Source organism: Microtus pennsylvanicus, chromosome 5 (genome assembly GCF_037038515.1).
Source record: "Microtus pennsylvanicus isolate mMicPen1 chromosome 5, mMicPen1.hap1, whole genome shotgun sequence".
NCBI lineage: Eukaryota > Metazoa > Chordata > Mammalia > Rodentia > Cricetidae > Microtus > Microtus pennsylvanicus.
The window spans coordinates 73,469,930-73,613,804 of record NC_134583.1 but is presented as its reverse complement, the minus strand read 5'-3'; the positions used below and the strand labels follow the sequence as shown (position 1 = coordinate 73,613,804).

Below are 143,875 nucleotides of genomic sequence, written 5' to 3'. Positions count from 1 at the left end.
AAAAGTTCTTGTGTGTGGAGATTCAGTTCGCACGGAGTTCACATAAAATTGGAGCACATTGCACACACTGATCTGGAAGATGCCACCACCTACTCCAAGGTCTAATCTGACTCTCTCTCTGTCTCTGTCTCTCTGTCTCTCTCTCTGTCTCTGTCTCTCTCTCTCTCTCACACACACACACACACACACACACACACACACACACATTTTATTTTTCAAGGCAGGGTTTCTTAGTGTAACAGCCCTGGCTGTCCTGGATCTCACTTTGTAGACCAGGCTGGCCTCAAACTCACAGAGATCCACCTGCTTCTGCCTCCCCTATCCCTCCTAGTACTAAGACTAAAGACCTGTGCCACCATGGCCCAGCTCCTGCTCTGACTGTCTTAACAGGGATCCTAGTGAGGTCAGGAACCAGAGATCATGACTTGGCCAACTCAGGTTTCCCAAGTCTCTGGAGTGAATCGAATCTCATGACCCCCTTGTCCGGTAGCCAGAACAGCCTTTGCAGGACAGATGGAACATGCACACAGTGGGAGGTAGTCTGTCCCTGGACCCCAGTAGGCTTGTTGGATGTTCTTGGAGCAGTGCCCTCACATCCCCCACGGGGGACCTCTGTGTTTGCTGAAGTTCTAAACAAGATGAGACAAAGATGTTTGGGAGGGAACTGGAGACGTGATCAGAGGGCACCAATAAACAGTGCTAGACGTCATTGCAGAGGGATGTTCAGGGTAGTGGGGAAGCCCAGAAAAACCCCCAACAAGTGGGACTTTTTGGAGGAGTCAGAGGCAACAGCTAGATGAGGGAGTGGTGGTGGGGAGAGCAGAGGGAACAGCCTGCAAGTGGTCTCTGAACACTGGATCATCATTCCTGTCCTTTGGTGCCCCTTGGGCTGGTGATTTGGGTTGGCTGATGACTTGCTTTGTCTATGGGATGTGATAGACATGGTTCTGCCTGGCTTTCCCTCTAGTTCCTCTGAACCCACACTGAGAAGAGCTTGGCTTAAACAGCTTCCCCAAGGGGATGAGGCTCAGGTGTGTGCCACGTTAGGGATGAAATGTCCCCAGTAGATGGGATGGACTTTTAAAGACCAAAGCCCAGCACCCATTTCCAGCTTCTCTCTGTTTTCTTGTGAGAAGGAAGCCATCGCCACCCACTCCTACCAGACGTCGTGCCACAGTGACAAGAAAATAATCAGTGCAGCTGTGTGTGTGTCCCTGAGGCTTTCTGCTTCTGAGGGCCTGAGAGACTTTAAATATCGCATGCATGTGCCTGTCTTACTGGGATTTCATTGGGAATCACTGAAAACAGGGTGTTTTGCTTATCCTTTAGCTCTGTGGGGTCTAATTTCTACTGTGAAGTTATTAGAGTGGGTCTTGGTTGAGTCTGGAGCTCCTGTGCCTGTTTACTGCCCCATCTCTAGCTTCTAGCTACAGTCTTGAAAGGCAGGAAAGCCGTCAGTAGATACTTGTTGAGTTAATGAATCCATGGCTTACGTGTGTGGGAGACCTAGACAGGTAACCGGAGGGGGTCAACCCTGAGTATGTGTGGGTAGGGTGAGGAAGCCTGTCTGTGAAAATGTCACACCCTGCCTCACGGAGATGGAGGTGACAGTTGCCATTGGGTATTTGTGACTTTCCAGTATTTTGGCAGAGTGTAAAGTTTCCAAGAGGGTGTTGACAAGTTAGAGTGTGTTTGGATTTTATACCATGAGGTTCTGTGCACTCTCTTATGCGGGACTGCTGTGGAAGCCTCTCTCTCTCTCTCTCTCTCTCTCTCTCTCTCTCTCTCTCTCTCTCCCTACATACTAATTAGCAATCAAATTGCTGTTGTGTTCTGCAGATTTAGTGAAGACTGACGAAGATGACCTTTGATTCCTTGGAAAACAAAATTAGTAAGTGTGTACAATTCTTTCTATTTATTAATCTCCACTTCTTAATGAGGCCTGGAACTCTGCCAGGGAGCCGGGCAGGCATTCAGGCCTGCCTTCTCGGGCTTTTAAAAATGATGCTGATTTTCATGGGTAGAGATGGCACCTAGCTGAGAAAGGAAAAGAACTTCTGGGTTCTTCCCTCAAGCCCCTTGCTGTTTGTTAGAAACTTACGTGTGAAATCGCAGCAAAAAAAAAAGCACCCAGTTTTAATGACAATCTGTGGCCATATTTCCCTTTAAAGCAAGGACCCAGACCAGCTGGGCTTGAGGTCACCAGTCTCAGGCAGAACACTGGTCTGTTGATGGCGGGTACGTGTCTGTCATGTGCTGAGGGAAAGGGTCGCCCTGGGAAATGAACTCCTTAGCCTTTAACAAGATTTGTTAAATATATATTGAATTGACAACTTTCACCCTTAATCTAGATTCAATTTAAACCATTTGCTTCTCTCCCTGCTTGTTAGTTTATAGTAAGTGTGTGTGTGTGTGTGTGTGTGTGTGTGTGTGTGTGCTGTGTACAATGATGTATGAAGGTTAAAAGACAGATTCTCTTCTCCTATCATGCGGGTTCCAGGCATCAAACTCAGGCCATCAGCTTTGGTGGCAAGTGCCTTTATCTGCTGACCATATCATCACTGGCCTGAGTACGTATTTTAGATGACTCATAGACATATTCATATATATGAATCATTTAAAGATAAGTCATAACTAGTAGGATTCTTTACTTTAAATCCTTATCCTTCAGCACATACCTCCTGGGAGAAAGAACATTTATTTTGGTGTTATGTAATAAAAAAAATATGTATATTTGCTCTCTGTAGGCAGATTTTTCTTTAGGCCACCAGCTCACAAGTAACAATATGGAGACTTCTTATTAATTATTAAAGCTTTCGCCTATAGCTTAGGCTGGTTCCTAACTAGCTCTTATAAGTTAAATTAATTCATTTATATTAGTCTACATTCTATCATGCGGGGTTAATCTCTCTTCAATCTTGCATCTTCTGTTTCCTCTTCATGTCTTCTGGTTTCTCCACCCTTCTCCTTCCCAGAGTCCTCTCTGTCCTCGGAAACCCCACCTATACTTCTTGCCTAGTTACTGGCCGTTCAGCTTTTTGTTACACCAATCACGGCAATGTATCGTCACACAAATACCCCACATGAAGCTGTTTTCTGCACAGAGCTCCTAAATCTCTTGGAATTTTCTGGGTGTCCTAGGTGTCATTTTTCCTAGTCAGGAGAGTCTTGGTGGCTCCTGGAGAGCTTCTGTATAGAGCTGGACAGCAGAAAGACCCAGCTGTGGTTAGAAATCTAGAACTCTCAGTCCTATCCCCTCTCCTCCCGGAAGGAGCCAGGAGTAAGAGAGCGAATGAGGCTTAGTTACGTGAGCATTCCTGCAAGGTGTAGGCACAGAAATCCGTAGCACCGTGGTTCAGAGGGTTTCCAGATCGACGAACCCACCCTGGGGTGAGAAGGGTATAGGACAGAAACTCCAGTACACCTTCCGGATCTCATCTCGTATGCCTCTTTCTCTGGCTCTTCCTCCTATAGCTTACCACAGTGGTTCTCAACCTGTGGGTTGTGATCCATTGGGGTCACATATCAGATGTTTACATTACAATTCATAACAATAGCAAAATTGCTGTGATGGAGTAGTAACAAAATACTTTTATAGCTGGGGGTCACCACAACACGAGGAACCGTATTAAAGGGTCACAGCCTTAAGAAGGCTGAGAATCACTCGCTTATGATCAAGGAGTATATGCATGCATCTCTGCGTTTTATGAGATATTATAGTTATTGCTCTTGTGTGGTAGGTGGAAGGGCCAGAGGAACCCTTGGGTTATAGTCAAGTCAGATAGAAGTGTGGGCAACCTGGAGCCCTCTTTATGGTTGATATCTGAAGTAGAGGCAGCCTTGTGAGATTGAATATTTCATCAGAGAGATCTCCCCTCTCTGATGGCTAATGTCATAGCTGAACTAGAGAAAAGGCATTTGATTTCTACAGCCCCAGAGAACTGCTTGGTATAGAAACTCTAAAAATGGAGTGTCAAAAGGGAAGGTGTCCAACCAACCAATCAAACCGTGGTTTCATTCCCCGAATGGAAAGCTGAGAGAGTATAGTGAGGATGAAGAGATGGACCTCTTCCCTTTTCACTTACATAAATACAATACTATTATTCAAGCTGATAAAATAATCATTAAAGCCATATAATATTGTTTATATTCAAATACACTTATCCATCCTAAGACTATGCTTCATCATTAGTTTTTTTTTTAAACTGTAATTTGATTCAAGCAAACATATTGTAGTTAGTGGTTAGGTCTAAAGTTTTGAAGATCTAGAATGATCTCTCCACCTTTTCTATTCTGTGACCTTAACTTTGGGAAAAGCACAGGCCAGGTATCTCGCAGGATGCCCCACTCTCCTGGTTCTTGTCTCCAGACATCGCCACAGTGGCTTGCGTGTGATTTGTCTTCTGTATCTTCTCCGTTCTTCTGTCCCCCCGCATTTCCTCTAGGCTGTGAGGGAGGTGTTGGAGACTCGCTTTGATGCCCTTGGTGAGCGCATCACCAACGTGGCACATTGCATCACTGGGCATCCCAGTACCGAGCAGTTGGTGATCCGATTGCTTGGCTGAGATGCTAACAGCAAGATGTCTCTATGCTGAGCTTACTCACCCCCTCGTAGGGAGCCAGGCTTGCATGGAGTGGCACATTGGCAGGTGCGAACATTCTGTTTCCCGACAGCTTGTCACCCAGAGATGACGCTGGCCTGACTCAGTCGCTATACTGTGCTTACAAAGTGGAGCTTTTCTGTCCCTTCTACATTCTGCAGCTGGTGACATCCCACAAGAAAGGCTTCTTTCTCTATCCCCCAGTTGTAGCTTCTTGGGAAAATTATCTCTGCTCTCTCAGCTTTCTTCTGTGAAGTTCAATCTCTCCTCTTGGAAACGGGGAGAGTGGGTGAGGCAAAGCACAGGGTGCAGCCTGTATTTGCTTATGTAAATATACATGTGTTTATGCAAATGCATATGCACACGATGCCCTGTAGATGCTCGTGGTCAGCTATGTCGAGTGAGAGGCACTGGAACCTGGTGTTTAGTGAGTATTACTCCAATGGATGAACAATGACCAAGGGCCCAAAACCTGTCCAGGAACTACAGCAAGTCTGTCCGTCTTTATCTACGATGTCTGTGCACATGCACGTCACAGCATGCATTTGGAGGTCACAGTATGACTTCATGAGACAGTTCTCTCCTTCCGGCTTGTTTGCGAGGCAGGCTCTCTCTTGATTTTGCTTTCCTGTGTACTCCGAGTGAGGCAGCCATGAATTTCTCAGCAATTCTCTTGTCTCCACCTCCAATTTTGCTGTAGGGGTGATGGGATTACTGATGCATGACACTGCCTCTGGCCTTTTCTGTGGGTTCCGGGGATTGAACTTGGGTCATCAGGCTTGCGTGGCTGGTATTTTCACTTTTTGAGCGTCTGTTCAACCCAGAAGTACATTTTTAACAAGATCAAAGCTGCATTATATACAGAATTGACTGATTGATTGAGTGAGTGAGTGGGTGAGTGATTAAATTTGAGACAGGGTCTCAAATAGCAGGTGAACCTTGTTATGCAGTTGAGGATAGTATTGAACTCATGATCCTCCTGCTTCCTCCCTCTAGGTCCTAGGATTACATAAGGCTACCACTCAGCCAAATTCTTCTTTTCAGTTCTTTAAAAAAATTCTGTGTGGGAGCTGGCTCAGTGTAGTGTTTGTCATGTAAGCATGAGGACCCGAGTTCAGATTCCCAGCATCCATGTAGAATGTAGGTATGGTCACATACCTCTGCAACCCTAGGTAGCTCCCTGCAGCTTGCTGGCCACCTAGCCTTAGACAGTTGGTGAATGTCAAATCCACTGAGAGACACTGTCCCAAAAGATAAGGCTTGGAAAGTGATTGAAGGAGTCAGCTAACATGGACTTCTGGTCCCCCCCTCTCTGTTCTCTCTCTCTCTGTTCTCTCTCTGTGTTCTCTCTCTCTCTCTCTCTCTCTCTCTCTCTCTCTCTCTCTCTCTCTCTCTCTCTCTCTCTCTCTCTCTCTCTCTCTATAATCTGAAACTGTTCCAAACAAGAAATCCTGCATTTTATGGCTCCTAGGTTCTCCTGTATTTCTTATTACAGTGAGACAAAGCCACACCCTCCTTCTTCAGGATTTTCTGTCCATTTCCAAAATGTCCAGGACAGAGGTTCTCAGTGGAAGTGACTTTGCTCTTTCAGTGCCATTGGGAGATGTGGGGACATGTCAGGTTTCACAGATGTAAGGCATAGGAGCTTCAGATATCTGGGGTTAGAGGTCAAGAATATCGGTTTCCATCCTAAAACATATTGGCCAACATTTATGAGTTGACCATACATAAATGCCTGCATTCTGAGGAGCCCTAGAACAGGATAGAGACTCTGACAGAAAGCAGAAAGAATCAGAGCCATGCAAGGAAGGATGAGTTGGGTTAAGAAAGCCTAGTAAAGGCCCCACTTCCGTCTTCACCTCAGCTCGCCTCTCTCTGCTTTTGGAAGGATCTGACCCAGCAGTTCAGCTTCCTGGCCAGTGCTAGAAGCTGCCAGCAAACCAAACTGCCACGTCTCCCTGGGGCTCTTTCCACCTGCTGGAAAGTCTGGCTTTCTGCTCTCTACCCAAGCCAACATGCCATGCACAGCTGTCTCCCTCACCAGCCAGCAGGTTCTTTGAATGATTGGGAACCCATGGCATCTGCAGTTCATCCCTTTGCCACATGTGCAGTGTTCAGCCTGGCCTTGGTCTCTCCTCTGAGTGCTGTCTGTCCACTGTCTCTGGGGATGTGGAGGTTACGTGCTCTGGCCACCTGTGTGGTGTCCCTTGCGTTTTTAAGTCTGCTTCTGCCATTTAAGGCGAGATGTTTTGAGTTGATGACAGTCTCAGTAGCTGAGATGGCTGCTGGAGGAGTCTTTTCCACAAATACTCTTTTCCTTTAGACAAAACGAATCGAGGCCTACGAGGCAGGCAAAAAGTGTAATGTTTAACAAGTCTTAAACTTTATGTGTTTTTTTTGTTTTTTTTAAAAACCCAATTATCTTAGGTAATTGGAGCCTCACAAAAATAAGTAAAAGCTGAAATAGCTGATCCTTTTCTTCATCCGGTGGGCCCTCTCTCCTCCTTCTCTCTAAAAAAGAAATTTTCAATTTGAAGCAGGTTGTTTTTCTTATACCAAGAAATATTTTTTCTACTCAGTTTCTCAACTAAACAGTGCATTTACAAATAAATTTTGACTGTTATAAGATGGCTTGTTATCTGTTGAAATGTTAGAATTTGTAGAAATTAAAATAAAGATTACTATTGTCTCTCTTACCAAAAGTTTAAAAAAAATTCACAAGTAGAGATTTCCTCCCACTTAGCTTCTTTTCTCTGAAGGATATTTTTGGATACAACTCCAATCATACTGTTTTTTTTTCTAAATTCAAACTCATAAGCTTTTTAAGCATTAGATCATAAAGGATTTTCAAAGTCACCATGAAAACTTTATAAAGTAACTTTGTATTGTTTTTATATAAAATTGATTTTGAATTGTGTGTATGGGGCTGGAGAGATGGGTCAGCATTTAAGAGAACTTATAGCTTTTGGAGAGAACCTGAGTTCAGTTCCCAGAAACAATGTCAGGCGCCTCACAACCATCTGTAACTCAAGCTCAAGGGGTCTGATGCCCTCTGCTGGACTCACAGGAACCTGCACCCACATGCACACTCTCTCACACATAGACAAAGAGTTCAAAATAAGAACCTTTACAGCTTGTGTATGATTGGTCATAAAGGATCTGAGTGTGCCCTATTTTCCCCCTCATTCTTGAATGACGTTTTTGTTAGGCATTTTGTTGTCTTTGAGAACTTCAGAAACAATTTGCAACTGTCTTCTAGATGCTGTGGTTTCTGGTAAGAAATTTACACTGCATGTATCAAATCATCTTTCTGCAACAGATTTGAAAGTCCAGCAGAGAAGATGCCTCTCTGGCTCTCTTGTAGGCAAGAGCAGACTTCTCTTAGAACTTGCTCGGTCCACACCTGCTGCAAAGTTCTAGGGTTTGTTGCCCAGGTGTCTAGCTGGGTAACAGAGAGGCAAGGACCCAGGACACCCACGGCTGTAGCTGTATTTCTCCTAGTTTTGATGCTTTTTCCCCATGTCAAATGTCATTATTTATTTTTCCTTGTACTCTGATAGATTCGCTTACATTCTGTCTTGGGCTTTAATTTCCTTCTGCAGAAGGTTTGGTAGGACGTACCTCCCAGACGGAATCAAAGTCTGACAAATTGTTTTTCATGGTCGCTTGTCATTTCAGCAAGCACGTGTGTCATGGCCTGTTGGAAGTTTCTCCTGCTGGACTGTAAGCAATTTCCATTTGTTTACCCTGTTATAAATAAGCAAGGGATTTCTGCTTTTTTAAAAAACTGTTTTCTTGTAAGAGGTATGTGGGAGTAGAATTATTGCAACAAATAATGTGGACATTTTTGGATCCCTATGCTTTCTGCTGCCTGGAATACTCAATGATGTAATTTCCCACAAGAGAACCTGCCTGACATTTAGCTTCTCCAAAAGCATCCAACCCTTCTCCAGTCACCTGCTGTACACCCTGTCAGCCCAATATTTTCACAGCTAATTTCCCTCTTTTCCTCTCCTATTTTTTTTTTTAAATTTTAAAAATTTATTTATTCAGAGACAGGGTCTCATGTGTCCCAGGCTGGCCTTATACTTTCTATGTAGCTGAGGATGGCCTTGTTGAGCAGTAATACTGGGGTGTTTAAGATGATGTCATCTTGATCTGACTGTCCAGACATCAAAAGTAAGTGACAGAAGGGCTCAGCACCCATGATGGCCATCAGAGGGACTTAGGGCTCAAGTAGAATCTTCAGCTTGCTCCTTCTGTAAATGGGGCTGGGAATCCTTTTCTCTCCTCGACCTAGTGAAGGATCACATTGCCGAGAACACACTAGCAGCAACGGTGCCATTACAGTGAGAGGCCCTGTCTCAGCTGCTATAACAGGAAAACTTGCAACGTCCAGTGGAGCCCTGCCCAACCTACTGCACAGTGTGGCAGTAAAATCTAAGGCTTTTTTCCGAAACCCTCTCCAACCCCCTGATGGATTTGCAATGCTCCATTTGAAAAGGAAGGCTGGATATAAGAAGCGATTTTGTGATTTAATGATTTCTAGTGACATTAAAATGTTAGTCACTGTAACTTTCCTTCCTGTGCCTGAGCCATCAGAGCTGATCCTTAATTAGCAATAGAATAAAAAGACCTTTACCGTGGGCCTCTCTTGAGAGCTGTTCCAGAGATCCTAGAATGTTCTGAGTGGCGGAGCATCTGGTGACTGTGTAGACCTGTCTTCACCTCCTCTTCCTCCCTCTCTGACTTGGGTGCTCTCTGAACGACCATGAGGTCTACCCAGCCTCAGCCTCTAGAGCCCCAGATCCAATTCCCATCCCTCCCTTTCTCCTGCCCCCATATTTCCATCTGCCAAGCTCCATCTCTGCCCACTCTACCAAGCAAGCGCCTGGAATCAAGGGAATGGAGTAGCAGAGCCAGTGCGAGCAGGAGCTGAAGACATCCTTGGGCAAACCTAGTCAGGCGGAGCCAGTGAGCTCTCAGTTGACGTCTGCTGCTTTCCAGGGTCTGGGCTTGGTAAGAGCGATTCACAGCCACTGGCCTCGAGAAACATCTGTGTTAGAAGTCTCCAAGGAACTCTGGGGAGTCACACTGCTATAAAGAACCCAGCTTCCTTCAGAAGAGCTTGTGTGTCACGATCTGAGGAAAACGGCCAATGGCAATGGACAGGAATGCCTGGGGACTCTGTTACTTGGGGGTGATGGGTTGGAGAACTTCTTAATATATCTGTGGGAGAGGAATGGGGATGCCAACTGGGTGACTCTATGGCTCATGATGTCTCAATTATGCAGGGCTGACTGGACACAGAGTCATATCTGATGCGTAGCTCATCCACAGAGGGACTCCTCCAGTCCAGAACACCTCGATACTCTCGATGGATTCTGACCCTGCTCACACAAGTAATAATATCTCATCCTTAGCTCCCTGGCGTACAACTAATCTCAGTATTGGCCAGTGTGGAGCAGCTAAAGGTGGAAGACCAGCCTTGATGCTTCCCTTCTGTAGCAGCTAGGTCTTGCATGGATAATTCTCCTCTCCAACGCCTAAACATAGCATTGAACTCCATGCCTAAGAGTAGAGCAGGCCACAAACCACACGCTGGACTCTACCAGCTTCCAGATATGGTGGCTTAGAGGCCCCAGGAAAGGTTCGGGGTCAGGATCCTGCTGCCAGGTGCTAGTTTCCAGAGCAGTACACTGATCAAGGCTGGTGGAAATGTAGCTGGAAAATCCCAAGAGGGTTCAGTGAGACCCCAGGGATAGGGGTGTACGCTAGTCTCCTAAGCCACCAAACTAGGAACTGGAATATCCATGGAATACTTTCTGTTTCCCACTGTGTTCTTATGCTTAGTTCTCAGTGATTAGTAAAATCACTGCCACAGGGGGATTCCAGTGATATATGGAGTGTGGGCTAGTGGAATAAGAACTGGAAGAGCTGAGCTTGACAGCTGTATGAGCAGACATCTACATGCGTGCCATTTGAAGCCACAGGCATGGATGGCGTAAGAACAAGGAGCCCCAGAAGACAGGCTACAAGCCAGGACTAACAGGCACAGATGTGCAGATGTGCAGGTCTCTGGGAGGCCCAGGAAGCAGTGACAGAACCCAGGCATATGCAATATAGGATGGGAGGGCGTTCACAAAGAGGCCAGTGCTAAAGTGCCCTCCTGAGAGATTGGCCAAGAAGTAGACAGCCACAGATGACCTTGTCAAGCACTAGTTTGACCTTCAGTTTGTCAACATTTACTCTCTCTCCTCCTCCATCCACAAAGCTGGTGAGAGGTCCTCCTAGCTTGCGTGTGCCATGCCACAGGCCAAGTCATCAGATACCAAGGGTCTGCCTTCCAGGATGCACTCCAGATCCCCAGAGAAGGGATGCCCTTGGCCTAATGGACCAGCACCTACCCTGGTGAATCAGATGTGGCCCAAGGTCAAGGAGTTGTCTGGTGTCTGGACCAGAAGCAGATTCTAGAGCAGGAGCTAGGGTGTCTCCTGAGCTGGACCCATGCCTGGAAGGACGCCCACAGCATTGGGTTAACAGTCCGTCCTCAGCATCTTTCAGGGCTTTGTCTCCATGGACCTGGAGCAGTTGGTCACCATGGCAACAGAAGCTTTTGTTCACCACTTCCTCTCCTCTTTTTCTCACTTCTCCTCCTCCTCCTCCCCCATCCTTTCTTTCCTGTCTCCCACCTACTTGCTCCCTTCCCTCTGCTTCTTTTCTTCTATTTTTATTTCTCATTTTCCAACTCACTTGCCCTGATTTCTTCATCCAGGAAAAAAAAATCTAGGAAAATTCTATTATGTAGCTTTGTTAGCCACCTTTAATTCCCTTAGTGGGAATAAGGGATCAGATACATACATCTATTCATTTAGCTGCATCCACATGCCCACCTACACACATAAACACATTTAAGAAGCAATGATCCTGTGCTCTTTTACCGAGTCAGTTCTGTTCAAGCAATTATCAGGAAAAGAATAAGAAATTGAGGAAACTATGTCTTACCCTGTCATTCACCAAATGCTATTTGGAGTGTGAGAATTTTTTTTCCCCGTGTCTGTCCTGAAACTCCACATTTAAACAAAGCACGGCTCCTTTGGCAGATCTGTGTATAACTTAAAACAGCTAGGGCGTAATTGCTCCTGTCTTAATAAACATAGCTGTCAGTCATGCTCGGTTAAAAATACAACCATTGCCTCTTTTATTTTATGTGTACATGTAACCAGTCCCGAATCTTCCAGGAAGCCTCTGCCACACTCCATAGTCATGAATTAAACCAAGGCAAAAGCCCAACCCCCACCAGAAACCTGACTGCCCTTGGATTACATCAGAGAGGCAAAATGACCCTCGGCCAATTCCCTGGATGGAGACTGTGTTCAGAAATAAATGGCTAGACCGACCTTGAGGGTCCTTAGGATGAGGGTTGAGGATGCTTCTAGCTAATCTCTTTCTGGATGCTCACTGCATGGAAGAGATCAGATGGGTATGTCTGGCCTCGTGCTCTTGAGCCTTCCTCAACTGGTGACCCTCAAGGTGAACATTTGTAGAGTTTCAGGGTAAAATGTCCCTTGAGGCTTATGTGCTGGACACTTACTTAATCCACAGCTGGCGGGAGGTTCTGAAACTTCAGGAGGTGGCCCTAGCTGAAGGAAGTAGGTCATTGGGTTTGGGTCCTTGATGGTGTCTTGTCCCTGATCCCTTCTCTCTCTTTCTCTGCTCCCTGTCGGCTGTGAAGTAAAGCAGTTCTTACACCACAGGCTTTTCTGCCAGGCCGTGATAGTCTGCCCTAGGGCATGGGGCTATGCGACTGGGAACACAGCCCTCTGAAACTGTGAGCCAAAATTAATCTTTCCTCTTTTAAGCTGTTTTTGTCGGGTGTTTTAGGTACAGTGACGAAAAGCTAGCAATTACAGAACCAAAGAGAGTATAGTGTGTGAAAACATGCTCTGGCCACCAGGGCAGCATGACTACCAGCCTAGCCTCTCTTCTACCTCTTGAGCAATGACCTATGAGGGCCTGTCTGAAGATGGGGACTTTGATGTGTGAGCAGAAGACCAGAGCACAGTCTCTTCTGCAACTCATGGGACCTGGTGAGAGAGTTGTGTGTTCAGCAGACCTGAGCATTCCTCCCTCATAGGCTACTGTGGGGTGGGGAATAGTGTTCTGAATGAAACCTGGGATTGGGGTTCAAAGATACCCTGGGGGTGTCTTGCCTTCCTGGTAACACCTGAGTAAGTGCCTTGTGTGACCTGAGGTTTCTCCCCATTGTTTCTTCAGACTTATTTCTTGCCTTTTGTCTGCTTAGGCAAAACATCGGAAAAGTCCTGAAGATGAAAAACTCTTTTCTCTGGATTCTCAGAAAGATCCTTTCAGCTCCTGTGATGTGGGAGTGTCATATATCAATCTGTTGATTTCATTGGTTAAGCAATAAAGAATCTGCTTGGCCCTGATAGATTAAAACATAGGTGGGAGGAGTAAACAGAACAGAATGCTGGGAGGAAGAGAAAGTGAGCTCAGAGACGCCATGCTCCCCTCTCCCGGGCAGATGCGAGATGCAATAGCTCTGCTCTCTGGGGCACACGCGATGAAGCTCCAACCCAGGATGGACGTAGGCTAGAATCTTCCCAGTAAGCGCACCTAGCGGTGCTACACAGATGATTAGAAATGGGCTAAATTAATATGTGAGAATTAGCCTAGAAGAGGCTAGATAGTAGCCTAGAAGAGGCTAGATAGAAATGGGCCAAGCAGTGTTTAAACGAATACAGTTTGTGTGTTGTTATTTCGGGGCTTAAGCTAGCCAGGCGGCCGGGGTGTTGGGGACGCAGCCCCGCCGCTCCTAATACAACACTCCTGGCCTCTTTGCTTGATACTTTGGATTTGGACTCATTTGTTGTTTCCCGCAGAACTTCACTGATGTCCAAGACCATGACAGGAGCCCACAAGGTGGGACCAAGGTATTCCCATGGCACTTTTCATAGAAGTCGCCTGCTCACCTGTCTGCTGTACCAGTTCCACTGGGGACTGGTGTGCCTAGCACCTGATACAGTGTCGTGCACAGGACTAAGTATCTGTCCCATATGTGCTTACTAAATACAGTGCTTGAGAGAAAGCTACCACACTGGACCCAGTGAAAAAAACCCCTGTCCAAAAAAAAAATATGCTGAAGGTCTAAGTCCTGGTGAGTGCATGGGTGATGATCCTCAGAAACAGGGTCTTTGGTGACATCATGAAGTAAGGATGAAGTCATTAGGCCTCATAGGGCTGATGTCTGTATTAGGAAAGGGAAGCTGGCTACTGCCCAGTCTCGTCTGGGGAGTACCACTCAGAAACATGGAAAGTGCAGAGGAGAAGCTGAGGGGAGACTAGGCAGAGCTTGGAGGCAAGTGGCCACAGCCAGGAGCACCCGTGACCCCCAGAAACTAGGAGAAACAGGAAGTATCCTTTCCAAGAGCCCGTGGAGGGGGTGACTCTGGGGACCTAGTGGCCCGAAATGTGGAGACTGGAGACTGTACTCTGGGAGGAGACCAGATGAAGCGGCTAAGGACTGGACTGGTATATGAAACTGTCCTCAGGGTGCCCCTACCTGGCCTTCACAGGCAATTTTATGGGTGACCACATGGGGATACCTCCTGCGGATGCTGGGGAAGATTCAGACTGTGGGCTGCACGGCCTCTGCTTTCAAAGAACAGGATGCTGGCGAGGGCATCATGGTAGCAGTTATTCTCTTGGTTTAGCCTTTTCTAACTTAGTGTACGAAACCAGAGTGGCTTGCTGAAAGACGTCCCTTGGGGAGCTTTTCTTGGCTTTCTGTTTGAGTCATGCTTCAGATGTTGAAGGCTAACTGTCAACCTCTTGTAGTTGGGGAGCTGTCAACAAAGACTAAACAACAGGAAGAAATATTACGGAGGTTCTGAAAAGTGCAGCAATTAGGCACATCAGAGCTGAGTGGCCTGGGGTGAGGGGGCGTTCAGAACCATATGAAGGACAGAGAGGAAGTGACACAGGCCCCGTGCATGACCAGACAAGGTGTAACTGACACGGCATGCCCGGGCGTGCTGCCAGCTAATTGCTCTGTTCGACATAGAATGGGTGCTTTGGCGAAGGCTGCTCATGAAACCTGGGGCAGTCTGCCACCTGAGTGTGTGGAAACCTAACATCCAGGAGGCGGAGGAACTAAGAGTGAGTCCTGTTGGCAGGCCTAGGAAAACGGTGATGCCGAGGCCTGGGCTGGGCTTGGCTGAGAAGAGGGGAGAAGGTGGCCCAACTGAGACCCACCCACACACGCTGCACAAATCCTGTTTGTATGTTGTTTCGTGTGAAGACCATAGGGTTTGAGGTTAATGCCAGGAAGTGGCCCAAGCTTTAACAAGACAGCTTGAATTTAACAGTTTCTAAAAGAAAACAAAAACCAAAACCAAAAACAAAACAACTGCCTCCCTAAGAGATAAAGTCAAGGGGGCGAAGATGTAGCTTAGAGGGCTTACTTAGCACGAACAAAGTCTTGGGGTTGAACCCCAACCCCATGTAAACCAGGTGTAGTGGCACACTTGCAATCCCAGCTCTGGGCAGTTGCAGGCAGGAGCATCAGAAATGTCAGGTTATTTTTGAGTACATAGTGAGGTGGAAGCCATCCTGGGCTATATAAGCCCTTATTTCAAAAAAAAGAGAGAGAGAAATTTGATAAGAAAACATCTGTAAGAAAATGCTCACTTAAATGTAAGCAATAGTTAATGATGGACTTCCTGACTTTTTTTTTTTATTTACTGCTTTAACTTCTAACGCTTAAGATCCAGTGTACCTATTTTGAATTGTCTATTCAATTCAAAAGGTAAGGTAGACGTTGAGTGTACAGTCTGCTGAGTTTCAGTGGATTGTCACACACCCCAAACCATACTCTGGAGCCTTTCTACATGCTGGTTCCCATGAATCTTTGCAGTTAGTCATCCCAGTTCTCAATCAGTTCAGAACACATGGACAGATGCTGCCAAACTCCAGCTCTTCAAGACACGGCTTTGTTGTCTGGCCCCGGAGTAGCTGCTCCTCATATGCCAAGAAGGACCAGGTGATTCTTCTCCTCACCCATACCCCTTTGACCTAGCATCTCCTTAACTTCCCGGTAAAGGGGCCTCCGTCTGATTCTGTTGGTGGAGGTCCTACTGCTAGGTTCCCTAGGCCTGCCAGCAGTCAGTCCGTGTTTGCTGAGGGAATAAATGGAGAAACCAGCGGGTGACCTGGCTCATTTGCCAAGAAGATGGTTTCTGCACTTGATCTAGAACCTTCTGTCAATAGCTACCACTCAGGCTTTGGTCTCACTTCCTTGCTTCCTATTCTTTCTCCGACAGAAATCCACAGTTCCGCATCCCCTTCCCTATGTACTACAGTGATATCAGCAGCTCCTCTTGACTCTTCCCATGTCAGTTGACTTAAATCTGCCCCCTCTTTCCTTCTCCATGGTCCCTGCACCCACTCCTACCTACTTAGAAAGCAGAGCGGCCATTTCAAATCCCACTCCTCTCCATCTAATGGGCCCTTTCTCTTCCTTTTTGACGTTACCCGGTTCCCTTCTTTTTCCTCCCTTCTTCTCTCCTTTCCTTTACTTATTCCTCCCCTCAGCTTGATCCTGCCCTTCCTTTTCTCCCTTAATTATATGTCATCGATGTCTTAGCTGATTTATTTAGGACCCCTGTTCCTACTAGAATGGAAACTCCATGAGGGCAGACACCATATTCTGGCACCCACCACCAATGGTCATTTGCAAGGGCCCTGTCCTGTCTCGGCACAACAGGAGTTCATCGTTCAGTGGTGCAGAAGTGAATCTGTGGGAAGGCATCTTTGACTCCGTGATTGGAACAGTAGCTAACACTTTATTTGGGCTCAGTTTGTGAGACTGTAATCCATCATGCTGGGGAAGACAGGGAGGCAGGAGTTCGAGGTGGATTGTCACATTGCATCCACACTTAGGAAACAGAGGGAAATGGATGCTGGTTTTCTATTTTTTTTTTTTTTGGTTTTTCGAGACAAGGTTTCTCTGTAGCTTTGGTGCCCGTCCTGGAACTAGCTCTTGTAGACCAGGCTGGCCTCGAATTCCCAGAGATCCGCCTGCCTCTGCCTCCCGAGTGCTGGGATTAAAGGCGTGCGCCACCACGGCCCGGCTGGTTTTCTATTTTTTAAATGTGGTCCCGGATTACAGCCCATGGAAGTGCCACCCTGATTCAGGTGTCTTCCCACGTTAATTAACTTAGTTTAGGAAATCCCCCACAGACATGCCCGTATCCTGGTACCCTTCTGTGGTTCTAGATCTTGCCAAGTTGACAGTCAACATTTGTCATCCCAGATGGCAACAGTCAGTCAGTTCCCTAGAGAAAGCGCCATTGGAGGGGCCCACCTGCCTAGGTGACCCCCAGCAGGGGCAGGGTGGGACTTGGTGTGGTGGTGACGTCATTCTCCCTCCTGTGTGGGAAGAGTAAGGGCACCGTAGGACACTGGGCACTAGCCTGTTTCTTCCAGGGTACTGCCTGCTCTGAGTGCTGTCAGGCCCCAAGTGAATGTATTTTCGTGATAGCATCAGATTAAAGCATAGAAATTTGAGGGAAAAGCACAATATGCGTTGAATAATAGTCTCGCTTCCAATTACAGAAAGCCGTGTGGTTGAAAGGCAAAGAGTTCTCCATTAGCGGGCCTTTAAAAATAGTCACTGGGATCAGGATGGGCTTCTTGCCTTTCAGCAGAACATTAATTATGCTAGCAAATCATTCTGGCAGCCAGAGCAGGCTCTCTCCCCTGTCCTGTCTGAACACTCCTTCACAAGAGAGCCCTCCAAATTCCCAACCGTCTAGAAAACACACTCACGGGCCTCGCTCTGCGCTTCCTCTAAGTGCCCCTTACGTAGAGTTCATTATGTTGGAGTTGTGGAACAGATCTCTAGGACCAAGAGATGAACTCCATATGGGCAGTGGGCATCCAGGGAGCTACTGGGCTATTGGGACTTTCACCTAGAGAAAGACAGGAGCTATCTTGCCTGTGGTTCTTTGTGTACCACTGGGTGGGATCACCTTTCACCCTCCGCTTCACAGAGTGAAAATTCACAGGAATGGCTTCAATCCTCAGGAAACCTGAGAGGCTTTCTCCATAGATTTCTTATCTTTGGAAGGCTTTCAGATCTTTTGGAAGCAATTTTAGGGCACTTGGGGTACACAGGGCAAGATGGAGTAATTATTTATGGATCCTTTGTTGGCTTGGTGTTCCAAAGCCAGGGGTTTGCGGTTTAATCTTTATGAGGTGGTGTGTGTGGGTTCTGGATTTAATCTCAGCTTTCCTCTGATTGATCTTGCGGAGGTCCATAGGAGCTAGTGAGGCTGGCTGCACTGCCTCGGGAGCCTTTGGGACAGTGGCTGGAGAGACCTGTTAGGATCCTGGAGCTGGAGTGGAGGAGCTGCTTGCTCCCGTGACAGAAGTGGGAAGGAACTGTGGGCAGGGGAACAAGCAAGCTTGGTTACATCTGCTTGACATCTGTGTCAAGTTTCCAATTTGTGGTTCTGGTTGGTCAGGAAGACCCCGCTTTATAGACCAGGAAACTGGAGCTCTTTGAGGTTAAATAGAGAGGTTAGCACGTGGTCTTCCCATGATGTTCTTCCTGTCCTGAGTCCACGGGATTGCAGATGTGGCAATCCAGAGGGGTAGGAAGAGGAGAAGGCCGGCAGGATGGGTTTCCTTGAGTTTAGCAACTCCAGAAAGTAGAATGTGGAAAAGAAAATCTGAGGTGACCACAAGATGCATCCTGGCTTTTCCACACCAGGACAAGGTTGGTGAGATGCAGGAGGAGAGGGAATTGTGGAGGAGGGGCCCACCAGATCAATAACAGCCCAGGGTCTGAGTCTGGGGTTTGGACACTGGCTGGCAGGGGAATCCTGATGGTTTGGGCTTTCCCAGGAGTAATAGGTCTTGTCTCTAGGCAAGGATCCTGGGTATCATTTAGCAGATACTTTGAAGAGAAGCTGAAGGTAGGAGAAAGAGAGGCAGTGGGACAATGAAAACTACAGACAGGAAGAGCAGGATTAGAGAGTCAGTGCTTATGGGACTGGCTGGACCCCCAATCCACCGAGAACAGTTTGGACTAGAGCTGGTTAGATGGGAAGAAGGGGTCCTGTGGACGTGCTCACAGATGGCATGCAGCAGACTGCGCATGCACCTGAGAGTCCAGAGAGTGGTGTGCTGAGTTGGGCTGTGCCTCCGCCTTTAGGATCCTCTGACCTAGACTGGGAAGGTGTGGGGAGCTGTCACTCCTCACAGCGAGCCAGCCGCTCTGGCAGGGTGAAGAAGGTCAGCAGTATGACCAGTCTCCATGTTTGTTATGGTGCAAGTGAGTCCCCAAAGACGTAGAGAGTGGCCTCTTTGGAACTGTGGTGGCTCACGGTCTGTGCTCTGTCCCTAGGCTGATCCATGTAGACATAGCTGTCATATAGCCGTCCCAGCACAGAACTCTGAGAATCTGTGACTTGGGAAACACTTGGACACAAGTGGCTCATCTTCCAGGTTGTACAGTTGTTTGGTTTTCTTTCTATAGTACCTCTGTCACCGTTTCCAATAACCCACATGAGAAATAGCCTCAGTGAGGGTGTGTTGTCTCTGTTCAGTGCACACACATGTCTGATTAGGGAGCTGAAAAGCCCTGCTCTGCCTTCCCCTCTCCAGTTTCCTTATATGGCTGCCATTTGCCACCGCCTGGCCCAGTGTGTGCCTCCAGAGGAGCGAGGGCCTGCAGCTTCACAGTGCACAGGAGGCTTGTCCCTCCAGGCTGCCGGTGTGACTCAGGGCTCTGGGCCTCCAGATGGGTGGGTGGGGCATGGAGGTCACAGGGCCTGGAAATACACCTGAGAAGGAATGGAAAGGGGCCCTCTGGGAAGAGACAGCTGTGGTGAGAAGGGAGGAGAACCAAATGCTAGGGAGGGGAATTCTCAGCCTGGCCAGAGGAGGGGCTCTTGAGTTAAAAAAAATTGTTTGGGTGAGTTCAGAAATAGGCCAAGGCCAGATTGAGAAAGCCCTGTGCCAGCATTTAGAGTACCTGCCCCATGCCAGGAACTACGGTGAATGTATCCCCTCTTTAGCTCCTGGGCACATGTGAAGCCAGAATAGGGAAGACAGTATTGTGACTCAGCCTTGGTGATGGCAAGGTCCTGTACTAGGCCCTTATTCCCGGATCAGTTCAGTTATCTCCATACTTCGTCTGGAAAAATGGAACTACTGTACTTCCCTTTCTCCATACTTTGGGGCAATTTTATACTTTTATACAATGAAATATGACCACATGTAGCCCCCATCTCCCCCTCTCAACTTCCCCATATCCCTTCCAACACACCCTTCTTCCAATCTCATGTCTTTTGTCCCCTGATAACCCACTATGTCCAGTAAGTGTTGCGCATACATGCTTGGATATGGAGCCATCCCCTAGATCATGAGAAACGTACCAGTGGCCACGTCCTCAAAAAAGACTGATTTTGTCCTCTCCCAGCAGCTACCAACTGCCAATAGCTCCTCTGTAAGGCATGGGGCCTGCAGATCTTCTACTCCATCTGTGCCAGGATTTGGCCTGGCTTGGTCCTGTGCAGGTGACCACGGCTGCTCTGAGCCCATGAGCTGTGTCGGGTCCCAGGTAAGGAGGACTGCGTTTCACAGCCCTCCTCCCCATCCTCTGGCTCTTTACATCTTTCTGTCTCCTCCTCAGTGACCTGATGTAGATGTCCTGTTTAGAGCCAAGTGCTCAGTCTCATGGTCTCAGTATTATGACCAACGTGCCTCAGCGCTGACAATGCTGACAGAAGTGTCTCTGTACAAGGCTGAGAGCGGCCCAAGGGTGTTGGTGCTGGAGCTGAGTGAACCAAAGGGAACCGATTATTTTATCTTAGATGAGGCCACCAAGGTGCAGAGAGGTGTCCTGATCTGTGCTGGAGCATAGCTGGAGAGCCAGATCTGGTCGCAGAAATGTGGTCACTCTCCACCAGCCTGTCTCTTATTCCAGTCACAGGAACCAGAGGAAAATGACAGGGCTGGGCCCCCCAAAGGAAAAAAAAAACAAGATGCAGAGTCAAGAAATGAGGGATGTCTCCAGACAGAATTCTCTGAAAAGGGCTCCCTGAGGAAACGACACTTAAGTTGAGACCTGAAAGATGAAAGTGTTTTTATTTATGTAACTAATAACTGGAAGGTTTCATTGGGAAAGAAACTACTTCATAGTGATTTTAATTGTTGCTAGGCTGTTTTCAGCTAACTTCCTCAGAGTATTTCCAGAGAGAGAGAGAGAGAGAGACAGACAGACAGACAGACACACACACACACACAGAGACAGACAGATAGACATTAAGTTGTTTATATATTGAGGTAGGACCCACGCACATGGTCCTGGGACCCCGCAAAAACCCATGGGAGACATGCAAGTCCTAGTCAGGCAAATGAGAGTCAGAGACCAGTGGCTTCCCCGGAAGCTTTGCTTTCTCTCCTTTCATATCCAGGCTCAGTAACTAGCTCAGTTCACCTCTCTTGGATGACTGAGCCATGGGTTGGTCTGGCTCTAGTTTTTGCTTCTTGGAGGAAGAGACCTGCTATGCCTGCCAAGTAGCCACACCAGGTGAGAACACTCTGTATATGACAGAGCCCCCAAATCCCTAACTTTGGGCTCTATCATTGTGGGATGAGGAAGGGCTGTGTTAAGGTCATAAGAATGGTGGGACTTTCCCCTGTTCCTGAGCAGACTGTACCAATGTGGAGAGAGACACCTGGGGTGTGTGCAGTGGTCAGCAACGGTGGCTCCTCCAGACTCTGAGACTCCGAGGAGAAGGGGGTCCCAGAGATGTGAACTTGCCACTTTCAGTATCTGGTTTATCTATGTATATCTATCTATCTATCTATCTATCTATCTATCTATCTATCTATCTATCTATCTATTATCTATCTATCTATCTATCTATCTATCTATCTATCTATCATCTATTTACTGAGCACAGAGTTCAACAAACCTAAAGGCTGATACTTGGGCACTGTATGTTGAGAGCTATATGCATGTTTCCACTAAATTCTCACCAGGATTCCCTATCCACTCAGAGAGGTTGTCCCATTTTGCACACATGTAAACTGGGCCTAGAGTTTCAGTCCTGCGGCTCCAGGCTGCACTGTGAGTGTAGTAGATTCAGGATGAAAAACCTGAGGCCTATGCTGTTGTCTCCTATAAAGCCTGCCTGGGGCTTCAGGTCCTCATCTAGTCCCTTACTCCCCTCCCTGGGCATTGGCTGTCTTCTTGTGGAATTTGCTTACTTATTAAGGTAAAAGATTTATGTGCTTCCACATGTAATACCTTCCTGTAAGCAGGAAGGACAAAGGGCCTTCTGTTTGATTCACTGCAGTTTGGAAGCTTCAGTCTAAAAAGGTGGAGAATTACATCCAGGTGCTGGTAATGGGCGCCAATTTGGGTTGCATATCCAAAGCGTTAGGTCCTAGACCTTGCGATGTCTAGTAGCATCAATTTGATGGGATTTCACGTTACTATGGAAACTTGCCTCTGTCTGTGAAGCACGTCTGTGACAGGTTTTTAGATTGGGTTAGTTGAGGTGGGAAGGCCTACTCTAAATATAGGTGACCTTGGGTTGGAGTCTCAGACACAGAAAGGCGAGGTGAGGTGAGCACCAGCCTTCATTTCTCCTGCCTCTGACCATGACTGCAGTGTGACCAGCCGCCACAAGCTCCATCCTTTGTTAGCTTCTCTGCGAGGATGGACTTTACCCCCCAGCCCGAAAGTCAAAATAAACCCTTTCTCTCTAAAGTTTCTCTAGTCGGGCCATGACATTTTATCACAGCAAGGGGAAAATGGTAAGTACGGACCTTGAGCTTAACTTTCACAGACAGAGAAATGGATTATTTTTGTGGCTGTTTATCACCTGCTGGCACAGCTTGCCCTTCCTTTGCTCTAGACAGAGAAGGAAATGAGCTGAGGTGGAAGGAAACATTGGTGTCAGGCTTCTCCAGGGAGCTCCAGCCTCAGAAGCATCTGGGGCTCAGCACAGGAGTCACAATCTGAGGATGACTTATGGGTGGAGGAGCGATGGCAAAGCCCTGTAACACACCTTGTTCCCTGAAGGGTCAGGGCCTTCGCTTCTCTTCCTGCTACTGTGTTACATCACTCTGGCAAAAAGCAATTCAAAGGAGAAACCACACAGTTTCAGGGTGCAGTCTGTCATGGTGGTGAGGACAAGGTGGCAGGAGCCTGAAGCAGCGGGTCACATGACATCCGCAATCAGGAAGCAGAGGGAGATGAACGCTGCTGCTGTCCGGCGCCCCTCCCCCATTTCTACAGACTGGGACCGGCCAGGGAATGTCACCTTCCACCCCGTACATGCCCACAGGTTCGTCTCCCGGGTGATTCTCGATTCTGTCAAATTGGCAATGAACACTGACTACCGCAGTAGGGACATCATTTGAATGTAGTAAACTATGGTATATCTCCTTTCCGAGTCATGATCTCCGGTACATGCATATTGAGTATTAATCTGCCTGCCTGTCTGTCTGTCTATCAGTATATCACAGACATAAGCAAAGGACATTTGATAAATGTTTTATGATTTTGCATTTACTTGATTATCTGTGTTGTACCCTATGGCCTAGAAGTAATCATAAGGTTATAGAATAAGAAAAAAATTAATTTTCTTTATGTAGTAATTGGTTTTGGCTAATTATGTTTGAATGTAAAGTATCTCCCATAGGATCATGTGTTTAACTAGTTTGGTTTCCAGCTGTTCGTGGTGTTTGAGGGGTTGGTGGAACCTCACTGGAGGAAGTGGTCTCTTAAACGTCAAAGTTTCATAACCTTACCCGCTTCTCATCTGATTTATACTTCCATTTCCACTGAAATTTGAACAACCTGTTCCAGCCAGCACAGATAGCACCACCTTCTGTTACACGTTCCCTGCCGTAATGAACCGTATCCCCTCAAACTATGAGTCAAACAAATCCTTTTTCTTCTAAGTTGCTCTGCCAGGTCATTGGCCCCATTGATGAGGAAAGTAACCCATATGACATAGATCAAAAGTGCTGGATCTCAAAGGGTGCCCAGGAGGCTCTGGCTTTTCTGAGTCCAGCATCTTCCCAGGTGTCTGCTGGGTTGCTTTTAGCTGGGGTGCTGTTAGTGTCTTGTTGTTTACAAAAGGAATAGCTCATGCCCACACATGCTTCCTCAAAGGTCGAATTGAAAATGAAATCACAGAGAGGGGAGAAAGCTGGGTTCCAAAGGGGACCCATGAAGTAAGAATAAGACAGCAAAAGATGCCAAATCTACAGGGGATAGGGATAAGAACAAACATGTTGAAGATTAAATACGAAATGGATAATTATGTAGTAACGAGATTGAGACAGTACAAAAGACAATGCCATTTAAATCACCACATCTCAACATAGTAATGAACAGGAAAAGCCCTCCAGCTTCGTAATTATAATCATAGTTGCCATAACAACTCAGTATCTTTCTCCCTCAGCATCCATCTCCAGACTGTATTTTTAGAAATGGGCTGTGCCCAAGTATGTATTTTTCTTTATATAGAAACTAATTTTTCAAATTACTGATCCTTCAAAAAAAAATCCAAAAGAGTAACAGTCGCAGGGATAATTAGGGAAATGAGCAGGTGTGAAAGTCCATTGTGAAAAAAATGCTATAAACGTATTGATGTCTTGACAATATTTGTTTCAACAGAATGTTCTCTGGAACTGCGCAGTCTCTTTTTCCTTGTCAAGCAGCTTAACATAAATCTCCTCCGTGGGGCTCATAAATATTTGAACAATTGTTAGCTGTGTAAGGTGTCTGCGGATTATTTGACAAGTACAGATTTATGTTGTATAACAGAAATTGGCTTAACGGCATTCTGAGTCTCAGGGATGGATGAACAGACAAACACTGGCTTACCTTACTTAACAGGAAATACAGTAGCAGATTCTTGAGCAAAGCAAACAATGAGCCTGTGGCAGACTCAGGAAGCAGGAGGGATTCCAACTGCCATTTTGCTCCCCCATCTGTAGCTGTTCCCCATCCTGGAAAGCCTTGGATTGCATGGCTATCATCCAAGAGGAGCCCACATTTTATCAAGCTCCGCTGATCCCCTGGAGAGATGTTCCAAGTCCCTTGTTGGGGTCTCAGACTCAAGTTAATCAGAGATGTTATTAGATTAAGAACAAAGACAGTTCCATAGAAAAACACTGTCTGGCTGGTGCTATGAAAGACCTTTGCCAAGTTTAGTCACGTGACAAGGATTTTCTGTCTCTCTTTGTTTCTGCAAAGAATATAAAATGAGCAGATTATCATAATCATCAGTTTCTAAAGAGCCTACAAAAGCTGTGCCAAACGCTACAGAGAACACACCCTACCGTGGTCACCTGTTGGGGAGTGGAGAGGACTGACTTGAAGCATGGTGAGCTTGAGATCTCATCTAGGTGGTTTGGACCTGTGTGGGGTCTTCACTAGGGGAGTGACATTGGACCTGGAGAGTAGGTGGGAGCCTCAAGTGCACAATGTCCCGCAGGTCAGTGAGCTGGAAAGCAGTGTGACCAAGTACGCAAATGTTGAGCGGCTCTGGCATGGGTCTCTGAAGGAGACACAAAGGGATGAAGCAGGAGCAGAGGAAGTTAGCTGAAAAATAATGCCAGGGCTGGCATAGAACTCACTTAGTAGAGAGCTTGCCTGCACCCATGAAGCCTCGGGTTCAGTCTCCAAGACTGCAATAATATGGGGCTTAGTGGTTGGTGCATGCACGTCATCCCTGCATCTCAACACTTGGAAGGTAGAGGCAAGAGGATTAGCGGTTCAAGGTCATCTTTGGAAATACAGTGAGTTGAAGACTAGCCTGGGATGCACCAGACACTGCTGATAGCTATCACAGGGATGAAATGGGACAGATGATTGGCTGGAGAGAGTCCATCAGGGCAGTCAAGAAGGCAGAGACCTTCCCTGCAGACAGGCAGGCACTGGGAGGCGGGAAGAGGCTTGGGGATGAGAATACTAGGTTCAGCTTTGCTATCCTTTCTATATTCTGTGACCTTTGAATGCCACAGATTTCCCAGTGAGTATCCCCAGAGAGAAAGAGAGACAAGGAATTCTGCTGCTGGCTGTCACTCTGGAGAGCTGGCTCTGAGCGATCAGTCTCTGTTCTGTTTGTCCTGCTTGCTCTAATTATGCATCTCTCCAGGGAAAACAAACAAGCAAACATTAGCAGCAAGAGCTGGGATGAGCGGGACTCATTTCCTGATTTAAGGCCTAGGCAGAAATGCACATTCAGATGGGGACATTCTCTGGAAGCTTCTTAGACCTGGAAGTGCAGGTGCATGCTTCACTGTTGACCTTGGAGCTGCCAAAGGGAGCTATCAAATGGTCTCAGAACTGAGGGGTTCGAGGCTACCAAGATTTGCTATGCTCTAACTACTGGCTCAAGCAGATTGTGTCTGGGCCATTACCAGTTGCTGTATGTCTGAGGATGACTCTGTCCCCATCCTTTCTGTAGGATTCAAGGGGAGGTAGTGTTAAATTTCAGCTGTCGGAGTCATGTGAGAAGCACGTAGTGTTTAGGAGCCTTTGTAGGTGTGCGTGGGCCTGGTGTCTGTCTGCTAGAACACCTACCCTAGGTAATATGTAAAACCCTAAATGGTTCTCTTGCTGGTCTTCATCAGGAGTGTGACTTGCTGATGGAGCCTCTTTCTTCTGCTCCACACAAATCCCTGGGACTTATTTTCTTGTCTGGCGTGGCTGGCTTTAGATAAAACAACCCCTGTGAGTGAGCTCAGAGGACATATACAGAGAAGAGCGGATGGGGTCCAACTGAACCCCATGCCTGCCCAGAATGTCGGTGGAGAAGAAGCTGTCTCTTCTCTTCTGGAGAAGTTTTCTGGATCTTGCATCCTGAGTATCCTAGAGGCTTGACCACTAGATCCAAGGCCCTCTGGTCTTCCCCCATGGGTCCGGTGTCAGTTACAATTTCCTTTTGCAAGATCCTTTCGTTAGGGAGTTCCTCAAACTGCAATCCAAAGGCCGGCCGGGTGGCCTGAATAGGGACATTGAGGCAAAGAACAAGGACAAAAGAGTGAGGCAAAGAATGACAGCTGAGCCGGCTAACACCCTGAAGTCAGGGGCCTCAAGCTTGTGATTCCCTCTCCTAGGCAAATAGGGAGGCCATATCTCAGTGCCCAGGTTCACTCAGAGGCATCCTAGAGTCATAGTCCAGGCCCTCAGGGCCAGACTGACAGACTGAGGGCTAGTCGTCGCTGTGACTGGCAGGCACCATGCTACCCCAACCCCCGCAGGCATCTCTCTGAGTCCTTAGACCCTGTGAGTTAAGTGTAAAGAGTAAACTAGTGACAGCTGGGGCAAGTCTTGGTTTATCTCCGCGCCTCCTCTAATCCCATGAGACTGTGCAAACTGTCTAAAGCCTACTTGACATGAGCTAGAGTTATCTGAAAGGAGGGAGCTTCGATTGAGAAAAAGCCTCCAGAAGCCATTGCTGTAAGGTGCTTTCTTAATTAGTGGTTGATGAGGGAGGGGCTGGCCCATTTTGGGTGGTGCTGTTCCTTGGCTGGTGGTCCTGGGCTCTGCAGGAAGGCAGACTGAGCAAGCCGTGGGAAGCAAGCCAGTAAGCACCGTCCATGACCTCTGCATCAATGCCTGCCATCAGGATCCTGCTTGAGTTCCTGTCCTCACTTCCATCGGTGATGAACAGTGCCATGGAAGCGTAGGCTGAACAAACCCTTGCCTCCCCTACCTGCTTTTTGGTTATGGCGTTTCACGGCAGCAAGGAAAACTTGAATTAAGACACTATTCCCTAGCTGGAGGTAGAGAAGATTTGAAGGTGTGGCTTAGGTTTGACCTATGAGTACTGACTCTGAGATGCTAGGCAGCCTGCAAAGACCCGAGGCAGGCCCTGGAAGGCACACAAACCAGGAGGCAGGCAGGCAGGCTGCAAAACGGTTTCAGCTGAAAGTCAGGGAATATATGGAACCCCATCTATACCGCTGCTAGAACCTGACTCAGCCACATCCTAAGTGGCTAGAAAGCCATTCTCCTCCCCTTCCCTGCCCCAGAACTCTCTGTTGAGTCCCTCAGCTACACCTCATACCTTAACTTCAGCCTCAGACATTTAATCCGTGAGTCTGTAGGTCTCTTGGGTTAACCCTGTCTCAGTCAGTTAGAGGAGCCATAGAAATTGCTGCAGGCCCTGGGCCTCCAGCGTTCCAGCCTGGAGAGAAGTTGGGGCTACTAGCTTCCACTATATTAGAGAAGACTAAGAAAACCTAAGGCATGCTGTTTAAAGGTGGGGACCACTTTATCAAAGGGAAACAACACCAGGTTTCTTCAGACAGGCCTGATCCTTGAAGAGACCAATGCCCTCTTGTAACTTATGAAATGGTGGCCTTTGATTGGCCCCATTCTCTCCAACAGGAATATTCTGGAGGGTTGAGAGCAGAGCTCTCCAGGCCCTTAGGTTCTGCTCTCAAGGAACTTCATCCAGGTACTTGGGGTTTCTGCCTGGGCTGAGAGCAGCAAGACAGGTAGGCAGCCTTCTGGTTCTATCTAGCCTCAAGATTTCAGGCTAGTTTTAACTCAGGTTTGTCCTTCTGCAAAAAGGAATGGAAGACACAGCCCGAAGTTCCCTCTGAAGATCAGCATGCCCGAAAGTCTGAGAAGGGGTGCCCAGCAGGACAGAATGGAAAAGACAAGGAAGGCTGGTTACAGTCTTAGAATGAATGGGCCTCCAACACCTGCTGGCGAGGCCCCGGCAGGAAGGAGGGCGGGTCTGCCGGCGCCTCGCCTCTCCTGGGCGCGCCCCTGCCCGCCCAGCTCCGGCCCAGCCCCGCCCGTCTGGCCTGTCCCACCAGCCAGGGCCCGCCGCATCTGCACCCGCTTCAGCTCCCGCGCCCCTGTCCCGAGCCACAGCAGTCATCTGTAGCCTGCCTGTCGCTCCCGGGAACCCGGACCCTCCCCAGGGCGCAGAACGGGGCGGGCATGGCCCATCCAGGAGCCGCCTCCCGGGCGCTAGCCTTGGCACTTGTGGCGGTGGCCTTGGCTGGGGTCAGAGCGCAGGGCGCAGCCTTCGAGGAGCCAGACTACTATGGCCAGGAACTCTGGAGACGCGGGCGCTACCATGAGCATCCGGAGCGGGAGCCCGAGCTCTTCTCGCCTCCACTGCATGAGGGTCTCGGGGTGGAGAAGCAGGAGCAGCAGGAGCAGCTCCAGCAGGAGCCCAGGCCGCCCAAGAAGGCCGCCAAGCCTAAGAAGGCTCCCAAGAGGGAGAAGGTAGTCGCAGAGACGCCTCCACCAGGTAACTTTTTGCATCGGGCGACCCGAGGGGGCGCCCGCGCTCGCTGCATTCCAGGGGACACCTGGCTTCCCAGTATGTCTCCCTCATGATGTCAGCCAAAATCCTGTGGTGCTGGCTATTCACTAGAGATTGCATCCAAGTTAAGCCCATCTTACTCTCCCTGCCCCCTCAGGCAGAATTGTGCACTTTGGGAAGCTGCCTGGAGAGCCGGCCTCGGTGTCCCAAGAGGTGTCTATTGCTTCTTCCTGCTCTGTCTAGGACTTCAGTCTTCAGAGACGGTTTCTTCAGAATGACTTTAAACCATTGGCATGTGACTGGCTGGTGTAATTTGGCAGATGGCCTTGGGCAAGGCTTGGTCAGTGGCCTTTATTCAGGCTGTGCCCCTTCTCTGTTCCCTCCATCCTCCTGCCAGTGGGCCCCTTGAATCCACTATGCACAATATGGCACAGTCCCAGCTGGAGACTTTGGACCACTTCTGGTCCCGGTAGCAGCCAAGATTCTGCCAAGAAAGGGCAGAGACTACAGTAGCCCTGGAAAGTTCCGAGTGGCGGGCAGCTTGGGGTGAGCTATGCATCCTTTGCGTCCATCTCATTTTCTTTATTAAAAGAGTAAATTAAAATCCATGTTCACTTTCTTCCGGTCCAGTCGTTATCACACAACCTGTGAAGAGGACTTTCTCTCAATTGTTTCAGACGGTGATTGCTCAGTGTCAGAGCTGTGTCCCTCCTATTTCAGCCTTGGGAAGCCAGCAGGACAGTGACCAAATTCTATGACCTTGCAGTGTCTTTGACTGAAAAGAGAGTCACGTACTAGGTCCCAGAGCTCTGAGCTCAGAAGTGGTTTTCATTTGGTTAACAGATACCAAAGTCATCAACCAGGGTGGCAAGGGTCTGCATCTGCAGACACTCCTGAGGGGCTGGCCCCATTTGAGTACCACCTTTGTATAAGGCTGAATCCCTGCCATATGCTGTTGACAGTTCTGTGGGTTGTGTGACCCCAAGTAGATCCATAGGAACTTCCCAATGTTTTCTCTCTCTCTCTCTCTCTCTCTCTCTCTCTCTCTCTCTCTCTCTCTCTCTCTCTCTCTCTTTCTCTCTCTCTCTGTGTGTGTGTGTGTGTGGTTTAACATGGATTAAAATGTAGAAAACTGCACTTGCTTGTATTAAAGGGTGGGATGAGACACTGACTTTAGTAATGTCCGCTGGACTCATTAAGTTCTCTTCCTAGCTCAGGAAAATGGCTATCCTTGTTGTGTTACAGATGAGGAACCTTAAGCTCAAACAGGGGAAGTAAATTATTTTATCACTGTCTTACTTGGGAGAATTGAAAGCCTGCCATATCCCGAGTCTGGGCGACAACATGAGCCGGGTCTTGTGTGAGGCTTAAGAAATGTCAGGTAGAAAAAACAAAGATAAAAGAAAAGAAAAGAAAAGACAGAGATGCAGGATAGAGTCAAGAGGGCATCCAGTAAATTCTAAAGTCTGCCCTGCATTTATGTCTCAAAAGCTTTAAATAACCCAATCGAAAGAGGAGAGGAAAGACAAAAGACTCCTTTACCACTATACTAGGAACAAACAAAATAATCACCTCCTCAATACCCAAAGCATCAAGTAACCACATGCTCTGTCAAAACATCCTGTTAGCCATGCCCTGGGTCAAACCTCCTGTTATAACCTCGAAGGAGCAAGAATAGACCTGAACTCTCTGACCTTTGGTCAAGGTGGAATGGATCCCCATCAGTGAGCTCCCACAAAAGCCCACCTTATCAGCCAGGCCTCGGGATTGCCATTTAGGAACCTGAAGCTTAGGGTCCTCTTTTTGAGCCCCAACTGCTTTACCTGCAGATAGAAAGCACAGTGTTTGCCGCTGCATTTTACTGTGTCTGATGATGTCACAGCCTCTCATAACATCCTTTACTGTGTGCTAGGGACAGAGAATATAGGACAGCCTAGTCCCTTCTCCAAGGACCTCACAGAAGTTGTGTGACTCTGGGGAAATAATCACGGGTGTGCTGAGAGTCGTATAGAACATGGGATGTCAAGACAATAAATAGAAGGATGAGGCCAATGCTTTCCAGGGGGATATGGCTGACTAGGCCTGATTAGTGATCTGAATTTATTTGGGTACTCTTACTAGTGACCAGTTATAATCTTTCCTGACAGCCCAGAAAGTCACAGCCCAGTCTCAACAGTGTCCCCAGCTTATGTGGTGGGGGCTCAGCTATTACAACCCAGAAATGGCTCTCCTTCCTGCTCGGAGCATCGGCGGTTATCAGCCTTGGAATGGGGGTCTCTGAAGGAGAAGTCGGGTAGACTCTGGTTTGCAAGAAAAGTGTCATTTGCCTTTGGAAAACCACCTTGCAGATAGAAGTTGGCCTGGGACAGGATGTTAACTGTTCATGGTGAATAGTTAGTCAACCAGATCCTGTCTCCAAATGGAAGACATCCTGAAGCACCAGCATCAGCCCGAGAGGCCTTTGGGGAGCTGCTTCCTGGCTCATTGCCATGTCAGCCACTTTCCTAATGAATCGGGTGGGATGTTTTAGAGTTCCCCCAGCTAGCATAAGTAGAGTGGGAAACCCATCGAATAATTTTTTTTTATTTATTAAAAATTTCCACCTCCTCTCCTCCTCCCATTTCCCTCCTACTCCTCCTCCCCCCTCCCTCTCCAGTTTTAAGAAAAGTCAAGGTGCCCTGCCCTGTGGGAATCTATTTATTTATTTATTTATTTTAGTTTTTCAAGACAGGGTTTTTCTGTAGCTTTGGTGCCTTTGGTGCCTGTTCTGGAATCGCAGGAGCTAGTACTCCTAGTTCGAGCTGGCCTTGAACTCACAGAGATCTGCCCGTCTTTGCCTCCTGAGTTTTGGAATTAAATGCATGCACCAACACTGCTGGGCTCCATCGAACAATTTAAACTAGTACCTCTCTTTCTCCCTCCACTCCTCTCACTCTCCGAATGTGTAGACAGATGCGTGTGTGTGTGTGTGCATGGATGCATGACTGTGTGTGCACAGATTCATGAGTGTGTGTGGATGCATATGTGTGTGTGTGTTCAATGAAACCTTCAACTGTGGACTCCATGTAGCAGAGGAGAGATTAAAACGATCTTGGTTAGGGGACTCAGAAGAATTTGTGCACTTCACTTGCACAGAGAGACGATGATTCTCTCCCACTTTAAGTGGTGGCATGTTGTATTCAACACTCACAGGGTCATAGAGGCACTCTTGGTGGGGCGGGCTGTTTATGGACAGGTTGCCAATCTTAAGAATGTGCTTCACGAAAGGGAATCTGGGGCTATGGTCTGGGGTGTTAGAGGCAAGTGTCCGGAATTTGCATCACGACTGTTGAGTGCTGTGTTCCAGGACAAGCTAGGCAGTGGGGTGGGAGCAGAGGGTAAGATTGAGAGATGGCGAGAACACAGAACGGAGAACTGACTTGGCTATCACGTTTGGAGACAGTGAAATGTTTCTTGATTTGGTCTTGGGAAGTTGGAGTTGATAAAGGAGAAACTGGAAAAGTGTGTGTGGTGGGCACTAATAGGGCATATGTGAGGATCCCTGAGGAGGCTGGTGGCACGGATGTTTGGTCTGGTTTTGAGTTTTGGCTTTGATCCTTGTCAAACAGAGAAATGCTGTGTGAATGCCACATGCTGATAGCGATAGAAGTGGCTTGGAAAATGGAATCCTTTGATCAACTGGAAAGACTAGTAAGCATCCTCCTGTGATGGTTGGTTGTCCGCTTGACACCCCTGAGAAGAAGGAACCTCAGTTGAAGAATCACTACGTGCAGACTGGTCTGTGGGTGGGCTTGTGGGGGTCTTAGACTTGATGGCTAACTGGTGTAGGAGAACCCAGCCCAATGTGAGTGGTGCCTTCCTTAGGCAGGTAGTCCTAGGCTATGTAAGAATGGTAGCTAAGAAAGCCTTCCCCTGTGGTCTCTGCTTCAAAGCTCCTGCCTTGAACTTCTTCCCTGGCTTCCCTTGATGCACTGTGACCTGTAAGTTAAAATCAACCCTTTCTTTCCCCAAGTTGTTTTTGCTCATGTATTTATCACAGCGACTGAAGGGAAACTAGAACACATTCTCTGAAAAGCTAAAACTTGAAATGCTCAAATAGCCGAGCCCTTTGAGCACCAGTACACTCCTGGTGGCTGTGCCCCACAAAGCTTCGCTTCAACTCAGAGCTACCTCCAGGCTATGTGTGTGGCGTCTATGACACATAGAATGATTCCATGGCTGGAAAAACCGTGGAATCTGGAGTGCTTTTGTTCCCAAGAACTTGATTCAGGGATGCTTAACCAGTACTTCATTCTCAATGGAGAAGGACCAGCTGTACTGAATGGAAGAGAAAACTGAAAAGCATTTACTTCGAGTTTGGTTTAGAATAATTATAGGCTTATAGGAGCTTACAGAAGCATTATGGTGAGGTCCCATGACCTTAGTGGGAAATCTTAGGTGTCTCTAGTGTAGATTTCCCAACCTCGACAGTCTCAGCAGTTTGGATTATATGTGTGCTAAGGGTTGGAGTAAGGGCCTGTGTGCTATAGGATTTGCAGCTTTGACCCATGACCTTCCTCTCAGCCCTCACAGACAAAAATGTCTAGACATTGCCAGTCATCTGCAGGGGGTTGAGAATTGCCACTGGGTTTCAAAAGCATGACCTAGACTGTTATAAATACTATTAGTTAGATTGTAATGTTACATTTCGGAAGTTTCTCCATGGATTTGTGTGTGAGTGTATGCATGTTTGTGTGTATATGCATTTTCTCCATATATATATATATATATATATATATATATATATATATATATATATATGCATGCACATGTGTGCTTGTGTGTGTGTGTGTATGTGTTTGTGCCCACCAGGATATAGGACCATGGAATCTTTTTCTGGGGGTTAGGGGACTCTCATATCATAGACTTTCTTAGGCCTTTCTTGTAAGCATCAGTTTATCCCAGCATCCTAGAACTTTTAGGGAAGTGAGTGGTCAGAGTGCAAATTCCTCTCCACTACAAGGTTCCGACAATGGCTGCCCAGCCTCTGCTCCACTGCTCCCCAGATGGGCTCTTCCCACTTCAAGGCCATTCACTCATTGGACGGGCAGTGATGGTTGCTAGAATATTCTTCCTCGTTGACAGCCTCCTTCTAACTCTATTTATTCAGCTGTTTCTGGTTGAATTCCACAGCTTCTGCAGTGGGAATGCTTTGTGGTCCCAGAAGCAAGCCTCAGGTCCCTCCTTTTCATTATCCAGCACAAAGAAAGAATAAAGTAGCAGCTCCATGGAGGCCATGCCAGTGGACTTAGGGTATGTTTATATCTTGGGGTGATTTTGAATGGTGGCCATGCTCCTTTTAGAGGATGAAATGCAGCCAACTAATAAATCATGGTTGCATAATTCACCTGCCTTTTCCACCCACATGGCAGAAAGAAACAAACAAGACCGAGAATAAGTGACGTGAATATCGTGTTTTCTTCTTCCGCTGCTCCCTGGCTTAGGAGCTGGCTCGGATATGGAGGCTTTAAATCTGGCTTCCCACTGACTCCTTTGTTTGTGGTGTTTCCAGGCACAGGCTAGACTGAGCCACCGTTTGGATCTGAACAAACCCACACGGACATCCCCTGGTCCTGAGCTAGTCCCTCTGGAACGTGCGGAGTGTGCAGAGAGCCATTTTTGTTTGTGGGTCTACGCCCAGAACCATCCAGTTTGCATTTAGTATGTGTTGTGTCCCAGCCATCAAAGGGAAGAAGGGTGGCCCTTTGAGCAAATTTGCTTGTCAACAAAGCTCTTTGTATGTGAGCTGTTCCTGGTTGGTGGAAATCATTTTTCCTGCAGAGCTTAGCCTGGTCTCTTGTTGGGCCAGAGCAGCTTGGCCTTAGATGGACATACCCGATCTTAGGCAAAACTAGGGTGTGAGGATTAGGAGAAGGTGTTTGTCAATATTTCAGTCGTGTTTTTAATAAACCCAGGGGCTGTTATTGGCATACTTAAAGAACAAGAAAGCCTCAATGACTGCCTACATACATGCTTTAGTATTAAACCTGAAGTGTTCCATCCAAGTAAATGCTAGGCAAAGTTCCCAGGGAAAGGATGGATTAGGAAAAAAACATCTACTTTGGAGGCGCTGCCGCCCTTTCCAGAACTCTTTCCAAAGCTAACTCACCGCTGACCTGCTCCTCCTGCCTGTGCCCATGGCTCCTGAAATCAGGATTGTGCCTGGATGATAGAGGGCAGAGACCTGACAGGGGTCGAGTAAACCGGATTGCATGCTGTGGTTCTAAAATAGTTCTGGCATTCCCCCCCCCCCATCTACCTCTTGTGCCTGTGACTGCCATATCTCAAGGTGACCATGCTTTCGACCCAGGACAAAACCAATTTTAGCTCCAGAGCCTGGATTTTGTGGTGAGGCCTCCTTTGCATGTCCCAAGGGACTAGAAAGACAAGTGCTTAGGCTTAGTGTCACCCAACAGCGGCAAGCTCTGCCCTCTGAGACCCTGTCTGGTCCCCGTTCATGCAGCTGCCACTTGGGTCATGAAAGCTTCGAGTTGGGTTTCTTTGACTGACTGTGGGATGGGTCAGTATCCTAAGTGGCTGGCCTCCACCTAGCTGCTCACTGGCTGTCCTGGATGGTTAGCATGGCAAAGAATACCTTCCTTCCCATGTGAATCAGCCTCTGTGCCACAGATTTGGATACACTATTTATTCCATGCAAGACGCATGCAATGCTCCCTGGTAAGCCTGTTGAGGTTCAGAGACAGCTAGGGGCAGAACTCTGCTCTTTATGGGGGCACGAGTGACTCTCCAAGCCTTTGGATCCCCCCTCGAGGATTGTATCAATAATGCTCATACCGCCTGCTGAGGTGTGATGGGTGTGGCCTCCCTGGTTATGACAGAGGTGGGGTGGCACAGTTTTGTGTCACCTTTCCCCTGCTCCTGGTGTCCTGTGGACCCTGACAGACAATGCCCACAGGTTGTTGGCATCTCCTTCCTCCTCTTTCTTAGCCCCTTTCCCTCAAGCTGCGTGAAATCATCTTACAGGCACGATCGTGCAGTACACACCTACTTATCTCAGCCTGTTCTTGACAGAACCCAAACCCAGGCAGATAGGTGCCCAGGGTCTCTGTACAGCTGACAGAGGACCCACACTTACCTGTGTGCACCTGCCTGCCTGCTGCTGTTCCTGGGGTGCTTCCTTAGAGACGATGAACTTCATAGAACTGTGGCCGAGAATCAGGAGGGTGGCTGACTGCCTAGAGCAGTGGTTTGCAACCTTCCTAATGCTGTGGTCTTGTAATACAGTTCCTCATGTTTTGGTGATCCCCAACCATAAAATTATTTTCGTTGCTGCTTCATAACTGTAATTCTGCTACTGTTATGAATCGTGATGTAAATAACTTTGTTTTCTAATGTCCTTAGGTGGCCCCTGTAGAAGGATCATTTGGCCACCAGAGGGTCGTGACCCACAGGTGGAGAACCCTGGCGCAGAGAGTGGGTGTGCTGGTTTCAGAGGCACCTCTGCCAGCTGCGCCTACTGCCTCTGTGCTCCCCCCCCCCGAAAGAGGCTCATCAGGTTGTTTTTCCAGGAAGGATTCAGCACCCGAGAAGCATAGATGTAGACAGGAGAGGAGTGCTCGTAGGTGGACTGATCTGGGCTTCTAGTGTTGTGGCATTTGCTGTCTACCTGATGACCCTTCAGCGTCCCTTCTCTGCCTGACCACTGAGGTTGTCCTCTCAGACACCAACTGTTCTCAGAACCGGAAAGGGGTTCAGGCTGTCTGTCCCTGCCTCGTCCCTTGTCCCTTTCCTGTTCTTACCTGTATGGAGCAGGAACTTATTTTTTTATATAATATTTTTTGAGATTATGGTATAATTACAATAATTACATAATTTTCTCTCTCTTTTTTCCCTTCGACCCCTCCCTGCTCTCTCTCAAATTCACGACTTTTTTCTTTAATTGTATATTACATATATACATATATATTCCTAAATATATAACTGTACCCTGCCCATTTCCTATAATGTTACCTGTATGTACATGATCTCAGGGCTCACCACGTGGTATTGACTAACCAGCTGGGATGCTCTTCACTGGGAAACCATTTCTCCTGCCCTCAGCTTTCCCTAGTTGCCCATAGTTGTGTGTTTAGGACAGAGGCCCCTTGATCTTTCCCCTTTTTATGTTAAAATGTCCTCTGATGTCGTCACTGTTTGGGAATTGCTGAGGCCGCTGAGCTGATAAGACATCATGGATATAGCCCCTCTCACATTTTTAGGAGACACGATCCTGGAAAACGCCCTGTTCCTCTGGCTTGTACAGTCTTTCTCCCTCCTATTTATTTATTGATTTATTGATTTGCAATGATCCGTGAACCCTAGGTGCAGGAATTACGTCATAGGCATATCAGTTGGGTCAGGGCACCACATAATCTCTTGTCCTCTGCATTTTGATTGGTTGTGGTTGTCTGTAATAGTCTTTATCTGTTGCAAAGAGAGGTTTCCTTGGCAAGGGTTGAAAACTACACTTATCTATGGATATAGGGATAAATATCTAGAATGTACCTAGAGATTATGCTGGTTTAATAATGTGCTGGATATTGGGTCTCCTCCAAGATCAATGTCTTCCCAGCCCTGAGTAGCTGGCTAGGTTTCCAGTACCAGCATGTGTGAATTTAGGGAGCTGCGAGTTACTTCCAAAGTATGTGTGCTACTACTTAGGGTTATCATGCGTGCAGGACTTGGCTGTGGATGCCTGGCATCACGGTTGTGTAGGGCTCCTGTTTGCTTCCATCCCCTGGAAGCTTCTGATACCATGAAAACCAGTCCTAAGGGAGGGGGGCTTTCAGGTCAGATCCAGCTCAGGTCTCCAGTTAAAATCACAGTGCAAACAATCCCAGCTCTGGGGAAAAGAAATGGGAGGATCCTGGGGCTGTTGGCCAGCCAGCCTAGCCTGCTTGGCAAGTTCCAGGGGAGTGAGAGACTGCTGAACATAGAAAATGGAAAGAAGAAAAGAGAGACAGCGCTGAGGTTGAGGTTGTCCTCTGTTGCCACATACACGTGTGTGCACACTTGCTCGTATTCCGCCACATATGCACACTCAAGTGTCCACGCGTGTGCATGCACACACACACACACACACACACACACACACACACACACTACTCATTTCTAACACTTACAGGAGGAGAGACCTTTCTGGGGAGCTACTACAAGATCCTCACATGGTGTTTTTTCCCCTCCTGCGAAAGGTTCCTTACCGAGAAACCGGCAAGAACTGCCAGAGTCCTGGGCCAGGTCCCTCCTGCAGGGGGAGTGCAGAGCTCTGGGGCCTGGAATTTCCTGGGGAAGCAGAGACTGCAGGGAAGCAAAGGCTTTTCGGTTTGGGGTGTGTGTATGTGTGTGTGGGGAGCGGGTTGCTACTGTAAGCTCCTTGTGTAGCAAAGGAAAAATAGGTTTTATTTTTATTAAGCCAGAGGAATTATATTTACCACGGTGCACCAGAATAGAACATGTGGCCAGCATTAGCGGGTGCAGTGCACTACTTTTAAGGAATTCTGCATTGTCACGCGGCCCAGATGGAGATGCTGATTGGATTCTGGCTCCTTCTCCAAACACTATTTCCTCTTCTCTTTCTTCTTTCATCTGTACAGACCATATGGTTGCCTTTCTTGTTCTAGGGGAGGAAGGGTCTATGGAAGAGGCCTTTGTGCTGGCGGGGAAGGCCCTTTGGAGCTGGCCACTACCTCAGTTATCTCCTGGCTGTCAGTGACCTTGGGAAGTTCTCTTCCTCACTCTAAGCCAGGGGTTCTTAACCTGTGAATCGAGACCCCCTTTTTTTGGGGGGGTCACTTTTAAGGTATTTGCATTATGATTCATAATGGTGGCAAAATTACAGTTATGAAGTAGCAATGGACTAATTTATGGTTGGGGTCAGCGCCATATGAGAAACTGTGTAAAAGGTCACGGCATTAGGAAGGTCGAGAACTATTGCTCAAGGTCTTTATGTCCTCGACTGTAAAATGCCCTTCCTGTCCTCAGAGGGTTGAATCTTGCAATGAACATGCCTTAAAATTTTGGAGCCTGCCACCCTTGTCAACTGTTAGCAAATGGGATAGTGTTAGTAACATGTGGACCTCAGGATGATGGCCAGGTAGAGACAACCGCATCCTGAGTATCTCACAGGTATCATTTTGTGTTTTTGCTCTAACTTCCTGTGTGGCTGGCTCTGCTACCTTGTTTTGTCAAGGAGCGGAAGTGGTCTAGAGGTCAGGCTGGTGACCTTGGGGGTACCTTGGGTGTACCTGTCCCCCAGGTAGCACCCTGGAGTGTGGGTGGATCACACCTCTCTCTTCTCTGGGTGGCTGTACCCCAGCCCTGAGCTGGCTAGTTTTTATGCAGAGGTTTTCTTTTTCAAGTGGGAAACATTCTGTAAGCCAGTCCCATTCTCAAAGCCCCAGGTGATGAGTTCAGCTAGGCAGGCTTGCTTAGCTTCTTCCCTGACTGGATCCTGCTTCCCCCTCCTTTCCCTCAGCACTTCCCAGGCAATGGAGCCCCTGCATTAGGCTTAGCTTAGAGGCAACTTGACTCTAGACAGATGCTATCAGTGCCGCTCCAAGGAGGATTAGATTGAAGCGAGGAATGAAAAGGCAGTTTAAGACGATGCCAAGCTGAGATTTGCAAGATGGGAAGGAGCCAATTAGCTTGAGAGTAGAGGGATGGGTGTGCCCACGATGGGGACAATTTATGCCAAGTGTTCTTAGAATAGGGGTAGGGGGGCAAAGTAAGGAGAAAATGGAAGGTTAACAGGGTCACATCAGGCTCCCAGGTCATTCCCCAATTAGTGAACAACCGACTCACAGGTCCACAAGTCATGACGTTGGAGAGAGTTGGGTGTGCGAGCTAGCTTTGGAAACATGCTGACTTTGATGTCCAAGTCCGGCTTTGACCTTCAGTTCCAGCTATTTCTCCTAGTGCCTCAGGGAGCTTCCGCAGCATTTTGTAGGCTTACAATACTTAACCGCATACAGTTGCACATGGGTTTTGGGAGGGGTGATTATCTCCATATGTACTGAGCATCCTCCTCTTTAACCACAGATCCCTTGGAGTCCAAGGCTCTGGGACTGGGGAGCAGAGCTGAGGGCAGCTTTCTGCAGGAGAGGACTGTGAGTTCTCACATTCAGAGGCTTCTGGGATACGCAGAATAACAATATCTTTTCCTCCTTTTCTTTCTAGGTAAAAATAGCAACAGAAAAGGCAGAAGAAGCAAGAGTCTTGAAAAAGCTGCCCGGGATGATAATGGTGTCCCTGTGGCCCATGAGGATGTCAGAGAGAGTAAGTAAAGCACTTGGAGGGTCCCTGCCCCGTTTCTGTCACCTGCCCATAGGGGGGTGCAGGCAGCTGGCATGGCTGTATTGTCATATATACCCTGTAGGGGTATTGTCTGCACCTATGTCTATTCTTAGCCATTGTGCAGGAGTACAGACATCTCAACAGCTCAAACCTCTCTGGGGGCATTACTGCCCTACCAAAACTTTCCGGAATGAATTGCTCATGTCACTTTTAAATTTTCTGTTTCCTCCCTTAGACTGTCTTCCTTAGAAGTGATCTCTTAGCGTTGTGATCTCTTAGCTGCCCATAGCCTTGGTTGTGTGTTTCTTGTCTCTCAACATAGGGTCTCTGGGGACAAAGATAAAGTCTTTTGTTTCCAGAATCTGCAATACCAGACCTGACATCTTGCAGTCATGTGAAACTTTCGGTTGAATAATTACTTACCCCAGTATGTGCAGTGTTAGGTGGTTGTGGGGGGTACATACAGCTTGACTGATAGATTGCTTACCTCACATGCATGAAGCCTTGGGCTTCATCCCAGCCCTGCACATACTGGATGTGATGGTGCACACCTCTAAGACCAGCACTAGGGAAATAGAGATAGGAGGATTGGGAATTCAAGGTCATCCTTAGCAACATAGAAAGTTGTGGGACAGCCTAGGATATGTGAGATATTGTCTCAAAAAGATATTGTCTCAAACAAAAAACTTATAGAAAAAGAATGTTTAGTGTTATTAATTATTTCAAGACTCATGTAGGAGTGCTGGCCCATTAGCTGTAGCTATGAATATTCTTTCTTTTGTGTGTGATTGACATACATCTTTAATCTTACCAGTTAGAGACAGAGAGACCTAAGTTCAAAGCTAGCAGGGCAACTGACCATGTCCCCCAAAAGCCAAAGGGAAAACAATGAAGACCACACATAGCCTGTAGGGCTAGAAAAGTCAGTGAATGTCCTACACTAGAAAAACAAATTAAAAGAAAGCAAAACCGCAGTAGGGTTTCCAAGAATATGAAAATCTTGGTCGACCCAATTTATCTCCAGAACTCACATAAAAAAGTCGAGCCTGGTTCAAGCACTTTTAATCCCAAGTCTGGGGAAGCATAAACAGGATTGCCGGAGTTCACAAGTTGACCAGCCTGCAAAATATAAGGTGTACAGAATAAAGAGCCCAAACAATACCAGGTTTGTTCTGCTGTACACTCTCCAGACACACACACAGAAAACGAAATAACACACAGTTCACACCTGGCAAAGACACACTCAAATACTACATAAAGTGTAAGTCCCATTTTATTTTTCCAAGGTGTTTTCTTCACAGGGGCTTTGGTGGAGGTCATGGTACATCACCAGCAGGTCTAAATCGTGGTGGGGGTGTTTGGTCCTTCTGAGCTTCCCGAGATGGATTCCTGACTACCTTGCTATGAATCGCACAGCTCACAGGAATGCAGCTTGACATAGAGTTTGGGGAGCACATAAGCATAGAAGACACTTGCTTTGGATATGTCCCTGATGGCAGTGGCCTCTACAATGTTCCAAATGGCAAACTTCTTAATGGCCTTGTCCTTGGGCATGCACCGGGTGCAGTTAGTGCATTGAATTGGCTGCACATGGCCAGGGCCCTTTTTGATACAACCATTATTTCTCCTTTTTTTTTTTTTTTTTTGGTCATCTTGGAGCCAAGCCCTGAAAGAGGTGCTATGAATATCCTTAACTATTTCGTCACCATTGCTGTCCTAAACTGCAATATTTAGGATTATTTCTGCTATTGTTAGTAATAATGACAATTTATTAAATGCATGTGTAGTTGCTAGATGCTTTGCTCAGCATTTGACCTTTCCAGGCACCCTGCTAATCACTGCGGGTGTCATCACCATCATCATTATCCTCCCCCTCCTCCTCCCCACTCCTCTATACTTTGTAGCTTAAGGGAAGGTTCTTTGGCCAGGGCTCTATAGGAAAACAAAGCTTAGAATGAAATATTCCAGGGTTGTTGACTTTTTGCTTAGTAGTGACAGAAGACAAAAAAAAAATTCAGCTAAACATTTTACAGATTTAAATAGGACTCACTTTCAGTGGCCACATCTGCTCAAGAACTGTGTCACAGAGGTGAAGGTCACCAAGGGAATTTCATATTCCCTTAGGTACAGTGTTAGGGTTTGAGGCTGTGTTTCTACCTAACAACCTGCCATCAGAGCTATCACTGCTCTGACTACAGTGTGTTCTAAGATTAAGAGAAATCAATTATGAGCTTCTGCAGTCATTTATGGACCCAAATATGTATTTCATCTGAAGGTGGACATTGAGGTGTCCACTGTAAGGACTTATCCCTTGGGAGGATACGTTGAGAGTACAGTATATAGCTAGGGCTGTGTTTCTCAGGCTCATCTGGGGCTCAGGTCCTTTAGCGTCTGTGATGGTCAGCTGTAGTCATCAGCTTGACCTAACATTACCTGGAATGAGAGTCCAGATGAGGGACTGTCTGCTTTGCGTTGGCCCGTGGGTCTGTCTGTGGGGAATTGTTTTAGCTAAGTAATTGATTTGACTAGACACCGCCCACTGTGAGGGGCACTATTCCCTAGGCAGTGGGTCCTGAACTGTGTAAGAATGGAGAAGTTGAAGTAAGTATGAATAAGCACGAATATGTTCCTTTCCCTCTGCTCTTGACTGTGGATGGGATGTGACCCCTTGTTTTTTAAGTGTCTGCCACCGTGACTTCCCTAGTGGTGGACTGGAACGTAGAATATCAGGCTGAGATGGACCCCTGTCTCCTTTAAGTTGTGTTCTGCAGGGTTTTTTTGGTCACGGTGACCAAAATGAAACTAGGTCAGAGTCTGAACTCCTTTCTGGTGACGGGTCTCTTCTGTTGGAAGGGCAGCAACACTTGCTTTTTGCTGGCATGTGCCACTAGGCTGAGGTCGCTTTGAGGGGCTAGCCTCAGGAGCACTTTGAGGTGCTAGCCTCAGGAGGACTTTGAGGTGCTAGCCTCAGGAGGACTTTGAGGTGCTAGCCTCAGGAGCACTTTGAGGTGCTAGCCTCAGGAGCACTTTGAGGTGCTAGCCTCAGGAGCACTTTGAGGTGCTAGCCTCAGGAGCACTTTGAGGGGCTAGCCTCAGGAGCACTTTGAGGTGCTAGCCTCAGGAGCACTTTGAGGTGCTAGCCTCAGGAGCACTTTGAGGGGCTAGCCTCAGGAGCACTTTGAGGTGCTAGCCTCAGGAGCACTTTGAGGTGCTAGCCTCAGGAGCACTTTGAGGGGCTAGCCTCAGGAGCACTTTGAGGGGCTAGCCTCAGGAGCACTTTGAGGTGCTAGCCTCAGGAGCACTTTGAGGTGCTAGCCTCAGGAGCACTTTGAGGTGCTAGCCTTAGGAGCACTTTGAGGTGCTAGCCTCAGGAGGACTTTGAGGTGCTAGCCTTAGGAGCACTTTGGAGTTTTGCTGCCAACCAGTCTGGACTTGAGGGTTCTTCTGTATCTGGTGAATTCTTGAGTGCTTTCAAACACATTTTAAAACATATTTAGTCCAGATTTTCTCCTAGCTTCAGCAGAAGGCTTGGGTTAGATGATCTTCTTTCTTTCTCAGAATTGGAAGTTATTAAAATTGAGGGAGGCATTTCAGTAAGATTTTGGAAGTTCATTTACACACACACACACACACACACACACACACACGCACGCACGCACGCACGCACAATGTACACAGGGCATTTCCTTTTTTCTGTCACAGATGCTCCCAACTAACTAGATTGTTTTGTGAGCTGGCCTCATGCCTGGGGTCACTCACCTCAAAGGCAGTCATGACACTGCCAATTGACTGAATATCTTAGCTATGATATCAGCCTGCAGAATTATTCTATTTTTAAAGGAAGACTTGATGAGACTATGAGAGGGAGAGAATAATGATTGAGGAAAGGATAGGGACTAGGGGTGGTGGCTAGGTGGTTCACACTGAAGGCCAGTGGCAAAGCCTTTAAAAGAGTCTGGTGGGGGTATATGCAAGTAAGTCACCCTTGAAGAACTTTTCCAAGAGCAAATGTATGCTTACCTGTTATGTGGCTATAGCGCTATACCAGTTGGGTCGGATGTCAGCTGCTAGGTTGGTTGAATTTTCGCCTACTTCTCCATCTCTTTTTGTGCTCCTACCTTTCACTATGTGACTTTCCAGTCCTTTCCCCCAAATTGAAAGCTACTTAACTTGGAGTTGATCTACATGTCTTGTCGGGCTGACATAATGAAGAGACGTATCTGGTTCTGAGTAGAGGGAGTCAAAGCCTTTGTCTATTACCACATGTCTGTACCTAGGACACCGGCCCAAGTTGCTAATTGCTCACCACTGTTCTTATTGCTGCTGGGGTAGTTTACGGTCCCCGTATTTTCTAAGAATTTATGATGTGAATCCCTGTGGAAAGTTGACTGGAAGGAGATGTAGGCGCCTGCCTACACTAGACAGCCACATGAGAAGGTATCAGAAAGTGTCTAATTTTCCAGATGCTGTAGATCCTGGACCTAAAGCTGGGGCACACAGGAAGGACAGGATGAATGCCACCCCCTATTTGGAAGCTGTTTCCTCCTGCTGCGTTCATCTGATTCACACATGGTGATGTTCTTCCACAGCTGGGTTAGGCTCAAGTATGCTTCCGTCTTTGAGTTTTGGGCTTCTAGGGCAAACTTGGGAGTGGTTACACATTTTTTTTAAAACTAAAATTCCCTGAAGTTTAAGAAACTTCTGAGCAATTGAGAGTTTTATGGGTTGCATCAAGTCATCCTGAGTTCAGGGTGAGGAAGTTTTATCTTTTAAAGTATTCTTGAAGAAAAAGTTTTTTGTCTTATGAACTTGAAATAACTGTAGATTCACAAGTTGTAAAACAAAACAAAACAAAAAACAAACCAAAACTTACCACCACCACCACCACCACCACCACCACCACCACCACCACCACCAGCAATAGCAAAAACCAGAAGAGTCTGAATCACCTTTCACTCTGCCCCTAGCAATGCTGATGGTTTTGTTTTGTTTTGTCTTTGTTTGTTTGCTTTTGTTTTTGAGAAAGGTTTCTCTGTGTTGCAGTCCTAGCTGCCCTGGAACTAGTTCTTGTAGACCAGGTTGGCCTAGAACTCATAGAGATCCACCTTTCTCCCTGAGTGCTGGGATTAAAGGAACGCGCCACCACCACTTTTACGCGACTGTAGTAAAGTAATAGAGTCAAGAAACTGACTTGGGTCTCTGTCTCTATCTCCATCCATCGCCAGATGAAGGTTCTAAGGTGATATGCAAGTATGCAAGATATTCATCAGTATGGTTATAGGATAGGCTCATTTCAGGTTCCCTCTCCTCAGTTGCCCAAGGTACTATCTGGGGCCATCTCCCTGGACACCTGCGAGCCCCTCTAGAGTCAAGTCTCTTGCCAACCCTAAGATGGCTCCCTTAATTAGGATATATATTTCTCTGCTCCCGTATCCACCCTTCCTTTATCCCAACCATCCCATTCCCCAAAGCTCCCCTCATCCTCCACTTCTCACGTTTCTCACCCCATTTCCCCTTAGCCCCATGCCACCTCACCCCCAAGATCCCAGTTTTTGCCCAGCAATCTTGTCAGCTTCCCATATCCAGGCAGATGACTATATGTTTTTCTTTGTGTTTACCTTCTTATTTAGCTTCTCTAGGATCCCAAATTATATGCTCAGTGTCCTTTATTTATGGCTAGAAACCAATTATAAGTGAGTACATCCCATGTTCATCTTTTTGGGTCTGAGATACCTCAGTCAGGATTGGATGTTCACCTTCCTGGACCTGGATAGAAGTGGGAGGACCTTGGACTTCCTGCAGGGCAGGGAATCTGAACTGCTCTTCAGTCTCGAGAGGGAGGGGGAATGGAGTGGGGGGAGGGGGAGAGGAGTGGGGAGAGAAGGAGGGGAGTGGGGGAAGGGGCGATGTGTGGGAGGAGGAAATGTGTGGGAAATGGGAAACGGGGAGGAGGCAGAAATTTTTTTTCAACAACTAAAAAAAAATAAACAAAACAAAAAAAAAGAAACTGACTTGGAATCACTTCAGATTCTGCCAGCTGTGTGTGTGTGTGTGTGTGTGTGTGTGTGTGTGTGTGTGTGTGCGCGCGCGCGCGTGCGCGCGTGCGCAGCACTGTACAGCTGTATCACGTGTGGTTTCTGGGAACACTCCTGTCCCATCATAGGTTCTATGTGCTGTTCTTTATAGACACTCCTCTCCCCATGTTCAAGCCCTGGTTCCTGGCAATGTAGCTCTGTTCCCCATAATGCTGTAGTTGTAAGACAACCAGGTACATGAAATCATATGCTATGTAACCCTGGAGACTGACTTTTTTTTTTTACATTCAGAATAGAGATCTCTTTTATTCCTTCTGAACTGGATAAATAGATCTGGTTTGGTGTTTCTATGATGTGGTAGTTAGGCAAAGCTAAGCCTACTGAAATATTATTGAGGGCTAATGTGTATAGAGAAAACGATGGGACGATGGGACCATAAGGATATAACTCACTGGAGTGTGCAATCTCCACACCGTTGATTTGGGTTGTCAGGGAGACTACACAGTGTGAAAATGCATCATTGCAACTGTTCTTTATAAGAAGAGGATTGTGCTGGAACCTCTGAAGTCAGCTCTGAGCCACAATCAGCCAACCTCCCTGCTTTTCCTTAAACATGGCTGTGATCGTAGATAGCAGGCGTTGTTTTGAACTTGGTGATCTTTGTGGCCTCGTGCTGGACACTTTCGTGTATGATTTCTTTTGCTGGTTGTCATGTTTGTGAGGCTCAACCATGTTGCTACATACGCGGTGGATTCTGACTTGTTTATCTTCACAGGGCTGTAGTACTCCACGGCAGGACTGTATATCACTGTCTGTGGACTCACTTTCCTGATGATAGGTATGGGTGTGGATTTGAACTTTTGGCTATCACAGGATGCACTTGGGAATCATTTCTGTGCAAGTCTTTTGGTGTATACCTCCAATAGAGTTGCTCTATCCTAGGGAATGAGTATCTTCAATAAGAGCTGCTAGGGAGGGCCTAAGACCATGGCTCAGTTGGTCAAGTGCTTGCTGCGCAAACACGAGGACCTGAGTTTGGATCTCCATGTTGGAAAGAAGGATGCTGGGCATAGAGACACACAATTATTACCCCAGCACAGGGGAGGAGGTGACAGGAGGACCCCTGACTCACTGGCCGGTCAGTCTAGCCAGTGACCCAGGTTAGATGAGAGACTTTCTAAAAGCAAACTAAGACAGAGACCAACTGGAAAAGACACCCTATCTTGACTTCTGGTCTCCAAACATATGTGTACATAAGCTTCCATGCATATACGTGTACACATGGATATGCACACATGTAACACTGGACACAGAAAACGGGCAGAGAATTTTCCAGGTTGATTATGACGATCAGCGTTCCCACCAGCAGTTGCTTTTCTTCCTTAAAAGCCCACATTTGGCCCTGTCTGTCTTCTCTGTTTTATTCATGTTGGTGACATAGGCTGCTGTTTTGTTGTGGTCTAACTCGGTGCTTTCCTGGTGCCTGATGGTTAATGCTTCTTTGCCATTAGAGTGACTTATTTTGCTCAACCCCACTGAGGCCACGATTTCCCTCGCCATTGTTTTTATTTATGGGAGGGGTTTCTTTGTTCTCTTTTTGTCAGGAACTCAGAGCAAGGCTTGTCTCCGCCCACTGGTTTATCTTTTCAGGCCACCAAGGGTGTCTTTTGAATAACAGATGTTCTTAAACCTAAATCAAACCAGTCACTAATCGGTTCGTTGATGGTTGATGCTTTTCCATCACTCTTAATTTTACTTTTGCCTTCCCCAAGGCCTTGAAGACGTTCATCTCTATCTTCCGATAGAATGTCCTCTGGTATTCCTGTATTCCCGCTGAAATATTTGCTATAATAGAAACGTGAAGTAAATAGTCTTGTAGGTGGACCATGGCTATGGTGACGAGCACTCTGTTTTGAGCCAGCAATTACCTTCTGGGGTCTTTATTAGCAATGTATGAGGAAAAATAGGAATTTCCCATGACGATGCAGAGGCAGTGAGGATCAGCCACAGCAACTACCGAGACTCATCACTCATATGTTTGGGAAGTATGTGGTAGATGTCAGGGATTCTATGATGGAGACTCATTTTGGCTTGTGAACGAGGCTTCCAGCCTCTTCAGGAAGGTAGACTTATCTCTCTGAGATGCTCAAGCTTTCATAAGGTGTTTGCCCCCAAAGCAGGATGAGTAGGGTGAGTGGAGAGGTTGGGAATGGAGTGTGGGAAGCTTTCCAGGTGAAGCAGCCACTGAGCTGGACATTCATGGTGAGGGTCAGTGGCCCGATCAGACCCCGTGCGGCTGAAGTTTCCTGGGGCAGACTCTATGGGCTGCAGGCTTGGGCTGGCCTCTCAGTTCTCTGAGAGTTTCCTTTGTTGGACTCTCATAGCCTGGGAAAGACACTCTCCAAACTTCTTTTACTGTGTGAGAGATGCTAGCCAGATTCTGGGGACCCCCTCGAGGTTCTTGGGACCTCAGAAGACTTTCCGGACAGCTGCCGTCTTCGATCCAAGTCTCTGTGTGGAATGCGGGCATCCATTTTTCTAGGTTCTTCCAAAGATTTTGGTTCTTGGGGTGGATCATTTAGTTTTCTGTTCCAGCAGTGCAGTGGGGCACATCTTTAGGGTTCTCTTTGAAGTGTCGGGTTTTAAAGAGCTTTTCAAGAGTGATTAGATAAGACCAAGATTAGTCCAAAGCCTCCCCAGGACCCTTAGAGACTCTCATGCCCTTCAGAGTAGCTCTTGGTGTCTGAGGCAGGCAGCGAGCCACTGCAAACACAACCTCAGCACACAGGAAGCAGCCTCTCCACTCTTCATTGGTTTGGGGGAATGTCAAGTTCAGAAAGGCAAAGGAAAGAATCCCATAACTCAATCCTATTGGATTATAGGCAGCAATGAAAACAAAAATCCAAGAGAGCTAGAAACTGATTACTGGGAGCCTCCCTTCTATATCTTCCAAGCCCTCTGCGTTGGTAGTAGCAGGCAGCCCCAGCAGGCCTCCACAGCTCCTCTCTGTCAGAAGTGATGACTTCCCCAGTTCTGGCACCTTTCCTGGTATGAATCCCAATGCCACCAAAGCATTGGTATTTTATTTTGGAACTCTCTACTCAAATGGGGGATTTAAAGAGTTTACTTGGGAACTCCTGCCACAGCTGATTTTCAAATTGAGCTTGGATACTTCGTAATTATTGAAGTTAGTCTGGCCTCTCCAAGTCTCAGTTTGTTTATGGGAAAGATGGTTTGTGGACATTGTGAAGGTTAAGTGGCAAGATATCCAGAGGAGACGACTTCTAGGGAGTTGCTTGGACGTTAGCCTAATTGTTCACAGATTTAACAAGCTTTTAAAAATTTGACCTTGACAGCAGTTGGGGCACACACCTTTAATCCCAGTACTCAGGAGGCAGAGGCAGGCGGATCTCTGTGAGTTCGAGGCCAGCCTGGTCTACAAGAGCTAGTTCTGGGACAGGCACCAAAGCTATACAAAGAAACCCTGTCTCGACTTTGCCTACAAGATTCATGTGCTGTGCAATCTGTTTCCTGTTATCTCTGCACCACAACGTTGCAGTCTTGGAATTTGTTCAAGAACTGATACCCAGAGTGTCCTAGCTATGATAAAACACCCCACCAAAAACAACTTATGGGAGAAAAGCTTTTTATTTAAGCTGAGTTATAGTTCATCTCTGTAAGGCTATCACGACAGTAGAAGCCTTAGGTAGCTGGTCACATCACATCCCGGTCAAGAGCAGAGAGGATGCATGCCTGCTTGCTTAGCTTGCCTTTTTTCACTCTGATACAGTTCAGGGCCCAGTCAATGAAATGGTTTTGCACACATTCAGGGTGGATCTTCCTATGTCAATTAATCCAATTAAGAAAATCCTTTATGGTCATGTTCATCAGCCAATCTGATTTAGACAATCCTTCCTTGAGAGTCTTTTCTCAGGTAATTCTAGAGCAGTGGTTCTCACCCTTCCTAAAGTTGCGAGCCTTCAATACAGTGCATCATGTTATGGTGACCCCAACCATACAATTATTTTCATGGCTACTTCGTGACTATAATTTTGCTACTGTTATGAATCTTAAAGTAAATGTTTGATAATGAAGGATATCTGATATGTGACCCCCTAATGATTGTGACCCGCAGTCTGAGAACCGCTGTTCTAGAAGTGTTAAGTTGATAATTAAAATTTACTGTCACGCATAGCTTGGTGGTGGTAGTGGCAAGGACCTTGGGGTTATGACAGGGTAGTATCCTTCATTGTGTACTCTGGTCACTGTGCAGAGAATGTCAGCAAGGGGCAGAGTTAATGAAGTGTGTCCTGAGTAGAGATGAGACAAGGGGTCCCGTCTTCACTCCCCACAGACAGAGCGGCACTGGGAGATGGGCTTCATTTGGCACAGGGTGTTCCAGGAGCTACAGGCCTTAAGAGAAAGTGGCTCATCTCTGGTGACTGTCTGTCTTCTCCAGATTGTGCCACATCATGGATCCCTAATTAATATTTTCCTGGAGACTTTTTTTCACACCTTTTTGCCATGTTCTCTCACCCACACGCTTCTCCGGATAAGAGCCTGTTTTAAACAGTGGGAGAAACTCAGTTTGATGGTTCACGCATGCTTGTTTTTGTGGCAGGAGAGTGTTTATCCTCAAGTGGGTGTGGCTACTTGCCCAGGGCATGGATTGGTTGGGGGAATAGGTCCTTGCTATAGTGTGGCCATGAAGCGAGCAGGGTTTACCAGAACACTGAGATGCTAAGGAGACAAAAAGGGCTGTGGATGAATTTCCTTTTTATTTCAAGATTTTTTTTTTTAAGCCAAATCTCATGTAGCCCTGGTTGGCCTCATACTCAAACTCATTGAGATTATAGGTGTTAGCTGGCATTCCAAGGTTTTTTTTTTTTTATGGTTTTATGCAGTGCTGGGGATCAAACTCGGGGTTTCATGCCTGATAGGTAAGCACTCAATTGTTGTACATCTGAATTCCCAGTATGTAGTAATTACCTCATGGTTTGTCGATCTAATAAATATATGGCTCAACACAGAGGGTTTTTTTTTTTTTTTAAACTACTGGCTACAAATACTTCCAAGATTGGTTGCTTGGAAACACTGTTTCTCCCTGTTACCTAACACCAGTGCAACCGCATTTCTGTCTTTCTCTGTAGTGTTTCTTGAAGGACAGCCCTCCTTGTTAGAAAGTGACTGGTAGGGCCAGTATTTCCCTGACAATGTAAAGCGAAGGCATTGGAACACCCGCTTTGCCTCCCGTTTAGAACCTTTTGGTTAGCTGGGTTCTCAGTCTCATCCGCTCCAGGGTTTAAACATCATTGTGCCCATTTAACTCTAATATTTATCCTACAGTGCCCAGCCAGTAGTAACAGGTACGTTTCCCCAAGGATGCATATGTCTGAAAGTGTCCCTGATTCACTTGGCTGTTGATGGGTAGTTTAGCTGGTAACAAGTTTATGATTTCTTTTCAGTCAGCCCCCCCTGTCTGCGTGAGTCACCACTGGGTCATCTCCCACAGCTGCAGACAGGCTAAGGACAGTAGCTGAAACTGCGACCTTGTCTCTTCTCTGCTTTTCTACATTTCTGATCTTAAGGAGGTGGAGGTGTCTGTTTGTGCTATGGGTTTTCCTAGGGTTCTATTGCCCTGGGGTTTACTGTAGTGGCTCTCCTCACTGTGGCTGGAATCCAAAACCCAGAGCACAGTCTGAGGCCCTGAAAATGGCACTCAGGGACCAGTAGAGGCCTTGGGTGTTAGCTCCAAGGGAGCTATCAGTTGTTCCTTTTCTGCGTAGTCCTCTTTAGCCTATTCTTGTCCCTCTGGCTGCAGGAAAGAGGAACTGCCTGTCTCTCTATGCAGCACTGAGGATCTCAGATCCCATGATATGTTGTGGTGACATGAGCTCCTCTCTAACCCTCCTGGCTGTTCAGCCTCTTTACTGTTCTATTCATTTCTATGGCGCCTCCCACCATTCTCCTGGGTGGGAACAAATTTAGGGTGATACTGTAATTACCTTTCTCCTCTTTTTCTCCAGTTGAGAGGACCCTGCAGGTACACTGGTGGGAGGATCTCTCTGCAGATTCTCAACACCCACCAGCTCTTCTGAAAACCTTTAGGACATTCTCAGGGAATCAAGAGGAGGAAAATGAATCAGGCAAAAAAATACTGAAATTAATCAGGGTTAAGTGTGCAGTATAATGTGAACCACACGGATAAATATATATTATTAATTTTATTATATATGTATATATAATAAAATAAAAATACTATATATACATACACATCAATTTTATTAAGGAGTGCAATGGGGAGACAGACTCATAGACACAGAACAAGGTATAACCAGCTGTATAAAACAATCCTTCTGTTTTTTCCAAGGGAGCTGGGAACCAACCACACGCTGCTTCACACTGCCTGACCCAGTCACTACCCAAAAGAGCGAGCAACCTCTTTCTCTCCCTCTCTCTTTCTCTCTCCTCCCCTCCCCCCTCCTCTTAAGTGGTCACATCAGCAGACAAGAAGCCATGCCCTAAGGCTGGTACCCCAAGGCTATTGGTGAAATGAGTTCCCACAACAATACAGTGTGGAAGATATTTTAGTATCCTATACTTTGAATTAATTTGAAGTCTAAATTCAAAAGGTAATTTCCCTCTTACCTTTTCATCTTTAGTATAAGCATCTTCCTTTTTTTATAGGGCATTCCCATGTAAACCAGTATTCATATTAAAATGGACCTAGGAACTTTCACCAGGAAAGGCGTGACTTTGTAACTATAATCTGAAGTTGTTGCTTTACTGGTCTTTGTATAAAGGAGTGCAGGAGAACAGTTTCTCCGTAAACTACTACATTTAAGCTTTTATTAATTCTAACATGTTTGAAAGTTTTACATTTAGTGTGTGTGTGTGTGTGTTTGTCTGTCTGTCTGTCTGTTGGGGGGACATTCCATGCCACAGTGCACAGGAAGGGTCTAGAGAACAACGTTGTAGCAATTGGTCCTCTTCTCCTTCCAGCGTCCCTGGTATGGAACTCAGGCTGTCAGGCATGGTGGCAAGTACCTTTACCTGGTGCGCCATCTCACTGGCTCTAAAATACGTCTTAAAATCTTGTTTGGAGACGTGGGGCCCTTATAGCCGCTTTAGCAGGTGCTGTTTTTCTTGAGCCCCACCCTTAGCATCACACACTGAAGAACACATTGTTCTGTGTCAAGCAGGTAGCCAGTTGCCACCAGACCGTCTCCCCCTGGAAACCTCGGTAAGGTAGTTACAGTAATTGTTGATGGGAGGTAAAGCGTGAGGTAGTCAGACAAAAAGATAAGAGTGGATAACTGTTGAAATAGAAACTTCCTGAATGAGGCTGACTGCCTTGCTCCATCTCTGTGACCCTTGCCCTACACTCCCCCAGCTTCACCCTCAGCACTGGACAGGAGACTCCACGCACTTGTCCCAGGCACTGTGGTGGCTGTGAAATGTGGCTAGCCTCTGTTACACTTTCTTTGCTGATACCAGTCAAGTCCTGGTGCCAGGCAGGTGGCTGGGTGGAGACTCTGGAGACACCCTTAGAGTCAGTTCCTCTGGCAGCACCGAGCTTGTGCTACCCGGCTGATGGGAGCTCTGGCCCTGTCCTATCCCGTCCCTCCTGTCCATATAGTGATCCTTCCTTGTTTAAATGAGGTGCCGCTGGTTTCCTTCACTCAAACAACACTTACTAATCCACGTGGTCTACATCTTCATCTTTACCTCTCAAGGACATTGTGCTCTCCTGGGGTGGATCCACCACTAGCTACTCCTACATGGAGGATGGGAAGGGCTTCTGAACAAAACAAGATCAGCTAAAGATAGCACCCTACAATAAAGGAAAAAGTGTCAGGGTGCTGGGATCATGGAAGACAGTATATGTGAACTGACTGAGCCCATACATTTATCTGGGTTCCCACCAAAAATCACTGCCCGGCAATTCTATGGATGAAGAGAGCAGAACATTTTGTTTCTTCTGTGACGTCCTTGTAGGTGTGGGCAAGAGTAGATGTCACCCGTGTGAAACTCCACTGTTTCCCTGATGGCCTAGGCCCTTCCAGAGGGCAGGCATTGAACGTTAGAGTCAGTGTGGGTTGTGTAACCATGAAATACCCCACTTATGGGCACTTCTTTCCATATCTTATATACCTTAATGGGATTTTTTTTAACCAGGGAAGCAATTTAAATAGATATTTAGCTTTATTCAAGTAGTTCCTTTTGGAACTAAAATATTTATATGTGCATGAGATGTTTTCTTTTCCTAGAAGACAGGCTTTGAATGGCAGGCGTCGTTGTCATGAGCTATCTGTCCATCTGGCTGTCTACCTGTGCATCTGCCTGTCTGACTAGAAATGACAGAAATGGAAGTTGCAGGGCCAGATGAGGCAATGGAATTCTTCTCTATGTTCTGTTGAGCGGAGGCTGGAATGATGTCTGCGTGGCCCTGAGACAGTATCACAAATGGCGGTGGATACTGTTTGCTTTTCTGACCTGATTATATGGAGATACCGCAGATCTTAGCACTCGCATGTGGAGGGACTGAACTAGGGTTGTCCCCCCCCCCCCGCCCCACGTCTGGTCTTCGATGCCTTGGTCCTTTGGGGTCAGAAACTAAATTAGGAGTTCAGCTTAGCAGAGGTCATACCCAGAACACATGGATTATCCACAGAGCCCAACTGCCAGTGACCAGCTCTGTGCCAGGACCAGGAGGTATGGGGCCTCTCAGCACAGGCTGAGGATGCTGCCAGCGTCTGAGGCATGACAGGTTGAGACTGGATGACCAGTGGAAGTGCAAGGACCCAATAGCAGGTAGGAGCAGAGGGGGAAAAAATCAGAACCGGGAGACAGGCACATCAGTTTAGACACCCTTGAACTCAAATCCCAGTCACGCTTTAAGTGGCAAGCTCTCAGATAACCCTGATTCCGGTGGCCCTTGTAAGTCGGTGAGTGCTATCCCCAAACCTTGCCTGAATTCTGAACACAGCCTGTGATGGCTACAAGAGAATACTGGGTCTGTGAGCCCAGGGCAGCGGCTGAGAGAGGGTGTTTCTTGTCCTGAAACTACAGCAGGGAGGGTACAGGCCCATGTTACCAGCCCTTGTAACAGGAGAGGTAATGGGTTTATATTCTCAGCTCAGGGGTCGTGCTTCATGGCTGCTGGGCCTGAGAGGCAGGGCAGACTACCACTTTGGTGGCCCAAGAAGGTCCACAGTGATGCCCACCGTAGGAGGCGAGCATTATGGATTTCAGAAGAGGCTGTGGGACAGCCTTACTCAGTTATAAGACGTGAGCATCATCAATTCCTGGTAGGCAAGATGGAGAATTACTCACTTAACGCTTGGTATCAAAACCCTGCCATGCATGTGAGTCAGACTCCTGTGCCCTCCAGACCTGGAAGGTGGAGGGACAGGCCCTTGTGAAGCAGGGGGTTCATGGTAACTGTTGACCTTGAGTGGCCTTGGGAAGTGAACCTCGTCCTCACTCACTGAAAGGGTCTCCAGAGACTGCCTGGCTTCAGTCGTGTCCCTTGCCTTCTTACATGCCATCTAAATTCATTGCACACCCCCAGTCACTGTGCGGCCTCTGCTCACACCTCTCTCTTCTGAATGCTGTTCTCCCTCACTTCACACCCCTTCACTAACGCTCTGTCTGTACGTGACTTCCCAGCCCCCAGCTACAAGATTCTTTCTCCGAATCTATGGAACACTAACATTGCAAGTTGACCTGTCTTCCTGCAGTGTGTCGGGGGCGGGCAGCAATATTCACCTGATTATGCCCCCCCCCCGCATTATGGTGGGGGCTGGGTAGATGGCTAATATCAATTACCAACCCAGGAAGCTTTCCAGAGGGTGACAGCAGACCCTAGAATACACAGTGTTATGTACCACCAGCCTGGAGATGAGATTCTGAAGGCTAACTCCATTGGGCAGCTCTGCTGGCAGCTGGTACCTCTCCGTGACTTGTCTCAGGTTCTCAATGCGCTGGTTTCCACTTTTGAGAGGTTAAGGGAGGGCTCTGTGGTATCTTGGTTCCTGATCTGACCTTGCCCGCCTGCAATGCCAGAGTGGATCTTCCCGTCCGGATACAGGCAGAGCCCCTGCCTTCTCATTAGACCTCTCCAATCTGAGGCAAGCAGGGCCTAATGGGCAGACATGCTTGCAACATGCCCTCAATTCCAGCACACTTCCGGTCCCCCAATGACTGTGTCCTCTGATGGTTGAAGTTGAAGTTGTCTTCTGACGTTTCCAGTTCCAAGTCTGGAAACAGACTTGATTTACACCTACTGGAGAGCTGTTTTTCTTCTCCAAGTCAGATAGTAAAGAGGAGACTCCTCTGTGATGTTTTATCACTACCAGCCCCCAGTGGGACATGATGGCAGGTTAGTGGGTGAGAGAGAGGAGCCCAGCCTAGGAGACCTGGGGCCCAGCCCTGGCTGCCATCAATATTGTTATGTATAGGGATAGTGATCTATAGACTTGCAGTCATTGGCTGGCATTTATTCCAGGGTCAAGCTGCGCTCAGGAACTGTTCTCACGGCTACCTATTGTCTCCAGGAAAAAAGACGATAGAAGGTTTCTATTTATGCCGCACAGCTCGTTACCATGCACAACAGAGGCCAGAGGTGCCCAAGCAGAATTGACTAGTCCTGATTAATTTGCAGAGCTTGAGCATGGGATTGTTAGATTGCTACCCAGTGCCATTGTCTTGGCTGAGTCTCATAGAAGCGGCCTTAATTGCAAATGGCATCAAGGGGCAGCAAGGCCAGCAGATGAGAAGGAATCTCGGAGCCCAAATATTCAGAAAGCAAATGCTGGTGACAGAACTGGGGAGCTACTGACAGCGGCATTGACCTAATCTATCTGAAATCCAGGATGTGCCAGGGCAAGGGGGCCATGCCAGTGGTTTAAGGACTCACTGGGGGAAGAAAGCACATGGCCGCCTCTGAAAAGCAAACACTCATTTCTTCTGTTATCCATCTTTGTTTCTTACGAGCCCTGTCCTTCCCAGGTTGCCCGCCTCTGGGTCTGGAAACATTAAAAATCACGGACTTCCAGCTGCATGCCTCCACAGCAAAGCGTTACGGCCTGGGAGCGCATCGTGGGAGACTCAACATCCAGGTACTAGCCTCTCCGCCCATTACGGTCACACTGCTGAGTGCTCGGGTCACAGGTCTCCTCCTTGGTAACCACCAGGCCCGCCCACATCATCGAGGCTCTTCTCTGGAACCCCACTGGCTCACAGGGAACATCGCATGTGGCCACCTCTCTGAGGTTTTACTGTGATCTTGGCCCGTAGTACTTTCTAGTCTCCCTCTCTGCTGAGCTTCCCCTGCTTACTCCACAAACCACTCAAATCGTAACCACGGGCTGGTTACCTTGTCTGAAGGGAAGGCCCTGCGGCCCCCAAAGCAATAACAATCCTGCCGAGCCACGGGATGGGCCCCCTCATTGCTGTAGGATTCAGCTTCTGTGACAGTGTACGGCTGTTCTCTTACACTCAGGTGGAGCACTTGGCTCAGTCAGGGTGTAGGTAGGACTGTCTTTTTGCAGGTTTGAGGGAAAGCCAGGCCTGTGGCAGCTGCCATCTGGATCTTGGCTTGGTGGGCTGGGCCTTTCTTATGTGTAACCCCTCTTCTGATTCTATCCTTTTCTTTTAGAGCACCCCCTAATTATCAGGTTTTCTGAAGCTTCTTTAAAAAACAACAGCCATTAAGAAACAGTGGGATGTGGAGACAAGAGAGTGGCGGAAGACACACCACACCGATACAAAGCCCTCCTGTGTGTTATAAAAGGGTGGACTCTCAATGGTTGACTAGGGGAGATCACGCTGAATCTCCAAGAGTCCCAGGCCCCCTATGACGGACTCTAGACCTCTGAGGGAGCAGCTGCAACTTTTTCTTGGTGCAGAAGTTACTTTTCTTTTTGCTGTGACCAAATGCCTGGCAATGGCATCTTCAGCGAGATTTTCTGCTCGTGGTTCAAGGGTAGAGCCATGGGAAGGGTGTGGAAATTGGTGCTTGAGGTAGCTGGTAACCAGCAGTCCACACTCAGGGACAGAGAGATGGATGTCGGTGCCCCGTATCTTTCTCATTTTTATTCAGCCCAGAACCTCAGTCCACAGCACAGTGCTGTCTACATTTAGGGTGACTCTTCCCACCACACTTCATCTACTCCTTCACAGGCTTGCCCCGAGCTCGGTTCCTAGGTGATTCTAGATCCCCTCACAGTATCAATCAAATGAGCCATTGCGGTTTTGTTTATGAGCCCACTCCTTGAGCATGAGCCCCATATGAAGGGGACCTTGTCTTCTACATGTGAACCCCCCAGAGTTCAGAATTGCACCCATAATACATGGTGGAGGGGGCAGAAAGGATGTCACCAGAGACTTGGTGAAGTGTGGTGAGAATATGACCTTGTCTTGCCATCCCTGGGCTATACATCCAGCCTCTTGGAGGGACAGTCTTTACCTGTCCACTTTGTCTTTCATGCATGGGATGTGTAGCCCAGGACACAGCAAGCTCCCCTTTATAAACATGTGGGCAGAGGCTCACTCTGATGCATGTCACGAGGAAGGAGAAAGGAGGTGGCTGGACATCACATCAGTATTGTTTGTCTGCGTGGGGATTTGTCTCTGCCGTGCTAACTTGTTTACCCAGGAGCCTTCCTTCTAATGAGGGACCCTCTAGAAGCGACATTACAGAGCGGAGCTGCTGCTTGAATCCTTAAAGGAGAAGACTTGTTTTGATTCACTATTTAGAGCATAGGGTTTGTCATGGTGGGGAAGGCATGCAGCTGGCAGGATTCAGTCCGTGGCAGTGGGTACTTGCTCATGCCCGTTCACATCTTGGTGGATCCAGCAGTGGAGAGGACGGGAAACTGGGTTGGCCTATAACTTCCAAATGCTTCCATAATCTCTTCTTCAGCAGCACCAGCTGGAGATCAGATATTCAAATACATGAACCTACAAGGGACAATTTGCAATCAGGCCATGATGCAACCTCTTTCTGGGGTTGGCCAGGGAGGGTAGAACATGGCCCACAGCATACAAGCATGCTTTGTATATGTGCTTGTGTGCATGCATATATATATATTTATAGTAGTACCTATGCACATGTGTGTGAGTGTTCGAGGTTAACACTGAGTGTCTTCTCCAAATACCCTATTCCATACATCTATTTTTTTTTTGAGACAGGGTATTTCTTTGAACTTAGAACGCATTAATTGGCTAAGCTTGCTGGCCAGCAAGCCCCAGAAATTCCCCTTGTTCTTCTCTTCCCAGCACTTAGAAACGATGTGGTAGCAGCGACCACTCAGGTCCTCATGCTTCTGTGGTAAGTGCTACATAGACAGAACCCTCTCCCTACCCTCATGGGTGGGCTTGGATAACATCTGCAGAGGCGAACGCTGACTAGGTCAGGGCCCCCCTTTCAGTTCCTGCTTTCCGGAGCCAGCACCGCAGGCATCACGATTTGACAGATCCAGGTGCACAATTAAACCCGCGCTCCAAGAATACATCACCCCCACACAACAATTAGAACTATGATTTAAAAATAGCCATCTCTTGTCTCACATGTGAGTATTTTGTAGGTGTGTCAAGCTAATGGGATTTTAAGTGTGAGAACCACCAAGGTGTCAGAATTAGAAGTTGCATTTCAGCCCGTCTTCTCGTGCGTCAGGATTTGAACAAGTTTCATCTAGCCCTTTCCCAGCCCAGGTCTCTGCAGGTACATATCCAGGCCATGGCATGCAGGGCTTATAGGTGGGAATTCTCAAACTGGCTGCGGGTCGGTAGGGGGAATAAAGGTGAGATTGTCTCTGGTAAGTCTCAGAAGCCTTATTCATCAGAACCCATGTGCTCCTTGGTGGAGGACCATCTGCTGTGACCTGGCACAGAAATCACAGGAGGAAAGGCCCCGTTCACTCCCTGCATTCATGATGCACTTGGCTCTTGACAGAGGGAGAGCGGCTTCGCCTCTAAGAGCTGTCAGCACCTTGCTGGATGATTTTCAGGCATTATTTACTTTAACACTAACGGCACAGACAAGAACCATCATTGGCTCCCCTGACTTACACAAAGCAAACACAGAGCTTGGAAGGACACAGCTAAGGTTTCCCAGGAGAGGCAGCTCACGCATCCAAGCTGCTTGCCATCTCAGAGGGCTGTTCCTCACAATGTCACAAAATTGCCTCGGCAGCTAGGGGGGATCTAGGTGACATCTGTAGGGATGAGTCAGCCAGTACCTCTCTGCTGTCCCTGCCTTGTGCTGACACTCTCGCTGTCTAATGTGTCCTGATTTTCAGGGTGTTCCCTGGACACACTTGCTGGCAGGTACAGGCGTGAGGTCACTACGGAGCAACATCACTTGGTACTGGCATTTGCTTCACATTGTTTTCCTTCTTTGACATCCATGGAGGATTGCTTCAAGGAAAAGGTCACGGGGGACCCAAGTTCTTCATATATTTTTACATAATTTTCCACATCCTCCCAAACATGTTCAGCCACCTCGGGGTTGCTCTCAGTACTGAATTCAATGTAAGTGAGTATGGCATTGCATGCAAGGAGCAATGACAAGACAGCTACACCCACTCAGCACAGCCACGGAGTCTGTGTTTGAATGTCTCGGCTCCATGGCTCTTGGAGTCCACAGATGGGAGCAATGATTTGCGGGCTGACTAGGTACTGATGGTGTGCTGTACCATATAACAGCAGCTGATGGGAGTATACTCTGCAGAAAGAAGCTGAGGCTGCTGTGTAGCACAGTATAGTCCTCCTCTTCCTATTCCTTTGGCTTAGAGTGGTCCAGTCTTCATTTTTGCTCATTTCCTCTGTGAGTTGTCTTTTGGCCTCCAGAAATCAGCAGCACCCCACCTTCTATTACATATCATAAATGATTCTTTTAAAAGATCAAGCCTACAGTTGTGCTGTGCGTGTGTGCATGCATTCGTGCGTGTGTCTGTGTGTGTGTGCATGTGGTGTGTGTGTGCATGTGGTGTGTGTGTGTGTGTGTGTGTGTGTAAATCAGAGGTCAACCTTGAGTGTTGCTCCCCAGGAACTGTCCATCTTTTTTGAGACCGAGTTTTGCACTGACCCGGAGCTCAGTGATGTAACCAGGTTGGTTAGTCAGCTAGCCCCAGAGATCTCGCTGGTCTCCTCCTTCCCAGTGCTGGGTTTACAATTATGTACCCAGCTTTTTTGTGAGTTTGGAAGACCAGACTTAGATACTTTTGTGTACAATGAATGCTTTACCAACTGAGCTAGCTCCCTAGCTTGATCTCAAGTGTCTAAAGCCATTGCCTTGTCTGTGCTCAGATTTAACTGCTTATATTTCTTTTTTTTATTGATTTGAGTCTTGTGGTTGCAGGCATCAATGCCAATAAATAGTTTTCACTTCAAAGTATAGAGATAGTTTGTTCTGGAGCCAAATGTGAGTGACAATGGCTATAAACAGGGATTCAAGTTCTCTGCAATGCTGTGTTCTAACATGCTAATAATTTTATGAAGGTTTTTTTTTATATACAGTAACAGGACAAAAAAAAGGAATGAATGGAGACGCCTTTTCAACACATCATTAGGAACTTCAGATACATAGGTTACAGCCAGTCTGGGACATCGCTGCTATAGGTCTCAGATGTTGTCCGATGGCATCCTCAGCCTTTGGCTTGGTGGTCTATTGGTACATCCAAAGGCATTTACATTGTAGTCACAAGGATGTTAGGTCAAACACAGAGGTGGGCACTGAATGGCTGTTAAGGGGGATGAAGGTAGCCCAAGGTAGTTTGACCTGCAATATCCCGACTCCTCACCATCACTGGGAGTGTCACTCAGTTAATCAGCTTTGGAGACTCTTTAACATAGGTATGACTTTTGTTCTGGAAGCTTCAGTTCACAGAGAGTTATACAGACTTCTGGAATGACTTGACTGGAATGAGATTTCCCCCAGGAACTTGGGTTTTATAGGACAAGAGTTTGCAAACAGCGAGCCTTCACCGGGATGCACCTGCTGCAGTGTGGCAGAAATAACAACCATCTCATTTTAAGCAGAGGACTTTGAAAGCATCCCTGTGGCCCAACTTATGACTCTTGCTTTTTGCCAGCTTTTCTGTGAACTTTATAATATATGTTTAATGATGAAACAGGGCTTCCACTGCATCAGTACATAGGGACCAGATATTCCAAAGGTTTAAAAAAGAGGGGCAGTTGGCAGGATGGGGAAGGTTTGGCCACTCACAGTGTCTCAGTGACTGTTCCTCCAGGGCTCATTGGACCTTTTCCACTGACTTCCCCGCTGTGATCTCACTGACACAGTTCCTGGTCTCCTTTGCCCCAGAGGAACCGCAGATTGCCTGGAAAGGAACACTGTAAGCCTCAAAGAGTCTGCAGACGAGCCTCTAAAATATGTTCCGATCCTTTGCCTGTGGTTTGTCTTAGGAGTAAGCTAAGGAGTCTTTCCCCGAGGAGATGTAAACACTGTCTATCCCCTCTTCTTAAGTTCCCAGTGACAAACCAAAATAGGATTCCACTGACATTTGCCCTGGGGAACTAATGAGTTTATTGGGGCTTTACTTACATAACATGAGCGTCAGAGTTTGTTTTGGTCTACTTGCATAAACCTAGACATACCTGAGAATCGAGGACCTGCTTTCATCATATTTTCCTGTGGGTCATTTTGTTTTTGGATTACTGATTGATGTGAGAGGGTCCAGTCCACTGTGGGCAGTGCCACCCCTGGGCAGTGGGCCTGGGCTATGTAAGAAAGGCAGCTGTGAGAGCCTGGGAAAGCAAGCTAGTAAGTAGCATTCCTCTGATGGTTTCTGCTTCAAGCTCCTGCCAGGAGTATCTACATTAGCTTTCTTCTGTGATACACTGTAACCTGTAAGGTAGAATGTGTCCCTCAAGGGACTTTTGGGTGTAGTGCTTTATCACAGCAACAGAAAGCAAAGTAGCACAGTGGGTGAGGGGATACTTGCAGGATGTAGGGGACCCCAAAGAAGCTGCACTGGAGAGCCTTTACCCCAGCAGAGACTATGGCTTTTTCACAGCCACAGAGATAGATAGCCCTCCACCCCACTAACCTTCCCCAGCCTTTATAACTGCAGCGCCAGTGAGGTCACATGCAATTGGGGAAGAAATACATACCAATGACTGGGGGAGTGCTGGCATCTCAGGGGAGGGTCCAGTGATCCTCTGAGGGAACGCCAACAGTCAACGGACCGGACTGAGCTAGTCTCTTGCAAGCACGCACAGCTGCTAGGATAATGATGTAGGCTGTTTTGCTTAGAGACCCATACTGTACAGCACCTGGTACTCAGGTGGCACATCTAACAGCAGCTCAGTACCTGCCCCATCTCCGAAGCATCCTTTGAAGTCTCTAAGAGCTTTGCTGCGGCTGGTAAACGGTGGTATGCCTGACTAAGTGACTCATTCCACTGTCGACATGTCAGGTGGCTGGAGAGGCCTGAGCAGGTTAATAGCAATTGCCATTTCCAAGTGATGCATTTCTGTGCTGCTCTTTAGACATTAGGAGGGGCTGTCTAACCCACGGCCCACAGCCCACACGCAGTCCAGCAGAGCTCTGACACGAAATTGTCAATGTACTTAAGACACAAGACTCTTTCTTTCTTTCTTTCTTTCTTTCTTTCTTTCTTTCTTTCTTTCTTTCTTCCTCCCTTTCTTTTTTCTTTCTTTCTTTCTTTTTTTTTTGCAATATTGTTTGTAACTCAATTGCATGGATCTTGGGTGTGACCTCTGTAGATGACACTGTCATGTCACAGTGCCTTGCATGTGGGCCACAGGTCGGACACTCCTGGATTCACTGTGTGGGTCAAGACAATTCTTGTTTGTCCAGTGTGTTCTAGAGAAGCCGAAAGGTTGGAGGCGCCCGTTTTAAAGCTGCCGTATGCATGAGGACAGAGGAACTTCTGAAAGCATGTCTGTCTTGACTCTGGATATCACCATGGTTCCTACAATGGTAGGAAAGCCAATCACAGATCAGAGCTTCCTTTAAAGGGGCATTGTTTTGCGGTCATAAGAAAAGCATGGTATTGCTGGGCCACCAGTGGTGGCGCACGCCTTTAATCCCAGCACTTGGGAGGCAGAGGCAGGCGGATCTCTGTGAGTTCAAGGCCAGCCTGGTCAAACAAGAGCTAGTTCTGGGACAGGCTCCAAAGCTACAGAGAAACCCTGTCTCGAAAAACCACACACACACACAAAGAAAAGCATGGTATATCACAATTACCCACTCTCTACATGCTTAGTCACAGTGTTTGATACGCGGTGGCCCCTGTCTTGTCATGCAGGTTAGAGACGACTCTGGCCCTTTATATCCCCTTTCTGGAATAGAGTGCCTGTATGCGTCCTCTAGCACTGTCCAGTGCTCTGGTACTGCTTTCAAGGGGGTGTACAGCGCATCTTGAAGCAGATACTGGAGTCCAGTTACGGGGATTTGATCTTCTTTTTCACTTGAAGCGATCTGTGTGCCCTTGGGTCAGGAAGTCAGGTGTGGACTACTGAACTGAAGGTCTTATTATTACATTCATTTATCATATATGTATGGGGCCAGGGACAACTTTCAGGAGTTTCTGCTCTCCTTCTACCACGTAGGTCCTGGGGATTGAATTTAAGTCATCAGGCTTGGCTCTCAGCACCTTTCCCTGCTGAATCATCTTGCCTGCCCTTGAATTGAGTTTTAGCTTGGTGTGATGATCACAAGGCTGGTCTCACTGCTCAAACCCGTGGCTTTGCAGAAACATACGATTTGGTGGCCATGCCCCTGGAGTCACACCTCTCCCAGCTAAGAGACATTTTTCCTGGAAAGAAGAGCCTGGAGGTCTGGATCTCTGCAGTTTGCCTCTGTGTGTCCCTTCCTGCTTGATTGTCCAGTCCTGACACAGTCTCATGGTGCTCAGCCTCTACTGGTTTCTGGTTATGGGCTGGCCACAGATTTAACTGTGACCCCACAAGCCCTTCCTGGATGCTGCTGTATACGGGGGCTGCTGTGTACTGGGGGCTGCTGTGTACTAGGGGCTGCTGTGTACTGGGGGCTGCTGTGTACTAGGGGCTGCTGTGTCCTGGGGGTGCTGTGTCCTGGGGGTGCTGTGTACTGAGGGCTGCGTGTATTGGAGACTGTCGTGTACTGGGAGCTGCTGTGTACTGGGGGCTGTTGTGTACCGAGGGCTGCTGTGTACTGGGGGCTCCTGTGTACTGAGGACTGCTATGTACTGGGTGCTGCTGTGTACTGGGGGCTCCTGTATACTGGGGACTGCTATGTACTGGGTGCTGCTGTATTCTGGGGGCTCCTGTGTACTGGGGACTGCTATGTACTGGGAGCTGCTGTGTACTGGGGGCTGTTGTGTACCGAGGGCTGCTGTGTACTGGGGGCTCCTGTGTACTGGGGACTGCTATGTACTGGGTGCTGCTGTGTACTGGGGGCTGCTGTGCTTCAGAGGCAAAAATAATCCCAGTGAAGAAAATTCTGAGTCAAAGCTTGCCCTTCTGTTCCTTCTCATAAAGGGACTTCATTATGCATCTGGCTTGAAGCTGCAGTCTGGGAGACAGTGTTAGGTGCCAAAACACTGGAATTTGGGGTATTTGCATGTTTATGGTAATAATGGAAGTGGATATTTTAAACGATGACTCCCTTGGAAAATTCATAATGAGTACTTACCTTAGCAATGGGTATACACTCTTATTTTCTTCCGAAGGAGTGTCTTGTGGTTGGACACTATAGCACACACCTGGGATTCCAGATCTGGGAGGCAGAGGCAGGAGGATTAGCTGCACAGTGAGTTAGTCTGAGGCCAGCCTTCACTCTATGAGAAGGGAGGAGAATAAATTGGAGGGGGCAGAAAAAGAGGCTGCAGAGGTGCCCGGGGGTGGAAAGTGCTTGCTACTCTTGCAGAGCTCCAGAGTTTGGCTCCCAGCACCCACGTTGGGTAGCTCACAACCAGCTGTTGCAATTCCAGTTCCCGGGGAGCCGATGCCCTCTCTGGCCTCTGAGGACATCTGCATGTACATGGTACACACGTATGCACTCAAGCACACACAGTGACATAAAGTGAATCTTAAAAAATAATCAATAGCAGAAGCAGCTTCCATTGTGAATACAGGAGCTGCTAGAGGCCATTCGGGGCCAAATGATACCCTGTCTTAAGAAAAGGAGGAGAGTGGAGGAGGGCAAAGAAGAGGGGGAAGAGAAGGAGGAAGGAGCTAGCTTCCACTGTGAACATATTCTTCAGCACCGTAGGGTGATCATGGTCTGCGGCGATTAATTGAGTATTTTAAAATAAGCATATAGAAAGATTTTTAAAAAGTGTTTCTGGTGAAAACAAATGACTTGTGTGGTTTTAGACACGCCAGTGTCCAGATCCCATCTTCACACATGTATTAGTATTCAACTGTCGTGTTCTACCCCATAGTTGCACCCTGTTTATTGTGTCAGTTAAAGATGAAAGCCAATACAAAAGCGGATGATAAGAAAGATGTAATGGATGACATTAGACCTTGACAGAACAAGAGAAGAGGTGGAGAGGAATAGAAATAACGATTTTATCACTCTCAGAATAGGGAGTTCAAATTTCTAAACAACATAGAGAAGTAAGTGAGTTCCATCAGCTTAACTGAAAAAAGATGCGGATCTTTGGAAAGTATAGGAAAGATAAACTTCAAGCAAAGAAATGGGTCAGTAGCTATAGGAAACATGAAATCCCAAAATAGAATGTCTGAGCCATGGCGGTGACTCACTGAAAGAGCACTTGTCAACAGGCTAAATGGACCAAGCTCTCCTCTTGACAGGATAGTTGGGGGTGTACCATAAAGTAAATTTAGTCACAAGTTGCAGCTGGTTCAGCCAGAAAACAGAGTGAATTTTGTTCCCTTCCCTTTCTGCGATGGACGGTCTGTAGATGATTTAGTCCAAGGAATGTGTGGCCACCCAGCAGTCTTCTCCTAGGGATTCTATTTCAATCCCATTTTACAGATGGACTGTAACTCTGCCAGAAGAAATGACAATAACCCTAAAGAGACCTTTGTGCCCCTCTCTTTGGAAGTCAAGACCATTGAGACAGCGAACCAAGAGAAGCTGGACATTTTACAGGAAAATCATGCTGGAGAAGTAAAAGGCTGAATGAAGCCTGGTGCCAGCCAGAGGGGGAATTTGTCCCCCAGGAAGAGATTTCACAAGACAACTTGTCAGAACATCTTAAGGGAAAGGCTGGATCCCAGACAACCATGGGTCAGTGATGGCCGAAGCCACAACTTAACCAAGACCGCTCTTGCCCTCTGTTTAAACTTTAAACATCATGGCAGCACCCCAAAGACAGACTTGGGGTGGTCCTGGAAGTTAGGGTCAGCTTTATTTGTCAACTTCTTAATGAAGTTAATTCATGTGCGAAGGCCCAGCCCACTGTGGTGGCACCATTTCCTAGGCAAGGGGGTCCTGAACCTTATAAAAGTGGAGACATCGAGTTAAGCAGCAGCAATTCAGCCAGCAAGCATGAAAACGTTTGTTTTTCTCCCTTCTTGACTGTGGAGGTGATGTGGCTAGCTGTTTGAAGTTCCTGCCTTGACTCTCCCACAACAATAGACCTGCAATGGTCAGCTGAAATAAATCCCTTCCTTTTGTAAGTTTCTTTTCTTCGTGATATTTTATCACAGCGACAGAATGGAAACCAGGGTGGTGGATCTCCTTATCTGTTCCATTCCCCATGTGGCCATGGCGAATGACTCTCTTTTCTCTGCTTATCTATGTGGTTTGCCTCTTTAGCCTGGTTTTGGGGGATGGTTGGCTGCGTATTTGTCTGTAGGGCTTCCAGGACCCAGGGTCTGATGTTGATAATTCCAGTGTTAAGGCCACTCTACAGCTGGGTGGTGGCAGCACATATTTAATCCTAGCACTCAGGGTAGGGAGCAGAGGCAGGCAGATCTGTGAGCTCAAGGCCAGCCTGATCTACAGAGTTCCAGGACATTCAGGGCTGTTTGTTACAAAGAGAAATCCTGTCTTGAAAACCCCCCAAAAGGGAAAGAAAGTAAGTAAATAAGTAAGGAAGGAAGGAAGGGAGGAAAGAATGAAGAAAAGAAGGAAGGAAGAAAGAAAGAAAGGGAGGGAGGAAAGAAGGAAGGAAGAAAGGAAGGAAGAAAGGAAGGGAGGGAGGAAAGAAGGAAAGACTACTTTCCTTGGAGATGGAGCTGATGATGAAGCAGGGCAAGGACTTGCACTTGTGTGAACCTTGGAGTCTGTCTACACTACGCTGCATTGATAGGACAAGGGGATTTCATGCAGTCTTAATGACTGCTCTTTTTGAGAACTAAACTTATTTCATGCACATCCAACTATCATGACCAATGCAGTTCTTCGGTTTTAGTTGAACATTCTTTCATTTTATTTCAATGAGCATCTTTCCTACCTTTCCTCATTTTTAAAAACAATACATGCTTCTAGTGCACTTAATAGGTTTTTTTTTTTCGGCTATGTTTTCAGTTTAGTCCCTGGCTGCTGCAGGGGAAAAATTCAGACATTAGTTTTGAATTTTAGAAGTGGCCTCACAATCAGTGAGCACGGTTTTCCCAGCTGACTTCAGAGACCAAGGTTTGGCCTGTGCAGAATGCTTTGTTTATAGACACCTGAAAAGATTTCGGTTTATTTTTAGAGATTTATTTTTACATCCGTGTTTCTGTGTATGCCCTCTGTGTGAAGGTGACCTCAGAGGAGAAGGAGGCATTGGGTCCCCTGGAGCTGGAGTTGCAGGCTGTTGCAAGTCTATAAGAAGATGGGTGCTGGGACCCGGGTATTAAGAGCAGCAAGTGCTCCTAATGGCTGAGCCATCTCTCCCGCCCCAGGCACCTGAGCAGTTTCATGGGTTTATTGAGCTTGTCTTGGGCTCATTGCAGAGTTTCATGGAAGGGCTGACAGTCATACCACATGGTGGCTTCACGTGAACTCCTTAGCTCCCCTAATCAGAGCGCCTGCCAACACTCTCAGGCTCTCCCTTACCCACCAGTAAAGGTGGAAACTTGTCGGGAACCTGACAAGTCACCGTTTCTTTTCATTTTGTTTCCCTCCCTCAAAACTACTTTAAAATGTAACTCTCATTTTTACTGTTTTGTGTATAAATAACCCTGGGCTGTGCCTGCTGAATAGCAGTTGTAAGTCTATTATCTTAGACTTGCTAAATGGTTACAGTTGTTTGGCTATGACTTTTTGATTTGCTTCCAGATGTTTCCTCACAGAGCTGGCTGGGGGTAGAGGGAGATACAGCTCAGTGATGTCGTCTGGAGAGTGAGTCGCTTTCCATAAAAGCCACCAAGCAAAGCCCTTCACATGATGCCTGGCCTGTAGGAAATATTCTGTAGACCTGACTGCCACCAGCCCTGGAAGGGGGAACAACTGTCAGATGCTTTTAGTTGTTTCTTGGGGGAATTTAAGTACTAGTAAATCATATGGATATATTGCTAAGTATTAATTTATAGCCTTTGGCTGTGCCTTTGGGATGCTGGCTATGGAAGATGAGACTTATCAACTCAGTTTTATCCCTCAGATGCTTCCTGACTTCTTGTACACTCCCATTTATTGCTGAAGTGGTTGCTTCCTTAGTATTTGTGAGAATGTGATCAACACATACTCACCCCCTTCTTCATGCATTCAATGAAAATAGTGTCTCAATTTTACTTAACTATTATTACTACTTGTGTGTGTATGTGTGTGTGTGTGTGTGTGTGTGTGTGTGTGTGTGCAGGGGTGTGTGTGTGTGTGTATGTGTGCAGGCACTGGCTCACATGTGGAGGTCAGAGGACAACTTTTGGGAGTTGGTTCTCTCCTTCTACTATGAGTTACTGGTATGAAATTCAGGCTTTCTCTGCAAGTACTCTTGCCTGCTGAGCCATCTTTGCTGGCCCTGTATCTTAATTTTTTTAAAGTAGATCTATCTTAAGCTTTTTCCTTTTTATGGATACCAAAATATTACTTCCTATTGAGCCAATAAATATGATAACTCTGGAGCATGGAAGTTCATTTTATTTATTTCTTGACCTTTTTTTTCCTAGAATTGCTCATATTATTAAAAAGATTTCTCCTCCACGTCACACCAAGGCCGAGTCTGTGAAATGGCTTCAGTATACTTTTCTGCAAAGCTGAGGTTATGAGTGATTTTTCGCTAGGTTTTGCTTTCTGTGTCTCTGTGGCTATCATTTCAGGAGCCCTGGCTTGTTCACTTATTCATCTGTACAGCTACTACCATGAGACTTCATCATTCTGAGAATTCTATGCTGAAAACCTGTCATAGCCTGGAATTCCCTCTGTGCTCTGAACTGAAGGACCCCATCTCACTGCCGGTAGCAAGGGACTAGGGCTGGTAACTCTCCTAAAACAGCTCTCTGAGGGACAAATGGTTTCAGCTTCTTTCTCACAGACCTGCAATGGCATTCTAGATTGTGTCTGACAAGACCCTCTGGTAATTTCATGGAAATGCTGCTTGAGCAATAAAATCTGGGAGAGAGGATTGTGAGAATCAAATAACCCAGCTCCCCCAAACTCTCTCTCTCTCTCTCTCTCTGTCTCTCTCTCTCTCTCTCTCTCTCTCTTTCTCACCAGCACTGGAGATCCGGGGTAGCAAATGTGAGGAAGTTTATTTTACCTGGTTGAGCAACAACACAGATAGAGTGGTAGAATCCCTGAGTTCAGAGAATTACTTTTTTCTTATAATCTAAATGCAGGTCTCACCCTCCTTTTCCTCATTGACTGAGTCATGCGTTGGGGTACAGTCTTAACATCACCTGTCACTTACGTTTGTCTATTTCTCAGCAAAAGATCATGCCTGGGTTTATTTATTCCATCCTGTTTATTGTTTTAGACTATGAGGTATATGGTGAGACCCACCATTAGGGAAGCTTGACTATATTGATAATGTTTTGTGCTACATCCTTAGTTTGGATGGGGGCAGCAAAACTAGCAGGCATTCACAGGGTCCAGAGTTTTTGTTCATCTGTCGTTGAATCTAAGCGTAAGGCCATTTTGTTGTGAAGAAGGGTGGTAATATTTTTATTTTTTTACGCTGATGAATGTAAATATGTGCTTATTATCCCATCATGATGAGTTGATTGTTCAGCATAAAATTCTAGGATAAGAGATCTTTAGAGAATTCTGAATTTATATTCTCTCCATTTTTGTAAGTATTGCTGTTGAGAATTCTGTCAGCATCTTTGTTCTGTGTTCTTTGTTTTTGTTCATGGGCGTAGATGCATGTGTGTGCGCGCGCATGTGTGTGTGCATGTATGTGGAGGCCAGAGGTTGATATCAGATGTTTTCTTCTCTGCTCTCTACCTTATATTTTGAGACAGGGTCTCTCATTGAACCTGGAACTTGCTGATTCAGCTAGACTGGCTGGCCCAAGAGCCCTGGGCTCCATTTGTCCCCACCTCCCCAGAGCTGGGGTTATAAGCTCACACTGTCCTGCCCAGCTTTTTTATGGGGTTCTGTGGCTCGAACTCAGGTCACATTGCTTGCCTGACAAATACTTTTATTGACTGACCCATTTTTTCTCTGCTTTTGTTTCCTCTTGGGTGGTTTCTGCACCTCTGTTTCTGATATTATGAAGTGTGATGGTAACATGTCTTAGATTATTCATTGTGTTCTTAGGGTTTTGGACACTGAAGTCTTTCAGATCGGGAAAAATTATCTTACAATTTTTATTCAGTAGGATTTCTTTCCCCCAAAAATATTTTAGATTTCTTTCTCTGTTTTAATTCCCCCCAACTCTCTATTTTTGTGTGCTGTTTACTTTCTATGAGATTCCCTCAGCTTCTTCTTTTTATATTTTTGTTTCTAAAATTCAGTCACATTCCTCGTTTTCAAGAGTGCCTTCTTGCCCTTTACTTCTTCCAGAAAGTAACCTGTTCTTGCTTTATACAAGCAAGGTCCCCTTCCAGAGACACCCGCTACAACTTCCTAAAGTGCCTTTCTGTTTCCTAGCACATTTGTGTTGGTTTTGTTAGCTCCTAAGTCCAACTGTGTGGTGCTCTCTAGCCTGGCCAAGGGTGAGAAGAATGGAGATGCCTGTCTTACTCCTCTGTGGGATGACATTCCCCGAAATCTGTCGCATTTTCCCTCCTGGCCCCGGATCCGCAAATCTGGGTTTCATGACTTTTTTTTTTTGGACAATTTTCCAGTTATCCATGAAGTTGAGAAAAGATCAGTTGATCCCTCATGCCCCTCGGGAAGCCAGCCTACTTCAGTCCTGCCCACCCCTCCTTCATGACCTCTGCGCTCCCCTGAGCTTGTCTGGGACTGGGTTCTCAGAGTTCTGTCAGGGAGTTGTACTTCTGTCTCCTGTCACTAAAGACTCCCGGCCCTGGCTCTATCTGCATGTGCTGTGATTTAGGGAAGACACGTGTCTTTGAATTTTACAAGAGACTAAAGCTGTATTTTGTATGTTGTTTCATTCGGAGGATTTTTTTTTGAGGGATGGACAAAGGAAACCCAGCATGTTTTCCCCAGCACCCTGAGGTGAATGCATTTTCTGGCCTCTCAAGTGGGTCATATTAGATAGCCTCTTTGCTATGGACCTCCAGCCACATTTAACCCTCACAAAAATGAGACTTTTATGTGCCCTGCAAATGTCTTGTATAACTTGACGGCCTTGAGAAAATTGCATTAGTTCTCAAGTTATTTGCTGTCATAGTAGAAAAAATAAATTACACCATACTAGTGGTGCTTTTCAGATGCGCTTATACTTGAAGGAATCAAATCTTGTTATTTTCAACATTTAACAGGAGGCTTTCCAAAATGTATCAAGTGTTTCCCTAACTTCTTTATTTTTAGGTTTGTTTTTTTTTTAAATTATGTTTATCGTTAATGCATAGGGAGGTAAGCGCAAGTCAGGACAACTTGAAGGAGTCAGTGTTCTCTCTCCATCGTGCGTGTCCTGGGATTTGAACTCCCGTCTCTGGATTTTGTGGCAGGTGCCTTTACCCCCTCAGCCCTCCTGCCAGCTCTCCTTAGCATCTTAAACACAGGGATGAATGTTCTCATTTTCTGGTTTCTCAGAGGCATTTTGCTAATACCGTTTATTACCCCGTGGAATAATTTGGTGACCTCTCTGGATGCTTGCTTTTTAAGTTCCTAATTGATTTTGCAGAGATGGCTATAATTTCCCAGTGAGTCATCTCCACCAGCCGGAAACATCCCCGTCCCTCCCTCCCCCACAAAAAAACCCCAACACTGTGCTCTATTTAATTGACTGGCTGCTGTGCCTAGAACGAACTGAGACTGGCAGCAGAAACAGTATTTCTAGGCTGGTAAAGCCAGGAACCTTAAATGCAATTCCATGCCCTGGTCAGCTGATGAGGAGGAGCACGCAGATAGCCCCGGCTTCTAGGATTCTACAGTGTAGGCATCCAAGCCAGCACATTGCTCAGTGCTCGTCAGCCTTACCTTAGAGCAGAGTCCACAGCTTCATTTTACTCAGGCAGCTCTGCATGCAGCAGTTGCTCTGTGCATTGCAGATGTCGGGTGACACCCTCTCCCCTAGATGCGGTAGCTCCCAGCGACATCAGACATTGCCACATTATCCTCAGAAGGGCAGGGTGAATGCATGTTGAGAACCTTAGATCACCAATCTCCTTTCTTCTGAGTTCATAGCAGTTCCCTGGATGTTTTAAGTTAGATAAAAATGTGATGGCAGTGAACTGGAAGAGTGGCCTAATTTCCCGGATCCTGTAAAATGTGGAATTATTCACAAAGCACTCCTGTTTCTACCTGTTGTCAGTGCTAGCCAGCCAAATTTTCCTGCTTTAGATATTCTGACAACTAACATTTATGAAGCACTGTTTTGTTTTGGTATACGTGTGTGTGCATGAGCATGCGTGAATGTATGCATGTGTGTGTGTGCGTGCGTGTGTGTGTGTGTGTGTGTGTGTGTGTGTGTGTAGAGGCTGGTGGTTAACTGTTGAAGGAGGCCGCTAGCTGGTTCCCAGCCATCCAGAACCAAAATAGTCCCACAGAAATTGTATTAATTAAATCAGTGCTTGGCCCATTAGCTCTAGCTTCTTATTGGCTAACTCTTACATATAAATTTAACCATTTCTATTAATCTGTGTATCGCCTGTGGCTTACCAGCATCTGTCTCCAGCGGAGCTACATGGCTTCTCTCTGACTCTGCCTCCTTTCTCCCAGCATTCAGTTTAGTATTTCCCATCTACCTAAGTTCTGCTCTATTAGAGGTCCAAAGCAGCCTTTTATTAACCAGTGGTATTCACAGCATATAGAGGGGAATCCCACGTCAGTTAACTGTATGGGTGTCTTCCTCTACCACTCTCTACCTTATGTTTAAGACAGGGTATCTCACTGAACCCAGGACTTACTAATCCGCTAAATGGGTTGGCTGTTGTTTTCCAGGGATCTGCCTGTTTCTGCCGCTATCCTAAACACTAGACTTACAGGCCAGCTACAGACCAGTTACAAACCAGTTACAGACACCATGACCAGCTTTTATGTGCCTGCTGGAGATGGAACTCACATCCTTAGACTTTACTGACTGAGCCATTTCCTCAGTCTTGGGCGAGCATTCATTATTTGAACTCACAATTGATGATGGCCATTGATGAAGAAAGGATTATGGCCTTAGCATTGACAGATACTTGTAAACCAAGGCCCAGAGCATCTATCCAAATCCAGAATGTCAGCTGGGACTCAGGACCTGTGGTGTACATCCATGGAATACACTGTCTGCCAGCATCTGGGTGGTGGCTATCACTGTGGTGCCATGTGTGGACTTCAGTCTGCTCTAGTACCTGGGGGTGAGGTGCACACACCTTTCCCCTTCTATACTGGCTGCTTAGCAGAGGTTCAGCGAAGGTCTGAGCTACCCGATGAATGGAGCTCTAAAGGGCTGTCTCCAACGCGTTTACGAGAAGAGGGGAACCACAACACACACATAAGTGCATGTTCTAGTTTCTTGAGAGGGCACAAGTTGTGACATTATAGGTCATTAATGTGCTGCAAAGCTCTGTCATTAGGAGGATAATTGCCTTCCACTGTAGGGAGGAAGTGGCTGGATAATTATAGCCCGAGGCCTGGCATCTCGCCTCCCTGCTGTCTGTCAGGGCTAGAAACTGAGATGCTGTGCAGCAGACACTGGGTTTCTTAGTGATTAACCTACTTCGGTACCCAGAGCCACTGGAAACACAGCGCAGTGCAAATACTTCCTGATGATTTCAGGAGACTGCACCATCACCATCACCGATAGCTCCAAGGCCACCTGACCATGACATCTTGGTTAGTTTAAAGCTTACTTTCTGAGGAGTGTTGATTAGGAGTTCCTGCAACTCACGGTAGCTTGAGACGGCAGTGCGTGTTGAAGACAGTATGTTGTCCACATTCTACCCTTTGCCTCGAAGGTCATTGAGGGTGGTGTCCGGACTTGCTAGGGATGCATGGACCAAGTTCAAAGCTGATAAGAAACTGCTGTGATGGTTGGTTTTTGTCAGCTGGTCCCAAACCTAGACATATCTTGGAAGAGGAAATATTAATGAAGAAAATGCCTCCATAAGATTGGCCCATAGGCAAGTCTGTAGGGCATTTTCTTGGTTAATGACTGATGTAGAAGGGCTCAGACGACTGAGGGTGATGTCAACCACAGGATGGTGGGAGTGAGTGGTATAAGAAATTGAGCTGGGCAAGCTATGAGGAGCAAGCTATGAGGAGCAAGCTAGTAAGCAGCACTCTTCCATGGTCTTTGCTTCAATTCTTGTCCCCAGGTTCCTGCCTTGACTTCTCTCAGTGATGGACCATCACCTGAAATGTGTAAGCTGAAATTAACCCTTTCCTGTCCGAGTTGATTTTGGTGATGGTAGTTTATTGTAGCAAAAAAAACCTAACTAAGACGGCTTGTTAGCTCATGTGGTGATTGGTCTAGGGTTCTGCTAATGGGGCTTGGAGCCCAGTTGTATACAAAGCTGGAGCCTGCACTTCATATTCGGCTGCTTTCCTAATGTTCACTAAACAGTACTCAAAGATAAAGATGATGGGAGAAATAGAGATGATGAACTGACTTATTATTTTCTTAAAAACATTCATTTGTGGTGTGTGTGTGTGTGTGTGTGTGTGTGTGTGTATGTGTGTGTGTGTGTGTTGTAGGCAATGTTCTCATGGATATAGGTGCCTGTGGAAGCCAGAAGAAGGCATAAGACCCTTGGGAGCTGGAGTTACAGGCAGTTGTGACCCACCTGACAAGGGCTGCAGGACCCCAATTCTGGTCCTCTGCAAGAGCAGCCACTTTTAACCACAGAGCTGTCTCTTCAGGCTGAGCTGACCTGTCATTCTAAGATTTGTACTTTCTTTCATCTGGCTATAATCATATAAAGTAGTCACAGAAAAATAAAACAGAATTCATGCAGACTGAGTCTAGTAAATCAGAAGGCTTCTCTTGACTCAAATGTCCTTAATTAATTTTTTTTTTAAAAAAAACATTCCGTCAAGGAATTATCTCTTTAAATGGTGAGAGGACAGGAATAACGTCAGAGCATGAATTTGACCTACGTTGGAAATACAAGTACAAAATGTCTATCCATATTAGTGAGTAATAGTGAACACATCAAACAAGTTAAACGGTCATGGACAGATACTCACTAGTCAGGACTTACACTTTGGGGCCAGCTCCATGCTGCTCCTGTCTTTGGGGAGTCTCTGTGTGCTCTCAGGGACTCAGTGGAACTGTCCTTAAATGCTCCCATGGCAGTTTGCTCTGAGTCCCCGAATAGCACCTGCCTCCTGTGCTCCAGTTTTTGTTGCTGTAATTGCTTTCTGCCTGGGTGGTGAGGTTCCCCAGCACCTGGTGTGTGGGTGGGTGGATTAGCTACTTTTCTCGTCGCTGGGACAAAACACCTGACTAACACAACTTAAAGAAAGAAGCATTTATTTTGTCCCAGAGTTTGAGGGTTCAGTCCATCCAGGTGGGAAGGTATGGCATTGGGAGCATGAGGCAGTGGGTTGCATTGTGTCTACAGCCAGGAAGAAGAGAGTGATAAGGCCTGGTGTTTCGTACTTTTCTCTTTTCATTCAGTCTGGGACCCTAGCCCAGAAATGGCACCGCCCACATTCAGGGTGAATCTTCCAAACCCAGTTAACCCAATCTAGAAACTCCCTCCCAGACCCACTAAGAATTTTGTCAAGTAGTTGATTCTAGATCTTGTCAATCTGACAATCAATGTTGCCCACAGCCATGATGGGTATGTAAGAGATGGGTTTTTGTATGTTGAATGGATAACTAATAGGACCTCATTAAATTTAGTTTTTCACACTGGCCTAGAAGAAGACATGCTATACTGAGATATTCCCAACTTGTAAATACTCAACAACTCCCTCTCATGGTTTAGAATAAGGAGTTCATGGCACAGTGGTTTTTCTTCTTTCCCTTCCTCATTTCCTTCTCTTGTCCTCCCTTCCTTCCTCTCAGTCTCAAGACAAGATCTATCTTAGTCATCTTTACCCCAAGGTCTTTCTGATCACCCCTCTCTTCTTTCCAGGCAGGCATTAATGAAAATGACTTTCATGACGGGGCTTGGTGTGCTGGCCGGAACGACCTCCATCAGTGGATCGAAGTGGATGCCCGGCGCCTGACCAGGTTCACAGGGGTCATCACCCAAGGAAGGAACTCTCTCTGGCTGTAAGTGGGTCTGGACCTGTGCCTGTCAGACTCTGCCTTCCACCTATCACTTGAAGGGAAACTGTCAAGCATCATCTAATGAGGGGTGACTGGAAGGTGGCCAGGGATGAACGCACCCCCACCCCCATTCAGGGTTCACAGGAAATGGAGGATGGGGTGGACAAAGGTCCAGCCATAGATAAGCCCTTGAGGCAGGTGGCTGCTAGCTTGGATCCCATCAAGAGATTGGTATCTGGACAAGTGGGTTAAACTCAGCCTGAGGTAGGGACTCTCAGCAAACAATGAGTAAGTACATGGTCTTGGGAGGCGAGAGGACGAACCATTCAGACTCTGGGAGAAGGACTAGATGCCTTGGCATGTTTCCAAACAAATGACCACTTGAGATGTGTTATAAGAATGAACCAGCTGAGACCTGGGGATGAGACTTGATCTTGGGATTAGAGCTATAATAGTAACAAGGATGGTCTGATAGCGATCCCACAAGATGGCAACAGCCTCTTAAAACTGTCCATCTGGGATAGGGATGCAACTCAGTGGGTAGCGTGTGTGCTTATTATGCTTGATCCCCGGGTTCCATCCCCAGCACTGAACAAAACTGGGAGGCATAATGAACATCTGTAATCTCAACAGCTGGGAGGTATAGGCAATTCCAGGCCAGCTGTAGCTCCCGTGTTAGTTACCTTTCTAAAACCCAGGGCCAAGTCAACTTACAGAAGAAAGGACTTATTTGAGCTTATGATTCCTGAGGGAAAAGGGCCCATCATGGTTGAGAGACAGCAGCCATGGCAACTGGAACATCAAGCGGAGAGCATATATCTTGAGCCATGAGCAGAAAGAGGAAAGAGTGAAGTGGGAATGGTCTGAGGCTTTGAAACCTCAAACCCAGTGCCCAGTGTTGCGCTTGCTCCAGCAAGGTCACCTCTTCTGGACCTCCACAAGCAGTGCCACCTACTGGGAACCAAGTGTTCAAACTTCAAAGCCTTCTGGGTGTGTGTATGGGGGGGGCATTCTCATTCAGACCACCACAGCTGTATAAAAAGTTCAAGGCCGCGTTGGGCTACACGAGACCTGGTCTCTAAACAAAACAAAACAGCAGAAGAGACCAGAACAGAACAGAAGGGAAGATCTGCCTCATGGTGTCTTTCTACTATGGACCACTATTCTGCTTGAAGGTGAAGGGAATTCTGGGACATGTTGTAAGTGAATCAACCTTGGGGGACATGATGCTAAATGCTATTTTAAAAAACATAAAAGGAAGGATACCACACAAGGTATCCTGCTCACACAAGGACTGAGAATAATCAGATTCTTAGAGAAGGAAAATAGGATGGCGGTTCTTAGACACTGGGAGCTGGGTGAGGGCGAGTTTATTTTTGTAAGTAAAGAGCTAAAATTCAGAATGGTGGTGGTGATGATGGCAAGTCAGGGCAGCTGGACTTAGAGTCACAAGGTGCACACTAATCAAGGCAGTGTGAGGAATCCTGTGGCCTGGAGATTTTGTGAAAATAAGTATATGTTTCTTCTTCTTATAAATGTAACACTGTAACATCTAGAAGCATCAACACACACACATACACACACACACATACACACACACACATGCACACACACACATACACACACACACACATGCACCCACACAGGCATGCACATATGAAAACTCCACCCTCCCTACCTCAGGGAGGTTGTGAAAATGAATGACTCTGACAATGGGTCCTGGGCATGCAGAAATGGGGCCTCAGCAGGTCTCAGTGTGGTCAACAGGAAACCAGTGACTTCTGAACTTAAGTGAGAAGTCTTCAGGTTCCTCTATACTTGCCTACACTGAGGAGCCAAGGACATGCAGGTTCCGTGTTTCAACATTAGAAAATGGCTTGTGGGATTCCATTGAGATCCCTTCCTCCTGGTCATTCCCATCCCTTCACACTGCTGCAATCCAAAGTTCCGTTTCTTGGCGTCTTTCAATCATGTAAAATCAGAGTATGGCTTGCTGATGAGGCTGTCGGTGTCAGTAGGGCAAAGGCCAGAGATACAGCCCTATGCTGCTGCCTGAGGGGTTCTTTCCAGAGACTTTTACTCTGTGGAAGACAGGATTCATGACTTTGCTGCAGAAAAAAACATTTCATGAGTCTCTTTGTAGTTTATTAGAAAGAGATGAGAATACAGGCTTATCGTGGGCACTCAGAGAAAGGATAAGACACACCTAAGCGTTGGCTTTGAGCTTCTCAAGAGAGAGTCACATTTGTGTGTCTTTACAATAGCCATATACATGGTTTTGGTGGTTTCTGAAGTAGCTCAATTTCCAAGGATAGCCAAGGAACTTCCATGAGACGCTAAGGTTGTTCCTGGTGTATACTGGATGATTACATTGTATTCCCAGGCAAGAAGCAAAGAGTGAAGAAGGCATGCTGCTACTTGGCTCCCTTCCCTACTCTTACAGTCTAGGATCCTAGTTAGGGAATGGTGCCACCCACAGTAGGCGGGTCTTCCCACTTCATTAACATAGCCAAGATAACCCCCAGAAGCCTGCCCAAAGGCCCATCTCCTAGATGTCTCTAGATTGTGTCAGGTTGACAGTTGACACTAACCATCCCAGAGATTAATTTTAAGTTTGGAAGTGGTCAACATTAATAACCAAACTGGGACAAGACTTTGCATCTGTGATCACAGTTAGCCACCTGTCCTGATTCCTGGCCCTGCGGTGAGGGTTTCTGGTATAGACAGATTTCAGGTCCTCTCTTATGGGTTTTTGTCTTTCTTCTCAACTGTCATTGAGAGCCTTGCTGATAGAGGCCATGCCCTGCCATTTGGGGAACCTGTTCAGAACAGGCACCTGTCCAATGCCCAGAAAATGACTCCCTCATAAATGAACACTGTTAAATCAACAATGATCATACTCTTGTACGGCGACAGTTGTCTGGCACTAACTCATTTCCTGCTTGCCTACGTATTTCTTTTTAGTATAAAGACAACATTGTAGCCTCTAATGGTGTCTTAAAACATTACCCATTATCCCACCATCTTTAAATCAACAGATTTTAAAAGTATACTGCCTATTCAGTTATGTTATTTTTGACTTAATATATCCACAACATTTTCATGCTGTGATTCGGATTTCATAGTGATTATTTTTAATGGCCTGTGATTTACTCAGCCATGCCTTGCAACACTGTCCTGATTTCTTGCCACCTTTTTCATATCAACAGAAGACCTTCTGTGCTTTTTCCTTTATTTGCATTTTATTATTTAATATTATTTATAAACTTATATTATTTTCAGAGCTGGGATAACTCTTGCAGTTTGGCAACATCCAATTTTTTTTTCCATTCTGAATATTACACTCAGCTTCCTTTGCTCTTTAGTGGCAGTTATGCATATATTCATGCATGCCGATGCATGCTCCGTGCTATGCCTTTTGCCCTCTTTAGTGGCCTAGTATCACATGAAGGTGATTTTTACTGCTTAGATTCTGAAAGCCTTTGGGGGAGGAGGGCTTGGAAGCTGGGTTGCTCAAGGGAAAATGGGAAGCGGGGAAGCAAAGACTGTTGTGAGGTAATCAAGAAGGGATGAGGGCACTGATGGTCATGCTTAGCTATTAACCTGTCTGGGCACTGTCATCGGAGATGAAGTCGGTGGGTTATTACAGGATTAGACAATGAGAGTGAGGGAAGTACAGGGCTCCCGTTTCATCTGAACTCCAAACACAAGGGAGTTGGGGATGAGCAGGAGATCACAGTGGAACAATATCTCTCTGCAGCTTAGGACAGGGACATCTGAGCGGGGGAGGTAAGTGGTAGAATTACTCCTAAGAGTCAGATTTTTCTTAATGTCTAAATCTATTTCAAGTCAAATTATCACTCAGGGATAATGACATGAAGAAATTTGATGAGCTCCAGTGTACGTTACCTCCTGGAATAGTTCTGTCTCCACTGAGGGCCAAGCAGGAATTAGAAGGGGGACATGTTCTGGTATCTGAACTTTTCCCTCCCCCAGTGCATAGATAATGCTGAAGGTAATAGGGTCTGTCGCATTGTGGTCATGAGACATCTTAAATCCTTGCAGTTGAGGATGACCAATCCCTTTCTGTTATCCTGATTCCTGACCCTTACTGTTTCTGGTACAGACATATTTTAGGTTTTTGCTTTTCTTTTCAGCAGTTTCTGAGAGCCTTGCTAAGAGAGGCCACACTCCGGTATTTGGGGAACCTGTCTAGAGCTAGGCACCTGACGGATGCCCAACAAATGACTCCCTGGTAAATGAATATCATTAAATCAACAAAGGTTCATTCACCCTGACTGGTAATGAGTTAATTTGTCTGTGACTGCAAATGACTGAGAGAAGGCTTAAAACAGAGTGAAGGAAAGTAGAGGAAGTTAGGCTGGAAAATGACAGACTTCTTAGAGATGGAGAGTTCCTGCCCTAAAATCATGGCTCCTGCTGATTATGCAGACTTCTTTGAACCTCAGTTTTCTGTCCTCTAAAAAGAGTTGATTTTTCTTATAGAAATCAACTTATACAGGTGTGTGTGTGTGTGTGTGTGTGTGTGTGTGTGTGTGTGTGTGCATGCACTGGGGGTTATAAACAATTACATTAGGATACTTAAAACTTAACAGAACACATAGAATTTTCCCCCTCCCATTCTTCGGTTTTATCTATAACAGCCTAGTTCTAGTTTTCTTTTTAGTCATGGGTTCTTCTCCCAAATGCAACATTTATTGGAAGCATTTAGAAACGATAGGCTGGGGGATCACATTGTATGGTTCAAGGGGGAGGAATATTGCCTTCCCAGGCCTCCATTCTCCCTATGACAGAACCTCCCATTGGACAGATTCCTCAAGCGTCTGTGTATGAGACATCCTGGCTGCTTACATGTCCTGTGCAGGTGGCAGTCTGCCCACTCCCTCACATGCTAACTGCTATGTGGCAGAGCCTAGGCAGACATGGGATTCAGATCAAATGAGCAAAGCTAGAGCTGGGGACAGAGTTTGCTTTTTGCAGTCAAGAGTGAAAGAGTGCCGCGCTTGGGTGGGCACGACTTTAGACACAGAGAAGAAAGGACTTGGCAGCTCTTTGAGTTTTTCAGGTTGCTGCTTAAAAGAGGTTTTTGCACTAGGGGATGTGGCCCACTTGGTAGAGTGCTTCCCTAGCATGAAGGAGCCCTGGGTTGGATCCCCAGCAGTGTGTAAAAGCTGGATGTGGTGGTGCACAGCTGTAATCCCAGCATCAGAAAGTGGAGGCAAGAGAATCTGAAGCCTAAGGTTCTTTTGAGCTGCATAGTAAGTTGAGCCAACCTGGGCTACATGATACCTGTCTTAAGAAACAAGAAAAAAACCAAGCAAACAAACAGAAAACTAGCTTCTTGCTATGTGTTAAAAGGAGAAAGCACTTTACAAATGTATATTTCAGAATATCATGGTGGAAGTGAGAAAAGAATCAACAAAAAAATTGTTTGAAAAATGCTATGATAAAACCCAATTTTTTGTATGCTAATAAAAATAAAATAAAAATTATTTCTACAGTAGGAAAGACTTTTAAAAATGCTTTTCCCTTATAGGACTGCCATAGTTGATAGTTTAAAATGAACATCTGTATTATCATTTGTTTCTGACATTCTCTGATTATCTATTAATTAATTCATATGACATTTATTGAGTGCTCTGTACTAAGCAGAGAGTTTGAAATGTAAGCAAGACTTGTTCCTGACTCCAGGGAGTGGTCTAGTAGGAGAAGCAGTGTGCTATGGGGGCTTCAAGAGTGGGCAGCGATCATAGTGACTTGAGGTGGGTGGAGCTCCCTTTGGGCTTGTGGCAGGAATGGGGATGATACCCCGAGGTCCTGAGGCATGGCTGCCACATTCCCCTCCACCAGTTCACTTTCAGGCTGATGACAAAGTCTGCAATTTCAGCCGCAATAATTCTTTCAACTAATTTGAGCTCTGTGAAAGTTATAAAATATAATTGTAATGATTTTCAGTAATTTATATTCTTCAGCAATATAAGTTATCATTCCTCACTGCATAGCCATTCGGTGGAATGCTAGTGCCCCAATAAAAACCAATCTTTCATCTCCCTAATGACAGAAAGTATATTAGACATCTGAGTGTTGCAATTATAACCAGCCTGATGATTGAAAAGTTAATTACTCTGCTCGAGGTGAGTCAGTGCTTCTAAGGACTTGGAAGAAATGTAGACAATTTTTTAAAATCAAGTTCTTTGCACTTCAACTGTTTAATGGAGAAAACCATCTGTTTTTAAAGTAAAGCAGTAAATTGAGCACTGGGTTTTTGTTTGTAAGTTGTTGTGGGGAGTAGGTGAAGGAACCTATGGAAGGTCGACCAGTTGGCTGAATTTGGAACAAGTAGGCAGAATGATTAGTAAGATAAATGGACCTCTAGTCATAAGTCAGGCTTTGTGCCCAAGAATACAAAGAATTGGCAGGGTCATACACAGCCCCAGGAAGTTAGTATGGCATTTGGAGTGGGATGTCTTAGCTGAGATTTAGGGAAATAAAAGACAAGTTATAATTTCCTTCATGGTCACACATTGACCATAGAGTGAGTGGAATTTGTGACAGACCGCTACACAGGCTCCCAAGGTGCTCTGAGATGCCGTGAGACTGACAAGAGGTGGTGGGATCGCCCTGGAAAGAAGGACGGTTTCCTACTCCTCTGTGACCGATCCAGGTGAGGGAACAACTGGCTTTACAGTTTGGGGGAAGGGTTCTCAACAGAGACTGAGTATGACAGGCTTACGGACAGAAACCAAGAAAATGAAAGATCCATGTTGGGCAACAGCCTAGGGAGTTTCTCCATCCAGTCTCAGCGAGGGCTCAGTGGATGTGGGAACACACAGACTTCTCGTTATTCCTTGGACTATCTCAGTGGTTTGTCTGCAGGGAATGGTGGTATGGATGGCGGTGACGCTGCAGGAGTCCAAGGGCACCGGAGTGCGCCTAGCGCATACCCTGTGCTAGGAGGAACGAGGCGGGAATTGCAGCCCAGTGCTAGTGGTACATGGGTTAAAGTCAGAGGCCAGGCTGAAGGGGTTCCTGGGGGATGTCAGGCTTAAGAAGTGATGGAGGCTTGTCTGGGGACAACAGCACAAAGGACCAGTGGCTTAGAGAGTGAACATAAGGACAGAGTGCCGAATAAGTCTGGGGATCTTGAGGCTGCAAAGGTGGTGACTTCCGTGTTTCCTGCTGGCAAAGGGTGTCAGGGTGAGATGGACAAGGAGAGCTGAGGGTACAAAGAAAGGACAGTATGGTCACAGCAGAAGGAAGAGCGAAAGTGGGAGGAACAGAGCAGTTGAAGAATGACTGGGAAAGGCTGGTTCAGTGAGGGCAGGGGGGGCCTGAAAGCCCAACACCTGCTCAGGGTTTCATTTCCAAAGCAGTGCTGCTCAGCGAGTGCCTCCCTCTTCCTCCAGGAGTACCTGGCTCTCTGCATTTCCGGGGACCCATCCTTCATCACTGTCTCCTTACCACAACTCGGGAGGTCTGGGACCCACAGAACAGTTTGCCAGGGTTCAGAGGGAGGAGACATTAGAGCCCTGCAACTCCAGAAGGGGGAAGGGAGCCTGGAGGCCCCAGAAGGGGAGAACTGTGGGAGGCTTCATCAATCATCATCTGTCTCTTCTGGAGGGAGGGAGAGCAGTGTGTTTTCAGAACACTTCATGCTGGGTCTTGCCCTTGCTTAATGGGGAAATGAGATGTCAGGCACCTGTGCCGTACCGGGGAGAGAATTTCCACACTCCCTTCTAACTCCTGGGAGAACTGTCAGCTTCTGAGCAGGAGAGTTTGGCATGATCTCAAAGGGTTTTGATGAAAACACTGTCAAGTTCAAGTTCAAGTTCAAGGCGAGGCGCAGTCTTTCCTTCATCCTGTGCTCTATTTTACCTACGCAAAGGTAGTTGTTTAAAACCAAACAGAGATTTCACAAATGCCTCCCACGCCTCCTACTTGGGTTTCTGGGTGTCAGTGACTGAGGAATGAGCTCTCAGATGGTGACATGTCTGAAGTAGAAGAACTGTAGAGCTGGCTTCTGGGATGGAAGCTTCAACCTGCTTTTCTCAAGAGCCCCTGTTCCTGGGTGGGAAACCCTGTGGGTGATTGCTGGCACCTGGCCGTCTCTCACTGTTGTTTTTAGGAGGGAAAGACCTCTTTGCAGCAGGCCCCCTTCCTTGTTGCATAAGACACTTGTATTCTTAGCCTGACTCCCCAACAAGAGCAGCTTCAGAAAGGGAGGATCTCTTTTGGCTCAGAACATAGTCTACCCTGGTGGCAGGAGACAGCAGTGGGACCTTGTGCACGATCCTACTTATGCAGTCTCAGATCCCAGTCCATGGAAGGTGCCACCCACGTGTAGAATGGCTCTTCTAACCTCAGTTTACCTGAGCTAGATAATCCCTCAGAGGGATCACAGAGGCTTGTCTCATAGGTGACTCCATTCTGTCGAGTTGATGATCAATATTAATGGTCACACGCAGTGAGCTAATGCTCTGCCCCTCAAGGCCCTGTTGGACTGGCTCCCACTGCACACCTGTTCTTACATCACTTCCCTCCTGGACCGGAAGTCCCCCTTTTGCTCCACAGATCCATCATGGATGCCGCTGCCTCTGGGCCTGTGCACCCCATGTTCTCTCTGCCTTTTTATGCCACTGTTTGAAACCAACAGCAACAGCAGCATCTACTTGGCAAACTCTAAGAGCTGGCAACTCCTTTCTTCTCTGCACCCTTACTTGACTTTCTTCCCCCCGACTCATGTGTTTTGTGCTGCATTGATGTTGCTCCTGGGCTACTGCAGTTTGTTTGCCCTGAAATCTCCAGTGTTGGGTCCAGGGTGGGGTCTCTGCAACTGGTTTTTATTATTCCCCTCATCTCCAGAGGTTAAACAGGGTCAGCATATGTCTAACCCAAAGGGTTAAGCCTCAGAGTGCAGACAGGTTTTATCCACTTGGAAAGAAACTCTGGTCTTTTGCTGACTTGGATTAGAAATGACCACTTAACGCTCAGGCCTTTTAGGTTTGTTTTCCAATACAACAGCAGTGTTCAGAGGTGGGGCCTTTGGGAAGTAATTGGCTCATGAGGGCTTTGAATTCATCATTGGATTAATCCATTGATAGGCTAATAACTTGGGAGAAGATAGGGAGCTATAAGGGGGTCCTTGGATATGTGCTCCTAGGAGCTGTACTATGTCCCTGCCCCCAACCCTGCTTTGTACATATATCTCAGGACATGACTGGTTCTGCCCACAACACTCTCTCAGCCAGCATGCTGTGTATTGTTACAGGCCTGGACGTAAAAGAACCACACAAGCATAGACTGAACCCTCTGGAACTATGAGCTAAACTAAGTCTGTTCCTTACACACATTTCTCTTGTCATAGCCATGGAAATCTCGTGGGCACAGATCTATGCCAGATTTTAGAGTGAGACTGCCATCTGACAGCATGTCCTTGGACACATTTCTGAGCTTTTCTGGGCCTCCATTTCTCTATTGGTAAAGTGTGACAATAATGCCTACCACTTAGGCGGGTGTGAGAATTGAAGAAGCCAGCATGCAAGGCCACGCTGGGTACACAGTGAGCAGCCCGCTGTTGCTGTTGCTTTCTTCGGATTCTGTGCCCCCTGTAGAGGGTTCTCCTCACACCCCAGCAGCTCCACCCATCCCTCTCTCTGCCCATGAACTTTGCTCAGCTGCCCGTGTGTTTTATACAACGCGATAGGCAACAAAACCACGCCCCCAACATGTAGCAGAGACCTCACAAGCTGGTACTGCTCTTGATACAGTGCTCTTCTTACCTGCTCTTCCTCCAAGTCCCTTCCCTATTTACCCAGAGCAAGACCCTCCAGGATCCCAGCACCTAGGAAAGATGCACTAGGTAGCAAAGAAGTCGAGTCCGACATAAGAAAGATGCAATAGGTACCTGCTGCATATTCTAAAGTCAAATCTGACATTTTGTTACATGTTTGCCTTTGGCTGTGGTTACATTCGACAGTTTCAGAATTTCTTTAAATAAAGGCATGCGACCACCTGAATGGGCATGGGTGAGCACTTTGCCTGTGCCCTTTCACGTGTTGCCCAGTGGCTCATTGCATGGACGAGAAGGCTGGGCTGTAGAAAGCCGGAGGAACTGGCTTATCCTGCCTCTCTCTTCAGGGACTACTGACCCTCTTTTTTTGTGCTTCCTCTGCCTCTCATCTTACCACTGATGCCCCCTCCCCTTGCTCTTGTGTCGTGAGGCTTGTTGTAGTGTAGACAGAGAAACTGAGTCATATATTTCACTGGGGGATTATTCTGAGGCAGGGCCAGCGATCTTGCCCCAAAGGAGCCATTATTAATCTATTTGAAAATCAGAAGGAAGAGATAATAGGGTAAAGGAAACATTTTGGTGTGCCATGTGAATATAGTTGGCTTTATATTAACTAGGTTGGAAGATGCAAGTTTTACAAAGGAAAGGAAATTGGTCCATAGGTAATACCCCTCCTCCAATCCATCCATCTCCTGAACTATGGAACCTGTGACTAAGCAAGTTTCCAGGGCAAAGAGGAAAGACCGTGCCAGGTGGGAATGAGGTTGCCAGTCAGCACTACTTAGCACAGGGTTAAGTACTTAGCCCTGGGTTGTGTGAGTGGGCCCACCAGCAGGGGCAGCACCAGCCTGCATCTCCATCCTCTGGCATCCACAAAGGCCTTTCTTTGGTTTCTTTTCCAATAATTGCTCATGTGGGGACTCCAGATTTGGGGGTCCTTACCTATTTTCTTTTTGTGCTTTTAGCTCTCTACTGTGGGTCTTGCTGCTTCACCCTCTGCCCAGATGTATTGCCTCCTAGCCCCAAAGTGCTGTTTCTCTATTGTCTCCCTGTGGACAAGTTAACTGGAGGTAATGGAAAACAGGCAATACTTGGGAGTTCACAGAACTCTTCCTACATTCCCCAAAAGCCCTCGTAACCAATCTAAAGTGAAAACTACAATACATCAATGGGTTGATATTTCACAAAGGCTCCAACATTTGGTTGCACTGAGAATGTGGAGGAGCCATTTGGCCAGGTGATTACAGCTCTAGCAAAGAGGGAGGGAGGAGGTGGAGTTGGGGAGAATAAGTGTGGGCTCTTTTTCTAACTACTGAGCATGTCTACTACAAGCAAGATAAAAACCTTCTCTTTTATATTTTATCTGCAGCTGTGGGGAAGGCTGGTCTAGACCTCTTGGGATTATCAATTCTGCCCAAAGTCCAGGATTTGGGCCATTGACTGCTGGAATGTGGCTTAACAGGGAGGGAATGGGCAAGCAGAGAAGCAGCCAACTTCCTTGTGATTCCAACAGAGAACTGGCTCCAAATGCATCTTTTTTTTCCAACTGAAGAGGAATTAGCTATGCTTTCCTTACTTGTGTATGGAAGTGGGAGATGCCTAGCACCCATCACTTCTGAGGGCTGGGGGCTTCTCATAGGTCTATGGGTTCAGTATCACCCCAAAATGCTTGGAACCAGAATATCTTTAGATTTTGTTTTTAAAGTGTTCACACGAGACATCCTGGATATAGAAGCCAAGGATAAACATGAAATCTGTTTGTTTCTTATGCATTTTATACATGTAGCCTGAAGGTGATTTTGTTTAATATTTCTAGTGTGTCTGCATGCCAACCGTAACCTACAACATGAGCTCAGGTGTAGAATTTTCCATTTATGGTGTCCTACAAGTGCTCAGAAAGTTTCAGAGTCTAGGTTCCAGATTGGGGATGATTGACTTGAACTTGACTGTCTTGACATTTGTGATAGGATTTCAGGAGGTTCTATCTCTGGAGAGATAGGCAAAAAGAGACTGAGGCTGTGGAGTTCCAAGTGGGACCTCCAGTGTGGTGGACTTTCAGTGTGCTGGACCTTCAGTGTGGTGGGACCTCCAGTGTGGTGGGACTTCAGTGTGGTGGGACCTCCAGTGTGGTGGGACCTCCAGTGTGGTGGGACCTCCAGTGTGGTGGGACCTCCAGTGTGGTGGGACCTTCAGTGCAGTGTATATTCAGTGTGATAGACCGCCAATGTGTGCCTGAGGCCTTTCCTAAGTATCCTTTGGGCCTAGAAGATGCCATACTTTAAAAAACTGATGATTATTTTTATGTGTGTATATATGCGTGTCTCTGTGGATAGTTTATGTGCACCATAACTAACCAGTAGTTATGCATACAAGAGCCTGTAGAACAGAAGAGGGTGTCAGATACCTGTAAGAGGTACAGGCAGTTGTGAGCTATGCCATGTGTACTGGGAACTGAACCCAGGCCCTCTGTCCCAGTGGCATGTTTTATTAGAGAACAGTTCTGCTAGAGGTCATGATTAGCATGTGCAAACCCCATTTTGACTGGGATTTAAGATACTGATGTCTTCTCCAAATTATTCCTTTTTGTAACACTTTGCTTAGGTTGTCTTTGACTGCCCAGAACTTTTGAATGTTTCATGGTTAATATACCCAGTTTTTTAAGGTGTTACGCTTAGAGAAGATCAAACTGAGAACACTGTCTTCTCATGACTGAACACCCTGAATATCCTGAATAACCTTTGTTAAATATCAGTTCACCACAGCAGGGTAGATTCACGCCTGGGTCTCTATTCTACTTCCTAAACCTGTGTATCTATCCCTCCATTCAGACCACACAGTCCCTGAATGCCTCCACCTTACCTATTTCCTGTTTACTTTCTAATCCTGGGGGTTAAACCCAAGGACCGTAAGAGCAATAATAATTTCCGCAGTTATGTAATGCTTGTAGTTGAGTAGACCGATTTGTCACACTTCGTTCTATATCAAAATTGCTTAGTTTGCTTAGATCCTTTGCCTTTGTACATTAAGTTTACAATAATCATGTTTATAGCTACAAAATATCGAACTGAGTTTGAAAGGCATTGTGTTAAACCTGCGTATTAATTTGCTGAGAGCTGACATCTTTCTGTTGAATCTTTTGATACAGGACCACACACTATTTTTCCATGAAAAAAAATTTAGTTTCCATCACCAAAGTTTTGTCATGCTCAGCACATGAATCCTTTGTGTGTCCTGTTAACCACTCATAAGTAGTTAAATTTGTGTGGCCTGTATTCCACTAAGCTAGCATGGCTCCCATTTGGCTGCGAAGTCAATGGGACTGACATTAACATTCCCATAAGCTGCCATCCATGTGTGAATCAAGATGACATTGACCTGATTGGGGAATTTTTCTGTCTGCTTCCCTCTTTCCTCTGATTTACACACACACACAGTATGTCCACTCCTTCCTCTGGTGAGCACACACACAGTATGTCCACCCCTTCCTCTGATGAGCACACACACACACAGTATGTCCACCCCTTCCTTTGATGAGCACACACACAGTATGTCCACCCCTTCCTCTGATGAGCACACACACACAGTATGTCCTCTCTTTCCTCACCCCTTCCTCTGATGAGCACACACACACACACACAGTATGTCCACTCCTTCCTCTGATGAGCACACACACACACACACACACACTCAGTATGCCCAACTTCTTCCTCTGATAAATACACATAGTATGTCTTGAACCTGTAGTGAGAGGCCTATACAAATCTAACCAGTGGATTCTGCATATTATAAAGTCTATCCTGAATTGCCAAGGTATGACTTTGGTCTAAAAGATGATAGTTTCTGTGTGTGTGTGTGTGTGCGCGCGCGCGCACGCTCGTGTGCGCACATGTATAATGGTCTGAGAATTGAATCTAGTTCTTTGTCAATGATAAGCAAATGTTCTACTGCTGAATTCCACCCACAGTCCAGTTTTATGTCCCATAAATCTCCAGCCATCTCTGAAAATTTTCAAATATTTGTGGCCATTTTCGTTTGTGAGCAAAGGAGACATTAGAACAAGAAATAGCAAGGCTCTGTTGGCCTAGGTCTCTGCTGAGGCTGTTAAAAAGCAGCCAGTTGAATGCCTAAGTGTCCTTTGGGCCTAGAAGATGCCATACTTTAAAACACTAGGTGATTATTTTTATGGTGTATATATGTGTGTCTCTGTGGATAGTTTATGTGCACCATAATAACCAGCAGTTATGCATACAAGAGCCTGTAGGCCAGAAGAGGGTGTCAGATACCTGTAAGAGTTACAGGCTGGACTGGACCCTAGAGGGGCTCCCAGGAACCTATGGTGATGTCCCCTGTTAGTCCCTTGGGCAGCTGAGGATAGGCAACCTGAAATGACCCTATCCTATAGCAATACTGACGAATATCTTGCATACCACCATAGAACCTTCATCTGATGATGGATGGAGATGGGGACAGGGACCCACACTGGAGCACTGGTCTGTGCTCCCAAGGTCCCAATGAGGAGCGGAAGGAGGAAGAAGATGAGCAAGGAAGTCAGGACCACGAGGGGCACACCCACCCACTGAGACAAGGGGGTTGATCTAGTGGGAGCTCACCAAGGCCAGCTGGACTGTGACTGGAAAAGCATGGGATAAAACTGGATTCTCTGAACATGGCGAACAATGAGGGCTGATGAGAAGCCAAAGGACATTGGCACGGGGTTTTGACCCTACTTCATGTTCTGGCTTTGTGGGAGCCTAGCCAGTCTGGTTGTTCACCTTCCTAGACATGGACGGAGTGGGGCGGACCTTGGACTTTCCACAGGGCAGGGAAACCTGACTGCTCTATAGACTGGAGAGGGAGGGGGAGAGGAGTTTGGGAGGGGGAGGGGGAGAAGGGTGGGAGGAGGGGGAGGGAAAGGGGAGGCTGGGAGGAAGCGGATACTTTTTTCCTTTTCTCAATTAAAAAAAAAAGTTACAGGCTGTTGTGAGCTACGCCATGTGTACTAGGAATGGAACCCAGGCCCTCTGTCCCAGTTGCATGTTTTATTACAGAACAGTTCTGCTAGAGGTCATGATTAGCGTGGGTAGAACTCCACTTTGAGCCCCATTCTTCCAGTCTTGGGGGCCCCTGATCTTTGCAGGAGCCCACTCAGGTCTACAAATCCCCTGATTTGTATCTGCTCTCCCTCAGCTCTGCAGCCAGGCTCAAGGACAGACAGTTTACTCCCTGGAAGCCAACTTGCAGGATGCTTCCAATTTTGACCAAGTGGTTGTTTTCTAGAGGGTGTTTGTCATTGTATGCCAGCTCACATGAGGCTGAGAAATGGGGGATCACGTGGTTTCCCCTAAGCATTTTGAAAGTTAAAATCTTTGTTAAGTTATACTGAAAGTTCTTTCTTTTTCAAATAGCTTTCTGACCCCCAGTCTGAAAGTCTCTCTCTGTCTCTCTGTCTCTCTGTCTCTCTGTCTCTCTCTTTCTCTCTCTCTCTCACACACACACACACACACACACACTTCAATATAAATATGAAATAACATACATAGACTAATATGAGAGCATCCAACACAGTCCTCAGCTGACAGGGTCTTCAGAGCTCAGACAAGCAATGTTAGGGGAAAGCCACATGCTTTCCAGTACTAAGAAAATCCCATTGGCCTTCTCTCCTTAGCGTCACAGTGAAATGTGGGCTCTTAATGGAGGAGGGAGAAAGAAATTCTGCTTTTCAGACCTGTGCTGGATTTATAACCATGACACAACACAAACTGGCCTTGATTCTTCTTGCCTGTGCAGAAAGAATCTGGCCTTGGAATGAGTTGAAAAGTCAAAAATGCCAGGGAGTGAAATGGGAATGAGAAAGAGAGGGATGTGTGTGTGTGTGTGTGTGTGTGTGTGTGTGTGTGTGGTGTGTGTAGGAGGTATTTTAAATTAACATTTCATTTTGTTGTTGAAATAACCAAGTAACATTTCCGAGTTTTAGAAATAGTCTCCATTTCAGGTCCCCTGGTCCCACTTCTTGGTCATCTGGGCAGCTACTGCAAAACGCTTAGCAGGTATTTCTTCTGCTTTCCCCGTCCTTCGTTCCTTCCTTCGTTCGTTCGTTCGTTCCTTCCTTCCTTCTCATGTCTTTCAATAGTTTTGCTTGTTGCTTGGTTTATTGTATCCACACATGTGTGTGGAGACCAGAGGATGACTTTGCGTGTCCTCATCTATTGCCTTCCACTTTATTTTATTTATTTACTTATTTTTGAGGCAAGCTCTCTCAGTGAGCCCAGAGCTTGCAATTTTAGCTGGACTGCCTGTCCCGTAAGCCCTTTGGATCTACTTGTATTCCAGCACCCTGCCCAGCGCGCAGGTTCCAAGAACACGCTGTCTTGCCTGACTTGCCTGTGGGTGCTGGGGATCTGAGTTTCCCGTGCTTACATAGCAAGTGCTTAGCGCACGGAACCATTGCCCCGGCACATTCTGCTGGTATTTTTAAAGCCGTGTATTCTGGTTTAAATGGTCTCCGTGCTCATTCTAATCATTTAGTTACCACTCACTGACTTTCTATTGCACAAGGGGAGGATTTAGGTTATTTACCTAACTCCTCAAAGGGTTAGTCTTGCCAGTCTCTTCCTCTCCTCCCCCTTCCCTCTGTCTCTCCCTTTGTCCCTCCTTTTCTTTACCTTTTCTTTCTCTCCCTTTCTCCCCCTCCCTTCCCCTGCTCACCAGAAGTTACAGCAGGAATCTTTGCGAACTTATTTCTCAGCTTTTACAGAGGTTCACGCTAAGCTCTGATCTATGGACACCTGGGTGGCCAGAGAACCACAAGTTTATTTTCCTTCATCGTGACGCTTTTGCTCTCATCAGAAGTTAATAGTCATTTTCCTTTTCAGCTTTCCTGGTTTCCTTCTCTCCTTCATCCCAAAGCTTCACAGTAGACCTGCAGATCTCCTCTGATATAAATCTGTGTGTATATGCGTCAGAGATGTGTGTATGCATGCACACGTGCAACAGACACAAAATCGCTACCAACAATTCATTGTTTCATTTTCTCCTGGGGCCATGTGGCCCGTCTTTAGAACTCTTTTGTCAGGCCCAGCTCTTGACCTTCCTTTTTCTTCTTAGAACTCCTCTCTCCATGAGTCTCTGTTTTTTTTTTCTTTGTTTTGCTGCGGCACGCCTTCTAGAAATGGAGCATTCTGGCTCTTTGAATGAAATGTGTTTTGTTGATGTCACCCTGGATGGGCGCTGGGAAGTGAGTCTCCCTGAGAACTGCTAACGTCTTTACTGAGGGGTAATACCCCCTACTACAAAGCTCCCTCATTTGAAATGTGCAGTCCTGTGGGTTTTTATACATTTGTGAGATTGTAAATCATTACTACAATAAATTTTATAACATGTTTGTTTTCCCAGAAGGAAATCCCATCCCATTATCTCTCGGAATTCCCACTGTCTCCCATGCCCCTTTTCCTGAAGCATTACAATGACTGATCCAAGACATCTGTTCTTGCAAACGTTTGGCTTTTACTTCCTCAGTACAGTTTTCCACATCATGCCGATGTCCCTTGTGCTAAATACTGTACAATGTTGTACCTTATTGGCACTTGATGTGACCCAAAATTATAAAAATTTGTGTTTTTTCAGTTCTTGGAAATTTGAATATATTGTTATTATCATTAATGTCAAATCTAATTTGTCTTCCCCTCTTTCTCTCCATTCTGTCCTCTCTGTTCTCTTCTCCCTCTCTACTCTTACCTTCTCTTTTCTCTCCTTCCTTTTATCTATTCAACCATTTACCCATCCATCCATCTACCCATCCATCCATCCATTCATCGACCATCTATCCATCCATCTATCCATCCATCCATCTATCCATCCATCTACCCATCCATCCATCTATCCATGCATCCATCTACCCATCCATCCGTCTATCCACCCATCCATCTACCTATCCATCTATTCCTCCTTCCTCTCTCTCCCTCCTTTCCTCCCCTCCTTCCATTTTCCTTCCTTCCCCCTTTCCCACAGACTCTCCATATAGCTAAGGCTGGCTTGAACTCACTACAGAACCCAAGTTGGCCTCACACTTGTAATCTTCTTGCCTTTCCAAGTGTATGTATCACCATGCTTTATCAGCCCATATTTTTGAATTATTATTGCTTGCTTATTACTTTAGCTTTCATTTCTGTTGCTATGACAAAATACACCAACGAAAGCAATTTAGTGGGGGAAGGGTTTATTTGGTTCATAATTCCAGGTTCCAGTCCACCATTGTGGGATGTCAAGGTGGCAGGAACATCACATCCATAGCCAAGAGCAAAAAGCAATAATTTAACTCATGCATGCTTGTGATCAGTTCTGTCTTTTTGCTCTTAGACAGGTCAGGATCTCTTGCCTAAGGAATGGTGCTACCCACAAGTGGGCAGGATTTCCCACCTCAATTAGCATAATCAAACTAATTCCCTATAGTTATGACAGGCCAACCTAATCACTGATACTTTTCCAGGCAATTCTATACTGTGTCAACTTGACAATTATAGCTAACTATCATATGCATCAAACCTCCTGCATTAATGTTTTTCTTTCTGACTTAAAAATGAAATTGCTAATAATATTTCCCTAGTTACTTCTTGTCTGTTCATCATATCTCAGCTCAAGCACAGCCCTTCCAGAAGGCACCCTTTCTGACATTTCCCATTTTCAAATTCTCTTTTTCTTAAATTAATTTTTTTTAAAAAAACTATCTTTTCTCATTTTACATATCAATCCCAGTTCACACTCTCTCCCCTCCTCCCGCCCTCTCCACCGTCTCCCCTTGCCCCCCATCTACTCCTCAGAGTGGGTAAGGCTTCCCATGGGAAGTCAACAAAGTCTAGCACATTGCCTTGCCCTTCCCACTTTAGCTATTTCTAGACTGAGCAAAGTATTCCTCCAAGGAGAATGGGTTCCAAAAAGCCAGTACAAGTAGTAGGAATAAATCCTGGTCTCACTGCCAGTGGCTTCACAGTCTACCCCAGCCATGCATCTGTTACCCACAACATCACAATAGCATTTCAATAACTAATTGAGTAATTAGTGATGAGGCCTTGCCCTCTACTAGACTATGGCCTCATAGGTAAATTGGGCAAATGTACAGATACATCCTGATGAAGCCTGTATTATAGAATATCCATTCTGATATTCAGAATGCCTTGGCCCCTGTGATCTCAAGTGGGATTGATTTGAGGGCAACTCTCTGGGGCTTGATTTCCCTCCCCCCCATATGGACAAGTATTTGATTCTGTATCAACAAATGTGGTTCTAGCATAGCATTGTCAGGTCCGAGCTTCAGTCCATACTTTGTGAAAGACAGATTTGGAATTAGTCATGGTGATGCGTGCTTCTAATCTCAGCACTCAGAAAGTAGAGGCAGGGGGATTCGAAGTTCTGTGTCATCCACGTAGTGAGTTTTAGGCCAGTCTGGCTACATGAAACCCTCATACAAAGGGAAAAAGAAAAGAAAACAATGTAACAATTTCTGGTAAGCATACAAAACAGGTTAATGTTCATGGATGTTTAAAACATTTGAAAATACATTGTCTTCAAATATTATGAAAAAAATACATTATGTTACAGCAACCATTGACTGTGTGTGTCTTTAGTAACTGAGCCACATTCTGTAAACTGCCTTGGTCCTCACCTTTCTCTCCAGTCCCATACCTACTTCCAATTCCTGCCTGGACTGTTAGGTAAATATATGGGAGCATCTCGACAAAGCCTGTATTATCCAATATCCATTTTGGTGTTCAGAATGTCATGGCCTCTGACAATTTAGTTCCTTTACTGATAAATCAACACTGACATTTTCCCTGGCCTTAAAAGAGTTTGGAGCAGATCCAGTAGAGAATTCCACTTCATTATCTAAATTGCTCAGAGTGGGGCAGGTCATTCTGGGCTCTAGAAAGCTTTCCTATGCATTTAGCAGCTCTAGTGGCATCCTTTTCCCCTATTCCCCGGGTGCCCCACCCCTCAGGTGTCTTCCCAGTCTTTACAATCATGACCACCAGGGATGTCTCTAAGCATTGCCAGTTGTCCCCTGAGGGACAGAGCCACCCCCAGCAGAACACTATTGCTGTGCATACAGGCAGGGTCGCTTCTCAGTTGAAATCAGTTAGCAGTACCTACCCACACTCCCGCTGACAGAGGGGAGCTTTCCACTCCTCACAGTATGGGGACACACTCTCGTGGTTAGCAGAAGAGCATACTGAACCTTGAGCTTGGGCTTGGAAGAGTTTTTAAAAGTCCCCAGTGTCTGACCTTACGACCTGTTGGTTCTTGCCAGTTGGGCTGACTCTGGGTCAAAAATAGATCATGCCTCTTCCAGGAACCCAGCTTCTGACTGTAGGAAGGAGCCAACTGCTTTGAGAAGTACCAGGAAATTTTAATCACAGTAAGTGGATCCTGAAGGCAGGCACGGAGTTGTCAGGTGGGGCTGAATTTTCTCAGTGTTTATTTGAACTCTAATGTTCTCTTTAAGAGGGAGGCTGGGGGATGGGATGTGGTGGGGAGGGTGGAGTGACCTAGTTTTCCCTGGCTGTGGTTTCTTAGCTGAGGCTTAAGGTTCCTATTTATTAACCAGATTTAGGGAACTATTGTTTTATCCTATTGTGGCCAGGCTGGCAAGATGTGTCCAGACCTCAGGCCTGTGCCGGGAGAGAAGGGATGGAAAATGAAGCCAGAGTTGAAGTGATGTTCCTATGGCAGCAGACACCCTCCTATAGGACACCACATGCTAGTCCCCAGAAACTGGATATGCTGCTGCATTAGTTACTTTTGTCATGGCTGTGATATGTTTGACCCCTTAAGGACCTGAGGGTTCCTTATGGTTCACAGTTCCGGACTATGTGCTCCTTGCTGGGGAAGGTAAGGATGCAGGAGCATGAAGCAGCATCCATGGAGGAAACAGAGAGATGAATGCTTTTTGCTTTTTCTTTTTCCTCGATCTAGGACCATAGCTAATGAATTGATCTCTGAGTTAGTGTGGGCTTTCCTACCTCTATTAACTCAGTCTAGAAGCTTCTTTACAGACATGCCTAGAGGTTTGTTTTCTAGGTGATTCTAGAGCTTATTGAGTTTACAAGCAATGCAAATCATCCAGTAACCTTATACGACAAAAGTGATTTTGATGAGGAAATTAAGGATCATAGGTGGAGAGGGCACCCCAAGTTATCCAAGCGGAACCCTACCTTATCATAGAGATTTGGCGGAAGAATATTCTTCAGCTGTGGGCAGAGGACCAGTGCCTGCTGAGTGAGCATGGTCAGAGAGATACCATGTTGCTGATTGGTCAGAGAGATACTATGTTGCTGATTGGTCAGAGAGATACTATGTTGCTGATTGGTCAGAAAGACTATGTTGCTGGTTGGTCAGAGAGATACTATGTTGCTGATTGGTCAGAGAGATACTATGTTGCTGATTGGTCAGAGAGATACTATGTTGCTGATTGGTCAGAGAGATACTATGTTGCTGATTGGTCATAGAGATACTATGTTGCTGGTTATCAGAGAGATACTATGTTGCTGGTTGATCAGAGAGATACTATGTTGCTGATTGGTCAGAGAGATACTATGTTGCTGATTGGTCATAGAGATACTATGTTGCTGATTGGTCAGAGAGATACTATGTTGCTGGTTTTAATGACAAGAAAGGGGGCCACACCAAGGGATTCGGAAAGCTGGTGGGAGCTGGGAAACAATGGATGGTGGCTCCTTTGGAGTACACAGGGAGACAACCCTTCAGACACATGGACTTTAGCCCAGTGGGAGCGGGAGTCTAATCTACTTGTCGGAACTCTGAAGTGATGTCTGTGTTGCTTAAGCATCTGTGACTGGGGTAAGTCATTGCAGGAGCTGTAGGCAACCCATACAGCTCTCAGAGGTCTGCATAGGTCATCACAAGCAAGCAGAAATCCTCAAATTGGGTACTGATAAGCAAACATGGCGGAATAGGTATTGCATCCCTGTTTTGCAGGGAAGCAAACACTCTGGGCCTACAAGATGTGAGCATGTGGAAAGCCATGTTTGTACGAGCCATACTACAGGCTCGCCCTCTGAGACTTATAAGCCTGAACAGAAAGTTACATCTGGGGTCATTCGGAAGGACTAATAGTCTGCTTCTTATAACATTATATGTATATTCCAGTTTGTTCTTTCATGGAAAAAACTGAATGTAAGAAATTATAAGAGCGATTTCATCTCCCGTGCACTTGAGCCCCTGAGATAACACTCAGGTCTGCAGGAAAGCAGAGTGGAAAATGTAGAAGGGACTGGGGAACCAGACTTCCCTGAGTCTCTTGATTCATCCCAGGCATTGCTATTATAGTGTGGCGGTTGTCTCCACCTCTTAGTCGGCATGGTTACCTCAGGCTACATTAGGGAATTGCTGCTTTGTTGGTGTTTCTCAGTATGTTCTGATTACTTGGCCAGGGCTCATAGAGGAGCTTAAGGACACCACCCTTAACCCTTGTTCCCCATTAGTTTCCAAGTTTATCAGCCTGGACTGGATATGTCACCCTTATAATAAGTACTATATTGAAGCTGCAAGATGTAGCCAGCCTGTTCCTATCTTGGCCTTAGCTGTGTTTTCCACCTCTTTGGACCTCCGATAAGACTCAAACGTGATAATGGGTTGACTGATTTGGAATCATGTGGAATCACAGCTTCCAGCCTCGCTCAGGCTTAGCCACTGCCACACCTGAGGATCGCTGGATCTCAGGCTAAATTATGAGCAGGATTTCCTTAGCTGGCTATTAGAAGCCCTTCCTTGAAGTACACTATGAATGCAGGGGGCCTAAGGGCAGGGAGAGAGGTGGGAGTCTGACTTTTCGGCTGGAATGTCTGAGTGTCTGTCCTATGAGCTTCTATTTCTCTCACTCCCTTTTTCCTAGAAGGCCTCTGCCTCTTCAGCCACATGAGGGCAAATGGAACTTTCCTGGGTACCCAAGGATTCTGACTCATGATGGCAGCTGCCTTGTTCTCAGATCCAGATTCTCAGGGAAGAATGCTTTGTTCCAGTTTGGGACAAATATTTACTGTAGGCCTGTCAACTATGATTACCCTGCTTTCTGTTACAGGCCCATCTTTAGGATGCAGGGTCACCCTGCCTTAAATACCTGTGACTGAAGGTGACCATGCAGAAAGGCGATTCTCAGAAAGGGTAGGGATGACTACGCAGTGTTTGCATTAAAGAGCACACGCCTCCGATCAAAGAGTATTTTACTAGGGCTGCTCTTATTCTGTACACATATTTGGATATTTGAAGTTCTCACCTTGTAGTACTGAACTTAATCGATGCTATGTGAGAATCTGAGGAAATTTCAGGAAGATCTAAGTCTCGTGCTGTTTTATGTGTTTCTGTAAGTGCTGGTAACTATGTTGTGACGATGTATCAGCCTCTGCTGGTGTTTGGAGAAAGGCGCATGGCTGTCAGGTGATTGAGGGATGCTGATTGTGGGTTTAATAGGACAGCATTTTTGACTGAGAACTGCTTATTCTGTAGGAATAATTAGATTGATCTCTATGTGTGAATTTCTTATATCTATTTGTGTATGTATGAATCCCATCTTTTATCTATTTTAGACAGGTTTTAGCCAGTGTTCTCCCAATGCTGTCTTTCTTTCCCTCTGCCTGGCCTCTGTGTGGGACGCTGATGAGGAATGCATCAGGCTTCTTCACAGTTCTCTTATCTTTTTGTTTTCTACCTCCTGGTCATTTAGTGCTGTATTCTTGGTAACTTCTTCAACTGTATTCCTGTTTGCTAATTCTCTCTTTAGCAGTTCCTATTCAGTACTCTCAATTTATCTGCATATTTAATTTCCATGGGATTTTCATTTTTCCAAAGTTGCTTTGTTCTTCAGATCTAACTATTTATTTTATACTAACCTATTTCCTTTTGCTGTTTTTACTTCATAATTTATTTCTTTAAATATGTCATGTGTAGAAGTGGCTTAAACCAGGAATTAGATAACCAGAGTGTTGAATTTTGAGTCTCATGTTCTACACCCTTGACCTCCTTTTGCATCTGTAGTTCAGAATAATAATACCAATGTCATTTGATTGTCGTGAAGAAAAATGAGTTAATATTTAAAGTGCTTAGGAAGGTATCTCATGTGCTAGACACAGATAAACAACTTTAGAATTGTCTCACGCACTAGAAATTCATACTTTGGGTTTTTACTTTTTTTATGGGCTGGTGACAATGTGTGATGTGACCCTCTCTCGTCATTCTGGCCAGAGCAGTGAGCCATAGGCATCAGTCACACAAGCTTGTGCAGCGACAAGACTCTGCAGTGTGCTGCGTTGCTAAGGTCTGATGTTCAGGAGAATCAGCCTATGATGGATTTTCCTAGGACCCAACCCAACTGGAAGTAGATGAGGATTTGTACTTAGCAAACCTGGATTTAGGAACCTTAAATGTATCATGTGGCAGTTCCAAAGTCTCCATTTCTTTTGGGTCTGAATTTGTTGCCCTTTATTTCTGCTGCCTCTTTCTCATGGGGAGTATTTTGTAGCTGACTAATGAGATTTTAGAACCTTCTTTGTCTGCTCCCTCTCACCTAGGGAAACCTCCAAGGGCCTAAGAGAAAGACTCCTCTGCAGAGAGTTTGGTGGACCTTGCTGGGAGCTGAGTAGACACTGATGCACTCGGACTCTCTAGTGTATTTTCACTCCCTTGGAGAGTCTTGGGGGGAAGGTTTCAGGTTCAGCATCCCTAGCTTTTCATGGTTGGCAGGCTTCAAGTTTTGATCCTATCCATGTGCGCATTTCCCTAAAACAATGTTGGCTTGTTAACTTATACAATGCATAATCTATTTTTTTTCCTTTCAGCTCATATCCCCAGATCCCTGGAGATTTCTCATATTTACTTACTTGCAAACTCAGTGGTAACTTAAAACCTTTGTTTATCTTACCATGACCAGCATCCAGCTAACCTGTAGGGAAGGCCCTGCAGTAGAATGCCATAGTGGCCTAACTCCTTCCTCTGTGGTATGCCTTCCTATATTAAACCTGGTCTGATAGAAGGTTATTTGGAAGAAAGTGAGCTAGTGCCATTCAGGGGATCTTGTGTGTTTTATATTCTCAAATGAGTGAGATGCCAGAGCCCAGGAAAGTCAGCAGCACAGCCTCTGCCTTCTCCTGTGGTCTGGAGGCCTCTGACCCCATTGCTTCTTTGCTTGGACTGAATAGCTCTGAGTCAAGTCTGAACGTCAAGGTGGTTTGTGATATGGAATAATCCCTCTGAGGAAAGTGGAAAAAAAGCCACAGAAGGGTTGTGGTTGTCCAGGCTTCCCTGAAGGTTAGGAGACCAGGAAATAGGGACATTACGGCTCCAGCCTCCCACAAGGCTGGCTTATGACCACAGATGTGCCTAACATAAAGGAAAATTATGCCACTTTTTGTATTAGATGAGGGCCGTTTTCACTCTTTCACCTGCTGTGCATCCATCGTTCGACTGATCCAGCAGCTCCTTCCTTCTTCCCACCACTCTAGAACATTCCGTTCACCTCTCATCTTCCTTGTTAACCTTCAAACATCTTGGATTAAAGGATCCTGTATAAATTAGCTATGCATTCTCTGAGGTCCGAATGCTTCTATATAGTGGCTGAAAGGTCTGGGGCGTATGTACCACATTCCACATGACTTTAGCCTGTGGTGGTAAATTTTTTGTTTGTGCTTTAACAAAATAAAGCTTGCCTGAAGATCAGAGTACGGAGTTAGCCCCTACTTAGCCATAGGAGCTCTTAAACATAGGACACCCATAAACAGTCTTGCCCTACTACACTAGAGGGCATATCTTGCCTGGAAAATTGGTATTTTAGCATGCATGGTCCAGTGCTTGGGGAGACCACTGATGTCTTTTCTCCCTCAGGGGTGAGCCTGAAAACTTCTCAACAGGGAAGACGTTTTCTAGCAGGTTCAAGACCAGTCTCTCTGTGTTCTGCAATCAAAGGGTGTGGTGTCTTCAGCACTTGGGTCTTATTATCTAGTTGGAATGGGCAATCGAGAGCAATGACAGGAATCTTTGTTATCCTCCAGGACTCTCTGAGAATCAGGGTTTGGCCCAGTCCTGAAGAAAGTTTCCCTGTTCTTACTTCCACATCTCTCCATGGAAGGGGTAAGCATTTTAAAGGATGCGGCCCCAGTGATGTTTTGTTTTCTCACAGGAGCGACTGGGTGACGTCCTACAAAGTCATGGTGAGCAATGACAGTCACACGTGGGTTACTGTGAAGAATGGATCTAGTGACATGGTGAGTGCCCTCTCTGCTCTACTCATGCCATTGGTGCCTGGCTATGGAGCTTTGTCCTGTCCCTGGGGAGGTTTACCAATTCCGTGTAAACTCCAACCAACCAGGAGAGTCTGATGGATAGTGACCTCCTTTTCATGGTCCACAGCTGGGGTTGATGCTTCCAAGAGCCCTAACTTTTGCTAGTCACCTTGCATGATGACCGTCAGCATGGGATTTTTGTTACTCCCAAATTCAGCATCTCAAGTGCCACTCCTAGTGTGGCATCCAGCATCTCACACACTGACTGCAGCTCCACTTCTACATCCTGTCTCATGTCTACTTACATCAGCAGTCCTGTGTGCACCCGCAGAATGGAGCCATCTGGTCTACCCATGAAACCCGCTGCTGGGTTTCTCCATGAATATTTCCCTGCCTCTGGAATGCCTCCCATTCCTACCAGCCTAAGTAGCTTCCATGACTGTTGGGCCAAACAGAACCTCTCCCTGCCCCAAAGCTTGACCTGGTCTGCCTCCCAAAAGCCTGAGCTCTAGAGCATCCTTTTGCTCTCATGATAGACTGAGAGATAGGGGTTTCCTGGGGCAGAGTGCAGGGCTGATTTGTTTATGTACTCCTTGATAGGATTCTAAGGAATGAGTGAATTTCACGATGAAGATCTTAAAGTCCTTCCTCTTTCCCCTTGAGCATCAATAGATATTTGAAGGAAACAGTGAGAAGGAGATTCCTGTACTAAATGAGTTGCCAGTCCCTATGGTGGCCCGCTACATTCGTGTAAATCCACAGTCCTGGTTTGATAATGGGAGCATCTGCATGAGGATGGAGATCTTGGGCTGCCCATTGCCAGGTGAGTTTGCCTCCTGAAGTTCCAGCAAGGCTGTTTCCTAACGGGAGAGAAGTGCCTCTCTGAGATGAGTCAAAACGAGTCAATCCATCATTTTCCTGTGTTTGTTGTTAAATCTCTTAAACACATAGGTTATTCCAAAAGAAAAGGATAGGAACTTTTCATAATCCCCAACTCAGAAACACGAACGTTGGCAACACTGAGTCCTCTTGCCAAGGGTGGTTTTGCCTGTTGTAATTTTAAGATGTTTGTGTATGTCAGGGTTGACAGATCACTCAGTGCTATTTCTCAGAAGCAAGACAAAAGCGTCTAGCAGTCAGCTAGGGATGTAAATTGACGGTAAAGCATTTAGCAGTCAGCTAGGGATGTAACTTGATGATAAAGCATCTAGCAGTCAGCTAGGGATGTAACTTGATGATAAAGCACCTAGCAGTCAGCTAGGGACGTAACTTGATGGTAAAGCACATGCAAATGTGGAAGGCTCTGATTTCAGCTCTCAGTGCTATACAATATGTTTGACCTCGAGACATGTATTTGTCCTTACCACGCTTACTGTATTGGGTGCAGAGGCAGAGCAGGGGGTGGAAGAAACCTAACTGTGAGCATTTGCAGGGTCTCTCTCTCTAAAGAGCTGACCCTGGATGCCTGTCTTTTCCCTGAACGCTTGCTCCTTCTAGCCTAATGGTCTGAGTTTTCACACGTTGGTCTTTGGGTCTAACGTCAGGACATAGGCAGGAATTCACGTGCACCTTCTGGATCACGTTAGTGTCTGCTCCAGACAGGTTGGCCTGAGCTGGCATCTCAGAAAGTATCAGCTGCATCACTGGGAACCCAGGGAATGAGCATCCTCCTCCTGACCAAACATCTCCAGGAAGGCGGCTGGCCTAAAACTCTCCCTGTAGCACCTATGAGAGCCTGCAGGAATGTTGCATTCCTGTCTGTCCCCAGGCAGGTCACAAGGGACAGGAGCAGGAGCATCGTTTATCTCACCCAGCTTTCTCCCCCGCATCTGCTCACTCTTAGGCTCATAGCATAAACTGGAGCATTACCGCCTGTGGGTACCCAGTCCCGTTCAGTGAAGCCAGAGGCAGTCCACCACCAGCTCTGATGCTATCTCAGCAGTCACCCCGGCTCCACCACGAGCTTGCACTTGCTGTGTTTGCAAAGCATGTTTAATGCTACATTACTATTTTGCTCTCAGTCCTGTAATATGCGTGAGCTGGCTTTGCCAGCTGTAGGTGTTCAGAACATAAACCCTCCATGGGTGAGAAAGTCGGCTCTGTCTGCCTACATAGCAAATCCTCAGAGCAGACACATGTTTTGCTTTGCATTGTATGTTTGTTTGCCCTTACACATTTTCTTTTCACGTCTCAAAAGTGATTGCTTCCTGTCCTGGCTCACTTTGACAGTCAACTCGACATGGCATAGAGCTACCTGAGAAGAAAGTCTCCATTGAGGGGTCACCAAGATGAAGTGGGCCTGTGGGCAGCTCTATGTGGGGGGTGGTTTCTTGACTGTTAACTGATATAGGAGGGCCCAGCCCTCTGTGGGCAATGCTAGTCCCTGGGCTGTATAAGAAAACTAGCTAAGCACAATCCAGAGAGTGAAGATACGGGCAGCACCCGCCATAGTTCCCACTGCCTGTCCTTGGCTGTGAGTGGGCTCCCTGGTTGGAGATAATATTGCATAGAATAGTAAGTGGGTCTGCCTTCAAGTCCCTGTCCTGAATTTCCTCAACAATGGACTGTGACCTGTAAGTGAAATAAGCCCTTTGCACCCCTCAGTTGCTTTTGGTCACATCGACAGAATGAAACCACGAAAGACGGCATCTGAGTGATAGAGGGAGACTCTGTCTTAAATAAACAAAGCAAAGTAAAACAAACAAACAAAAGAATGAGCACAGAAGGACCCTTGGGGAAAACTTATTGGACCTAGAAAGAGGGAGAGTACCCTGAACAGCAAGTTCAAGGTGTTGGGGAAGGCAAGGAATGGAAAATCATTCTTAATAGAACACAAGCAAAACACACCTTGGAGAGGTAAGATAAATCCTTGGGACGGGGAGGAGCTGTGTGTGCAGACCTTGGTTCTTTGCTTTTACTGAAGAAACTGTAAAAATGACCCTTGTCTCAGAGAATGTGAGCCATGTGTGTGACAGCAGTGTTCCACTCCTTCAGGCCAATTAAGGGATTAACTGGTAATTAAGTATGTGTGTGTGCGCGCGCGCGTGCATGCGTGCGTGCGTGCGTGTGTGTGTGTGTGTGTGTGTGTGTGTGTGTGTGTGTGTGCGTGCTTGTGTGTGCTTGTGTATGGGATGTATGCATGCAATGTAGACCAGAGGGGGATGTCCAGTATGCTGTTTTGTCACACCTTGTCTCTAGACACAGTCTAACTCAGATCCTGGAGTGGGGTTGGTAACAGACACTTCTCAGTGACCCTTAAGAGGAAACATCCAACTTTAATTATTTGGGCTTAATCTTGTCCATCAAATAAGACTTGTTCTGTGTCTTAGAATTCAAGAAAGAGCAATAACTAACTAATGTCACCTACAGTAACAGCAAACTACTTACCAATTTGAGTTTATCCATTACCTTTGGGGCCAGTTTAGAACCCCTGTAGTTGGTTTGTCTTTAACGTTAGGAGCAGTTATAAGCAGCCAGTGACTTTCTCACGTCCCAGGACCAGCGCTGTTTCATTTAAACCAACCCATGGAAGGCCAGTGTGTGAACAGGAGTTCTAAGCAGCTTGGAGATCTTCATTTACAGTGTTTTAAACCTACCTCCTTTACAGCTTCCTGATTCTCTGCTTCCTGGAGTGGGCCCTGCAGTGAAGTTCTGCAGGTAGCTGCCTTTGTGGTCTCTGGGGTCTGCCTATCATTAACAGGGTGATTCTTCTCATTTTCTCACTCACTGATGAGTTCTTTTCTCTTTTTGGCTTCCATTTATCACTTTCTTAGGATACAAAAAACCCAAAACAAAATAAAAAAGCATTGTTTAAAGAAGGAAGGGTCTTGCTTTAATGGAGTCCAGTGCAGTGACATTTCAATTGGATTTTAATAAATAAAGCTTACCTGAAGATCTGAGAGAAAAACAGTCCCACTGGTCAGTCTTACAGATCAGGTAATGGTAACACACACCTTTAATCCCAGTAGCCATACTAGTTTGCCATAGAAACCAGATAGTGCATGCCTTTAATCACGGTGGTGCACACCTTCAATTCCAGTCCTAGAAAGGATTATAAAATGGGAGGAGACAGCGCTCAGACACAGTCTCATTCTGAGATTCCTGGAGGCAGGATTGCCATTTCGGACTGAGGTTGAAGTAAGAGCCAGTGGGCTGGCTGTTTTACTTTTCAGATCTTCAGGTTGAACCCCAATTTTTCTCTCTCTGCATTTTTATTAATCGTACTTCAGTCCAGACTTGGGAGGCAGCCGGTCACTACTTTGAGGTCACTGACCTCTGACCATGCTGTGAGAAAAGGACATTGTCTTCCAGGGAGCGAATGACCACCGATACACACATTGTCCAAGAGGAATGTGAACGCTGACCTTCACATGTCCCCAGCGCGGCTGTGGCAGCAGATAGCTACAGAGTTCTCTTCTTCCTTCTCTTTCTTTCCTTCCCTTCTCTTTCTCGTTGCCTAGCATCCCTGTGAGACCACACAACAGACAGTGACTCCGGCAGAAGAATTAGTAGGCCGGTGTGTCAAGAACAGAAGGTTGGAGGGGGTTAATGAGGTGAGTAGGCTGGATGAAGTGTTTTAGGTGCCATGCCTGGAGTCCTCTCTCCCTGTCGGAAAGGATTCCCTCAAGGAATTGCTAGGGTTTAGTACAAAGCATCCTGAAAACTAACCACGTGGAAAGAGGCAGGAGGCTGGCTTGCCAGAGCTCCATCTGTGCTAATATAGGCACAGAGATAGAATCAGTCATTCAGGACTTCTGCTTCAAATGCCGGAAGTCCTACTCAGACTCGCTTAAGGAGAAAAATTTGGTCGGCAAATGAAAATTGCGGGGGTGGGTGTGATGGACATTAGGCAGGGGTGGGGCTGATATCTCAGGGCCTACTTTCAGGGGTCAGGACTGTTGTTACCATCACTCCAGTTCCTGCCATCTGGGTGACCCCAGGAAGAAGAGGCTCTCTTCAAATCTGCTGCCACGGGAGCAGTCAGGGTCAGAACCTATGCCCTGGCCACCCTGATGAGCTAGGTCAGTTACTCCTGCTCACTATCCCTGAACTAGGTGAACTCTCCCTAGGGAGACGAGTGCCTTCTCTAGCAGACACAGGGCTTCATTCAGCCTTGTTCCTTTCCGAGCGTGAGATTCCTGGGGAGAGTTCAGTTCCTTGAAGCCCATTGGTGGAATGTTCTGACAGCCAAGGAGAGGGGGCACAAGTTATTTCCTCTTGAAGACCAGTGGGGATAGCTGCACTCAGAGCCTGGGTCTTGATCCAGGATCATCTCTGAGCTAGTGACTGGCTGGGGCAAGTGGGTTCACAGCCTGGACTTGGGTCACAGGCTTGTACCGGGTCTTATGGGACAAGACAGCTCCTCTGAACCATATGAAATGGGTACCGATCGAAAAAAGGAACTTCAGGGAATAGATGTAGATAGTTGATCGTGGGCTCTGAGTTCAATTCTTACTTTTAAAACTGAAAGATGGACTCTTAAGGAATTTTCAATAAGATTTTGTTCAGTCCAAGAAAAGACAAGTGAAGAAGTTTTTTTTATTAAATATAGACTTGGCATCGGGGCCTTGTCCTGGATCCTTCAACACACTGATTGGTCTCCAGAAAGGCTATTGTCTGATCAACCATTCTTTTGTACACAAGAGCTCTGAGCTTTTTCTTCAACCCTTTTCCACAACCTTGAAAGCCTAACTGGTGTTTGAAAATGAAAGGGGTTTTCAGATTGGAAAGATGCCCCTGAAGCTGGGGGTGGGTGCTGAATAGCTTTTAGAAAACAGCAAATTGAAGTCAGTGTCAATAAATGCAAAATTAAAACCAAACCCAAAAACTGTCACTCCTTACCTTTGCTTTGGAACCCATGGACCTGGAAAGCTTTCTCCAAAGGCATGGACCTCCTGTGCCCCAAGAAATAACTGGGACCTTGGCTGAGCCTAGATTGCCTTGGCTTTCTTGCCTGGAAAAAAAAATTCCTATCTCCCTCCTGCAAGTTACCGCCTTTCATGACAGCTGTTGTTTCTTATAGTATTGCTAGATCGTTCATGAAGATTTAACACTCTATTTGGTGTTTGAGTCCCCAGTGACTCTTAATTTGTTGTGTGTGGCCTCAGACTCCAAGGCTAAAGCCATTTGTTAGGGATTCCAGCAGGGCCAGTTCATGTGGCTATGTAAGTGGGTACTGACGCCGCCTTCCTGCCTGTGATGGAGTCACGGCTTGGCGCTCCTTACATAGAGCCTGCAGAGTCACCTAGGATTTTGTGAAATCGATTTGGCAGGGCTGAGGTAGGTCTATTAGGCAGCTGGTACTCCTAGTCTGGGGACTTGGGTGGCAGAGATGGCTCCCTACTGATCCTGACATCTCAGGGGTCCTTCTGCAACCCACTATTACCCCTGCTTCTAGAATGGGCCTTTGAGCGACTTGGGTGGATCCCAAGCTGTTGTGGGCTTCTGAAGTTCTGATGCTCTTGGCATGGGGTGAGGGTCTGTGCTAACTGAGGTTTCCTGACTGAATCCTCTAGTGGGGAAGTGTCAGCATGAAGACCAGGACCTGGGAGCCTCTGCCTTTCTTCCTCAGATGAGGACAAGGGCATCGGGGGTCCCTTCTTGTTACTCTCCTTCATGTTCTTCCTTTTCCCTGACCCAGTCTTCTGCGTCATCTTTGTTTTGGAATAATATACACAACATAATAGGAATTTAAAAGAAAATTCAAGTTCAGTGAAAAGGAAGCCAGGGCGAGCAGGCTATGCTCCCTGAACCAGAGCCGTAGTCCTCAGGGTCACCTCTACTACACTCTGGTCACATCTGCGAGGCTGCTGTGTCAATAAGACTTTCATATCTGTGACAAAATACTTGTCATAAACAACTTTCAAGGAGCAAAAATTGATTTCGGACCTCAGCTCCAGAGGTTTTTGGAGCATAGTCCTCAGCTCTGTTGACTTGTGGCAAGCGCAGGCTTGTGGCAAGATGGAATGCCACGGTTGCGGGAGCATGCGGTGGAGGAAGCTCTTACAGTAGACAGGAAATAGAGAGGAGGGTTCTGGGGATCAGGCAGAACCTTCAAAGTCACCCCTAATGGCCTAACTCCTATGGCTAGACCCTGCCTACTAAATATTCTACTACCTCTTTTAAAATATCACTAACTGGAAACATGAACCGTGAGAACATTTCCTATGCAAACTACAGCAGGTGCTTCTGTTCTAAATGTCATAGACGGAGGGCTTCAGGGCTGGCTGACCAGGAGCTCTTGACATCATTGGACTTCTGGGTCCTGCTGGTCACTGAGGTTGTGCTGGCAGTCCCCTCATGGTCAAGTGGCCCCACAGCCAGTTGGCAGTGTTTTGGCATCCTCTGCCTGGGGAGAGATTTATCACTGTCTTCTTGGCCTCCACTGGAGTGGTCAGAGCAGCTGGGTGCTGTGATAGGTGCAGCCTGGCCCTGTGGCTGGTGCCTGAGAGTTCTGAGGTGTCTGAAGAGGGGATTCTCACATGCCGGGCTTCTATTAGGAAGAAGGAAAGGGAACACTTCCCAGCTAAGAGACTAACAGTGGGTATATGCTTCCTAATGTCTCCAAGGATGCGCATGTGGTTTCGACCTTTATAACTACTTGTTTCTCAGTGATAGAAACCCAGGCACATGGGCTTCTACTGCTCTCTGTAAGCCGGCAGAGGTGATGCTGTTCTTTCCCCACTTACAGATGAAAAAGTAAGGCACAGGCTTCTCGAGGGGTTTGTCCAAGGCCATCCTACATCAAGTAGAGATTTAAGCCCAGACCTTGTGACTGTACATTCTTAACCTTGAAACAGTTCCAACTCCCACGTGCCTCCTGGTGGCTTGGCATGCTGAATGCACGTTAGAAGTTCAGCTTTCTGCCTCCACTGTCATCACGTAATCCAGGCCCCCAGAAGGGGCGCCATAGTCGACTGTGAAGAAATTCAAAACCATCTTTCTGTCCCTAGATCCTAATAACTATTATCACCGACGCAATGAGATGACCACCACCGATGACCTGGATTTTAAGCACCACAACTATAAGGAAATGCGCCAGGTAAGACCGGAGTATGGGTTTTCCAACCTGACTTTGTCGCAGATTAGCAAGGCCCGAGCCGGTAAGCAACCCGATGGGGCCTCCTTAGATAGGAAATGGCTGAAACGGGGCTCAAAGCTAAACTTTTCTCTCTGGAGCCTTTAGTTCCTAAAGGCTCTTTGTGTTTGAGTTGGGTCACCAGTTGAAGGATTAATTCATTAATATTAATGAACGTGGTCTTGAAGGTAAGAGGGCGCTTGTGGTAGAACAGAAAGTCTTCCCATGGGTCTGCATGCTGTGTTCCACAAGTGAACTCTATTAACATGTTCAATCTTTCTAAGAGCCTGGGAAGGTAGGGAATGTGATCACCTTCTCTTATAGATGGGAAACTGAGTCACCATGACTCAGTGTAGTGCTATAACCCTTTACCACAATATTTAGATTCTTTTTAAAAAATTGTTAATTGAATATATTCATTTATTTTACATCCCAACCACAGTTTCCCCTCCCTCCTCGCCTCCCATTCTCTCCCCCAACCTCTCTTATGCACTCCCCACCCTGAATCCACTCCTCTTCTGTTTCTGTTAAGAGAGAGGCAGGCCTCCCATGGGTGTCGACAAAGCATGGCATATCAAGTTGAGGAAGGACTAAGCTTCTCCTCCATATTATGGCTTGGTAAGACAACCCAGTATGAGGAATAGGCACCCAAAAGTCTGCCAACGTGTCAGGGACAGGCCCAGCTCCCACTGCTAAGAGTCTCACAAGTAGACCAAGCTACACGATTGTCATACACATATAGAGGGCCTAAGTCAGTCAATACTTAGATTCTTAGCTCAGCCTTGGTTGTCTGCTAGAGTGATGTGGGAAATCTATAAAGCATCTACACATGAGCCACCTCAGACCCAGTGAAGTCGAAGCCTTAGCAGACATGTCCTAGAAGTTGTCCTGTACAGCCAGGCCTGAGAAGATAGAGTTGGTGCTTTTAGGAATTCGAGCTCAAGTAGCAGGGAATGATGATCAAGTGGGAGTCTCCTCAGACTGACTCAGAGTTTCTGTAACTCTGAGCTGTGTCAGCCTGTGCATGCTGCCTGCAACATACCTGTGAGAACCGCGAAAGGGCAGCACCTGAGTGAGCTCACTGTCTCTGGTTCCCTGTTCCTTGTTCACACCCAGCATGGGCATTCCGTGCTTCCCAGGGAGACACAAGCAAATTCCTGCTCACCTTGGATAGGACACCGAGGACAAAATCTGATTTCACTGAAGTCAAGCTTCATGAACCAATGAGTGTATTGAACTTCCATACCGAACATGGGTTGGGGGATACTTACAGGAATGCAGGTGATGCCCAAGCAGCTGCACCAACAGAAAGTTTCAGCCCAGAATGAATACCAATTTCTCCATACCTAGCTGCGCATACAGAGTCCTTCCCCGACTTCACTTACCCTCCTGCTTTCTATACACCCCAGCACCTTCGAGATCACAAGGCTGCTTGCAGCTAGAACAGAATTCCATTCAGCTGACAAGCAGGTACAGGAGGGAATGGCTGGGCTCTCAGGTGACAATCCAATGACCCTGACCACTCCTTCAGTGAGGGGAGGACAACAGTCATTGGGCTGGTTCCTGAGGGTCTCTTGCAAGTCTACTGTCACAGCCGCTCTGTTGAGGACGATCATGACCTGTATGTCCAGAGGACAGCGCTCTACAGCAATGTGCTAGAAAGTATGAGAAGGCATTGGCAAGCCAAAGATTCTTAGCTATTCCAGAATCTGTTTGAAGACATAACGAGCAGAAATAACCTCGTGATTACATGGGCACGTAAGGACTCGCCAAAGGCTAGTTAATGTAGCTCGGAGGGAGGGCTTGCGGGCTGAAGGAAGGAGCCAGCAGCTCAGGACAAAGGTAAGAGATGTTTCTGAGATCGGACTCATTAGTCTGAGCTTCAGTTCCACGGAATGAACATGCCTGGCTTGTCTCCCTGTCATTTTACTTGAGCTACGTGCGGCTTCCAGACACCTGTCAGCACAGACGTAGAGGTGGGATGTGCTAAAGAACTCCTCTTACTGTCTTGCTCTTCAGAAGCTGAGATAATGTGGTTGGACATGAGGTTTGTGACTCATGCCTGCTGCTCCACTTTCTCAGGGTATTTTTATGAGTCTGCCCACCCTTCTGTCTTCGGGAGCACTGGCGGGTTAACCCAGCCTTGCTTGATGGGTGTTTTAAGGCATCTCATCAAGTCCAGAAGTGAGACAGCTAGCAATTCAGTTGGTGCAATGAACTTCAAGTGTACGTAAAGGGAGCTGAAGGCTTAGAGTCCCTGGGTGTTGAGACCTTGAAATAGTTGTCCCATGGGCATCACTGGGGTCCTCTTGGGAGAGCCGGTAGTATGTGCTTTATGCATGAGGTGACCATGATGATTACCACTCAGGAGATGCTAGAGCCAAGAGGACTCAGAGTCAGTATAGCCATCTTGGGCCCTCTCTGAAGTCCCACTGTCCCAAATCACTGAGTTGAAAACTGTCCAGGGAGTGTTTCTCAGTCCCAGTGAGTCAAGCCAGAAGCCATTACTATGTAGATTGTTGGTTCTTGGAGTTGGATTAGAAGACAGAATTGCTATCCCTTTCCCCAGATGGAGTCTTCTAGGTGGCTATAGAAAAATTTCTAGCTCAGGAAAAAGAGTTGGCTTAGTCTGCTACTGAGAGAGACTTTTCTAGCCAACGATAAAAAGAGAAGCAATAATGAGAAGGCAGTAAAACACGTGGAGATGTTCATCCCACTGTAAGAGGACAGCAGCGAGAACGTGTGTGGTTTCCATGCAGCATACGCCTGTAGAGCACTGACTTACACGGCTCCTATTCCAGACAGAGGGAGGGGGCAAGAGATGGCGAAGGCAGAGAGGAAGATGAAGACGATCCAAACATTCATATTCAAGGCAAAGAGAATTATGCCAAGAGAACACTGGAGGTCTTCTTAGTGTATGTATTTATAACTTCCTGGTTACTTATTTAAATGTGCATCTTCATCTCCTTCCCTTGTAATGATGGGGGCAATAACCCTGTCACTTATCGTAAGTCTGTAATATGAAAATTATGCTAAATGTGCTTAATGTCGTCATGACAGATGGGATGGGACAGATGGACTTGTTTGCCTGTGGCTGGAGGAAGCTTTGGTTATAGCTGGACCAGGTGATATTTGGATTTCTGGTAGATGCTAGCAGACAGAGAAGGAAGAAGCTTGATCTTCTTATCCAGACAAAGAGGCCAGCAATAACAAAGGGGTGGAGTAGGAGTATCGGGTGGGTACTGAAGAACACAGGTCCTGAGTGAGCTGCATTCCTTCCTATGTAGAGGGAAGGTTGGTGAGCCCCACCACAGGCCCTAGGAAAGGAACTCTCGGGATGGGGTGTGAGGGGAGAGGTATTTCTGAGGTGGGTAGTTGACCTGAGCCATCCGTTAAGGTGTATTTGAAGTAAGGTGTAAGACATGTTCTCACTGGGAACATTTTCTTAGTTAGAAAAGACATAGGTTTCCTGGGAAAGTGTATCTTTGTTTTGAGTCATGATATGGCTAGGTCCCAGATGTTCAAGGAATACAGGTTGTGTTGTTATTTAATATGGTGCAGGTAGGTAGCCGTTAAGGGTTGAGATAGGAGTTGCAGGGCAGCTAGTTGGCAGTACTGATGGTCAAGGAGTTAGCTGAGCCTGCCAGGGTGCTGTGTGTTCAGCCTGAGTGTGAGGACAGGTGATGATGGTGGAAAGCCAGAACAAGATAGTAGGTGTGAAAGTCCAGGCAGCCAAAGTTTTGACCTATCTTAGTTCTGACCTATTGCTGTGAAGGGAGAGACACCTTGACCACAGCAACTCTTAGAAAAGAAAAATACTTAATTGTGGTGGTTTATATTTTCAGAGGTTTCGTCCATTTCCACCATGGTGTGACATGGTGGTGTGCAGGCAGACAGTGCAGGGGAGGTAGCTGAGTGTCCTCCATCTTGACTTGCAGGCAGCAGGAATGTGGTCTGTCTCACAGGGTGCAGCTTGTGCATAGGGAGACCTCCAAGCCCACCTCCGCAGTGACACACTTCCTCCAGCAAGGCCACACCTCCTAATAGTGCCACTCCTTTTAGGAACCATTTTCTTTCAAGCCAATACATTTCAGTCCCTGGCCCCCAAAGACTTGTAGCCATATCATAGTGCAAAAATGCATTCGGTGCAACTTCAAAAGACCTCATAGTCTCTAACGATCTCAAACTTATTTAAATTTAAAGTTCAAAGTCTCTTCTGAGATTCATGCAATTTTATAACTATAATCCCCTGTAAAATTAAAGTATAAAAATAGATCACATACTTCCAACAAATAATGGCACAGGATATACATTGTCATTCCAAAACATAGGGAAGGGAGCAGAGTTAGGCTGTACTGGACCAAAGCAAGAGCAAAAACCAGCTGGGCAAACCCCAAACTCTGCATCTCCATGTCTGATGTCAAAGCGCTCTTCAAATCTCCAACTCCTTTCAGCTTTGTTGACTGCAACACACTTCTTTCTCTTGGGCCAGTTCCACTCCCTGTTAGCAGCTCTCCTCAGCAGGTAACCCATGACTCTGGCATCTCTAACATATTGGGGTCTCCATGGCAATCTAAGCTTCAACTTCATAGCTTCACACAATGGCTGCTCTACTAGGCCTCCATCCAAGGGAGACCCATGACATATGCCTCCTCAGTAGCTTTATTCCATAACTCCTTCCTTCTCTCCTTAACTCTAAAGCCGGAACCACAGGACCTAAGCTGCCAGGTTCTGCTGCTTACTGGGGCTGGAACATGGCCCCTTGTTTAATTCCATCTTCACCAGCTTTCTGTTTTCCTTCACTGCCTAAGCTTGGCTGTCCTTGAACTTGCTCTTTAGACCAGGCTGGCCTCAAACTCAGAGATTCACCTGTCTCTGTCTTCTCAGTTCTAGGATTAAAGGTATGCCCCACCACATCTAACTCTAAGTTTTTCCTTAGTTCCTTTTCACAAGTTCGAAATTTAACTGGGTGGGATCTTGCCCTGAAGTCACCATTCCCTTTGTTTCATTTCTTAATCTTATTATCTCCTTGAACACAGGATTTAGCTCCATTCCACTTCCTGTTCTTTCATGTCTTTTTAGATTGTACATTTTGAATTTTACCTTCCTCAGCTTGCCCTTTTTTATTATACACCTTTATAAACATGAACACTAATAACCACATGACAGAGTCTATACTAGGTTGTTGTGAAATTTCCTCTGCCAAGGGAATTAATCCAAATCTCTTCACTTTTGCCCGAGGCGGACTCTCCAGTCAAGGCCAAAATGCAGCCACTTCTTCACCAAAATATCACAAGAACAATCTCTAGGAAGCATACTAAAATTCTCCTCCTCTGAAACCTTTTGAGTGCCTCCCCCCCATAGTTTAAATCATTCTCAGCACCACTGTCTTCCATGTTTCTCCTAGTATGGCTCATTAAGTAGTAGTTAAACAATTCCACTGCCTTCCTAACCCAAACTCCCAAAATCTAATTACTCCAAACAGAAGCATGGTCAAACCTATCACAGCAATACCCCAGTTCCTGGTACCAGCTTCTGTCTTAGTTATGGCTTCTATTGCTATGAAGAGACACCATGACCAGAGCAACTCTTAGAATGGAAAACATTTAATTGGAATGGCTTACATTTTTCAGAGGTTTAGTCCATGATCATCATGGTGGGACATGGTGGTGTGCAGACAGACATAATGCTGGAGAAGTAGCTGAGGGTCCTCCGTCTTGACTTTCAGGCAACAGGAAGTGGTCTATCTCACTGGATGTAGCTTGAGCATAGGAGACCTCAAAGCCCTCCACAGTGGCACACTTCCTCAAACAAGGCCATACCTACTTCCAACGAGGCCACATCTCCCATTAGTGCCACTCACTTGCTTGGCCATTTTCTTTAAAACCACCACATGACCCATGAATTCTCACTGTGGTTTTCTCCCTCTGATAATTCCTTCTCCGTTGAATTAGAGGTAGTCTCCGAAGAAAGATGATGGAAGAAAACCTTTTCTGCTGCTTTAAACAATTTTTAAGGAATACTTCCATTCACTGGACAAGCATTCTTATATCAACAGAGAACCCCAAGTCTGAAGGATCCTCCATAAAATCACTGTACTGATGATTTGGCAAATTTTACATCTTTCTTACCTTGGTCTGTTCACAGATTAACAAAAGTCCAGAGAACAAGTAATTTCTAAACAATAGAAGTTAATTTTTCATAGTTCTTGATATGGGTGATCTAGAATCAAGGCATCACTAGATTCTGTATCTAGTGAGGGCTGCTCTCTACTTCCAATATGGTGCCTTGTTTCTGGGTTATCATGTGGAAGATGGAAAGGCAAAGCCCTACCTAGTTTTCTCCTGTCCCTTTATAAGGATACTCATTCCACTGACAAGGGCAGAGCCTCGTGACTTGATCACCTCCGAGAAAAGCCCTCACTCCTACACATTATGAAATTGAGTCTTGGATTCCACCTTGTGAATTCAGGGAACACATACACTCAAGCTACAGCAACACATTTTTTCTCTCTCCAGTGCTTGGACTTGTCTCCATAGGTTCTGCACGACTGTGATTAGAACGTAGCTCTGTCTTTGCCCCATGTCTCTCAGTTAGTGTTGGTTCCTAGCATCTCCCCACTCCTCACCCTCACTGTCTCCAGTGCTGCCACATGGGCTGGTGAGGGGCTGTATTCAGGGGAAGACATTTGTCTGCCTCCAGTGTGGAGGCTGTGACCTCTGGTGCTGGTTGCACTAAAGATCGAGGGTAACAGAGAAGGAAGGCAGAGCTGTGCTTGAAACTTAAATTTGTTGCCACTTAGTAATGGACTACCTAGGTCTTATTCTTGAAGAAATAATCTTTGGCCTGAACCCGAGACAGTGGCTTCCTTGCCAACCAGGACCTGCTAAGATCCTTGTCAGTGTGACCACACCAGGAGGGATGAGCATACAGGGCCTCGAGGCCAGTGGACTATGGCCATCGTTCACACTGCAGCAGGAGAAAGGGACACTTGCAGTTCTAGATTGTATTTCAGGACAGCGGAGTCCTTCCAACGGATACTGCCTGCTCACCACCCTTGCCAGGGTGTTCTTCGCCTGCTCTGCCAGTGCCAGAGTGTCCCTTCTGTTCTTAACTCATGGCTCTGAAATGATCCTCCTAGACCTTCCAGTCTTCACTGTCTATATGGTGCCTGGTAGAGAACGGAGTGCTCAGTAAACACAGGGTTGAGCGGGGTCCTCAGTAAACACAGAGGAGAGCGGGGTCCTCAGGAAACATAGAGAGAATACAGTGTTCTTTACATCAGGTTCTGGTGCCTGGGGATTGCAAAAACACCTTTCACCCAACCAATCAATGCTCACAACACCGGTCAGGGATGCAAGGCAGGCAACTTCTGAGGAGAGGATGCCACTGGTCCTCCATCCCCCTAGAAGCTGTTCTCCTACTAGAGAGCCTTCATTACATCCCCTGATAGCTCACACTATTCTGTTTGTTAACTATCTGATCTTAAACTCTAGACCATGGTATGTGGGTTCCTTCCCCACTCTAGCCCACCACCTGGCCCATGAGGTTTGTGTCCGTGGCCACCACATGAAGTTCTTCATTAACATTCATGAGCTGCATCATCCAATGCCTCCTTCCTGTTGCACCCCCAGCTCCAGAAGGGCAGGGACACCTTCTTCAGGTGTGCAGTGATTATGAAAACTTAGTATCAAATACTCCATATTTGTACAATTTGATCTCCAAAGAGACTGGTTCAGAAAGATGGAAATCACAGTGAGAAAGTCATGACTACAACCAGGAAGATGCTGACTGCAGCCAAGGAGGTGGTGACAACAACCAGGGAGATGGGAGGTGGTGATGACAACCAATGGGGTAGGAGGTGGTGACGACAACCAGGTGGTGACAAACACATGTGACATCTGAGAGAGTGAAAATCCCAACCCAGGAAGATGCCTTAGTCTGCTGGAGCTGTCATGGCAGACTAGTAGACCACAGAAATGCCTTGTTTGTAGTCCTAGAGGCCACTTCAAGGTGCTGGCAGGTGTGGTGTCTGCTGAGGGCTCACCCACTGGTTCACACGTGTATGCGGCCTTCCCACTGCTCCACACACGAGTCCTTTGCCTCTTCTAAAGGGTTCTCATTGTGTTTACAAAGTCTCCACCCACATGACATAATTACCATCTAATTTTTCACTTCGTTTTATAAAAAATATATGTTGTTACATTTATTTATTAGGTATGTTAGGATATGGGCACTTGCAGGCATCCGTTCACTTGCTGAGATCAAGACACCTTGTGGGAGTTGGTTTTTTCCTTTCTGTATGTGAAGATGGAACTCAGGTTGGCAGCAAGGATCTTGAGCCACTGAGCCATCTCAATGGACTCAATGCTTCGCCTTTTAATGCTATTGCATTGGTTAGATTTCAGCTGAGGGGCCCAGACATTCAGTATGTAGCTAGAAGCTATCACTATAACATAATCAAGTGTCCTAAGAGTACCAGGCCAGGGTAGGCAATGGCCAGGAGCTTCTCCTTAGAGGAGATTGTCAAAGGATAGGTTCTGGCTGGAAAGGCGGGTATTATTCTGGGAAATAGGGGACCAGAGAGGGTGTTCTAGACAGAGGTATAGCAACAGAGCTGTGGGATGGAGGGGGTGCTGAGGTGAGAGGCTGTGGAAATAGCTGTCTTTTGGGGAACACTGCTTTTTGTCCTTTGTTTTTTAAGCCTGCGGCTATCACCATTCAAAACCTTTCATTTATCTTGTCTTTCAGTTGATGAAGGTTGTGAATGAGATGTGCCCTAATATCACCAGGATTTACAACATTGGCAAAAGCCACCAGGGCCTGAAGTTGTATGCTGTAGAGATCTCTGACCGCCCTGGGGAGCATGAAGTTGGTGAGACGGATTTTTGTCTTTGTTTTCTGTTGCTGTAAGAAGAGTCATAACCAAAAGCAGCTTGGGAGGAAAGGGTCTGTCTGGACTCACAGGTATTATTAGCTCACCGTCAAGGGAAACCAGGGAAGGAGTTCGGGCAGGAATTGGAGGCAGGAACTAAAGCAGAGGCCAAGGAAGAATTTTGGTTATGGCCTTTCTCAACTACCTTTTAAATACAGTCCAGCAGCGCCTGCCTAGGGGTGGTACACCCACAATGGGCTGGGCCCTTCTATATCAACTAGTGGTTGAGAAATAACCTCACTTATGAGTGAGTACACGTGTTAATTGTCATAAGTGGTTTGTTAAACACAAAGCAAAGAAAACCAGCCCACAAATCACAACCCCAGAAAACCTAGACATCAATGAGGATCCTAAGAGAGACATACATAGATCTAATCTATAATGGGAAGTAGAAAAAGACAAGATCTCTTTTTTTTTTTTTTTGGTTTTTTTCGAGACAGGGTTTCTCTGTGGCTTTGGAGCCTGTCCTGGAACTAGCTCTGTAGACCAGGGTGGTCTCGAACTCACAGAGATCCGCCTGCCTCTGCCTCCCGAGTGCTAAAGATCTCTTGAGTAAATTGGGAACATGGGGACCTTGGGAGAGGGTTAAAGGAGGGATGCAGGGAGGAGAGTAGAGGAAAATGTAGATCTCAATAAAAATCAATTTTAAAAAAAGAAATAACCTCACAGACATGGCCACAGGCCAGTTTAATGTGGGTATATTTTCAGCCGAGGTTCTCTCTTCCCATGTGACTCTAGGTTTGTGTCCAATTGGCAGCTGGTGCTAACTATGCCAGCTTCCCAACCAAGATATTGGCACCCCATTTTCAGTAGCTCCTTATCTAATTTGAAGGCATCTCCTCACATTCTACATGAGAGCATTTGTGATTCAGGGCATAAGTCACCTATCTCACCACCAAGCAGATTTTGGTTCTGTGTCCCTCATATCTTAGAAGAGCTGCACAGCTCCCTGAGCTAGAAGCAGCCACCTTTGCTGCTCAGGCGCCACATGCAATTGTGCTCTCTGCTTCTGAGGCCAAACACAAGACAAAGGAGAAAATGGCTGGATATAAGACAGATTCCTCAGCCGGGCAGTGGTGACACACACCTTTAATCCCAGCACTTGGGAGGCAGAGGCAGGTAGATCTCTGTGAGTTCGGGACCAGCCTGGCCTGGTCTACAAGAGCTAGTTCCAGGATAGTTTCCAAAGCTACAGAGAAACCGGGTCTCAGAAACAACAACAACAACAAAAAACAGATTCCTCTTCCAGGAGAACATTCTGGACTCTCTGATTCATGAATGACTGAAATCACAGGGCTCACTTTCCTTCCTTCCTTCCTTCCTTCCTTCCTTCCTTCCTTCCTTCCTTCCTTCCTTCCTTTCTTCCTTCCTTCCTTTCTTCCCCCTACCTTCCTTCTTTTCTTTCTTTTTGTATTATATAACACACCAATTTTATTGATAAATTAATATTAGTATAGAGACAGAATCTGGCAGTTGAAATTTTGGAGACATGGAGATCAATTCCTGATATTGCCACATTCCTGTAGAGAAACATACAGATGAAAGAGAGACCTATACGCCACAGCACGGGAGATAGAATTACCCATCTTAATATTGCGCTTAGCTTCTCGTTATCTTGAGTAAAGAGACAGTTTCATAACCGTTTTGACTACAAATATGCCTTCTGCACTCTCTACTGCGGGCTCCCTTCTTTTTGAAGAATGTCTATGGTGTCTTTAAATGTAGCCAGTCTTCAGCTGTTTCCTATCCAGCCGTCACTACTCCAAGTCCCTGCGTGCCGGGTGGACCTTCAGTTTTCTTGTAGGTAAAACTGACCAGGATCTCAAAATCCTCTGAAATCTAGGTGCACAAGATACGGTGCCAAAGATAGGTCTATCATTCCTCCGCGTTTCCTGTCTCCGGATTTTATCTCAGGAGTTTCTTTCAGGAGGCAAAATCCTTACCTGTGGATAAAATCATGTTTCCTCACACAGAACCACTTGACAAGGAAGAAAATATTCTAATCTGTTTAGCTGCTATAACAAAATAGACAAGACTGCATATTATAAACAGCAGAAATTTATTTCTCCCAAGTGGTGAACCTGGGAGGTTCATGATCAAGATGCTAGCACCTCTGCAGCCTGATTGGTGATGACCTGCTTTCTGCTGACCCTTGCACGATACAAGCGGTGGAAGGCTACATTCTCCGAGGATGATAACCCCCCCCCATCCCCTTCTAAAGGCTCTGCCTCTTCATACTATCACAGAGTCTTGACTTGAACTTGAATTTTATAGACATACACACATGAATCCACAGCCCCTGTCATTAACAAGCTGAATTTTGGAGGAGAGAATATCCAGACCACTCACCAACATGTGTCCTAGCTAACTCCTTTAAGACCATTTTCTTCGTGTATTCATTCATCTTTGGCTCCTTGTAAAATACAATAAGAAAATCCCCAAGAGAAACTACACCATCGAAGAGAAAAGCAATGGCTGTGCTTTGTGTTTAGCTTGTAATCACCAGTACTGAGGCATTTGGTATGTCCTTGCTAAGTGAGAACACACACCCCATGGCTCTAGTTATTCAGGCTTGTCTCTTCCCTTCCTACGTGCTTGAGCACTTGAGTTTAAAATAATTATCCCAATAAAATTTTGGGGGGTTATTTGAAAGAAAAAAAAACATGGCTGTAAGGTGTTTGTGTCATTCAAAACTTTGTCAGGGTCTGTATAGACGCCTGCAGGAGCCTGTGCCTCTCTTTCTTTGTCAAGGTGAGCCCGAGTTCCACTACATCGCAGGGGCCCATGGCAATGAGGTACTCGGCCGTGAGCTGCTGCTGCTGCTGCTTCAGTTCCTCTGCCAGGAGTACTTGGCGCAGAACGCACGCATCGTTCGCTTGGTGGAAGAGACACGGATCCACATTCTACCCTCCCTCAATCCTGATGGCTATGAGAAGGCCTGCGAAGGAGTAAGTGTCTTCTAGACTCCAGATGCAACCAATATGAGATCCCAGCTCCAGGGTGTGCTTAGCGCAACTCCCAGGAATCTGATTCTGCCTGTCCGTCTGTCTGTCTGCCTGCCTGTCTGTCTCTCCCTCTCTTTCTCCCCCTCTCTCTTATTTTTGATAAGTGTGTAAGTGATATATGTTGTGGGTGTGCATGTACATGTGTGTATATGTGCACAGGGAGGCTCTGAGGCTGGCCTCAATAGCTTTCTCCATAGCTTCCCCACTTTAGTTGTTGAGATAGGGTCTATAGCTGAACTTGGACCATACTGATTCAGCGAGACCATCAGGCCATCGTGCGCTAGGGATCTATCTGTCTCCACTCTCTAGTGCTGGGATTATAGGCACACACTGTTGCACTTAGTTTTTTTTACTTGGGTGCTGGGGAAATCTAGATTCACGATTGCTCAGCAAGTACTTTCCCAACTGAGCCATCTCCCCAGCCACTTTTGCCTTCTTTGCTGAAGGTGGGAGCCTATGTCTGCAGCCTTTGCCTACGGGAGCTGTTTTGCCTTCTTTCCGATTGTTTCTTCTAATCTCCAAGTTTCTAAGGGATGCAAAATAGGAATTGAGACTGATGGTGACCGAGAGGTGTATGTCCACAGCTGGAGAGCATCCACACACATAATGTCATTGCCCAGTGTGTAGCAGCGCACCTCATTCCAGTAGCACCTCGGCTTGGCTGAGCACTTCCGAGGCATGTGCTAGTCTTGGTTATTATCTCTAATATTCTCACCTGTCCCCTAATGATAACTGTTTAGATGATTCTGAGATATTGCTTATAGTTTGTGTTCTAATTATCATATGGAATTGGTGTATGCCACAGATGTGTATAATATATATGTATATAATTGCATTAAATCATGTCATGAATCAATAATGATATTTCAAAGTATTTGGGATAAAATAGAGCACTAAGTAGAGGTGCCTGTCCAATGTGAGCTTTAAAGTATAACATTTAGTTGTATTTGTCGGTTCTGGCACGAATACTTGATTAGTCGTAATGATAACTCCCATCCGAGTACTAACCAGGCCCAACCAATGCTTAGCCTCTAAGATCAGACAAGATTGGGCACATTCAGGGTGATATGGCCATGGACACAACACTAACTACAAAGTTAGGTGTTGTACAATATTATTTTAAGATGTGTTACATTCATTTATGCTGTGGAATATTTGTTTAATGATGTAAAGATATGTTATATTCTTTTATGTTGCAGTTGTTTAACTCTATGAAGCTGTGTTACTTTGCCTGTCTAAAACACCTAATTGCTCTAATAAAGAGCTGAACGGCCAATAGCGAGGCAGGAGAAAGAAATAGGTGGGGCTGGCAGACGGAATAAATAGAAAGAGAAGAATGTGAGAGAAGAGAGAGAAACAAGAAAAAGGAGAAGGAGAAGAGGACAACAGGGGCCAGCCACCCAGCTAGACAAACAGCAATGGAGTAATAAAGAAAGAAAGACACACAGAAATAGAGAAAGATAAAAGCCCGAAGGCAAAAGGTAGTGTGGATAATTTAACAAAAGCAGGCTAGAAATAAGCTAAAGCCTGGCATTCATAAGAAAGAGTAAGACTTTGTGTATTTATTTGGGAGCTGGGTTGCAGGCCCCCAAAGAGCCAAAGAACAATGAGTAAAAAAACGAAACAAAAACAAACCACAACAAAACCCAGCCAGGATTCCGGGCAGGGGACACATTGGTACTGCATGGATAGTAAGTGATACTGCAATGCTCCAGTTCCAGGCTTCTTCCTTTTCAGAGGCTCAGCCAAGCAGTGGAGGAAGGGGCAAGGGAGAGGTCCAAGAAGAAGTCTAAGCCTTTTGAACTTGGCCATATGGTATGAGTGGTCCCCTGGGTGTCCATCTTTGGATTGAGGTAGCTATGTTGTCTGTGGCTTATCAGACATTAATAGCAGGTTTTTCTATAATCTCCTGTGGTGTCTTTTCTGAAGCCAAGAGCATTCAGAGATTTGGAGATGCACACAGGAGACCCAGACACATTGCACATCCCCAATTCTCTACTGCATTACTGCATCTGAGAGCTCTTTACCTTCTGGATCTTCTCTAGGGCTCCGAGTTGGGAGGCTGGTCCCTGGGACGCTGGACCCATGATGGGATCGATATCAACAACAACTTTCCAGATTTAAACTCGCTGCTCTGGGAGGCCGAGGACCGGCAGAATGTCCCAAGGAAAGTGCCCAACCACTACATTGCCATCCCTGAGTGGTATCTCTCTGAAAATGCCACAGTGAGTGAAAAAAAAAAACCCTCTCATTTGTAGGGCAGAAGACTGTCTGCTGGTATCTGCAGAGGGTGTGGCGTGGAGGATTGAGACAAGGCTAGCTCTCCTTTCTCATCTTCTCCAGCAGAAGGAATAACCCTAGGTCATAACTGCCTTTCAAGCTGGTATTATTGAAATTCTTTGATTGAATTTCTTTATAAGTACAGAGTTGTGAAGAATCAAAATAGCAACCCCCAAAATGCATGAATTTGTTACTATCATTATCCTCATCCATACCAATTATACTCCCATGAAATTATCTTCGGCTTTCACCAATTGCTAGGTGTATAAACACTGTCACTTCTGATGATATATACAAGATGGAGTCCTGGTGACATGTGGCCATTTCACTTTTGGTGATGTGTGTACCAGAACATAGCACCAGAGAGTTCAAAGCACCACGCCTCCTTACAGCAAAAGACTGACTACTTGATGTCCATTTTCACCTATGTAGATAAATAGTCTCTTCATTGTAAAGTGGAAAAGACTGAGAAATAGCACTCATCAAAATCAAGAATGAATCTTAGGAGCATAAACTGTGTTAAAAAAAAACCGAGAAAGACAGGTAAAACTAAACAGTAAATTTGACATCTTTACATGCAGTTAAAACAAAACTGAGGGAAAATGAGAGCCAGCTTATTTAGGATGGGAAGCAATGGGGTGTGTGAGGGGCTGAAATCACCCCGGTTATAGCACCTGCACCTGAGACTTGGGTCTTGGGTTGGACTGTGTGTTCCCAGCATGGAACGATATTGATTCTGTGCAATGAGATGTGCTCTGTAATTAACCTGACTCAGGGCCTATGGTGTGCTTAAACACCAGAATCAAGGTTGATGAAGCCTGGCAAGCACATTGTACCACTGAGTTGGCATTTCTGTCTGCACAGTAAATGACTTCCTGTGCCCCTCTGTTGTCATCAACTTTGTCTTACTGAAATTATCTTTGCGTGACAATCGCAGTTTATTATAATCCGACTTGATTTACATGTCTATATTAAGCCACATCAACCTTTAATTTGATCTTTTAGCACTGTCATTTCCCTCTTTTTTAACTTTTCCCCATAAAAAGTCAAAGTACAAAAGTAAAGGGAGAAACAGAGGGCTCACAAGTCCTCTGTCGGCGCTGACGTGTGCCGACACATGCTTCCTCCACCCAGACATCTCTCCCCACTCTAACAAAAGCAGACACCATGTCATCTTGTCATTTCATTTGTAAACGTTTCAACAGGCGTCTCTAAACTCCAGGGAGCTCCTTTACCACATCTGGATTTTAAGTGAGTTCTGAGACCTGAACTCCAGTCATTAGGCTTGCGAGGCAAGCAGTTCTACCCACAGAGTCCTCCTTAGCCCCAAATAAGACTTTTCTTGATATTGCAAGGTATATTTCACAGTTCCTATTTTTTTGTTTTGTTTTACTTTGCTTTTTTGAGACAGGGTTTCTCTGTGTCACAGGCTGTCCTAGAACTCATTTTGTAGACCACGTTGACCTTGAACTCACAGAGATCCACCTGCCTCTGCCTCCCGAGTGCTGGGATTAAAGGGGAGCACCACCACTGTCCCCACTTCATTTCTTACACCAATCAGTGAACTCCCTTCTCCCTGTTCATCGCTCTCACCTCACTTTACCCTTCTCCCGTTTGCTTAAACCTTGATTCAAAGGAGGCCCATTCCTTTCTATTGTTTTAAAGTCATTTTACATCTTTGAACAAACTGCCCTCCATTATTTCCTCTCCTTCCCTGTCTTGCCTACATCTTCACGTCACCCTTGACTGTGTATGAGCAGCTGCCCTCACTGCCTCTGGGAGCCAGGGCTGTGTTCCTCTGATGCATGTACGTCCTTCTCCATCTTATGGAAACAGAGAGTGACTTTAAGACTGGCAGAGACTAGACAGAGCAGACGTCCACAAACTACAGCCCACGCAGGCCTGCTTTCCCAAGTGGCCTCGGTTGGCACACCTCTGCATTTTGTGCATGGTGTTTCTTTGCTACAGGAGCATAGTCGAGTAGCTGTGGCAGAGCCTGCCTGGCCCACAAAGCCCCAAATATTCACCATCTGGCCCTTTGCAGAAAAAGTCAGCTGATGCCTCAGCTAGAGGTCTGGTGAGATTCAGCTTTGTGGGTTCTGGGGTGTGTGCCTTTTTCATCTGGAGACGTCAGCTAACTCGTGTGTCTTTCTCTGCTGTCTGCCGCTGTGGGTGAAGACTCCTAACCCAGGAGTTCAGTAGAATCACAGGATGATATTGCTTTAACCCCGCTTCAGTATTTACTAAAATATCCTGCTGTGGAAACTGAGCATTTCCCTGTCTGTCCCTTTTTTATCCATCGCTTCTAAAACGTCCAGTTTTCCCAGGACACAGTTTGAGATTCTGAATATTACTAATATTATTCAACAAAATTCCTGATTTTTTTTTTAAAAAAAAAACCATTTCCCTTTTTTTGAAAGCTAGGGCAATGAAGCAATTTCCTTCTCTTTGTTAAATTTGTATACTCCCAGGTGGCCATGGAGACCAGAGCTGTCATTGCCTGGATGGAGAAGATCCCCTTTGTGCTGGGAGGTAACCTGCAGGGGGGTGAGCTAGTGGTGGCATACCCCTATGACATGGTGCGGTCCCTGTGGAAGATGCAGGAGCACACTCCAACACCGGATGATCACGTGTTCCGCTGGCTGGCATACTCCTATGCCTCCACTCACCGCCTCATGACGGATGCCAGGAGGCGAGTGTGCCACACAGAAGACTTTCAGAAGGAGGAGGGCACTGTCAACGGGGCTTCCTGGCACACGGTGGCTGGAAGTAAGTCTAAGATCTGCCAGTCTACATCATGTCCCTAATGGCCGTGGATGGTAGTTTAGTTACTCTTCCTGTGGCCGTGACAAAATACAAAAAAGCAACTGTGGGAGGAGTAGGGGGTATGGGTGTGATGTGCGGTGTGTGTGTGTATGTGTGTGTGCTGGGGGTATGTGTACTGTTTGTGTGTGTGTGTGTGTGTGTTGGGGGTTGTGTATGTATGGGGGGTGGGGATATGTGTGTATGTGTGTGTGGTGGTGTGGGGGGCTGGGGGTATGCGTGTATGTGTGTGTTGGGGGTTGTGTATGGGGGGACTGGGGGTTTGTATGTATGTGTATGTGTGGTGATGGTGGTAGTGGTGTATTGTGCTGGGGGTGTGTGTATGTGTGTGTGGTGGTGTGGGGGGCTGGGGGGTATGCGTGTATGTGTGTGTTGGGGGTTGTGTATGGGGGGGACTGGGGGTATATGTGTATGTATGGTGGTGGTAGTGGTGTATGTGTGCTGGGGTGTGTGTATGTGTGTGTGGTGGTGTGGGGGCTGGTGGAGGTGGGGGAAACGTATGTATGTGTGTGTGGTGGTGGTGGTGGTGGTAGTGGGGTGTGTGTGTGTGTATGTGTGTGTGTGGTGGTGGTGGTAGTGGTGTGTGTGTGTGTGTGTGTGTGTGTGTGTGTGTGTGTGTATGTATGTGTGTGTTAGAGGGTCGTTGACTCACAGTAGAGGATGCAGTCCATTATGGCAAGAATGTGAGGCATGGTTACATTGCATCCATAGTCAGGAAGTAGAGACTGATGGATACAGATATTCAGTTATCTTTTTCCTTCTTGTTTAGCCCAGTAATCCAGTCTATGATGTGGTAATATCCAAGGTCTTCTCACCTTAATTGACCCAATCTAGAGAATCCCTCAGAGACATAGCCAGGGGTGTTTCTCTTAGTTTGTAGGTTCTGTCAAGTTGGTAATATTAACAATCATAGATTTTAGTCCAAAGTTAACTCCCAGATCCCTCCTCTATATGCCCTCTGCAGATTAGTCAGGGTTCTCTAAGAAAACAGAACTGATAGGATGAATATACATATATACTCTAATATATATTCATATACATATATACTCTAATATATATTCATATACATATATACTCTAATATATATTCATATACATATATACTCTAATATACATATATATATTAGAGTTGATTACAGGCTGTAGTCTGAGTAGCTCTTTCTCCTGACATAATGGTCAAGAATCTGGTGGTTGTTCAGTCTTAGTCTGGTACTGGAGTTCCAGGGAATTCCCAGAGAGCTCGTGGTCTTCAGTCCGTGTTGGAATCCTGAAGAAATAAGTTCTAATACCAGTGGAGGGATGCTTCAGCAGTAGGATAGATGCACTTGTCAGTGAGAGTGAGGGCAAGCAGGCAAAAGGCAAAAGCTTCCTTCTTCCATGTGGGCTCCCATCAGAACGTGTGGACCAGATTCATGGTGGGTCTTCCCACCTCAAATGATCCAGTCAAGAAAATCCATCACAGGTGTGCCCAGTTGCTTGGGTTTTAGACGATTTCAGATGTAGTAAGGTTGACAACTGATGAGCTATCATACTCCCTCTCATTGTTATGCTCAGTATGACTGCCATCAGTGGCTTCCAAAGCATCAGCACTCCCCAACGCCTAGTCTTTAACCCTTACTGTGTTCTCAGAGGTAGGTGGGGCTTACTCATTTTTATGAAGGAGAATGCCTGGAGATAGCAGGGACTCTGCCCAAGCGAGAGACTGATAGAGGTGGAATGTTTTAGGTCTTGCCCTTAGCCACTGAGTTACTCAGATTTCACAGGACTGCGGATGGGAGAAAGCGGCAGGGCACAGTGGTGCCAGAGCTAGGGCTTTGTGCTCAGTTACCAGGATCTGGGGGACTGTCCAAGACTGTGAACCTCATCTTGGCTGAGGTGTGCCGTTACCAAGTTGGGTCCTGAGATTTCCATGTGGTGCAATAGTTATGTGTATCTGCTGTCCACTGGCTAGTCACCCAGTTGTCACCAATGATATATGTCAATGCCTGTTGTGTACAACCTGCACATTGGCCTGGAGAGGTTTTCCCAAGAGACCCCCAAATCACTTAGCAACAATCAGAGAGCCCTGTGGATCATATGGGAGAAGAGCAATGCCTCAAGTTACTGTGAGGGATTGTCTATATGGGGTTGGCCTGTGGACATGTGTGCGGGATGGGTTGTTAATGGATGTGGGAAGGCCCAGCCCACTGTGGGCAACACCATCCCCTAGGTAGGTGTCTCTGGAAATGTGAGCTGAGCATAGCCAAGCAAGTCGATATGCATGCTTATGCATTCATTTCTCTCTGCCCTTGACTGTGGCTATGACCAGTCACTCCGAACTCTCTGCTTTGTTGGACTGGGACCTGGAATTGGACGCCAGACAGGACCCTCCCAGTTGCACTTCGTCAGACTATTTTACCACAGCACCTTCCAAGGGAACTAGAAGACCCCGTGATGTCCTGAGCCTACCCTGTTCTCCATTCCACACACTAGTTTCCATGGTATTTTACTTTACTATAAATTCAGTCTTCAAATACTTTTCAAGTATACTTTTCTCTTGGAAAAGAAAGCAAAAATAGAAATAATTGTTCCCATAGTCACTTCAAAACATGTCAAAAAGGATGCCGTGTTTGTCTTGGCAGCAATCCAAGTGGAGATAATTCTTTCTCTGCAATGACTTTGCACCATGCCCATTACAAAAACAAAAACAAAAAACACCGATTTGTATTTATCGGGGACATTTCCTATTAAGAAAGCATTTTTTTAAAAAAAGTTCAGGTTTAGCCCTAAAGACATACCTACAAGAATCTCTGAGTAAAAGCTACTATTTTGGTTTTTTCTGCTGTGACTAAGTTGCGAACAGACAGAGTTGAGTGACAGCATCCCGTTAATAGTGACATCATGAAAGCAGGCTGCTGCAAGCTAGTGTAGGCAGCATCAGACGTTTCACTCACCCAATTCTGCTTGCCCTTATTTTGGGGACTTTGTAGCAAAGCCACATGTTCGCTTGATTCTTTTCCGTCATTCTTCTGTGATGGACTCGGAAGATTCCATTCTTTGTAGATTAAAGAAATCTGACCTCTGATTTCGTCCCCTCCCCCTCAGTCTCTCCATTCTGTTTTTTCTCACTCATTGCCCTGCACTGCAGACGTCAATGAGTGTGCAGAGGGTGGGGGTGGGGCAGTTACGAGTGAGGCTATTTCCGTTTCAAAGTGTCTAGCATGGGCAGCCTGTGCTTTTGAACTCCACTTGCTCTTCTTGGCTGCAGACTTGCACTGTCAGTCCCGAGATGGGCGGGTGCTGTGGGCAGTAGGAATGACTTCAGTCACAGAGAGGGTTGGAAAGGATGCCTTTTGCCAGGGTGAAGGTTTGGAAGAACTCTCAGGCAGTGTGGAAGATCCTGCTCCTCAGGTGCTCTGGACAGGTGGGAAAGACACATCTTTCACTGTCGAAGCCCTTCTGTGTGGAACACTCTGAGCAAGGCCTCGCTTGGAGAGCAGGGTGTCAACGACAGAGATGGATGGGCCCAAGCCGCTTCAGGCTGAAATTTCTTATCAGTTTGCCAGCATGTCTTCGGCTTCCAGCATGTCTCCGGCTTCCAGCATGTCTTCAGCTTCCAGCATGTCTTAGGCTTCTAATACTTCAAAGATTCTTGAACAAAGAAAAAAGAAAGAAAAAAGATCCACTCCACAGTTTTGATGATCACAATTATTTTAGTACTCACGGAGCCTAAAAATGTGAGGCTAATGACACCTTTATGTTTAAAGGAAGCCAATCCCTCCTAAGAGTCAAGACCTGCACTAGGTGGCTCTGCTCCCAGATGTCCTCAGTAATTCCTGGCGGTAGGTTGATAGAAGAGTCGATGTAGAGTTGGCCTGTCCTCGTAAAGGGCTCCCTGCATACAGTCTCATGGTGTCCCTGAGCACAGCCCCATTGTGTCCCTGCATACAGTCCCATTGTGTCCCTGAATACAGTCCTACCATGTCCCTGAATACAGTCCCATTGTGTCCCTGACTAAGTCCCATTGTGTCCCTAAATACAACCCCATCGTGTCCCTGAATACAGCCCCATCGTGTCCCTGAATACAGTCCCACCATGTCCCTGAATACAGTCCCACCGTGTCCCTGAATACAGTCCCATTGTGTCCCTAAATACAACCCCATCGTGTCCCTGAATACAGTCCCACCATGTCTCTGAATACAGTCCCACAGTGTCCCTGAATACAGTCCCACCATGTCTCTGAATACAGTCCCATGGTATCCCTGAATACAGCCCTATCGTGTCCCTGAATACAGTCCCATTGTGTCCCTGAGTACAGTCCCATCATGTCCCTTTAGTCCCTGATTTACTCAAGGTCACAGTTGCTGAAACTGAAGTGTCTGGAGTCTGAAACCAAGTAGAGAGAGCTCAGCTACTAAAGGTTAAGTACTGTTGCCAGGGTGGCACAGTGGGTTAATACCCCAAAGTCTGACTTTAAGGAAAGACCCTTCATAGAGGGCAGGAAGGGAGAAAGACCGTATGAGAGCTGAGCTGGGGAACCACGTGGAGAACACGTTCCTCAGTCCACACAGAGCCGGTTACCCAGCTTCCACCTTCTAGAACTGACCCTCAGAGAGCAGGGAGGGCCCCTTAGAGGATCTCCCTGTGCCTGGAAAAGGTGCTTTCCCTACTGATATCGAGCATAGCTTGGTAGATATCTCCTGTTCAGAGGTGGAGATGTCGAGAAGGGAGAAGGAGGGAGAAGCTCAGTCATGGAGAGCAGGCTCAGTGCTGAGCATGGATAACGTCTTAGGTCCAATCCGCAGATCCCACTCACCCCAAGAGCTGGGCTACTTTATGCCATGGGACCCTCGTGATAATAATGTATTCCTTTCACAAATACTGATAGTGTAGTGACTTGAGAAAGATCCCCAAACAGCATGTCTCTTTTGTAATTGCTTTGCCCCTGTAACTGTTACTTTACTGGGAAGACAGTCGTAGGAGATGCAGTTTAAGGGCCTGGAGATGTTCATTCTCTGTTACTGGATGTGCCCTGCGTCAGTGAGTAGTGTCCTTAAATGGACCCAAAGAGGAAAAAACAAATACAGATGACTGTAGACTCAAGCTATTGACATAAGAAATGCCTAGGCCAGCAAAAGTCATGCAGACAGGGAGGGGGCTCCCACAAGACTCTGCAGGGAACACACATACCTGAGGACTTCCGGCCTCTCAGCCCATGGGAATGAGTGTCTTATTTAAGCCAGGATGTGGTCATATGTAACAGTAGCCCCAGAAAGCTCATATGGGGATAGTCATACTCCAGAACGGCAGCTTCCCATCTGCACATCAGAATGCGGGTCTGCTGCTTTGGGGGCTCACTGGGTAGGTGGGATAGCCAGGCAGTTACCAAGTAGCCACAGTATTGGAGACAAGCGCAATGGCTCCAATCTAGACCATGGCCCTTTGTAGACACAGGAATCCTGTATCCACATTTTGCTGATAGCAGCCTCACTTGTCTTATTTGTGAGACTGAGCTATGGCCGAGCTTGTGGGGAGGATGCAGTGACCTGTAGGACGCAGCTTATGGAGAGGCACGTTAGAGGTGCAGGAAGACAGATACACAGAAAAGACCGTGCAGACAGCATGGGCTGTGACTCGGATAGCTGTCTTAATGAACTGAAATGGGGAACTATTCAAGCTCTCGTCTGAGACCCGTATAGCTGCCAAATACAGAGAATTAAACACTTAGTCCATGGTGGTAATTAATGGTGGCTTTTCAGGCACATTTGGCTTTCTGTGTTTATCCATAGCAGATTTTTATGGCCTCCCTATTCATTTGAAGACCTCTAAATGTTCTTGAACGTTCTTGCCACCCCGCCTCCATGCAATTCGAAGCCTAAGTTAGTTCGAATGTCTGGTTGACTTGGCAGGTCTGAATGATTTCAGCTACCTCCACACAAACTGCTTTGAGCTGTCCATCTATGTGGGCTGTGATAAATACCCGCACGAGAGTGAGCTGCCGGAGGAGTGGGAGAATAACCGGGAGTCCCTGATTGTGTTCATGGAACAGGTATGCTGGGCGCGTGACTGGGAGGAGAGGAGCTAGCTAAGAAACAGGATGTGGCTGTGAGAATCATAGTCGTGGGAAGGTCGGATGGTGCTTGCTGCCAATGCGGCTGCACCCCGGCACAGATGACTGTGGCTAGCACTGGGCACCGGCTTCCTGGTGCTGTGACTGCACCCCTGCACAGATGACTGTGGCTGACACTAATCACCAGCTTCCTGGTGCTGTGACTACACCCCTGCACAGATGACTGTGGTTGGCACTGGGCACCAGCTTCCTGGTGCTGTGACTGCACCCCTGCACAGATGACTGTGGTTGGCACTGGGCACCAGCTTCCTGGTGCTGTGACTGCATCCCTGCACAGATGACTGTGGTTGGCACTGGGCACCAGCTTCCTGGTGCTGTGACTGCATCCCTGCACAGATGACTGTGGTTGGCACTGGGCACCAGCTTCCTGGTGCTGTGACTACACCCCTGCACAGATGACTGTGGTTGGCACTGGGCACCAGCTTCCTGGTGCTGTGACTGCATCCCTGCACAGATGACTGTGGTTGGCACTGGGCACCAGCTTCCTGGTGCTGTGACTGCATCCCTGCACAGATGACTGTGGTTGGCACTGGGCACCAGCTTCCTGGTGCTGTGACTACACCCCTGCACAGATGACTGTGGTTGGCACTGGGCACCAGCTTCCTGGTGCTGTGACTGCATCCCTGCACAGATGACTGTGGTTGGCACTGGGCACCAGCTTCCTGGTGCTGTGACTGCATCCCTGCACAGATGACTGTGGTTGGCACTGGGCACCAGCTTCCTGGTGCTGTGACTGCATCCCTGCACAGATGACTGTGGTTGGCACTGGGCACCAGCTTCCTGGTGCTGTGACTGCATCCCTGCACAGATGACTGTGGTTGGCACTGGGCACCAGCTTCCTGGTGCTGTGACTGCATCCCTGCACAGATGACTGTGGTTGGCACAGGCACCGACTTTCTGGTGCTTTGACTGCATCTCTGCACAGATGATTGTGGCTGGCATCTGGATCTTACAGCTGAGTCTGCCCTCCAAGGGTCCTAGGAGGATTCCTGGCACAGAGGGTAGAAACCAGTTTCTTCATCTCAGGAAGCTGTGAGTCCACCCTCTGCTTCAGCCTTGGAACCTCATGAGAAAGGCTAGTTTTCCTTTGTAAAACATAGTTTTAAAGTTGTGGTCTGAGTTATTCAAAGTTGCCCCTGTCGATAATAAGCCCAGACTCTCATTGGAAAGTTGCTGAGCCGTCGTGGATTGTTGCATTATCCTACAGACAGGGAGACTGAGGCACAGGTTCTGGCTAGTGTGTGTTGTACGACATGGTCAGTAAATGGGCTCTAGACAAAGCAGTCCTTTTCTTCTTTTCTTTTTGGATTGTCAAGACAGGGTTTCTTTGTTTAACAGCCTAGAACTCACTCTGCAGACCAGGCTGGTCTTGAATTCACACAGATCCACCTGCCTCTTGCCTCCTGAGTGCTGGGATTAAAAGCATATGCCATGACTTCCCAGCTTCCAGCGCAGTCATTTTCTGATGGCCCCTGGTTCCTTTGTCTCTAACTCCTTTGTTGTTAAGTTCATGGAACCTAGGAAAATTCAAAGCAAGCATGCCTGATAAAAATTATGTTTCAAGCTAGTGGTACAAGCCTTTGATACCAAAACTTGGGAGGCAGAAGTAGGAGGTTGTCTTGAGATCAAGGCCAGTCGAGTCTCTACAGAAAATTCCAGGCCAGCTGTGGCTGCATGATGAGACTTTGTCTAAAAATAAAATAAATTAATTAAAAGAAAAATCAAATTCTAGTTTCCAGAGATTTTTTGCTTTGATTTTTCAGTGCTTTAGGGCTGGAACCAGGACCTCATGCACGCTGGGTGGGCATTGTACATCTGTAGTATCTGTAGTACTACATCCCTAGCCCTAGTGGGGATATTTTAATAAAACTCTCAGACCTTCATATGTTTTCATCTCTGGGGGATTTTGATTCCAATGAGAAACTTTCTGGCTCATGGGCCACAAAACATTCTGCAAAGTTCATGTAGAGCCAAGTGCATACTGAACCAGATGTGGCCCTTGGAATGTTCTTGGTGAGGGCTGGACTGATGTTACCTGCACTGCCTACTTCCTTGTGCTGTTGCTGTCTAGAGCTGGCTGGTGATGCACTGTGTCTCACATTTGCCGTAGGTTCATCGGGGCATCAAAGGCATTGTGAGAGATTTGCATGGAAAAGGGATCCCAAATGCCATCATTTCCGTCGAAGGGGTTAACCATGACATCCGGACAGGTATCTATGAATGTGCATAAATTGCTTCAGTAAGCAATACCTGCTCCTTGCAGTGTGTTGCTTGGGCTTCTCTCATGATTGGCATTTCAGAAACTTTTTCACCAGAGTGCCAGTGGCATAGTTGGTTAGCATGGGGCACTCATGTAGAAACTTCTTATTTAGGATTGAATCAGCATCTTCTAAAAGCTCCCCAAGAGATCCCTGCAAATGGGGTTTTTAAGCCTGGATTTTTTGCTTTTTGGCTTCTTCTTGCCCCTTTCCTGGGATAGTCTGGAGCAATGATCTAAACTCCAATTGCAATGGAAGCTTCTGAGTAGTTAGGGACTGGTGTGGGGTATCATTGTTCTTTCCCCTTAGTCACCAAAGTGCTTCTCTCTGTGGGATTTCTGCCATTTGCCCTAGATATTACAGCCACTGTCCATAAGGTTTTACTAGTATTGAATGGAAATTTGTACCCAGTAGCTCCTTATGAACACCCATATATACATTCATTCATCCATCTGTCTGTCCATACATACATACATACATACATATATCTGCCAATGCATCCATCTATCCATCCATCCATCCATCCACCCATCCATCCATCCATCCATCCATCCATGCATCTGCCCATCCATCCATCTGCCCATCCATCCATCTGCCCATCCATCCATCCATCCATCCATCTGCCCATCCATCCATCCGTCTGTCCGTCCGTCCGTCCGTCCGTCCATCCATCCGTCAATTCAATGGACATGGACCAAGTCCCCATAATTTTCTAGAGATCAAGCAGGATTATTGATCCTTATGAATGAAAGAGGGGGCCATTTGTTCTAGTCCTATGTGGGCTCTGCGTTTTAAATATTGCTTAAACGCTCCTTTCAGAGAGTACTTCTTAAAGGAGCCCTGACCATTCCTTACACTATTTAGTGCCTGGTGGGCAATGTTGGAAAACACAGGGGCTTTACACAGTAGGAGGTAAAAAAGGCCCTGGGGCACTGTAATCCTAGATGAGAATGCTTTGCTTAATGGGCTCTGAATTTCAAGCCCCTGTAATCAGGCAGACAGTTTGGACAAGCTAATGGGAAATGCATCTCAACCCCTCACTTCCTCCTATAAATAATTTCCCAGTGTTTGCTCTGGGCAGATGCCTTCCATATTCCACGTGCGGCTCTTTACGGGCCTCCTTCCTTTCATGCTCCCCAGAAGTGCTGAATCTGCCTTGATTTTTGTCTGAGGCTTATATGATCTGACAAGCTTCATTTCAGGAGAAGTTGGCATAATGTAAACAGAGGCATTAAGCCGAAAGAGTTTTCATAGAGCACATTTGGGTTAGGATTGCATGTGCTGTCATTATTTAGAAGATATCAATTTGAGTGGCTAATGAATGAACACTTATTAGGCTTGGGGTGCCCCCTTTTACCCCATAAGTGACAAGCAGCTTTCGCAGTTTTAACCATGCATGGTGGCTACATGAATTGTTTACTCCAGAACACGAGGTCAGTTGTGTGATGGGACAGAAGTCGGGCCATGGTTCCCTCTATGTCCTCCAACGCATGGTTAGAGGATAAGTATCATTGGGGAAGAAGTAGAAATAACAAGAGCCTTGGGTATAAAGTAGGAAAACATTGTCCATGAGCTTCTGAGAGATCTGCCAGGCAGAGGGAAAGAAGTTTCAGGAGTGGAAACTTCTATATTATAGAATGAATATCTCCTTTTCTGACTCTGTGATATGAACATGATCACCATCATTTCCTTCTTCCTTTTGGCTTGGCTCATTGGGCATTGAGCGTTTGCCAAGAACTACAGCCACGGTGGCAAAGATGTCTCTGTCCACTGAGTATGCTTTCTGGTGGAGGAGACCTGCAATTGATGGTTAGGGAGAAAAAAAAATATTACAGATGGTAACCAGTGCCAAGTAAAAAATGCAGCAGGTAGATACAGAGACAGGCAAGAAAGGCGCGGAGCGCCAGAGGAGAGAACAGGATTACAAAGTGTCTGTTCAGAGTCAGGAAAAGGAGCAGAGGTGATCCAGTGGATAAAACACTTGCCACACAAGGATTTGGACCAGAGTTTGCATCCCAACATCCGTGTAAATGCTGAGACTCAGTTTAACTTCGTCTCCTATAATCCTAACACTCAGGAATAAGAGACAGGGAATCACTGGGGTAAGCTGGATAGCTACAATAGCCAAACTGGTGAGTTCTAGCTGCAGCAAGAGACCCTAACTCAGTAAACAAAGTGACGAGCAATCAAGGAAGACACTAGACTCAACCCCTGGCCTCTGCATGTACACACATACATGCATGAGCCCCTTCACATACGCATGCATGTCAACACACACATACAGAGACAGAACTCCTCAAAGGGTATCAGTTATTGCCTTGTGCCTTCCTTTAGTGGGAATGCAGGTTTTCCATCAAATAAGACACTCCACATGGGGTTGGGGTATAGCTCAGTGGTAGAGCCTGTCTGGCGTGCAGAGGTCTGGGTTCACTGCGTACATAGATAGGGAGATATGTAGACAGAGATGTTTCAGCGAGCGGTCCCAGGAGTAGTGTCGGACAGTCAGCCTGGCATGTAATTCTCCTTTTAAGGATCTCTGCATCCTTGAGTTTCTTGAGCCATGTTGAGCAAACTGTGTCCTCCACATGTCCTCTGCTCTCCCAACTTTCCTTCTAAAATACAGTGTCTTCGAGAGTAGGAGTGGTCCTCTGCTCCTGTCCTAGCCACTGTGTGAAGATATGGCATCCTTTAGTGCCTATGTCTTGTCCTGTAACCCATCTGTAACTGAATCTCAGTATCACTCCTTTGAGTATGGTCGGTGAATAGAGTAGCTGAAAGGAGATGAGTGGATACGAAGCCAGCACGGCTTTAATCCCAGCACTTAGCAGGCAGAGGCAGACGGATTTCTATGAGTTCAAGGCCAGCCTGGTCTATAGAGTGAGTGCCAGGACAGGCTCAAAAGCTACACAGAGGAAACTTGTCTTGAAAAACCAAAATAAACATATAAACAAACAAATAAATAAATAAATGAAGGAAGGAAGGAAGGAAGGAAAAAGAAGAGAAAGAGAGAGAGAGAGAGAGAGAGAGAGAGAGAGAGAGAGAGAGAGAAAGAGAGAGAAGCCAGCAGGCATGCCTGCATGAGAAAGTGAATTTAGTTGGTCTCAATGGGGAATTAGTTAAGCCCAAAGTCTATCATTGCCTGATGTTGTTCTGACCCAGAGGAAGCTAAGGAAGGAACCCATGGGTAAGTGACCAGCGGTAGAACTGGGTATCAGGGCTCCTCCTCAGCCCTGCCTGCAGCTTGCTAGTGTTCATGGGCCTTTTACTGCATTGTTGCGTCCCTGCCCTGCCTTGAGTCCCTGTGTAACTGTTCCTGCGGCTCCCAAGTTTCTCTCCATGGCCACAGAATGAGGGCTAGAGCAGTGTGCAGGCACCAGGGCCATCTCCTGGGCAGTCTGTTACTGAACTTTTTAGAATCTCTCCCCTTTTAGAAGTAATTCTTCTGTATTCATAACTATGCAGAGGGAAGCCAGGAAGCTGTGAGTTGCTGACTTTGCAAAATGCTGTTTTGTGGCAAGGACATAATGTCTGTGAGCTCACATTTACAACAAATGCCCTGTACTATCACATAGGAAAAACTGCTGGAGGTCTCATCTCCAGCTCTGCTCCTGAGCTGCAGAAGCCTACACCCCTCCCCTTTCCTGTTGAAACATTAAGGCAGCTGCCAAGGAGAAAAACACCTTGGCTTCCCTAGTGCTCTAAGCACTTGAGCATGGGAGCTCAGGGCCCTCTCTGCTAGGCTGGTCATGCGCTGAAGCTGGGAATACTTGTGCTCCAAAGGATCTGCTCTGAGGACCCCTGCTTTCTTTTCCCAGCCAGCGACGGGGATTACTGGCGCCTACTGAACCCTGGCGAATACGTGGTCACTGCCAAGGCAGAGGGCTTCGTCTCTTCCTCCAAGAACTGCATGGTTGGTTACGACATGGGGGCCACTCGGTGTGACTTCATACTCAGCAAGACGAACCTGGCTAGGATAAGAGAAATCATGGAGACATTTGGGAAGCAGCCTGTCAGCCTACCTGCCAGGCGCCTGAAGCTGCGGGGACGAAAAAGGCGGCAACGTGGGTGACCCTCTCGGATACTTGAGACACACGGCAGACTATGCAAATGAAATACACTCCATTAGTAACTCTGTAGCAGGCTGTGACTGTTGTTTTGACTGTAATTCAAGAGACACCCCAGAGCATACCGACATGGCTTGGCTGGTTCCAAAGGGGAGGGCCGGCAGCTTAGGGTATTTTCTTCCCTTTGTTCTCATTTATCCCAATACCTTGGACAGAGCAGTGGAGAAAGGCTGGTGGGAGTGAGGAAATTTAGTGAGTCAAGCTGAAAAAGGCACATACCCCCTGGCTATATGGGAAGGGAAACCAGGGCTTCCCCCTGTTTGCGTGACATCTGAGTTCACCAGTGCATTTACAAAAGGCACAGTTGACATTGCAGCACCCAGGGAACCCTTTGTCCCAGATGTTATCGTCTGAGATGCTCTCAGGCAGCCTAAGAAAATCCATCCTCTCTGGCCCCAGGGGACAATCCAAACCGCTATAGACACACTCTACTTTCAATTGACAATAGAGGCATTTATTACCAAGTGAGCCTGGCTGAGTCCCGAGACAGCTCTATTGCCCTTTCCAACAAAGCTTGTCTTCCTAAGAGGGGACAGAAGCGGAAAGCATCCAAGAGTGATCGTTGGGCTACAGACCTTGAGGGGCTTGTTGCATGCAAGTTGGGTTCCCAGAGAGTCCTTAAACCCTCTGCTACTCTGTTAGCTCTGAGGTTGGGAGAGCCAGGGGACTGGGCTTGCTAAGGAGGCCAGAGCAGTCAGCCTGGGCATTCTGGGAAGAGCTTGAGGGAGGTCAACCCAGAGTTTCTCTGTCTCCTGGGTGTGAAAGCTCTAAGTTGGCCCCCGTCAGGAGGGGAGTTATGGTTAGCATATGGAAGGCCACGTCTTTCCAGTCGACTCTGATGAAGAAAAGAAAGCAAGCTTAGGATTTTTCTGGAACACATCAGTTTAGAAGAGGTTTTTGAACCATCGTGTGAGGGAACAGTGTGTCTCATCTCTGTTCATCCTGCTGCCTCGTTGACTTGGGGAGAATAAAAAAAAATAAAGCAAATGGTAAGAGCCTCTCATGTGGTTTTTCCATGTGGGTATGCAGCACCCAGTGCCTCTATAGCCATCTGGTTGCCCAAGGGGAGGCACAGTGTCACTGGCCCCATACCCTCCCTATTGTGCGCGCTCAGTGGACCTCCGAAATTGGACTAGCCATGGCCACATGGTGTCTTGTTTTTCAGTTAGCAAATTAAGAGCATGTGACTTCAGAAAATAGAAATCTGTCATTGGGTTTTAACCACTATCTCTTCAAGAGTCTTCACTTCTGGACTAAGCGAGATGGCACAGCTAGAATAGGTGCCTGCTGCCGAGCCAAGAGTTTAATCCCAGGGACCACCTGGTGGAAGGAAAGAACTGACTCCTGAAGGTTGTCACATGCATGCCGTGGTATGTGTACCCCCTCCCACGTACACACACACACACGTGCGCACACACACACACAGCAGTTCTTGAGTGTTAGTCATGGAGCTGCTGAGGGATCCAGCGGTTCTGCTCCGACCTAGGAGTACCTGACAGAGCTGAAAGCTTGTTGACACAAAACCTACTCATGAATACTTGCAGCAGCATGATTCCAAAAGGGGTGGGGAGAGGAAACAACTAATTGTTCATCATGGTGAAGAGGAAAACAAAAGGTGATCTAACCGCAGTGGAATATTATGTGCTGATGAAAAATGATGGGCTGACACCTTTTATAGTATGGATGAACCTTGAAAACATCACGCTAAGTGAAAGAAACAGGTCATAAGAAGCCACATGTTGCCTGAATCTGTTTCTAGGAAGTGTTGCATGGGGACAAGGTAGGTAAGTGGTTGCCTAGGGCTGAGGAACAGGGGAACTGGATTAGATGCAAGCTAAGAAAACCATGGGGTTTGGAGGGAGGTATATATCCCCAAAATGATTGTGGTGATTAAAAGAAATAAGCTACTGAATTTTTATACTTTAAGTAAGTGATTTATACAGATGATATCTCATAAAGGTTTTAAATGAACGGCTGTGGTGCTGATTAATCTCAGTTATTACCTTGATGGTATTAAGAATCAACTAAGAGACAAGCCTTGACATAGGTACAGAAGTGTATTTCTAGAAAGGATTAACTGATGAAAAGAGCTCCCTCCAAGCATGGACCACGTCTTCTGATGAGGGGTCCAGCCATAAAGAGATCCAAGGAGAAAGCATCTCCGCCTCCCTCCTTGCCCCTTTTTGCTAGTAGCCTCTA

The 143,875-nt window shown here is 46.6% G+C and overlaps 1 protein-coding gene and 1 pseudogene across 2 annotated transcripts; one reads left to right on the top strand and one right to left on the bottom strand.

The window, feature by feature from the left end:
* The first annotated feature begins 28,480 nt into the window (after positions 1-28,480).
* On the top strand, positions 28,481-142,676 carry Cpxm2 (carboxypeptidase X, M14 family member 2). Of its 2 annotated transcripts, XM_075972538.1 has the most exons (14): positions 28,481-28,936; positions 40,166-40,264; positions 57,331-57,440; positions 77,836-77,975; positions 103,964-104,048; positions 104,739-104,889; positions 112,019-112,107; positions 120,895-121,018; positions 123,830-124,026; positions 126,129-126,308; positions 128,835-129,132; positions 135,074-135,213; positions 137,405-137,504; positions 141,368-142,676. In XM_075972538.1, exons 1-14 carry the CDS (start codon positions 28,621-28,623, stop codon positions 141,619-141,621), a joined length of 2,283 nt encoding a protein of 760 aa, XP_075828653.1. In that variant the 5' UTR covers positions 28,481-28,620; the 3' UTR covers positions 141,622-142,676. The 2 variants fall into 2 exon arrangements, with proteins under 2 accessions (XP_075828653.1, XP_075828654.1); XM_075972539.1 differs by lacking the exons at positions 135,074-135,213; positions 137,405-137,504 and having other exon boundaries at positions 28,504-28,936; positions 141,368-141,756.
* On the bottom strand, positions 41,578-48,295 carry LOC142850657 (small ribosomal subunit protein eS26 pseudogene; annotated as a pseudogene).
* Positions 142,677-143,875: the final 1,199 nt, after the last annotated feature.

What these genes read in the sequence shown, in the direction of transcription:
- Cpxm2 (XM_075972538.1), top strand. Translation starts at nt 28,621, where the DNA reads ATGGCCCATCCAGGAGCCGCCTCCCGGGCGCTAGCCTTGGCACTTGTG. An exon ending in GGAAGGAACTCTCTCTGGCT is followed by an intron (nt 77,976 to 103,963) that starts GTAAGTGGGTCT and finishes GTTTTCTCACAG; the next exon opens with GAGCGACTGGGTGACGTCCT. An exon ending in ATGAGAAGGCCTGCGAAGGA is followed by an intron (nt 124,027 to 126,128) that starts GTAAGTGTCTTC and finishes GATCTTCTCTAG; the next exon opens with GGCTCCGAGTTGGGAGGCTG.